At 43.3% G+C, this 144,179-nt stretch overlaps 1 long non-coding RNA gene across 2 annotated transcripts; it reads right to left on the bottom strand.

The window, feature by feature from the left end:
* Nucleotides 1-59,332: 59,332 nt before the first annotated feature.
* On the bottom strand, nucleotides 59,333-91,748 carry LOC311586708. 2 transcript variants are annotated; one of them, XR_014775629.1, is made up of 6 exons: nucleotides 91,614-91,748; nucleotides 79,339-79,492; nucleotides 75,645-75,774; nucleotides 72,018-72,144; nucleotides 68,057-68,235; nucleotides 59,333-59,344 (listed from the first exon to the last, which is right to left on the bottom strand). It is a non-coding gene; the product is annotated as an uncharacterized lncRNA (long non-coding RNA). The 2 variants fall into 2 exon arrangements; XR_014775630.1 differs by lacking the exons at nucleotides 59,333-59,344; nucleotides 79,339-79,492 and adding an exon at nucleotides 63,481-63,605 and having other exon boundaries at nucleotides 75,645-75,770.
* Between the last annotated feature and the right edge of the window lie 52,431 nt (nucleotides 91,749-144,179).

Raw genomic sequence — 144,179 nt, forward strand, 5'->3', positions numbered from 1 at the left:
CCATTGTTCTTATGAAGATATATTAGTTACTTTTCTGTGATTGTGATAAAATGCCATGACCAAGGCAACTTTAGGCAGAAAGAGTTTATTTGGGATTACGGTTCCAGAGGATCAGAACACAGATGGTAAGGACAGTGTCGCAGCAGGTGGCAGAAACAGCAGCTGGATCAACAAGCTGGGAGCTCACATGTGAACCACAAGCATGAAGCCGAGAGAGCAGCCTGCAAGCAGGTGAGACTTTTTGATTTCAAAGTGTCCCTGTGGCTTTCTTTCTCCAGAAAGGCTGCACCATCTAAATCTCCCCAAACAGTGAAACTAACTGCCTGAGGCAATGGTGGGTATTTCTCATTCAAACGACCATAGAAGGTGACCAAATCACCACAGGGTGACTTCTTTTGGCATCTGAGATCTGCTCCATGGAAGAGAAGGCAATGCCCAGTACTGTTGAAGTAGTCAAATCTCCAAGGCTAGGAGGTCATAGGCACTAGGGGTGAATCTACTACTTTTTGCTTTACTAAATGGACATGTTGTCACATTGCCTCCTAAACATTGTGTTTATTCCCATAGCCTAGTGCTGCTCCTTAGCCTTGAGCAAAGAAGCATCTCTCTGTAGCAGACGGTGGTTAATGCAGAGAGACTGCTCAAGATGCTGAGGACCAGTGACTGACCATTGAGTCATCAGTCTTAAATAGGAGATCTGTAGCTCCCCCTTCCAATGCTCAAGGAACGTTATATAAAGGGGGCGAGAAGAATATAGGTGCTGAACGACAGGGTGGAAGGCCTTGGGATGCTGTCTGATGCTTTGACATGGCCATGGCACTCGCACACTCACAGCAGATACGATGATGCCTGCCAAGAATGAATGGCAAATGCTCAGTCACAGATGGGGAGGGGCTTATGGGCTTCAGCCCCACCCAGGAGATAAGGAAGTGGGATTTAGACACTAGGGAGTTAGTCATGCTCCTGTGGTTAGAGCTACACCTGTGACCACATAGGTGGCCTTGGTTAATCCCAGTGAGTTACACACACAAACAAACAACTCACAGTGTATCTGAGGATAGCCTTGAACTTCTGATCCTCTTGCCTCTACATTCTAAATATCAGAAGCATTAGAGGCATGAGCCACTGTGTCTGGCTCTTTGTTTTCTATATCTAGCACATTCTTGGTAATGTTTACACAGCAGAGATCGAGGCCTATGACATCACTACTGTGACCCTGTAACTTGGAAGCATGTGCAGCTTCATCAGCACAGGAAATACAACCCCTTTTTCCTCCTATTTGAAGGGGAAGGACACCCCAAGTCCAGGATCTACTATGACATTTGACATATAAGAAGCATGGAATATATGTAACAGTAGATTCTCAAAGAACAAATTTTAATTCTATGCTTCTAAAAATTCTATGAAAATAGTAGTACGTGCCTCTACTTGATATAAAGATGGAACATGACTCTCTTTTGCGTTGGATGATTTCTGTGGACCGGCATTTTTATGGAATAGGATTCTACATGTATTTATTTTAACAACGTCACTACACCTTCTGCTTTCTTTTTTTTCATAAACATACAAGTAAGTTCTTTTGTAAATCATGTAGAATGAAGTATATTATCTCCTATAATAATAGATGGAGGTGTATGCCTAGGAAATGAAAGAAACATAGTTCAGTATCTGTTTAAAAACTCACAAAGCCATGGTTGTAAAGAAATGACATTGTTTTGGCAGCTTGAATTGCCAATTTTCTGTAATGGATTCTACACTTTTAAGCTGATGTCTTTTTCAAACAAGCATTTCTGTAGCCTCCTCAAGGGCACAGGTGGGTCTATGGATATATCCTTGGGATTTAAAATATCTTTATGCACTGATAGAGCTCAATATGGACATGTTGAATAAAAAGTTGAAGAATAAATGTTTCCCAAACAACCAAACAGGCTGTGACTTTGGTGGGAAAAGTGAGTTGTAAACCAAAGCCTTCGGTGGTGGGTGTGGAAATAAAACAACTGATTCGTACTTCAGTGTTTACCTCTTAAATGTAGCATGTAGCAAGCATGTCGATGTGGCTTTGATCCCTCCCTCCCGTGCTTCCTCTGCTATCCAGAGAGCCACAACAGCAGTGAGCATTAGTGTCTCAGCCCAGACTACATCTTGTACCCATTATCCTTCCCCGCTGACAATGAAGAGCTAATGGCAGCATCCCCCTCGCAGGCCCCTAATGGACTGCACATCACTACCTCAGAACACCTGAAAGACTGTCTGGGTGCATCTCCCAGACACCTGACAAGGGAGGGGTGGAGGCCCAAGGATAATCGTTGTGTCACTTCCATGTGATTTATTGCAATGGGTAATTACGTCTACAGGGCACCATCTGGAGACCCAATTTGTGCTCTTTATGAACAAAAATTAAAGTCAACGCATACTTTCCTCTGAACTCGGCTCTGGACTGCTCACACCTAGAGCCCTTCGTGCTGTTTGATTCCTCATGCCACATGCCAGTTGTTTCCACTTAGAGGGTCCTAGCCAGGCAGAGGGACTCTCAACAGGCCTAATAGGCTTTCCATCCTTATGTGCTCTGTTCCATGGGTTAAACAGGATGAGAGTTTGCATCACTCTGTAGCCTGACGGGGCAGTGTGGTCACGTTCTACTTCTGAATTGGCACTAGCCATCGACAAAAATCACCTGCAGATATTAGCATCTTCAACCACCCTCCACAATTATCAGGTGGCTAGTCATTGTCTCCAAGTTATTTGCTTCACAAAAAGGGTGCTGGAAAATGATGAGAATTGATTTAAAAAATATATCACTTGGCTTTCAAGTAAGTTTCCAAGCCATTCTGGGAACCCTTTTTTTCCCCCCCTCAAACCTAACTTTGCAGACTTGGCTTAAGAAATGCTTATTCCTTTCAATTAAAACCAAGAGCATTAATCAAATGCTTGACACTATAAATGTTTCCAATTAACATCTAGCTTAAAACCACATGTGTTCCAAAGGAAATTCAAAAGATCTATTGGTACAGGTGACCCCTGAGAAACCATTAACACATGGCTGGAGACAGCAAGAAACAGTCTCCATTTGTGAAAAAGATAAAGAATCCGTTTAGAGCTCATTACTACTTCAAACATTGCGTTTAGATGGGAGGCTCCTACGCTGCAAGTTAGGGATTTATCAATGAGTCAGAAGGAAAATAATAACACATCTGTACTTGAAACAGTCACACCCTAATGAACAAGGAGTTCCGATCCTAACAACAACTGTGCTTTCTTCATGATCGAGGGATGGGGGCTGTTTAAGGTAGGAGTTAGTCCCAAGCCGTTCCCTTTGGCCTTCTTCTGCAAAGCTCGTGTTCTCAGACACCTGTGGAGTCCAGGCAGGCTACAGAAATGAAGGGGATGGGATGGTCTAGTGTCCAGGGGACCACAGCAACTCACCTCTCTAAGGAGAGAGTGTGTATTTCATGCCAGCCAACTTTTGTCACCTGAAAATGGAAGTCTGATGCTCTAAAAGAATTCATGAATTTTTAAAGGGCGATAATTAAATGAATGGAAAACAGAACAATAAACACTGACCTTTTCCTCAGCGTGTGACCTTTGCGGCTGCTTTTTGGGTAGAATCAGGGGCCAGGCTGACTTGGTCCCAGGGCAGATGGCAGTGAAGCCCTATGTCAGCCCACAACCAGCCTTGGCAGGCATTCTTCGCCTGTCTCACACTGAATCCGCCCAGCTCCTGGCAGGAGAGAAAAGACTTCCCGAATCATTTCTCAACTGATCGGTCAAAGTGAGTTAAGTTATTCCAGGTGTGCTGTGCAGGGGTTATTATGGCCACAGGGAAATGGTAACATCAGGGCAAGTCCATCGCCCAGCGAGCTGATGAATCGCCTGCCTCGCCGTAAACCCTCAACAGCTGGCCTGCCAATCCCACAGCGAGGGGCTGCCGACAAACACCTACGGCTAGTCGACTCGGCCCAGAAAGACACATATTTCTTTCTCATCTTTCCCTTCAAACATCTTCCAAAAGACAGAAGATGACCATAATAAGATAAATGCCTGGACGGTCACACACCAAGCAAATTATTTGACACGCAGAAATGACTTCAAGACCCAGAGAACTGTTACACTCAGATATTTGTGCAGAGACTTCACTTTATTTCTTTTTTCATTTTTATGTCTTCTCTCCCCTCCAACACACCCACCTTCCCCCTTTTTTGTTTTTGTTTTGTTTTGTTTTTTTACAAATCAATCCCAATGTCTTTGTTTTTTGGCTGGAAATTGTTCAATGCTTTTTTAAACAAACAAACACAAACAAAACACTAATGGAAATTTCAGCTTGTTTCAGGAATCTGAACAGTGTCTGTTTAATGTCTGGTTCTTTGCTCTGTACTCAGACTAGCGAGATGACTGCTGAGTGATTCACACGGCTCTTCTCAACCTTGCCTTAAAAACTGCTCTCAGAGATACCAAACTTTATATAAGTCCAGTTAAGAGTTGAGCAGGTATGTGCTGATAAAAGCTAACGCAGGGAGCAAGTTGCAAATTCCGGCTTGGTCTTTGCCTCGATGACATCAGCTGTGGGTGACATTATTTATCCCACTCCCCTCCCTGCATATGCTGAGATTTCTTTAGTATTTGTGTTTTTGCAAATCACAGGGAAACCCAATTAAAATGAACTTAAGGCAACAACTGATCTTACTGCCTGTCATAATTGAGATGCTGTGGCCCGATCCAGGACCATGAATATGACACAAGAGACCCCTCTCCTCCACCCTTAAGATCCGTACACATGGAGGGGAGCATGCCTTTTCTCCACGCTCAGGACAGGAAGCGAGGAAGGTTTGATTTAACCATGAAACTGAGCCGAATGACTCAGGCAATCTTTGTATCAAAGTCAATGTCATGCTTTGTCAGGCCTCTGTCACACATCACCTTTGAAGCTGGGTAAAACAAAGGTCTGGGTGTCTTGATGCATGACATTTTTTTCATCAAAACCAGGAGACGGTAGGTATCTGTTATGTCTTTTTCTGTATCCATGTGGAAGCCAGACAACAGCCTGTAGTCGGGGAGTCCTTCCTCAGGTGCCGGTCCTCCATTTTCTTTTTCTTTTTTTTTTTTTTTTTTTTTTTGGCAGGGAGGAGGCAGGTCTTTTGGTAGCCTATAACTCTCCAAGTTGGCCAGGTTGACAGGCCATCAACCCCCAAGGACATGACTGTTTGTGCCTTCCTAGCACTGAGATGGTGTGGGGCACCATGCCCAGCCTTTAATTGTGGATTCTGTAGCTCAAACTCATGCCCTTGTGTTCGGAAGGCCAGAACTTTAGCACAAGAGCTGTGCCCCTGGCCCGTGGGCATCATGAGTTCCTCTCTGTTGTATGTCTATGCTAGGACCTTAAGAGAGCTCAGTACACACACGAACCATGCAATGGCGTCATCAGGGAGGTTGGCCAGTCCATCTCTTGAGTGCTTGAGTTTAGAGACCTCATGTTCCTCCCTTCTCAGTCCTCAGAGGATCTGTACCAAGTGTTTTGAACGAAGTCACCTCATTAGGCTGTGGCTCACTGGGACGTCTTCCTTCTCTCTCTGTTCTATATTTGTGTGTTTGGATTTTGATATGTAGTCCAGGTCCTGAATTCAAAAATCTATTGTCTGCCCCACCCTTCCCAGCCTCCAGTAATTTCTATTTTAAAGTCAGACTAAGTAATTATTAGCTTTCACATCTGGGAAAAATGGACAAAATGTCTTGTCTTCCTGTGTCTGGCTAATTTAGAATAACAAACTCCAGTTGACCCATACTGCTGTCAATAATAAGGCACACTTCTTTTTATGGCTGAATAGTATTCCACTGTGTATACATACTATATTGTATTATGTTTTTATCCTTTGATTCACATCTATGCTGACTTAATATCATACCCATTATATTCTGGAACATGAAATACCCATTTTTGACTGGAAGTTTCTAGGTACCAGTGTACCAGCTTATGCATTGAAACTACGAATTAATGGAAAAATTCTGTTCTCTCAAATAACTTGTGTTTGCCCAACATTACCTGCTTTGACTACTTAGGAAGACTCTAGAATTACTTTCTCTGAAAATTCATTCCCTCAAACATTTTTTTTTCCTGGACTAATTCAAACTAGTTTTCTCACTGATGACAAGATCAGTTCATGTGTATTGAGAAGCTCACACTTCCACAGGGCACAGTGCACTTTTCTGTGCTCACAAGTTGATGTGACCATTAGCAGAGCATTTCCATTGCCCATATGGAAATCCCAGGCCACAGTTCTTCTCTACCTCAGCCCCTCATAGCCACTCACTGACTTTTTGACTCTGTAGACCTATATAGCCTGTGTGAACCAACTGTGGCTTTTCTTGTCAGTGTGGGAAGCTTTAGCCAAACCTAGAAGGACTGCCCCTCCCAGACATCCCTTCTGCTCTAGAGCAATGGTTCTCAAGCTGAGTCACAACCCCTTCCGGGGTCGAACTACCCTTTCATAGGGGTCACCTAAGACCATCGGAAAACACAAATACTTAAATTATGATTCATAACAGCAGCAAAATTACAGTTATGAAATAACAGCAAAATAATCTTATGGTTGGGAGTCACCACAACATGAGGAGCCATGTTAAAGGGCCTCAGCGTTAGAAGGTTAAGAAGCACGGCTCTGGTCTATGGAATTCTTGAGCCAGGTGGCTTTGAGCCTGATGACCCTTCCTTGTCAGTTGTTTCCCTTGGAAACTGAAGACTGCTGTCCACATTGCCCCAGCCCCTCTCTTCTGAGCCATCCCAGTGTTTTCCCATGTGGCCCCCATGAGATGTACTGTACCTTTTCTTCTCAGGGACTGTGAGTAACAAACTATGTCAGTGGCAGCATGCTTCTGATGTGTTGGTGCTACCACACCTGAGCATCATGGACACGACACGCAGACATCCAATGTGTTTGTATCTGGCTTCTTTCCCTTAACATGTTCTCATTTGTGACATGGTTTGTGTTTGTAACCTATTCCTTTTCATGAGTGAATAATATTCCGTTGTATAGATATGCCACATTTTGTTTATATAGTCAACAGATGATGGACAACTGCATTATTTTTATTTGAAGGCAATTATAAACACCACTGCTAGGAAAAGCATAGAAGTGTATACTTTTGGGGGGATAGGGAGGGGATATGTGTGTTCAGTTTATTGGAGATATCTTAGGAGTTGAATTGTTAGGTTATATGACAATTAAAAAAAAATAAAACCACTTTAAATCCCTACTACCAACATGGCAGTTGCAATCCCTCCTCTTGTTTCTGTGTTGGAGACTGAACACCAGGCTAAGCATATGCTCTAGGCAGTATTGAGCTGCACCTCAGCCCTTTCTCCACATTGGTATTGACCCTCAACCCTCCTCACATGATAGAGGAATTGGAGATATCTGAACTTTCAGGAGATGGCTGCTGTCAGATGAGGTCACGAGGGTGGAGCGATCACAACGGAATTAGCACTCTAATAAATTTACCAGGGAGCTTCATCTGGTCCATGTTTGTGCATGGGGGAAAGAGCCTCTGAGGACACAGTAGGAGGGTGGCTGGCTGCGTATCAGGAAGCCAGCTCTCACTAGCCTGTCCATGCGGTACCCTTCCCTTTCTCCAGAGAGGTGGCAAAGTAGGCTTCTGGTTTTTAACCAATGATGCAACCCACATTATTTACTATGGCAGCCCATGATGACCTATGTGCCTTCAGAGTGTGCATGTTTTCACGTTGGTCAGGGTGGCTGGGGACTAGTCTCCTGTGCAGGGGCATTAGGAGTTTGCCCCGCATAAGGTTAGTGCCTGGTAGCTGGGAAGTTTCTGTTCACTTCACTGTTGGCTTTGTGCAGGCTAGCTGTCTTCCCGCACCACACAGCCGCGACTTTAACAGGGTCGTCTTTGACAGGTTCGCGATTCTTTCTATTGACTTAGGGGCTCTTTGACTCTACCCGTATTAACCTTGAGCTGTAAGCTAAGTACCAGCTGATTATTCTATAGCTGCTGACCACACTCAGAAGCATGCATTTCTCCCTCATTCCACCCAAATGCAGTGCAGCGCTCCCCCCACCCCATGCTTGCCTATCTCATGCCCCTGCTACTCGTGTGGAAGGGCATCTCAGGAGTGTACACTAGGCCTTCGCTAGACACGCTGCATACGCACACTCCTGCCTGCAGCAGAGACCTGAAGGCATTTCCACTTCCTGTGTTATGACCCTGGAGGAGCGTGCGCTGAGGTTTCTGTTGTGTTTGTATTATCAGTGGGGCTGTCTTCAGTCTGCCTAATCTTTACAAGATCTTTCACAGCTACTGGAGATGTTGTGGAAATTGATAGCTCCCTGGTCCTTGTGATCTCTGTTGAAAGAGACACACAGAGAGTAGGTATGGCAGAGCTTATTACAAGGTAACGTGGGCTGTTTTCATGGGGTGACAGTGCACATGGCCACAGGGACCACTGACCTCATCTCCAACATGGCCTGGTTACATCTTCCTTCCATCTGGGCTTGTTTGTCTTATATTTCCAGAAATTCATTTAAGAGTCTCACTACCTAAAAATCCCATCCTGTGGAAACCTCTACTATACTGGTTTTAGTAGCGGTAATTGTTTCCACTCACCCTGTATAGAGTCCTTACGTGAGACTTCTAGAGAGAGAGAGAGAGAGAGAGAGAGAGAGAGAGAGAGAGAGAGAGAGGGGAGTGTCCAATAAGCACTACAACATGGCTCGCTGCAAAAGACTACCCAGCTGCACCTCCAAAACACCAAACACGAATTAATGTTCAAATTACAGAACCCTGAGAAGATACTCAGGCACGAGATGAAAACATCAATGTTCTTTAAAATACTTTTAATTTTGTTATTTTTTATATATGGGTGTTTTGCCCTCATGTGCACCACGTGTGCAGTGGGTAAGGTGTCCAGAAGAGGGCGTTGGATCTCCTGGGAGTAGAGTTATCATCAGTTGTGAGCTGCCATTTGTGTCAAACCCAGGTCCTCTGTGAAAGCAGCCAGTGCTCTCAACCATCGAGTCATCTCTCTAACCTCAGCAATGTCTAAGAGAGAAACCAAAACAACAGGACCAAGATACAACACAGCGTGAATCGTAAGTCTCTGAGAAGAGCTAGCATCTTCATGGGGGGAAGTGGAAATAGATGATGTATTTATAGAAGAGGAGCCCTCAATTCAATTTGTCAGGAAGCGTTTTACACCATTCCTTGCTCACTAAGCAGTCTGTTACAGTGATGTAAAATATAAAACAATGCAAATGTTCCTGGGAATAAGTCCTAAAAGTCTCCAACACCTGAGCTGTGGTTGGCTGTAGCTCAGCGGCAGAGCGCATGACTAAAGGGCACAAAGTTCTGGGCTCCTTTCTCAGTGCAGCAAAAACAACACAGACCATAACAAAAAGCTTAGACCTATAGCTGTACATTTTTTTACTCAATAATTTGACTACTAAGAATTTTCCCCAAGGGAAATGCACACAGGTTTATGTTAAAATATCATTATCAGAAAGGTCACCAAGAATCCCCCATAATGAAATACCTGATAATTGTACAGCCACAGAATAACAAGGTATTTAAACATTAATCACTGGGGAGTGCCTGCCTTAGTTACTGCCCGCTGCTGAGCCTGAAGTACCTGGCAGAGACAAGTGGAGGCAGGGACGGTTTGTTTAGACTGTTTCAGGCAGCTCAGCCCGTGGTGACTGGCTTCCTGCACTTGGGTAGCAAGCACGTCATGGCGGTGGGGGAGTGTGGGTGAGGAGGCTGGTGGTGTACAGGAATGAGAGAATGGTAGATTCTGAGACTTGATTTCTCTTTTTAAGAAAATTACTCTAGGCCCTTTGCCCCAGGATGCTTCCCACTCTCGAAGCAGGTCTTTCTTCTTCACAGACTCATGCAGAGGTCTCCTAGGTGACCCTAAACCTGGCCGGGTTGACACTGAGAAGGACCTAGCACTGTTTTGTGTTACTATTGAAAATTGTATTTCAGCAACACATCATGATACCTACTTGTATTTCCAGTAAGGCCAACCTGGTTGATATAGCAAATATCCAGTCAGGTAGGACTACATAAAGAGCTATTGTCTCATAAAACCCTCGGTTCCCTACCTCAAATGTCTTTCAGAAAATGGTGAAATTATGTGTCATAGGAGGAAAAACATCATAAGGCATCACAGTATAAAAACAGTGCGAAGTGATAGACATGAAACATATTTGCCATTTCTAAGGTTTCAGTCTGCACCAAACTATTGTTAGTCCAGGTACCTAATATCCTACTTAGGCAATTTCTTATTTTCCCTGATGCATTTTCATGTGCATTGTGGATGCATCCTATAATATGACCATGAAGGTTGCCCTGTGAGGCGCTGCAGTGAGCCACTCGGAATGGTTTTGGGTTCAGAAAGATATGATGAGACAGGACTTTGGTCTCCAAACTGTGGCTAGCTGGGAGACTGTCCCTTATGTGTCATGTCACATATGTTTCAACCAGAGAAGGAAGCATATCTGAAGAAGGGCCATCCTGGTCAGTGACGCTCACACAGAACTTTTCCTTTCTCCTGGCCTGAGCTAAGCATACCCACTTTCTGCTTAAGCCGAGCGGTGTCCAGGCAGGACCACACAGGTATGCTTGAGAGTAGTGCCTGGACAGAAGCTTGGCTGGGTTTTTTGGAGGGAAATGCAGCTGTTGTGGTTCTGTGGCTAGCCAGATGCTGATGTGGTGTTCTTGGGAGGGAGGCATATAGACTCGCCACATGCCAGGTTCCAGCTGTGTAAGCAACCATGATTGTGAGAAGGAAGATGAGAGAGACCGCCCTGGGGGTCTGGCCCAGGGTCCTGATTCCTGCACCACTGTTGTCTTGCTTACTGTTATGTTTTGTGACTATTCAAGCTGCTGACAAACAACTTCTACTCAGTAAATAGTTGTTAAGCCAAGTTCCTCAAGTTTTGACATAACGAGTTCATGGAGTAGGACGGAAAGAATCGAGTCCATACTCCAGGTGGAGTGGAGGAAGGAAAGGGAGATGCTGAGCAACCAGGACGCACGATGCATTGGCAGGGAAAGGAGGCTGCAGAGGAAGTGGTCCGTCTACAGGAGCAAATGGCACACTGTTAGCCAAGGGCAGGGTTCAGATATTACTTCCACGTTCTTTCATTTTAATTTTTCCACTCCCTTTCTTCCATAAACCTTCTTCTCCTCTACCCCAGCCTTCAATCCTCTCTTCCTATTTTCATCCCTTCCCCTCCTCTCTCCCCTTCTACCTCTACTATCCTTCCCATCCGTCCCCCCCAACCCCTGCCTGCCTCCTAAATGCATTAGAACCCCTATCTTATTGTAACCACAAGCTAAGCACTGTACTTCCTCAAATGTTTCCCCAAATCAAAGGATTCGAGGGAAAATTATGCCACAACAAGCACCAACATGTTTGATGTCAAAAGGAATAATCATTGTAGAATTCTATTTTTAAATCGTATTAGCAGTGGTCCTATTTTTCCAAGTGGGTCACACACCATCCAGTTTCTAGAAAATGACTCCAGGATTCTCAGTAGTGGAGGGGGGCTGGGACTTTTGAGAACCGTACCGTCTCCTTATGCAAAAGCTACGGACTTGGACAGATGGCTTTAGGCTTAGCTGAAAGAATCCAGATCCAGAAAGGTATCTCTAGCTGCTGCCCTTGAAGGATGGCACGGAAAGGTCAATATTGGCCCAATGCAATCAATTCACTGGAAGAAAAGACCGGAAAAGCCAAGGCTGGGTAGGAACTCACAAGCCATGGACTCGGCTTAAGATGGGCCCATTCTGGGATGCAGAGGCCGAAGAAAGGGTTATGTGCTATAGGCTCAGTTAACTACGGTGGGTCAATGTTTACTCCAAACACATCTAGTCAGCTGAAATCCTCTCTGAACAGCACACCAACACCATGTGCAAAGTAGAACTGTGACCGGACAGTGGCAAAGACTTGAAAGCAGTCCCCTGGGGCCAGTGTGGGGAAATTCCCTAAGCCACTGTGCAAATTAATTAGTAGCAAGGACCCAGACTCTGTAAACAAACATACAGTTTACTGCCTCCTGTTCATGTGAGATGGATGCCTTGGGCCTTTTCCTCCTTCTCAGTGACCTAACTTTTCTGCCCACACCTGCATCTCCCAGAATACTCAGCCCCACCATACTCACCTTGGCAAACTAAGGGACACATAGAAAGTATATGTAGGCTCTAGCGGCTTCTACTCATCAGTGGCATGCAACCCACAGCTGTAAGGACTGGGAAAAGTATGGACCAGTACATGCTTCTCCTTGTAGTCTACAGAACATGTCTCTTTTAGGGAAAGAGAATTTCATTGGGGCAGTCAGCTATGGAAGACTGAATTAACCTTCATTTCTGTCCTTTCCTTTTCTTCATTAACTTTTTTTTCCAAGTGTAAAGCCTAGAATCAACAGGATTTTTTTTTTTAATTCTGAGCTTTTCTAAGGACTCTTGGGGGACTTTTAGAATGTCAGCTGTGCAAACACAGTGCCATCTTTGACAAACTGTCTGGAAGGACTGGCTGGCGGTGCAGCCAGCTCCTCTGCACTGCACACAGATGTCACGTGTGGTGTCTATAGCTGAGTTTATTATCTGACAGATACAAAATGCAAATATTGACTTTTGCTATTTTTACTGTAACAGCAGCCATAAACATTGATTACTACTGGAGAGGTCAGGCTGCACTGAAAGGCCCTGTCTTCACAGCCAACAAGGGCCTTTGTGTTGCCTCAGGACAACTTGTCAAGGAGTAGTGCTGTGCCTAGGATCCTCATTCGTGCACTGATACAAAAATGGCAAAATGGTCTATTGTGTCTGCATTTATTTAGCCCTAGAAAAATTCCCCAATATAGAGGAATAAAACTTAAGAGCACTCAAAGACTCCCTGTGTGGTGCCCTCCTCTGATGATGACAGACATCTTCCTGCTCCTATGAAAATGCTCAACAGATAAGTACCTTTTGCAGTTTCTCCCTGGTATTACCTCCTCATCAAGGGAGACAGTTCATCTTAGAGGTCCTTTGTAGGGAATGAAGGGCTGTCTTTAATGATGGAAATACATTCATTAGGCAAATGTAAGAAAGCAAGAAACATTTTCTGATCTGCCGCTTTTTCGTTTCGTGAATTCCTATTTTAAAACGTATGTCATAAATCTAGAGTGACCCTCTTCTCCCATTTGGTTAGGACATGGTATGATCTACAGGAGCCAGAGACGTGACAGTGCGTGTGGACAGAGAAGGATGCCAGAAAGATGCTGCTAAGTTCTCCTCTGTGTCCTCAGCATGGACAGCTTCCATATATACAGTGTGTCTGCGCCATAGGACTCACTCGAGTTGAGTGCAGCATTGCAGCCCTGCACTTAGAAGCTTCAGTTAGTTCAAGGGCAGAACTCCTCCACTTCTCTGGTCTGGATCAGAGCAAGTAGATCTGCACTGTTCACAGAGACTTGAGGATAGCAATTAAGTGAAGTGAGTCATGGTCAGGGATCGAAATTCACTCAGGTCTGTACAGAGCTAAGCAAAGAGTTCCCAGGGGCCTGGAGGGGCAGCAGGGCTGTGGTGGTGGGAGCATATATCATGTTTAATGTAACACAGCGAAGCCCTGCTTTTTCTTAGCGTCTAAGTATTGGAACACTAGACACAAGAAGCACATTGCGGTAGTGACTCAAAGGCCACACGCTGTTGTATCTGCCTTTGGGAGAGTCATCCGTAAACTCATCAAGTCAGCCTGGAGCAGGAATTCCTATCCCCCGCAAGAAGGCGATCATACACGCACATCTCAGAGAAGCAGCAGCATGGTATTCAGAACCAAGTCCAGTTGGATATACATGACATTGGGGCATTTATACATTGTGGGTTACATAAGTTTCAGTGTTTTCCTGGGCATCTTTTTAATGTCCTGTTAAAGGAAAATTAGCACTGTATTGCTGGGAGAAACAACAGTGCACAGCGGTTACAGTGCACAGCGGTTCACAGAGAAGTTCCTTTTCCTTCCTTGCCATCCTATCCCTGCACAAAACTTGAACCCGTAAGACAAAGGGCAGCATCCGTAAGGCAGTTTTGTAAAACTCTGTTGGTTGGATTGAGCTTAAATTCAAGAGAGTTCAGTGGCTTTTAGACTTTTCATGTCACAATCCATCCTGGAGGGAAGTCAGGGCAGGAATTCAAAGAAGGAGCTGATGCAGAAGCCCTGGATGAATGCTGCTTACTGGCTTGCTCCCCATGGCTTGCTCAGACAGCTTTCTTAAACAACCCAGGACCACCTGCTCAGAGGTGGTACTACCCACAGTATGCTGGGTCCTCCCACATCAATCATTAATCAAGAAAATGTTCCACAGCCTTGACTACAGTCCAATCTGAGGAGGACACTTTTCCCAACTGAGGTTCCCTCTTCCCAGATGACTCAAGCTTGTGCAAAGGTGACAACCAGCACAGATACCAGACACTGGTGTGGACTTCTCCATTGTTGGTTGTGCAACCCCCTCACAACAGAGTATTTTCTAGTCTCTGGCCTTTATGGGTCTGATTTAATTTTTTATTTGGTGATATGAGTCTCTTCTATAGATCAGCTAAAAATAAAACTTTTTAAAAAATGGAGGCAGGGCTGCAGAGATATCTCAGGTGGTTAAGACCCTTGCTGTTGCAGAGGATCCAAGCAAGTTCGGTTCCCTGAACCCATGTGGAGTAGAAACACCAGACCCAGGAGATATAATGACTTTTCCTAGGAACACACCCACACCCCCCCCACCCACCCCACACACACACAGAGACAGAGAGACAGAGACAGACAGAGAGACAGACAGACAGAGACAGAGATAGACAGAGATAGAGACAGAAACACAAACAGACACACAGACAGACAGAAATAAAATAACTCTTTTTAAGGGGGTATACAACCTTTAGACCTTCTGCCAATGTTGCAAAATTCTCTATGTCCTCCAGGTTGTACATTAGATCACCACTTAGAGATAGGAAATTCTTTAAACCAAAACCCCCATTTCCCCTGCACTGCTGTGGCTACACACACTCTCTCCCCTTTCCTTCCGGATACCCACCTAAGCCTCTCAAGTTAAATAAACTTACTCTAGGACAATGAAATATTTCCATGCTCAAGTCTGTTTTAGTTAAACTTTCCCTTTGATTAGCAAATTTAACAGAGACAACAGGCTGTTCTGTGAGTCTGCAGCATGGCGTTATTGTATTGAGAATATGTTTCTTCAAGAACTTCGTCCTGCCTTTGCCCAGATACCAACAGCTCCTGAGCTAGTGATGGGATTTTGTGTCGCCCTCCCATAATCTGGGCGCTGGAACTTTTGTCTGGCTTGCACTTGCCCAGGTCTTGTGCACCCTGTCACAATTTCTGTGAATCCAGTGTCCTGAAAACACTGTTTCCTTAAGTTACCTACCATCTTTGGATCTAACAGTTTTTTTCCCCCCGCTTCTCTTTTCTGAGAGAGTCACTGCGTCCCAGAGGGAAGGGTATGATCTCTACGTTCCATTTACAGCTGAGCACATCGCAGTCTGTTATTCTCTGTACGCTAACCAGACTGGGGGAGGGGGTCTCTGTGCTAATTGCCATCTCCTGCAAGGGGAAGCTTCTCAGATGATTGTTGAGGTTTGTAATGATCTGTGGGTATAGCAATAAATCATTAGGAGTTGCTTTAGTACTATGTCCCTCTAATAGAGTGATAGTAGTAAATTCTCCCCTAGGGCCAACCCGGCCACAGGTTATTGGCCCCATTAGCAGAGCCGAGTATGGGATCCATCTCATGAGATCCAATCTGAAAATGATTGGTTACTCCCATAACGTTAAAGCCACTAATTCTTTTTTTTAAAAAAGATTTAGTTCTTTTTATTTATGTCTATGAGTATTTGCCTGCATGTACATGTATGTGCCATGTTCATGCTTGGTGCCTGAAAGGACAAGAGTTGCCATTCATGTTCCTTGGAACTGGAGGAACAACAGTTGTGAGCCACCATATGGGTGGCAGGAACCAGATCCAGGCTCTGTCCAATAGCAGCCTATGTTCTGTAAGAGCAGCCTGTGATGTTAGCCGCTGAACCATCTTTTTAGCCACGGTTGTGCCACTATTGCCGCAGTAGCCACACCTTGCCGGGCCAGTCATTATTGCAGCCCAGAGGCGTTCAGAGATGAGTGATATCACTGACTGCACTTTCCTCCTCTAGTAGCATGCACAGCACAGTCCGGCACCGTGAGAGCTGTTCAGTAGGGATACAGCTTTCAAGTAGGGACCAGTTTGGTTCCTCGATGTTCTGTGACTTCCATGTGTGGGGCATCTTCAGCAATATGGTCTTACCATCATGTCTTGGATCATTACATACATTTTAACTGGCAAGAGCAAATCTACTTTTGTAGTTGACAGATCTCATTAGAGCATCATGGTTGAACTATGAAGCAGGTCGTCACATCTTAGTTTGTCTCAGCATTAAGAGAGAACATTGGTTTTCAGGGAAATCCATTCCACTTGGCTAGAACTCTGACCCAACCCTTTGGCCTGGGATCAACCCTTTGGCCTAAGTAGAAGACATTGAAAAAAAGTCTTAATCAATGGATTACAAATACCAGTGGGCAGATGGGTATATTTTCCTAGCAAACAGCACCATAGGAATTCACAGTATAGACATATGTTTGCTAGATCACTGTGAGCTAACGAGCAGAACTAGCCATGAGTGTTGCTCATGTTAGCGTGATTACCTCAGGGCTATGTGTATCACTATTCCAGAGGCCTACAACTCAGTAGACAATAGTTCTAGGGTGCAGCTGAAAGTTTAAGGGGGTGAGGGGTTGTAACTTGGCAGTAGGGCATAAGGAGTTAGGACTTATAGCTTTCGTCAGGCAAGCAGGGTCTTGGGTAGAAGAAGGTCCTAAAATCATGTGTGGATATTTTCAGGGGTGCCTCTCAGCCAGTCCCCGAGTGAACTGCTTTCTGGAGCAGAACAGACTTCTCCTCAGCAATGGGAACTTAGTAGAGGTGGAGACTTGAGCGATCCCTGCAAACGATTCGTTCTTGGTCAGCGTATGAGTCATTTCTCGTCAACAAACAAAAGCTCCACCTAACACAAATTAGATCATGCCGCGTTTTTTAGTAGCATGCCATATATTTTCTTCCCCACTTGCCCGTACTCCATCAAAGATGAGAAATGTCGTGCAGAACTCTTGAAAAGCTGAGGTCAGCGTGGAGCCAGTCTGACAAGCTCATGGGAAATTCTCAAAACATCCCAGCGCCAGTTCAGGGCCTCTGTGGAAATCTTTAGATAACAATCTCAGCCCATCACCTCATCTGTAGCCGTTTGCCCTCACGGTTTGTGTCAAACTCTAAGGAGACAGGGCTGGGGTGAGGCCAGGGGGTCAGATACTTTTAGAAAAAGTCAAGGTTGAGAGGCCAGTCAGCCTTTCCCCTGCTTCCACATGACAGACGAGAAAACTAGGCTCAAAACAAAGAATGCACAAACAGAAAACCGCGCCCCTGACCCCAGTTCTTTATCGCCTATTAATAACCCTGAGGAGCCTTGGAGGACTTTTCCATACATCCACAGGAAGAGCCCACTCCAGCATCCCTGAATGAGCTGATTGTTCAGTGTTTGGCTGGGATGTCTGTGTTGTGCTTTCCAGTATAGAATGCAGCTGTGTGGTCATCACTGTATATAGAAAATAAATGTTTAGCCACCTCGGGGCTATGGGTTTGACTGCTCCTTAGGGAGATCTTGCTGTTCAGTGAAGGAGAACCAACTGAGTACAGCCAGCTGGCTACGGCCAACAGGCATGCCCTGGGAGAAGCAGGATGGCAGGGAGAGTAGTTCGAGAAGGTTCTCGAATACTACAATTGCTTACTTGTTCTCATTCGCTGCGTTTGTTTTGACATTCCAAGTGGCATTAAAGAAGTCACTCTATTCTATTTCTGAAAGAGAGCACAGCTTGAAATGGCTGGGGAGTGCCACTGTTTGAACTAACCCCGGAGCAAACACGGAGACAGCACTTCACTGAGGCCTTTCCCAACAAACAGACTAACAGAGCATAAAGACCATAAAATACAGAATGTGGCTTTAAAGAAGAAAGCTCGAAGCCACACTCAGGGTTCTTTCCCATTTTCTGGTCACAGTCTGCATCCCTAATCTGACATCAGAAGTGCTCTCAAATCCAAAAACTTCTCCACCAGGCACGACACCACAAGAGGCGATTTCTGCATCTGACCTCACTCGACGGGTGGCAGTCCATCAGGAACACCAAGGGGGTTGGCGAAATTACATCCAGGCCTCATGGGCAAGGCATATGCAAAACGTTCCTGTTTCCGCTGGATTCCTTCCCTGAGATATCTCATTGTGGAGAAGCAAAGGATCCAAAAAAAAAAAAAAAGAAACGAAATCTGCAACATAAGGTCTCAAGCATCTGAAATAAAGGACACTCAACTTGTCAAAAACGCCCCCTTAATGTCCACTCTCTGAGAGAACAGCGCAGCCTGGCATAGAGGTCACAGGAGTTACATTGCAGGACGGACCTCCTCTTTGCTCATATTGCAACCAACGTGAGCGTGTTTAGAATTGCGTGTTTAGATTCATGCCTCACACAGCGGTACTTTATATTTTTAAAGGTGAAGATTAGGAAGACCATCAGGCTGAACGCCCATCTTAGTAAGAGAGGTTACCTCTGCTACAGGAGGGGCCTATATTAAAGATGATAGTGCTGAAGCGCAGCGAGGCATTACGTGTAGAAACTGAAGCATCCTGACTTTCAGACGAAGTAATAATAGTCCGATGACTCTCTGCAGTGCTAGCCTGCCTGTTGGGTTATTTAGGCTGTTTCCTTGTGGGTACTTGGTGTACTTGGTGTGCACTGGGTAAAGGTGAGATACTGTCTTCTAAGCCCCGTGCTTGCCCTTGGTCCCGTCAGCTGAATTTAGTGTCTGGGCATGCAGAGCTGAGAACCACTGGGAAGGCAAAGGAGAAAATGCATCACATGTATGCAATGCAAAAAGGACCCCACTTCCAGTCTAAACAGGCTTTGCCCCCATTCATTTCTTCAGAGAGCCTCTGTCTTAATCGATCAATGCCAGACAGTGGGTAATCTGTTAATAACGGGAGCTTTACAAAATTGAAAGTCAACCTAGCACAACCTGAATGAGGGGACTCTGGGTCTGAAAGTGAAATGCTCAGCATGACACATAGTTCAGGAGATGTCACATCGAAGCATGAAGTTCCTAACTCAGAGGAGGTCGAGGCCAACGTGCACACCCAGCTCCTCCTTACACAAGGACACCACCACTTCCAACAGCTAAGCTGTAGCCCTGAGCCAGGCTCACCCTGAGTCTCTCCAATTCCTGGTTCCTAATTTTACCACAAGAGTTCCATGCCCTCCCTGTTCACAATTTCCACGTGTTGTCACCGTGGCTGCCTCCAAGACATGCACCAAAGTAAGGAGGGCATCTCTTCCTTGCCTGTTGTTCATAGGCTCAAAACTCTGGTATTGTTTTTAAAATTACATGTATTATCTGTATTACCTGTATTATCAGTATGCGATCAATTAAGACACAGGCACTTGTTATGTTTTAAAATAGCCTTGGTTAACCTGGGGCAGGGCAGATATCAATCCTCTCAACTACCTCCCATAGTGGGGCCTCAGGCATGGGATCCCTGCCTCAATCCCACGCCAACTGCTTCTAATAACTTCTATCAAGTTACCTCCCATCCATAATCCCAAATACTTGCTAATGTTCTTCATGTGGGCTGGATTCTCCATCCACACCATGGGCCATGTGCTTCTCCTCCAGCTAAGCCATAGTGGCCTTCCTCTCCTCACTTCAGGTAATGGTAACAATAATATGAAAAATTTGAATAACGATAATAACGATTTGAATAATAGAGACAGAACAATGGCCCCTTCTAGTCACTGTCACAACAAGATGTTCTGAAGAGAGAGGGGAATATGGCACTTTGGAGATCACCCAAATGTTTAAAGCAGCATGCTCTGTCCTTTAAATGCCGTTACTTTCCACTCCCGTGGAAAAGTTCCAGTCTCCTCTCAGCTGTCCACGGTGTCTAAAGAGGCTAAAGCTGCAGTTGAGTCTCAAGTGGGATGAAAGGAGAATGGGAGACAGCATGAGCAGGCTTATGAGGGAAAAGCGAGGCGTTGCCCAATCCACACAAGGGAAACTGCTAAGCATTTAACCACAACAAAAGGATAATTAGGCCTAGTCCCTGTCCATTTGATGCAAGGAAAGCATTATTTTAGTTAATTAATAATTTCTAAAGCATTATCTTAATGACACTTTGATGGCAATCTCAAACGGAAACACATCTGTGTACATACAGAGCAATGACTATTGAAATAGTGCGTGCACACACGCGCACACACACATCGTAATTACTCATTGGATTTGTCGCCTGAGGTAGCTGGGAAAACAAAGGTCAGACTTACAAACCATGCATGGTAAGAACACCATGAGCCTTAGGAAAAGACTAATTCATTCTATTTTTTTTCATCATTTTTTGGTCATAAATAGCATACAACCTTCTTTTAAAATTTTTCCACATTTATTTGTGTGCCAATGAAGGTAGGCCTGGGCATGTACATGTGATAACACATATGTGGAGGTCAGAGGACAACTTGCAGGAGTCAATTGTACCTTTCCACCATGGGTGTTCCAAGGACTGAACTCAGGTCTTCAGGCTTGGCAGCAAGCACCCTTGCCCTCTGAGCCATCTCACTGGCCTCTAGTGTAGACTTCCTTCCTGACGAAACTTCATAGTACAGAATTTCAAGTCAAAATATACTAACTAGACTACAGTTTTAGAGTTATTACGCAATTATGAAAGGTAAAATTATTAAGAACTGTCTGGGTAGTAAATATTCTCATCTTTATCTCATTTAAGGAGTGTTAGAAACATGTGTGTACTTTTCTCAGAGAGCTCTTCTCATAAGCTCAGCCTGACCCAGACCCTCAACTCCAGGGAAGACAGTCCCCACATCTTTCTTTTCCAGGAGGCTTTTAAAGTGCTCTTTCAGAGTCCAGACCAAAGTTCGACGGTCCTTGGGCTGAAAAAGGAATACTTCAGCTGACAGATGCCAAATACTGCTGTCAGGTCACTAAGAAATGATGAAGGACTTAGAACTTTGAATTAGCAGGTTACGATAAAAACATGCAAGCCTAGCCCGGTCTCATTTCCCTGGCATCCAGCCCCAGCCCAGTTCCTGCCCTTCCCTGGTGTTCAGGTCCAGACCAATTCCTGAAACTTCTGGGTCCTCGGAAGAGCAGGTCCACTGCTGACCAGTAGGGGGAGCCCCAATGTAAAGGCATCTTTGACTCTTCTCATTGCTCTCAAGCAGGAATTACATAATTTGTGGCATACTAGGGACGAAATAAATGTCATAAGAGAGTATGTTAAAAAAAATGGGTTAAGATGATTTTTACATTTTCACATAAACGACTAAGAATGAATAGATAAAATCTTTCCAACTTAGGAGTTACTGATGATTGCCAAATGCATTTTAGAACCTTAGGCACTTTCCCAGTACAAAATGAAGGGGCGAATACGGAAGTCAGTGGCTGTCACTGCAGGAGATGTCTGCGGTGGAAGATGAAGGACACCTGACAGAGACCCCTGTAATCTGAGGACAGTGACTGAGCATGGGCCCCAGAGAAAGGCCAAAATGTACCTTTGATATCAGGCCAACAGCCTGAAATCACATTCAGCAGGGAAAACAGGCACGTTGCTTGTGATCTGCGCAGATCAGGGTCTGAGGCAGTGTAGAAGCGCGGAGGTCTGCACCAGCGTACGCATCGGCTAACTCCTACTTTCGCTAACCCGGAAGTACAGCCAGGTGCCAGAGGGCATCTCTCCTGATTGCTCTTCCTACAATTAACCGTGGATCTCAAGTTCAGCAAAGCCAGAACGTATTTCTTTTTTTACTCTCCTTCTTACAGCTGAGAGATGTTAAAGTTACAGTTAAGGCATCTTAAACAGAACTCAGAGTATATCCATGAGGGTAAATAGACCAGAGGAGAGGCCTGATAGAGAAGGAGAGGGGAGAGGAGGGGAGAGAGAGAAAAATCTCTTGCTGGTCTTCCTCACTGAATTTGAAAGAATAAGGCATCTATGGAACAGGGTAGGTAGTTACGAAATTGTTTGGAGTTGAAGTCAGGGGAATTGTCTACGGACAGAAGCAAACTGGCTACATACATTTTAAACTGTCCCGACAGACGTGGCCTGAAGGTAGCGTGCCATGGCACACCCAATCAATCACGGAAGTAGAAGGAAGTTGAAGAAATGTCTCCTGTAATGAGATATGGAAAAAAAAACCCCACATACTTGTGCATCAAGAATTCCAAAAATGAGAAATAGAGCAGAATTGGAAGAAGAAATACCGAAAATAATGATAACAGAGAATTGTCCTAAAAGGAGCAAGGGTTATGATCTTAATTAAAAGGGACTGCAAAGGCTGGACATAATTTAAAAGGCCAGTGGAGTGAAAAATCACTAAGCACTCCTACAGTACAGGCAGCCAGGGAAAACAAACAGCATGCACGAGAGTCTAGGTTTAGGGACCAAACAATATTACAAAGCCAGTAAGGAGTTAGTAATATCAGTCAATAAACAGATGGGCATGACACCCATTTCAATATAGGCGACTCTACAGGAAACTGCTGATCAAGAGTTTGGTTTGCAAAGTGCGGTACCAGAAGTTATAAACTGCCAGAGGGGATGTTTTATTTGCATGGGAGTATCAGGAGGGACTTTCCAGAAATCACATTTTAGCAGGCTTGAAGAATATGTAGCCATTAGGAGGGAGATACGTCTTGATGGCTGAGATGGAAAGTAATCCAGGCCGGATTAGGTCTCAAAACTGAAAGACGGGGGCGTTGGAGAGACAGATCAGTGGTTCCCAGCACTCACTGCTCTTCTGGAGCATGTTGAGTGGCTCACAGCTGCCTACAACTCCAGCTCCAGGGTGCTCTGACGCCCTCTTTTAGCCTCTGCAGGGACTATGTTTACGTGCACATATCCACACACAGACAGACATGTACATAAATAAAAATAAGGTACATCTTAGAAAAAAACCAAAGCTGAAAGAGAATGCTACAGATCGTTGTGGCAGAAAAAAACATCCCTGTAAGGCTAGAACATCAAAGAACGACTGAGCTGATAAAGTGTAAGCAAAAACAGAGGCTGATTTCCGCAAGAGAGGAGGAGGAGTCTTTATATGAATCCCGCCAGCCTTATGTGAAGACCAGGATAAATCCAGTGCCACCTCCAACTGAGCACGGTGCCACACAAAGATAGGGGCTTCCTATGCATGTTTTAAAAAGGGGGTTCCAGAGATAATGTGGATAACCAACAGGAGAGTAAGACGAATGAAAAACACCCATTAGGAGGTCACCACGGGATTCTAGAAGGTAAAGGTATCTAAGCCGGAGAAACAATCCTGGGGATGATGTAAGTAAGAGGTAGAATCATCAGTCTATTTGGATATGAGTATCTGGGAGAAAACAAGATTGGCAAACAGGTGCCCAGGTTGGGGCAGTTAAATGCCATTCTCTGAGAAGGAGCCTCAGCCTAGGTTGGATGTGCGTTGTACATGTTGGATGTAATGTCTTAATGAGGCAGCCTTAATGGAGGGAGCCAGGTTAGAGATAAAAGCTTGTGAAAAGTTTCCTTAGAGGAGACGGCATTGCCAAAGCACACACAGATGAAGGCAAGAATATTACAGCAAGAGTAGAGCAACCCAAGAGGACACCAAGACGACCTTGGTCAGAGGCATGGGGAGGACCTTGCCCCTGTCCCTTAGCAACTCTGCTCTTTAGCAGCAGGGCATCATGAAAGAACATTAAGTAGATGGGGGCTGCTGGCGTATTATTGAAAAGATAAGTGTCTTAGGTTATAGGTGGAAGCGCATCCTAAGAGAATGAACCTTGTCTGACAGCTCAGCATAGAGAGGAGCTGATAGAGGGCCTGGGAGTTGGTGGTCTCGTTGAAGAACATCCAGTGGCTAGAGAGGAAACATCTTAGAAGCTAGGAGACTTTAGAGAATGTGTAGAGGTGTAAATGAAGGGCATGGGGGTATCTCTTCTGCATTGAATGAGCATAACAGATGTGACACAGGTGGTGAAAAATAAAACCACTTGAGTTACAATCTGAATACGTTTTTTAACATGTTATGCTCAGTGGGAAAAATGTAAGTATCCAGCCAAAGGATGTCAATTACTTCAATGAAAGTCAAGGCTGTTTATCATCAAATGGTGACTTCGGCAAATAGTGAGACAACGCTTAAAGAATTTTGAGATGAGAATATTGTGAAATCATAATTTTATACCCAGCTCTTGTTTATCAGAAAGGGTGCTAAAGTTTTTGGATATGCTGGAATGCATGTGCTTGCCTTGGAATTTTACCCTGAAATTTCAAGTAGGCAAGAAACAAATCATACTTAGAATTTTACAAAATTTGAAAAATTAAGCAAACACACACACAATAAGCACTTTCTCCACTTCCTCCTTATATTTGAGAAAGACTAGTGAAAAGGGGACAAAATTATGTCTTTACTGGATTGAAGGTCCTGGAAAAGAGGTTTAATCAGCAGATCAGGAATTTTAAAGAATTTTTGGAAAACTATATGGTAGACTGGTTTGGCAGGAAAAGTAGAGTCGGGAAAACCACAAACAAATGGAGACATCTGGCTATCGTGAGGGCGTGTGTCTGTGGTTACAGCTACTGGAGAGGCTGTAGTGGAGGACTGCTTGCCCACGCGAATTTGATGCCAGCTTGGGAAACATATTAAAAAAAAAGTACCAAGAAAAAGAAGGAATAACGTAAGGAAGAAGAGAGGAAGGAATGCAGGAAGGAAAGAGAAAGAAAGAATAGCGACATCTTTACATCTGGGATGGGTCGCTGTATAAGACAGCAGCACTCCTCCCCAGAGAGCCATGGAAAGTCTCCAAGATCACCACCATCAATGAGGGTTAGAAATATTTGTTGAATGATGTTGGATGAATGAGTGGGCTGTGTGGTAATTAGCAACGTAATTAATTGAAGGGTTGCCAGCCCAGCTGGGCTGCTCCTCGATTCTGATACACAGAGAGAACCGGCTGTGTTATTTCCTTCTGTATAATGGATGAGATGGGTTCTCTAAATAACATGGTAGTCCCGTCTTCAGGAAAGGGGAAATCAGTGGAAGAGCAGCTTTGTGCCAGGCGCGGTTCTGATGTGGCCAGGGAGCCTGAGACTGCTTACATGTCCTTCCCTCATCCAACCCCTTAAGAGGCATCTGCAGGACAAACAGCCCTTTGCCCAAGAGGACTAGAGCATGTTTCCATCTAAAGAACCAGTTCTCAACCGTCCTAACGCCGCAACCCTCTGACACAGTTCCTCATGCTGCGGGGGACCCCCAACCATAACATGATTCCCGTTGCTACTTCATAACTATAATTTTGCTGATGTTACGAATCCTGATGTAAATATCTGATATGCAGTATATCTGATGGGCGGCCCTCAAAGCCCACAGGCTGAGAACCACTGACTCTAGGGAGAGGGCTGGGCTTGCTGTGTGTGGTGCTCTCTGCAACCACTGACCAAAGCAAAGCTGTGTGGCTGGCAGTGCACACTCTAGTCCTTTAGAGCTCTAGGGAAAGAGAACCCTTGGGGAAGACCTCTCATGTGAAAAGGTGGGAAGGACGGTCCCTGAGAGGTTAGCTCAGGCAGTGAGGGCATCATTGGCATCTTCAGTGAGAATCAGAGGAAACACTTTAAAGGCTATCGATCAAAGAACGCATTTCTTTGAAAGTGAATCAATGGATGAACAAGAAAGAATCTGAGAAGTAAAGCTACGGAAGTGAGAACAAGATTCCTACAGAGGAGTGGTTCAAAGATGAGGTGATGGAACCAACTAGATTGTAGCTAAGAGATAAAACTGTCTGCTGTTTTGTAATTAGCTTTTCCTCACCTCTCAAGAGAGATAAGCGTTTTCTATTTCGGAGTTCTGTTAGGACAGCAAATGTACCTGTCAGGTTGTATTTCCATGGTTTGCCTTATTTTAAAAACAGATGAGATTCGTTTCCTGATACTAAGGTTTCTTTGTCTCCTTCAAAACCTGACTCAAGACCTGACTTCCAGGTCTTGCTTGGTGGGCGTGTGCAATGTCTCCTAATTTTTCTGTGGAAATAGTGCTGCCTCTTTCTTATTTTCAAATACATAAAATTACAGGTTTGTATTTATTTTCTTTGGGTTATCCATAAAATTTTAAAAAGTGTAACATTATCACAAAGTTTAAGCTATAAAAGGATAAACTATTTATAAAAGGCTGTTTTCATGCTCTTAGACGTCCTCTCTGTGGGCGTTTCACCTGTTGGAGAAGCCTAACACACTGTGGAAAGCTGTGTGCCCCACACCTGTCAGGGATTTGTGTGAATCACACGTTTCCTTCCAGCTCACCTACCCTTCTCAAAAAAGCCACCGACAGTTTTTAGCTGATATTTGTGAACTTTCTTGTGATTTTTCTAAATAATATGTTAGCCTTGCTGTTTCCAAGTTTTCAGTTTCAGTATTATCTATTGATTGGCTGGTTGACTTACAGGGTGTTGCTGAACCAGGAAAGCATAGAAGTTAGTTTAGTTACCTAGGATTCCACTTGGTGTGGGCTATGAACACCCTTCTTCTAATAGTGAGAATGTATCTAGCAGCTGGAGACTCCTAGCTGCACATACTGTGCACATACACCCTGCTCTGAACAACTCACCTAGCAGTATGCTCGCAACGTAGGACCCCCTCCCTGCATAGTTACACACGTATCATTCTCTGAGCACTGGACAAGTCTCTCTGCAAGAGAGCAACCAATGAACTTAGATTCTGGTTCATCGTTTTCTTGTTCTGCCACCAAGAGGAACGAATAAGCACTTGAAACGTTGGCCATGCCAACAGTGGCCCACATTGAAGCATTAGAGGTCAGCACTGCCTCGGCCATTGTTTGATTTAGTTCTTATGTTGGTCAACTACTGCGGCTAAGCATTTTAGTGTCTGTGTTTTGCATTCAGGGCCACACGGGCGATTAGTACTGTTATAACTCATGGTGTGAATGCGTCATCTCTGGCTTTTGGTGTGGTTTTGAAAGGTGTGGAGCATTTAGGACAGGTGTAGATAGAAGTCAGGCTTTGGGGGGTTATTCCTGCCCCTGCTGCTGACCGAGTGTCTGCCACATTGTCCACTACCACAGACACTGTGAGGAATGCTTCCTGGCCCTCCCCGTTCTAAAGCTTGGCGACTCTCTGACACCACGAGCCTAAATAAACCCTTCTCCTCAGTTACCTTTTTAGATATATTGTCACAGCAGTGGGAAAAGCCTAGAAGAGTGTGCCCACAGAGCTTCGGCTCTCCACCCTGCACAGGAAACTGAGGGCCAGAAGAATAGAGTCACGTCTTATCACCAGGTGATGAGTGACATCCCTCATGTCAGGGATGGCCTGAGGAGGTCCTCATTAAGACTGAGAGACCCTATGTGTAACTTTTCCAGACTTTGTATGCCACTTGAGTGCAGCAATGGCTGGTCGTTTGTTCTAATTCAGTTATTTCCAAAGCATTAAAAAAAAAAAAAGAAGCGACATTTGCTCCCTCCTGACTGTAGTCAGTGTTTTGAAGGCAGGAGGTTAGTTAGCCTCTTCCTACCACAGTCTTAATCTGCTGCCTGAATCTCATGCTGCAGCAGAGACAGTGTTTGTAGGCAAACACTGACTCGGGCACACAGAACACAAACAGGCCAGGAAGCCCGACTCTGACATAGCCTACTTGTGTAATTAATGGGAGTTCTCCTAATGTCCCTCTTCCTTGGAAATGACTTTTATTCTTGGCAGTAACAGTGACTCTGGAGTCAGTTGAGGGGGATGTGGGAGGACAGGACTGTAGGTAAGAGGACAGAAGTTCTGAAAGGATAACACACAAAGAAGCCCCGTCCTCTGGGGTGGTCCCTTCTCCTGTCCTCTCTCTTCCTCTGTTGGAGATGCATTTAGAGAGAAGGTGTCAGCTCTTGTCTCTCTAACATAGTACGAAGTTCGGTGTGGGGGACATAGAAAAGGCATGCTTAAATACAGACCAGCACAGCCGTGATCTATTGCAAGTTCAGTTAATACCCACGAGCACACTTTGAAACTCGGCAGCACGTATGAATGAGGCAGCGATGTGCAGAGTCTTCTATTGTCATTCTAAAAATGCACAGATAGGAAGGTCCAATTATCTGTTTACTCTTGACTGGGACCTCCCTTTACTTGTTCTAGGTTGGAACTAAACTGCTGATATTTACAGCTAGACCTCAATACGGTTACAGGCCAGTCTCCTGTTCACAGCTAGATCACTTTGTTTGCCTTCTTCATATAATTTCATGAACTATAACCCAGGCCAGGACAGTTTGATACCATAACACAATAAAACAAAACAAGAAGCCATAAATAGGGCTCCTTCCTAATTTTGTCTTCACAAGAGCAGAAAGATCATAATGAAACTCACAAACTACCTCATTGTGGTGTCGTCCTGTTTTCTTAGAGCCACGCTAAACCAAAGCTCAAGATCCTACGCGTTCTTTCCAGGCCCTTTTAGGAGACATTCTAAGTTCTCTTGCTCTTTGTTTCCCCTAGTAGGAATTCTAATAAACAATAATATGGATAATAATAAATATATTAATTAATATAAAATTATAAAATAAAAATTTATAATAATACACAGTGTTTTCTGAGCCCATGAACATTCAGGTTGAACTTAGGCTACAGACCATTGAGTGGACAGCATCATAGTCAAGACGCACAAGGAGAGAAAGTCAATGCAATGGCTTGTGACAAACTTATACATTGTTGCCCAGGTGAACAAAGGGAGGGGAGGCACACACACAGGCTCGGAGTTGCTTTCCTGCACAGGTAAGCATGGGGGTGGAGTCCTGGGGAGAGAACCAGACAAGTGCTGGGGCAGGGCTGGTTTGTCCATCAGGAGGGTGGGCCAGGGTCACATGGTGAACTGGTGGTGGTGGGGGGTGCGGTTTTTGGTGTTCTCTTCAGAAACTGGAACACTGTAGTAGCTGCTGGTTTTGCCATGATTTTTGAAAGTTAATTGAAAATGCAAAGTATAGCATAAAATCTGATTCCTTGATGTTAGCATTAACTTCCAGTGTTTAAAATGTATTTTTAGAATAATAGCAGAGCAAAGGCAGCTTGTGTGTTCCTGCTATGTAACCTTGTTCTGTGATGATCCCTTCTGTCACAGGGTGAGATTAAAGTACTATCAAAACAGTGAGTGATTAGCGGGCTGCTCACTGAGTTTTTCTATGAAAATAAAAGTTCTGGAAACATCTGTCTTTCTTTATACAGGCACACAGTTCCTGGATAATTACTTTTATCATTTTGGATACTGGATAATTATTTCTATCACACTAATCTCCATAGCAAATTCTATGATAAACTAGCAGCTTTGGGGGAAATGAGCAATAAATTCTTAGATTGTGAATCATGGTTTGAGTTTATTGAAAATTATTATAAGCCAGGGGATAGACTTGTTTTGAAATATATAAAAAAATATCAAAACCATGTTTAATTTTTAGTCAGGCCCTTTAATATGGTTGTTTGAAGAGGATAAATCTGAAAAATTATGTCCTAGTTTGGTTTCTGTTGCTGAGAGAAAACACTCCAGCCAAGAGCAACCTGAGGGGCAGAGGGTTGATTTAGCGTACAGCTTCCAGTTCATATTCAGCAAAGCCAAGGCAGGAGCCGAAGCCGAGGCCATTTGAAGCTATTTACTGGCTTCCTCCCTCCAGCTTGCTGCTCTCCCTGGGTCACATGGCCTTCTCACGAAGCCCAGGCTCACCTGTCCAGAGACAGCACCATTGAGAGTGGGCTGGACCTTCCCACATCAATGAGCAAGTAAGAAAGTGCCCCGCAGACATGCCCACAAGCCAGGCTGCTGGAGGTGGCTCCTCAACTGTCAGTTCCCCTTGGACTGTTTGGGACAAGTTGACAAAGCAAATCAGAGCAATGAGCTTGAGTCAAGCAAAGGGAAGCTCTACATCTGGGTACCAGAAGCAGCAGAACTCCCATTTCTCTCCACGCTCATCCTTCCAGATGAGGTTTACCTGATGGTCAGGTGGTCAGGTATGGCTTTGCAGACTTAGTGCCAAAGGTCACAATCTTTTTTTTTTTTTTTTTGGACACATTGTTTAGGAGACGTGGCACTTTTTAAAAAAATTTAAATGCTTGTTTAGAACTTGCCAAAAATCTCAATGTCACAAAGAATGCTGAGAAGTAGCAGCCCTCTGTATTGGATGTAAACTGAGCATGTCTTTAGATTTGGAAGGTTTAGCGTGTGACTCTTACCCTATGAAGGTTTAATTTCACCCCAGACACAGAGAAGAGTCTCAGCAGCCATCAAATCCAACTCAATCTCACTTTAAACATGTTTGACATGTTTTTCTAGCCTATGCTTACATCCCTCAGTAACTGAAAATATACAAGTCCCTCCTTAGTTTTTCTTGAAAGAAAATCTTCTTTTTTATGGACCCACTATCTCCTTATCTTGACCTATTTCTATGTAAAGTCAGCATCTATGTCCATTGGTCCCATGACGGTGGGTTCACTCATCCCAGATCAATAATAGTTGGGAGGAGGAGATGCCATAGGTAATAAATATTTGTAAGCCATCCCGAAGAACAGTGGCCTGCATGGCTGCTGTATTAGACTGGCTAGTGTAAATAACCTGGCTGTTTAATACACACAGAAGAATGCACACCAGTGCTGGGCTTACACCACATCTCTTTGTGTGATAGGTTGGGCATCTGGGAGTTTGACATCTACACATGAACCTGAAAGCAATCCTCCGTGGACACTGAAGGATGACCCCATTGACTTTCCCTTAACACGCTGTCTTTTAGGTGGTCCACAGGTTCTCTTCAGGGTAGGAGGATGCACTGGATTCCATCAGCATCCTGATGATCCACTGTCTCCAAGCATGTGCCCGTATACCGTGTCTTCCCTCCTTAGTTTCTATGCTCCGTTTTGCTTAAAACCATCTTAAATAGTGGTACCCAGAAAAACCAGTGCCAGTAAGTAATATAAATGTTGCCTCATTTGTTATCTATATATAAATATATAAAACTAGTTGGTGTGTTTTTTGGAGACAGAGTCCCTCTATATTACGCGGTTGGCCTAGAACTCCTGACCTAAGGACTCTTGCTGCCTCAGCCTCCTCAGGAGCTGGTGTGGTGAGTAGGTAGGATTAGCTTTAAAGTAGGTAGCTTTAAAAATAATCTCTTCAAATGATTAAAAGATATTTGGGCTGTCTCTCCTGTGCTACCACTAGCTTTTAATGCAGCAGTGGCAAGAGCTCTGCCCTTGTTGAATTTCATATGTCCAAACATTTCATTAGAAGTGCAATGTTCAGAAGCTATGCCCTGTGGCATTGGAGATAACTCATTAAACCCTCTTTTTATATATAAAAAAATCACTTAATATGTTCATTGTCATCCTAAAGTGACACATCCCTTTTTGTCCTGCATTCAAATTTTAGGGGAATTTGGTTTTTAAGTAAACTTTCACAAATCTCTCTTTAAATACTAAAGAGTACAGATGAAGACAAGAGGGAAATTCCAATTTCGGAAGCTTTGCTGTGCCAACCTAGCATTTCATCTGTGTGTGGGGAACTAGGGTGGGTTGCAGCTGCAGCCAGCTGTGGGGCATCACCTTAATGACTTCATCTCATCTTTGTTTGTTGTAGCAACCCAGAAGGACCTGGGTCATTGCCACACTGGGAGTTAGCAAGACTTCCAAGGGACTCTTAACACCCTCTGACCTTTAAGAGTTCTCTGGACCTCAGTGCTCCTGAAGTCCTTTTTACGTTAGTGAACCCCTTCTTATATCTGAGGCCCTTCTAGAAGTTGCCATTATTTCTCATTGGCATCACTAATGTCTACATCAATGTGCGAGAATTTATGCTTGGGCAGAATGGTGGGTGAGTACCAATGCCTGAGGATGTTCTCTGACCTTCACATGACACACATCTCCCTGCACTCATGGTTGTACTTATGTAAATAGGCACACACTCTGTGCACACTAACATTGTGTTAAATAGATTAAATAATAGTTGGAATGTGTTAATTTAACAAAAAGCTGTTCTCTACCAATGAAAGGGCTAAGATTTATTTGATAGCACCTCATATTTGTAGCTGAGATTTCTCTGCCTCACTGTAACCCACCTCTTTGTTGTTACTACCAATGAATATTTAAAATGTCTCAATTTATGACTCTCTTTGTTCTGTTACTACCATAAGTTTCATGACACTGTTTCCATTTGGGGTAATATGTGTTACCACTATATATATGTGTTATCCACATATCAGGTCACTCAAATTTGGCTCCAGAATAAACTATCATCTCTTATTTTCTTCGAGGCAAGAGATGTGTTTCTGTGTGGACACCTTTGACTTGTGAAAAATTTACTGTAGAATAGTAATGTTAAACCAAAGGTAGCTTTTATACATCTTGACTTTATTGGTTTTTTTTTATTATTTTTTTGACAACATCATTTTCTCTTGTGCTAGATTTCATCTTTTGTTTTTCATCAGGTCCTGGTAACAACTGATCATTATACAGAGTGTGCATATACATAGTAGTATCTGCACACAGATACATGTTTATATGTGTGTGTGCACGAGCATGTGTATATACCCCATGGAGCCTCAACGTACACTTGGTTTCTAACAAATGTTCTGTGATGTCCGTGTTCTGATGAGGTTACCCATGATGCATTTCTGGGAATTCAGTCCTGTCATTGAGCAATGCATAACTGTTTGCTTTATTGGTTTTGTTTCCCGGGAGGCCTTCACTAATTCATGTTGAGAATCAGACTCTCCCTCCTCCTTCTCCTGTGTTTGTTATGAATATTTCAGTCTTTTCTTGTTTTAATAAGCTTTCTGAGGTAAGCCAGGATTGCCTGTACTCTGCTTGCTCGGGATACGTGGTGGTTAGCAGTGGATGCAGTAAGACCAGCTAAGATGCCTGTAACCGACAAATCTCCTTGTGTTTTGCATTGGGACTTGTGTGCATATTGGGGCCGTGGTTTACAACAGTCTTAGCTTTTACTTCCTGCTTCTGTAGAACTTCAAGGTCGGCCAAAGGTGAAGGCTGAAAGCCCTCTCAGTTCCCCCTCCTCCAGCGAGCTCACCGTCTGGAGCATGTATACAATCCTTTACAATGAGGTTGCTTTTCTGAGCCCACAAAATTTGTCTAAGCTTTTCAAAGCCGCCCCCACAACCCACCACAGACATTTAGTGCCCAAATTTCCCTTTTTAAGCTTCGTGCTCAGTCAATTATGTGTCCCCCTTAGCTCCTCTGTTCAGAGCAGGGTCTTGGGTTGTTTTCAGGAAAACCTCTGGGCTTAGCCCTACTCACACCACACAGGCAGCTCTATGTCAGGTCAAATAAATATAGGTTTTCAAGCGGGGGTTCCAGAGCAAACAGGAGACAGCCCTGGAGAGGAGTTTCCACCCTGATCTTTCTTTTCCGGTGGTTGGCAGGCTTGGCTTACAAATATGGCATGATCTGTTGCTGTGGGATCAACTGTAAGTGAAGAAGAAGAAGGGGCCAGGCTGCACACAAGTGTGAGGCTGTGCATCACAGCCTTGCTGTTTTCATGAGTTATTTGTGGTGAGTAATGCTCACCAGATTGGTAGAGCTATTTGGTTGATCTTGAGCGTACTGAATACTTGAATCTGATAGCTTCTTGCTTTCACAGGGGTACAATTTTCAGAAGTCTTCAGTCAGCCACATCAACTGGTGTCAATCTAAACCTGTTATAATTTTTGATTTTGTTTTGTTTTAAAGTGATGTTGACACACTAGGCAAAGGTACTACCATTGAGGCAGCTCCCAGCTCTAAATTAGTTTTAAGATTTGAAGATGTTAAGATCAGTAAAGGCAATCTTAGTGTATGTCAGATGAGAACATTGGTCATAGTTTTAAGGGTATTAGTAGAGACATAGGACACAGCAATAGGCTCTTCTTAGCAATGTGAACGGCTGTTTTCAAAGCAAGAAATGCAAACTCCCCTTGCTAGAAGGAGTCATTCCTCTTAGGATCTTCCTTTTCTTCTATGATTTCCATGGCCAACATAGCTAACAGCTTAGTTATGCCTTATGGGTGATTGCTACCCACAGTTTGCAAACCCACAGGTTAGTATTAACCAAGGAGAAAGACACGTATTCTCCAGAGCTGGGGCGAAGGGTTTAGAGCTGAAATTTCCATCCATACAAGGACTAGGAAAGTCGCTTATGAATTGGAGCCATGGAATATGTACTCACTAAGGAAAAGTTTCTCTAGCCCCATGTGATAACGGGCCATAGTGTTCATGACACAGTTGTCAGCAAACGATGAAAGCATGAAGAATTGCACCTATACTATTTGATGCTACGTCTGTTTACAAGCAGAAGGTAAAATATTTCCATTTCTACCCATGCATATACATTTGAATTTATCTGTCAAGTGGTGTAGAAATGTTCTCCAGGAGCTCACATCATTGCCAGGTGGGGACAATTGTGAAGTCCAGGACCGGACTTGAAGACGGGAGGTGAGGGAGACTTCAAGGATATGGATGGATTTCAAGATGATTAGCTTTCTTTTGCAAACCTCAAAGGTTTATTATAAGTATACTTAAACTAACATGTATTAAGTCTATTATACTTATAAGTAAAATTAAAAAGTTTTAAGAGTGGAAATTTACATTAGATACACAGTAAAGTAGAATAACATGTGACTATAATCATAATTCAATATACATGTAGTTTTCTTGTTTTTTTTCCAGTTTTTAGTAATAGTCATATATTACTTTGGAATAAAAAAAATCAAAATTGCTGCAAGTAAATATAGATAATAAAGAGGAAGGACTTTCCATATATTATTTTAAGTATTGCATAATAGTTGCTGCAATGATTATAATCAGTATACTCTACAATTTGTAGACATGTTGTCAGCACAAAACCCACAGTTTTCATTTCTGGAGCCATTTTGAGCAGCTACGGCCCAGGAACACAGATTTAGGTTGCCCCAAATTCCATGTAGAAACAGCTTTATAGTTTTACCAAACAAAGAAAGCTATGAATCAAGGCAAGTTTCAAGTCCACTGGTGAGTTCATCAGAAGGCAGTTAGAGCAAGATGCAAGAAGCTTATCTATAGGCCCAAGGTGCTGTTGGATGACACCCATAGCTTTTGGGTTAGTGGAAGCTAGTGATTTGCTAATTTAACATCTTCCAAAAGATTTTCAATCTGCTAGGTGAAGGATGTTAGTTCTAACGCTGAGGTGGGTGAGCGATGGCAGTTCTGTTAACTGGAGATCAGGTAAATTAGCCAATGGACCTGCAACATTTCAATCTTGGACTGCAGTTCTGGTCAGTGTCCACAGAGAGTCTGTCCAGCAATTCTCACTCACAGCTTATAAATGACTGGAAAGGCCATTTTGAGTGGAATGAAAAGTGAAAGACAGCAATTCATTTTATTGTCAAAGTGACGGACAAAGGATTTTCCTTTAGTCTTGGAGTGAGATGGTCACACACTGTGATTAAGAACTTCTTGGAGTCCCAGAGAATGCCCTTTGAGCATTGTCCCTTCAAATAACCCTAACATCTTTCAAAATCCAGCCTCGGACCTGGAACATAATGCACATGTTAATTGAATCTGTGTGGTTCAGTCCCATAAGAGGAGCAGTAGTTTGCTTTTCCATCAGAGACTCCTCAGCCCTTTGAAGTTGTAGACTGAAATGCATTTTGTATACACTGGGCAGATGTGACCTAAGAGGCTCTATTGGATCTTTGTATATTTCCCATTTCTATGCTGGATCCCCTCCATAAGCAACAGCGTATACTTTTGTAGTTTGTTCTTTTGAGAAGCTGGGGTTCTATGTGTAAAAATCACCAGGACAGCAGTCTGGGCATCAAAGAGTTTCCCAGGATGGGTGAACATGGGACAGTGTAACTGCAGGGTTTTAGCCATCATGATGACATGAGATCTGTTGAGGGAAGACGCTGCCCTCATAGTGATTCGAAAAGTTGGGGTTCTCAAAGCACTCACCTTCCCCACCTGACACCCCTGACACACTGGTGTCAATGAACATCTACTCCTTTTCTGGTATCCCAGGAAAGAAAATGTGACTCACACGAATGAAACATGGCTAATGTCAAAGTGTATTTCAACTAAGAACTATGTTTTCCCAGGGGAGATCTAATGAGAAATCTGTTTGAAAAGCAGAGTTAGAGTTTCTTGGTTCCACATTTAATTAACTCAATCTGACTTTTATTGTGCTTTGTATTATGTGTTTCCCTGTTCGGTAAACAAACAGCAGAAAATTAAACTAGGGCAACTGCCAGCCTGCAGTAAATTTAATTGAAAAATAATGAATTGCCACGGGGGGACCATCGGGTTTTTTGCAGATAAACTTATTTTTCCTGGAAAGTCTCCACTTGCCTTTGTCACAACTTGATGAATAAAAGGCAACGAAGGAAGTGGAACATGTCAGCTGATGGTAGGGAGAGAGGGTGGAGGGCCTTGGAGAACGTTCCACAGGCCACTCATCATGACTATCCGTGAAGCCAGTGGCCAACCTTCCTCCTGCAGGGAGGAGCTGATTACAAGGAGGATGCTAAGTACCATCCTGGGCCTGCAGAGTCCCTGTGCACTACCCACGTTCCCTCAGAGAGGAAGGAAGGTGACCCTGGAAGTGGAGGGTGCACATGATTTAGAGGTCAGGAGACTTCAGAGGAAAACAAGACCTCTCCCCACCAAAATCCTTCATGCCTCGTGACTAATGACCATTTAAGTCATTCAAGCCTGATAGGAATCAAAGGTATTTCTAAACATTTGGCTATTTGTTTTCTTGACTTGATAGCTTTTCCTGGTGTAGTGGTATCGTCCAATGATCTCCTATTGAAGTTTACGGCCTGCCAAGAGAAGGTTTGAATTATATCAGGAAAATAGAAGGGCTTTCAGGGTGACAGGAAAGAGACCACATCTGGTTCTCTGTCCCACGGTGTGGAAGGCAGGTGTCTGCCTATCAGATGGGAGATTCTATCTCCTGAACTTCAAGTACTGGTGCTGAAAAATAATAATAAAAAAAAAGACTCTCCCTCCTCCCTAAATCTCTATCCCTATCAGAAAGGCACCATCGAGTCTCACGGAAATATATGCCTTTCCTCTTGTTGCTAAGCAGTGGCACTAATGCCCACACAAGGACCCCCAGCCTTTTGGTCTTCCTCTGAAGGCAGTTGCAGGAGAAAAACACGCACTATTTGGTGTTGGGCCTTACTTTCTGTTGGCCTTCTTGCTCAGTTGGAAGGATTTTCCTGGCACTCAGAAGCCCAACAACCACACAGCTTTGAGGGGATACAGCATCCCAATTGAAGGACAACCTAAGGCATGGGATCCCAGGAACCGCAGAGCTCTGAGGAGGTCTCCTCCAAAGAGGCCTTGCAGCTCCCAGGGAAGGGTATCCCCAGGGGATACCCTCAGGGGCCTCAGCTCCTCTTCTTTGCTTCTTCCAATGAAAGAGTCTTAAAAGATATTTATTGGAGGGATAAATTCAGGGAGAGGAGGGATGAAAGCAGGAGTGGATGCCTCCGCTACCCAGAGAAGACAACAGAGAACTGGGCAAACATGAGACTTGTATATAGGAGTTCTTAGGGGGTGGAGCTTTTCAGAGCACAGATTTTTCAGAGTGAAGATTGGTGAGATTTCAAGTTCTGATTTTGGAGAAGCTCAGAGATTGGTGGCTTTTCCTTCTCAGGGATTAGTGACCTTTGTTCAGACTTTCCACCTAAAATTAGCATAATCTTGGATAAGTTCTGTTGAGGGACTGGAGATGAGCTTTGTGAAGGTTACAGAGGTTGGAAATGCTCTTATGACAGAGAAGTCTTGTGGAGGGATCTAGCTGCTGGAGCTCCTGAGGCAGGGGACTGGCCGCTTTCCTGCCTTGAAGGCTTACAAAGTTTACAAAGGGAGTTCCTGGCAGAGAAGCTTTTCCTTGCAGCTCAAGTCAGCATGAATAGCCAAAACAAAAACAACAACAACAAAACAAACAAACAAACAAACAAAAAGCAAACTAGAGAGGAGATGCTGCCACTGTGGACAGCTAGGGCATTGGTATCTCATAATGATAGCACACCAAGGGAGAAAAGACAGTGCAGACACCTTGGACAGCTCCTGCTGAAATGAGCTCTCCTGGCAGGAGCTGCCATTTTGACAAGAGCTGCCATTTTGACAAGAGCTGCCATTTTGACAAGAGCTGCCATTTTGACAAGAGCTGCCATTTTGACTGCTCCTGTGGCTCAGCTCAGGCTGGGGCAGGAAGGAGGGGCACTGACAACTCTCATGGTTCATGCTTAAAGCATTTGTGGTGTTGCTGCTCAGGGACTACAGGTTGGAGAACTACTTCTGGTTCAATGGACTTGAAGAACCATTCATTCAAAAACTTAGTCTTTGTGTTTTTATAGTTAATTACTTTTCTTGTGTTTACACACATGTGTGTGTGTGTGATCATATGTGTTTGCCATAGGACAATTTGTGGGAGTTAATATCCCTCCCCCATATGTGATCTTCAGGGATTGAACTCAGGTCATCTGGTTTGGCAATGAGTTTCTTTACTCACTGAGTACCCACTCACTAGTCCTCAAAAATAAATGTTTTTAAGCACCAAACATTTACATATGTCTATAAAGGGAGCAGGGGATGAGTATATGCCACAACTATGATCAAAGGTTGTAAAGTCCTGTAGCCAATGTAAGGATTCTTACTTAGATATAAACAGGATGGCAATCTGGTAAATGGCCTTAAGCAGAAGAGACAAGATGTAAATGTGGGTTTAGTGTGGGGGAACAGATGCCCAGGCAGGATTCAGACAGACCAGTGAGACCCAGGGCAGTGGCTGGAGAGGTGACAGAAGCCTACACAGGAGCCTGGACCAGGGTGTTCATGGTGAGTGTCTACAATAATCTAGACTTAAGTTTATCTTATCATTTGTACAGCAAGGTGCTGAAACCTGCTGTATTTGAGATGTTGAACTATTGTGTGAAAAGTACTTGCCACAAAGCAAAGCCCCCCCAAAAAAACCCCAACCAACCAACCAAACAAACAAACAAAAACAAACAAAAAACAAAACAAAAAACTTTGCAATTCCAAATCTTATTTCAGACTGTCACACATAAGTTACACAAAATGAAGAGAACAATACTGACAATTCTTTTAATTTTTATAAACTTTACTCGAAAAAACTTATAACTAAATAAAAATATCACACACCAAACTGATAGGGAGTTACAGTGGGAAATGGAAGATGTGGAGTTTCATATTCTATCCTATACTTTGAGTATTGAAAATGTTATATTTGTTTACCCACTACCACATGCCACAAATCCATGATAGAGCTAGAACCAGAAAAGCAATAACTCATGCCCATCTTCTATGTTCCTCATGTCCTTATAGTTAGCCTTTCTTGTTGACTTTTCTGCCGCTTCTACAGTACCCACGCATGCATTTGTTTGCATATATGCAGTTATTATTATCATTGATTCTGTATTCTGCCATTTTACTGAGGACACGAGGGCTGTATTGAGTCTGAGAGCTTTCTAGTAGACTCAATACAGTCTTTTAAGTAAAGAATTATGTCATCTACAAATGGGATGCTTTGACCTCTTCTCTTGTTGTCCCTTTTAGGCCGTTCTCTTGTGTAACTGCTAAGACATTGAGCATTATATTGAATAAAAGAGGGGAGAGTGGATCTTCTTGTCTCATTCTTGATTTTAGAGGAAATGCTGTCACTTGGCCTCCATTTAATGTAATCTTGGCCATGTTTCTTGTATGTAACCTTTAATATTTTGAGGCACAGTACATTTATTCATAAAGTCTCCAAAACTTTTATCACAAAGGAATGCTGAACTTTGTCAAATGTCCTTTCAGTGTCAATTGGAATACCTTTGAGATTTCTGTCCTTGAATTTGTTTATGAAGTATATTACATTATTGACAGGTATGTTAAGCTGACATTGTCTTTCATGGATCAAATCCACTTGGTCCTATTGTGTATAATCTTTCTACTGTGTTTCTGAATTCAATTTGCAAGTATTTTGTGTAGAATTTTTGTATATTTGTCTATCAAATAAATAGTTCTGTAATCTTTCTTTTTTCCTTTATTCCTTTTTTTCTTTTGCTTTATTTCTTTTTTTGTAGAGTCTTTGCCATTTGGGGTATCAAGATGATACTGGCTTCATAGAGTGATTTGGTAGTGGTTTCTTCACATTCTGTTTTATGGAACGAATTGAGAAGAATCATCTGAGGTTTTCCTTGAAAATGGAAAGGACTCAGCAGTGAACCCATCTGGCCCTAGGGTTTCTTCGAGGGGAGGTTTTTTAAAAATTAATATCAGCTTGCATCCAATCACTTATAATGGGTCTGTTTAAATTATTTACATCTTCAGGACTTAATTTTGGTAGATTATGCTATCAGAAATTCTCTTTCTTTTGAATTATCCAGTTTTTCAGGTAACAATGTTTCATAGTAATTTCTAATGATGTTCTGAATTTCACTGGAGTCATTTGTGGTGACACCCTTTTGATCTCTAATTTTATTAATCTGTGACTTCTCTCTTTTTCTTCAGCTAAGCTAAGCATTTCTCTGATAATCTCTTATAAGAACCAATTCTTTGTTCCATTTATTTGTGTATTGTTCTTTTACTTTCAGTGTCACTAATTTTTTCTCCAATCTCTATTATTTCTTGCCATCTACTATAACTGGGTTCAGCTGCTTGTTGGTTTTGAGTGCTTTGTGGTACATCATTAAGTTGTTTGTTTGATATCTTTCAACTTTTAAAGATATAAGCATTCATTTTTTGCTTATAAACTTTCCTCTAAGTAATATCTTGGCCACATCCTAGAGGTTCTTATAGAGCATGCTTTCATTATCATCTGTCTCTATGTTTTTTATTTTCTGTCTGATTTCTTGGATGACCCATTCATTCAAAAGTGTGTTTAGTTTCCAAATATTTTTGAAGTGTCTTTTATTGCTAATTTTTAGTTTTATTATATACCTAATAGGGAACAAGGAACACACACACACACACACACACACACACACACACACACACACACACACACACTCTATCCCCCTCTTTCTCTCCGTCTGTCTTTGTCTTTGTTGAGACGTGACTTCTCTGTCTCTCTCTGTCTCTCTATCCCCGCTGCCCCCTCCCCCGTCTTTTTATTTGTTGAGATTTGACTTATGTCCTATGGTTCTATAAGATATGCACTGCTTACCTGTTGGAATAGTCTGTATATATCTGTTCTGGCAGTTCATCCACAGTGTACAATTTCTTATACAATCTAGTCTGTTAGAATGTATCTCTCTAGTGATGAGTTGAGACCACCTATCATCACCATCACCATCATCATCATCATCATCATCATTATAATCATAGTCACCACACCATCACCCCCACCCCCACCACCCCCACCACCCCCACCCCCACAACCATCATCATCTTTATCACTACCACCATAATCATCACCATCATCATCACCTGCACACAGTGGTAATACTGGCATTTCTAAAATTTCCCTCTTTTGCAAACTTAAAATTCTTATAAGCCTCACCGAATCATCTAGGATCCATCTCACAGGTCAATCGGCCTACATTAGTAACTATTATTTAGTCTTCGACTAACAAAAATAAGATCATCTACTTAATATGGTTTATTTTTCACAGACAAGCTGTTACTATCTACAGATATATAAGCAACATGGCATTTTACTTTCTCAACTACCTTAAGTAGATGAAATGTGACTCTTAACCCTTCCCTTTGCTGTCCTTACCTCAACACAGGTGACTGCGCACTTAAAGGGTGCCAGGATTGAGATTTGTAACAGTCATCGCCTGCTTTCTGAAGTGCCCACAAATACTCCTGCAACAATGCCAGCCAGAATCAACAACCCCCGTCCAGACCTTCAGGACATCCTCCTTCATTGATCAGATATCTACCTTACCTCTTTGCCTTTCTCCTAGGACCATACCAATAGACCACATGTGCATCACCCCCTTTCCTCTCTTGATATATAAAACAAACAAACAAACAACCCCCTGTGCAGACATTCCACTGCCAGGGTCTTGAACCCCTATTGTCAGTGTTGCATAAGCAAAGCTGCTGCTACAGACCAGATGAGACAAAATGGGTTCCTGTTCTGCCTTTTGCTGGGAGGAATAAGACCCACCATCTCCCTCGATCTGCCCAAGGCTATGACAGCTGCCATCATCGCAACACACCTGACTGGAGACTTTCAAGACAAGGTTAATCAGACATTAGCATCCACAGCTAACAGTCTTGAACTCCTCCAGTGACAAATGAACTCTCTTACTGAGTCCTGCTGCCAAACAGGGGAGGTAGACCTAATGACTGCTGCACATGGGGGGAGACTTGTCTAATATTGGGGGAAAATGCTCTTTCTGTGTAAATGTATGAAATGCTGTTTGGAGGCAAGGTTAATACCCTCAAAAACTCTGTACAGACTTGCTCTTGAGATTTCAATCCACTATGCAATTAAGTTGGTTCAATAATCCCTTGTTCTCCTGCCCCCTCTTTATTAGCCTCTTGATAATGCTGTGTGTTATTTTTATGCTTACACCCTGCCTCATCCAAATTTCAAAATAGCAGATGAGTAACAGAACAAAATCACCCCCATTTGGGTTCTGGTTCAATACCAAACTGTACCCAGCATAAAAAGCAATGACTCTGATGACACTTCTCCTTTATAAAATAAAAAGGAGGCTCCAACTGTGGTTCTGCACTCTGCTCTGTCCCACAGGGTGCATGCGCACTGCAGTGGCCATGCTCAGAGCCAGAAAGAGTGGGACCCAATATGGAACTGGACAGATCCACACTATAGGCTTCTGATCCAGCCAGGCTTGATCCGGGCAGGTAGAGTGCTTCACTGGGCACTGCAGCAGCTCATGGCACTCGGCAGCTTTGGCTGCAATGGCTGTGGTGGTGGCCACAGCAACTACACTGGCTGTGGTGGGAGTCTGACCAGGAAGGCAGGTTCAACAGTGAATTCTTCGGGGAAGGGGAGGGCTCTTCCCTAAGTGTTACAGCTTGGTAAAACATAGCCAGTCTCAGATGATCCTCAGTAAAATAGCTTATGTCTGTTTATTAGTGCAGCAGCTTCCATGCACATGCTATTTCAGGGTGAACAAGAGCTATATGAACCTTGGGGCAGTGGGAAGGGTGAGTGAATTTCTTTGGTTGTGGATGGGATGCTGGTGATGCTCTATTTGCATCCAGGTGCCCAGCTATGTGACTGTCTACCCGTGACCACCTTTGGGGTTGCCGGACATACTCAGAGGCGGGCGAGGACACAGGGAGAGACCTCTCTCTCTCCTGCTGTCTCAGGATGAGATTTTAAATCTCAAGTTTGAGATTTCCTGGATTTGAACATGCTTCACCTCACCAGTTCCATGCCATGTTCCTCTTGTGGCAGTCCAGGAGCCCCAAGACCACCACCATTGTCATCCTGATCACTACCACCATCAGCATCTCTACTGCCATCACCATTGTTATTAACATGCTCACCATCTAATCATCATCATCCCACCAGCAGCATCAGCAACATCAGCAGCATCAGCAACATCAACAGCACCAGCACTTTCACCCCATCATCATTGTCACCACCACCATCATCATCATCATCATCTTCTTCTTCTTCTTCTTCTACACAGCAGCAATTCACATTTTTTAAAGCCATCAAATTCTTCTGCCACCCAGTAGATGGAGCTTTTTTTGGGGGGAAGGTTTCACTCTGTCTGAAAGAATAAAGAAACACATTTTCTTTGCCTTCTGAATGATAACACGAGTGATTCTGAGATCTCACTGCCTGAAGTACCATAACAGGAAGATGTATGTAATATGTATGTAGATGTAAGTACGTATGTATGTACATTTGTATGTATGTAGTACCACAACTTGATTACAAACTGAGAATACTAAAGCCAACAATCAAATTTGATTGAGACCAGTGTGAGACCCAAGGAAAGATGATCTATAAAGGTAAATACCAGAGACTTCAGAGAAGAAGACAGATGACCAGGAAAGTTGTCGCTCTAACCTCACCAGGCTTATTGCGTTTGAAAGAACGAAACACCTGATTCTAATATTCATTGTTTTATGGTATCACTGCATAGCTACCACCAGACATAATTAGACAGTCCGTGATCTACACTCTATATAAATGTTTGATTCTGTGACCATCCCGGAATGGCCATGGTTTGAATAGGTATGGCCTCCATAGACTCATATGTTCAAGTGCTTGGCTCATGAGGAGTGGAGCTATGGCCTTATTGGAGGAAGTGTGTCACTGTGAGGGCAGGCTTTGAGGTCTCCTGTGCTCAAGCTCCTCTTAGGATGAAACGGTCTCCTCCTGTCTGGCTGCCCGTGGATCAAGATGTAGAATGCTCAGCTCTTCCTCCAGTACCATGTCTGTCTGCATTCTGCCATGCTTTCTGCCATGATGACGACAGACTAAACCTCTAAAACTGTAAGCCAGCCCCAGTCAGATGTTTTCTGTTATAAGAGTTGCCTTGGTCTCATGGTGTCTCTTTGAAGCAATAAAACCCAAGCTAGACAACAAGTAAGACTGTCTAAGGTCATCCTGAAAGGCTTGGGAAAGCTAAGGGGCCTTGTTGGGAACCCAAAACAGCATTTGGCAGCATCTGACAGAAACGAAAACTGTAGACAGACACGGACAACAGGGGCAGCGTGCCATGGAGTACAAAGTGGAGGCAGCCTTCAATAGTCTTCTGGTAGAGGAAGGTGCTCAGCCTGGATTATCCAGTGCAAGAGCTGTTTAGTCTGCACATGTGGCTGAGTACAGTGTGAGTTCATGGGTCAGTACTAAGTGGGAGCCATGGGTTGGGGCAATGAGACATAATTTTTGTTATGGGAGGTACGTGAGAACTCCCCGAAGTAGCCACTTAATCCAAATATGCTGAGGCTTCAGGATAAGGCAACAAACAAATTCTACAGGGGGAGATGAAGTTCCACCAGGGAAGGGAGAGAGATTTTCAGCAAGCCTTTGAGCTGCAGCTTAAATGAAGCTGAAGGGGAGGATAGAAAGACAGAGACACAGTTGCTCTCAAAAGCTGCTGAAAACTCTTTGTTCGTCTGGGTGCAAATTCTGAAATAGCCATTTGTCTTGCGGGTGGGGCCGGGTGCAGGTGCAGTGATGGTTCTGCAAGAATGCCCAGAGACTGAAGGGGATCAGCTTTGAATAGCCACAAAGCAGGGCTTAGAGCTAGAACAATGAGCCAGAGATGCGTATCTCCTCGGAGGGGTTCCAGCCCGGCCTTGATCATCTCCCCAGACTGAAGACAGGTCCCACCTCTGCAGGGCTATAAGTGCCAGCTTCCATTGCTCTAGATGGCTCCCAATGAAGAAAGGGAAGGGATGTAGCTGATCCCAACATTTTGCTCCAAGCTTTTATTTTTACAAATTTGCTTCTGCTATTTGGTGCATGGAATTAAAAAAAAGGCAGATTAAATGTCCAGAAGCCTCATCACTTCGTGGGAGTCACTACCATATTCTTTTGCAATGTCCATGCACACCTGGCCAACTCTATTACGTGGCCATAAATTGCTTTTTATAGCAAATATGATGGTTTGGGGGCAAAGATGGAAACTGAGTTAAGGCGCCCAGAGTGTTTCCTGGAGACATCTTAAGTACAGAGGGACAGTCTCTGCTTCTCTGGTGGAATCTTTTAGAAGAAATAAGACTAGAAGAAGTTGGGACATCAGCTCTGTTGCTTTAGAAAGTCATCTAAGAGAACAGGCATGAGGAAAGCCGCAGGTGAGGCCAAAGCAGAATCTGATGGTGCTCGGCGTGTTCTGCAGATCTCCTGCCCTTCACTCGCTCATCCTGAGGTGGTAAGGACATCAGGTTTCCACATTTGTGTTAGCTGGTGTTTGTCAGCTTGACACAAACTATCGTCACCTCAGCTGGTGAGACTGGCCTGTGGCCTTGTCTATAATGCATTTTCTTACTTGTTAGTTTGTGAGGGAGGGTCTATCCCACCATGGGTGGTGCTCTCCCTAGAAGGATGGGTCTGAGATATGTAACAAAGAAAGCTGAGAATGCCAGGAGGAGAAAGCTAAGACGTAATATTCCTGGATGGTTTCTCCTGCAGTGCTGACTCTTGGTGCAACCTGTAAGCCAAATAAACACATTCCTTCTCCCCAAAGGTGGTTTTTAGGATGCCAGTCCCCAGTTTAGTCATATAAGTTAATTTATTTTTTCCTCACCTCAGCTTCTTCAAGTTTACTTGATGGTGAATTCTATCATGCAAAGATTTTACAGATTCTCCCTTTCCTCTCTCTGCCCCTCCCTTCTTCTCTCTCTCTCTCTCTCTCTCTCTCTCTCTCTCTCTCTCTCTCTCTCTCTCTCTCTCTCAACAAACACACAGAGCAAAGTATCTCTGGTAAATCAGCACACTTTCCAGAAATGATTTTGTTAATGCTTGTGCATATGAAGTGAAGTCACACACACACACACACACACACACACACACACACACACACACACATAGACACACAGACACACACACACACAGACACACATAGAGAGAGATACACAGAGAGATACATACACACAGAGACATACACACAGACATATACACACAAACACAGACACAAAGACACACACACATACAGACATACTCACAGACACACACATATACACACACACACACACACAGACATACACGCACAGACACATACACACACAGAGTGACATACTCACACACACACAGAGACACACACACACATACACACACAGAAACAGATACATAGACACACACAGACACAGATACACACACACACACACAGACACACATATAGAGACATACGCAGAGAGATACATACACACAGAGACATACACACAGACATATACACACAAACACAGACACAAAGACACACACACATACAGACATACAGACACACACAGACACAGATACACACACACACACAGACACACATATAGAGACATACGCAGAGAGATACATACACACAGAGACATACACACAGACATATACACACAAACACAGACACAAAGACACACACACATACAGACATACAGACATACTCGCAGACACACACATACATACACACACACAGACACATACACACAGAGTGACATACTCACACACACACAGAGACACACACATACACACACAGAAACAGATACACAGACACACACAGACACAGATACACATACACACACACACACACACACACACACACACATACAGAGACATGCCTTAATGACAAGGATGTCTATGATATGGACTGTTGAAATGTTACTGACTGAAAGCCTAGACTGTCTTGGGCTACTTTCAGCTCCCTGGATAACCATTTACCATCCACCTCTGTGTCTAACCTAATGTCCTCACCCCTTTCTTGTGAAACTTTCCTGTGCATTAACACAGCAGGCCACCAGCTCCCACCAACCCCTAAAGCTACAGATGTCACCATAAAACATCTGGATGCTTACAGCACAGCAGAGACTTCCCTGCTTTGCTGAGACCTGACGCCTTGACTAACTGCAAAGATACTGCTTTATAACTGTCTTTTGTCTGCTACTGTAAGACTTGTGTAACCATGCATACAGTATAGAATATGTCATCCTGGCAGCTTGAATCTCCATTTCTGGACCATGGCCATTCATATTTGGCTCAGAATAAACTATAATATTTATCTTTTAAAGTTATCTAAGGGCCAAGTATAATATTTATCCTTTTAAATCATTTCATATTTATACCAATAAAGACACAGAAGGGTATAAACTGAGGTGAGGACCTGCTGGCTCATCAACGCAATTTTATTTTAACCATATACAAAATGCCTATTTATAAACCTGAATCTACACTCAAACTGCTAGCTCTCTGGAAATCTCTATCTGTGTCCTCTCTACCGAGCTAGTCTACCTTTCTCTTGAGCTCCTCCAAGCCCATGAGGGCTCCTTAGCTCTCTTTCCTAGAATTCTGTTTCACCTGTGTCCTCCAGCTGTTTCTGTGTTGTTCCTGCATGATCAGAGAGAGAGAGAGCTCTTTCCAAGAGGGCTCTCCCAAGCCAAAAAATGAGCCCTCAAAAGTCTGATGGCTCTGTAAGAAGTCTCAAACTCAACCCCTACACCCTTGGCAGGCTGAACCATGTCACTGTCATGATGTGTGTACGTGGGCAGGGAGCAGGGGAAGATGGAGGATGGGCTCCAAGCCACGCCAGTAGGAGCTGAACCATCTCACCTTTATGGTGGGGTAGCTTGAGGCCATCTGGCTGACTTCGTCCCCCAAGCAACTTGCCTTAAAATAGGCAGGATCTTTCCATTGATTAGCATCCTTATCTAAGGAGGCTTTCAGAGGCATGCCCATGCTCCATCTCTTCAGAACACTCCTAACTGTGCCTAACATCCATTTAAGCTCTTCTATTTTGCTAATAATGAGGTTTTCTATGTATAAAAATCAAATATCCTGCAACAATAAACTGTTTCTTTTTCCCTTTAGAGTGAGAGCTGTGTTTTTCAGGGACACCCATTCACAGATGATTTAAGATACCCTTTTCCCTTTATAGCCCATTTGTAAGCAATTATGACTTCTTTTTATTTGAAAGTTATTTTAAGTTACAAAAATTATTGTGTGTGTGTGCGTGCATATATGTGAGGGTGTGTGCTCCACACTACACATGTGGAACTCAGAGGACTAGCTACCAGAGTCAATCCCCCCCACCATGGCATGTGACCAGGGATTGAGCTTGGGGCATCTGACTTGGATGCAAGCTCCTTAACCCACTGACGCTTCTTGGAGGCCTGAGACTCTCTTTTAGGATAAGCAAAGGAAAAATATCGTTTCTGGAGCTACAAGTTGTTATATGTGATATGATTCACCAGGACTTCCTACAGAAATAATTTTACCATTTCCCGCGCCTGCCCCCCTTTTTTAAGAGGCGAGACTACCAGGCCCATGTCATGTTCTCAGTGTTACAAAAGTATGCACTTTTTGAAAAGTCAACAGTGACTTGAGCTGTAAACCTGCATTTGTTTCAGCTAAGCTCTTTCACATACCTCAGGACCTGGGCAGAGGGATGTCTTTCCACAGTTCTTTCCGATTCTAATGAGCTCTGAAAAAGTTTATTTCAAAATAATCCTTCTGTATTAAGCGCTGGCTCATTGACAGGTCCGCTTTTATCATAATTGTAGAAGGGTTATTTTCCCAATGAAGGTTTGTTTTTTCATGGAATTCCGAGGTTTTGCATTGTGTATATGAGGCAATTAGTTTGGGATTTTTGGAATTTATTTTAGACCTGACAGATGTCTTCAATTTACACACTCTAGGAGGTGACAAACCCCATTAACATTTGAAAGCTATCAATTTAGTTTATCTTTGTTCCCAGTCTCTGAGTTATGAGCCAAGCAGACTCTTTTGTTTGTTGCCTGTTTAGTATTTTCTCAATGTTCTCTCTTTCTGTATCTGTCTGTCTGTCTGTCTGTCTGCCTGCCTGTCTGTCTGTCTGTCTCTGTCCTTCCCTTCCTGCCTCCTTCCTTCTCCCTCTCTCTTCTCTATTTTTGTATATACAGAAAAGAGAACTTCAGGGGGGAAATGGAAGATAGTATTAGTAATTTTGTCCTAGTCAGAATCAATTTGGTTACTTTAAAGAGTCATGGGTTATACTTTGATAAGGAATGAATTTTTTTTCTGATTAAACTGTTTCCTTTTGCAGTCTATATTCGTGACTACTGTCTTATAGTTTTGCTTTCCTCTCCCCTGACTTAACTCTGGAGCCTGCTCTCTCTTAGTCAGTCTTGTCATATAGTTAAGAGGCTCTGAGTTGTGTAGACTTCATCATGCACTTGGGTGTCTTTTCATCGTCAGTCACACCCTCTACAGAAGCCGCTTCCTCTTTGGAGTGGGTCCCTCAATTGACAGTTTGGAATAGGGGATCGAGTGATGTTATTCTCATTCGGTGTTTCACATGGAAGACCCCCACAGATGTTTGGATTTTTCTCTGAGTGCATTCTACAGCCACCAGGAGGCTCAGTGGATGTGTTCTGACAACTCTCCTGTCATTACTTCAAAACCCACTTCTCAACTGTTACTTACTTCTCGTACTGAAGTGTAAGCCAGCACCGAGATTTCCAGATCAATGGGATTTTAAATGAGAGCTCAAGAAATTTGGAATTTGATTGGTACAAGTCCAGAAGGCAATGGATGTGTGTAGTGGTAGTGGACAGGCATTGGCTCCATGTTTGCTTTTCTTAAACCTACCATATTCTATTTATAGTAAGCAGTGTGTACGTTCTCACTGGGAAAGAGGAGGTTGGGGACTAACAGATGTCACTGGAGTGTCAGATCCAAGTGGAATGTTGAACAGTAGTGCACTCTGACATGGCTGTTTCTGAACAGAACGCCTGACAACTCAGTTTAGGGACACTGAACACAGGACTTGGCTTTGTCCTCTTGCCACTTGCTTCCTCTGGGATTAAGTTTAAGAACTGAGGAAACATAGCCTTAGATTTGAAGGCACTTCTGTAGCATTATTATACCAAAATGCCTCAGAAATCCACAAGCAAATCCATTTGGTGGTGAGAGAGCGGAGGCGGGCTCACTGAGATAAGGAACGAGACGTCTGTGCTGTCCGTCATCACCCAGCTTCTTCTGGACATGCAAAGTCATTTAGCAAGTCAAGAAAAATAAAATGGGCATCATTGAAAAAGGAGGGCAGGGCTGAAGAGGAGGCTCAGTGGTTAAGAGCACTGTCTGTTCTTCCAAGGGACCTGGGTTCAACTCCCAGCACCCACGTGGCAGCTCACAACTGTCTATAACTCTGGTCCCAAGGCATCTGACACCTACATACCAACACACATAAAATAAAGCTAAATAAAATTATTTTTAAAAAAATGAAAGAAAAGTAGGATAAATCCAGACTGTGTTGCAATGCTTTCCACCTGAAAGCAGATGTTATAATAAGGAAGCAAAATTCTAGAAAAGCCACTTTCATTTGTTTAGCATGTATCAACTAAAATACAGCAAAACATACTTTTTTAAAAAAAATTGCAGCATGCAGGTCTGCTGCAAGGAAAGGGATGTGACCACAAAGCAAATGCTATAGAACTCTGCTAAATAGTATAAAAGACTTTAAAAACACTTGATGCATTTAGTTACTTATTGTGTATGTGGCATGTTAATGCCACTGTGTATGCATGTGTGCATGCCTCTGTGTGTGTGTGCATGCATATGAATGTGTGTGTGTACTTGCACATTTGTGTATGCATGTGTTTATCAGAGATCAATTTCTGGACATTGGCTCTCTCCTCCCATCCTACAGTTTCTGGGGATGGAACTCAGGGTATCAGGCCTTGACAGAAATGTCTTTACCCACTGAGCCATCTCGATGGCCCACAAAGATACCTTTAAATCAAAAAGTCACCTGTCTCCCGGTAAGACAAAATAATGTAAGCAATTCAGTCCCCTTCTTGATTAGTCTAAAAGTTTAACAATGGTTCAAAACACATTTCTTTAGAATTAGTTTTTTTTTCAAATTTTGCACAGAATTTTTAAACTCCAAAAGAAAAAGAAAACAAGAACAAAAACCCTCTCACTCTGCCTGTTATTTATCACAATCCTATGACACTCACAGAAGTACAGCATTAACCATTCCAGGAAAATTGGTTTTGTATACATAAGATAGTATTTTTGTTTATCTTTGTCTTATGGGTATGAGTGTTTGCCTCCAAGTATGTGCACCATATGCATGCAGTGCCTGCGGAGGACAGGGAAAAAAAAAAAAGGACACAGATCCCTTGGTACTGGAGTTACAAGCTGTTGTAAGCCTCCATGTGGATGGTGGGAACCCAAACTGGGTCTTCTGCCTGAGCAGCAAGTGCTCTTAACCACTGAGCCATCTCTCTAGCTCCATAAATTTGTAGTGAATGGGGAATCACTTCAAGGTATTTGAATAAAAGATTTTAAGTGATCTATATTTGTTTAACACAAGAAAAGAATTAATTTCTTAAAGTATAGTCCTGTGAAAAATAACAAACTGGATCATAGAGCAGATGAACAGCATGTTTCTTTTCTCTGTAATTGAGCTCTTATTAATCTATAAGAAATATAAAATTATAGAGGAACTTATGGACACAGACATAAACCGCCACGGTGGCAATCACTAAGGAAGGCATAGGAATGTGTACAAACACATTTCAGTATTCTCAGCCATGCTAGTGGCCAAAGAAATACATATCATAACAACTTAACATTGTTTTTGTCCCAGACTGGTAAGGTCTAAAAATACCAGTACTGGGCAAAACATAGAAAAATGGATCTTCTTGTATTTCACTGGTGCCTGTATATACACAGGTAAGTGTCTGGAGGACATTTGGCAGGGTGTGGCAAGCACATTTGAATGTGCATGTCTTCTCACCAAGGGATATCAGTGTAGGGTGTGATGAGCTGTCTGCAAAGACAGCCGTGCAAGGGTGGTCACTAGCTACGTTTTCATTACTGTGAAAAGTTGAGCCAAAACGAAGCCTTCAGAAGTACGAGAAAGAGCAAGTAAACTGTGGTATTGTAGACACGTACCTTCAATTCAGCAAATATTTGTGTTAAGGACAATGACGATTCACCAGAGAGTTAAAAGGTTGTGCGCTAAGGGGGTGTTCAGGAAGTCAAGCTGAGTAGTAATGAAGTCTGGTGAGCAGGAACCTCTCATGGTCAGCCTCAGGACAGAGGGCACAAAGGAGGAGCCGGAGATGTGACCCCTGCAATCTATGTAGTCCAAGAACCAAGGGCAAGGACTCTTCTCTCAAAATACTCTTCAGCTAACATTTTTAGATTGACCTGAAATTGGCTAACACGCACTCCATTGTATCTGACAGGAAGTTAAAAGCCTTCCCAGCATTCCCTGAGACTTTATGGCTCTTCAGGGAATCCTCAGTGTGCCTTCTTAATAAAGTTGACTCTCCAAATGCCTTCCCCCAAGAGGTAGAACAATACATCCCCTCTAGTTTTTAAATCAACCGCAAACCTCACCAGGGTTAGTGGTCAGTGGTACATTCCTGATATTCAGCACGTTGGAAGTAGAGAGAGAAGGATTAGGAGTTCAAGGCCATCCTTAGCTGCGTGGTGAGTTCAAGACCAGCCTAGGTTATAGGGGACCCTATCTTAAAAACCTTAGAAACAAACAAATGAACAACAATAACCTTAAACAAACAAAGAAACAAACAAACAAACACCCCTGTGGGGATCTAAATATTTGCAAATTTCCCCAAACGCCTATGTTGAAACCTGGTTCCTAGCCCATGGTACTAAGAGGAACAGTATGGTCTCTGGGGAATGATTGGGTCCTGAAGGGAAAACTCGCACAAAATGAATTCATGCCTTTATAAAACAGGCCCAAGCAGCTGCCTTCCACCGTCTACTCTATGAAGACACAGAGAGACATTAATCCACCTTGATCTAGACTTCCCAGTCTCCAGAACGCCGAGAAACATTTTCATTGACTCTAAGTTACTTGGCTTGAGGTGTTTTGTTATAGTAACTGACCCAAATGGACTGAGACAGAACCTAGCTCACTCTGACGCGCCCCCCCCCTCCGGTAACTGCAGCACATTTGTGTGCAGCATATTAGCCATATATAGACAAGAGAGAATAAGAAGGATACAATCTATTAACCAGGGGTGGTATTTTAAAGAGTTGGCTCACAGTGATGGGGCCTGGGAGTGAGCTGAAGTCTGCAGAGCAGGCCAGCGTGCTGCAACTCAGAGCTCCTAGGTAGTGGCCACAAAAGGAACTACAGACACCTCTCTCTTTGCTTTTCTCATTTAAAAGCCTTTTAAAAATATTTTAATATTTTATATTTTTATTATGTGCTTACTTGTGTGCCAGTGTATTGGTATGAGCATGTGGGCACACTACCGATGAAGGCCAGAAGAGGGCCCCAGAGGCCCTGGATCTGGAGTTAGAGGTGGCTGAGCTACCCAACATGGGTTCTGGGAACCGAACTTTTGACCTCTGCAAGGAAAGCATGTCCTTTTAACCATTGCCGTCCTTGCCCCTCATTCCTTGCTCTTAATAAGTTCCTGTGATTAGAGAGGCCTATACATAATACAAAGAATGACCTACTTCATTAAGGCCTTATTCCATCTCTAATCAATTTCCTATCATTTGTTATTGTATATCTGTCATCTATCTATCTATCTATCTATCTATCTATCTACATACCTACCTATCTCTCTCCTGTCACTTATCTTCTAGCTACCTAACAAGTATATATCTGTGTCTGTCTTTAAAACATCATCTATCCTAACCTTTGCCTAGGCAACGGACACAGCAGCCTAGCTAAGGTGAGAGCTAATCATCCCTTATACTTCAATATTCCTTTTTTTTTTCATCCTTTTTCCTCTGCATTTTCCACTACAAATCCTTGTTAATTTTTTGTTTAAGAGCAGTTTAATCTCTTTGACTGACATCCTGGATTCTCCATTCTCTTCCATTTCTTCCCATAATAATCTCTACTCTCAGTTCTAGGTCAGAAGAATACCTACACTCTCTCGAGGAGTCCAAGTCACAAACTCTCCCTGTTTCTGTGCTGAATTATCAAACAGCAACCAACTCTGTGGGATGGAATGACCAATGGAGAGGGTTTGTTTGTTTGTTTGTTTTTGTTTTTTGCTTTGTTTCGGCTTGTCAATGCTTCCAGCAATATTCCTCTCATGAAGGGGAGATGTTACAGAGCGGCATTCACTTAGCATCAATCTCTTTATGTTGTATTACTTATTTACAGATGGAATTAAGTGGAGCTTAGCATAATTTACATTTAAATAATGAATTGCTTCCCACATCAATTATTCCCTTTTGCATCTATTATTTGATTTTCAATAACCCGATGAAGTCGGCACAAAAATTATTTCAGTTGTCATTGAGCATCTGTGAGTCTAAGACATCAAGAAAGCCTACAGCCTACAGCCAACTCAGCTTGGATCTTGTAAAGGTGCTTTTTACCACTAAGATGATCCACGACAGAGACAACACACACAGCACCAATTGTTCTGTGACAAAATTCGGAGGGGTTTGCAGGTTAGTTTATGTCAACTTGACATAAACTAGTTATTTGAAAGGAGGAAACCTTTCAATATCTTGAGAAAATATCTCCATAAGGTCTGACTGTAGGCTATTTTCTCAATTACTGATGGATGGGGGAGGGCCCAGCCCACTGTGGGTGGTACCATCCCTGGGCTGGATTCTATAAGAAAGCAGGCTGAGCAAGCCAGTAAACGGCACTCCCGCATGACTTCTGCATCAGCTCCTGCCTCCAGGTTCCTGCCCTGCTTGAGTTGCTGTCCTGACTTCCTTTGATAATGAGCAGTGTTGTGGAAGTACAAGCAAAATAATCCCTTTCCTACCCAACGTGTTGCTGGTAATGGTATTTCTTTTTTTTTTTCTGTTGACATTTATTTTTTTATTAATTCATTCATATTATAGCTTAATTATTATCCCATCCCTTGTATCCTCCCATTCCTCCCTCCCTCCCACTTATCCTCTGCTCCCCTCCCCTGTGACTGTGACTAGGGTGGGGGGACCTCCTCCCCCTGTATATGCTCATAGGGTATCAAGTCTCTTCTTGGTAGCCTGCTATCCTTCCTCTGAGGGCCACCAGGTCTCCCCATCAAGGGGACGTGGTCAAATATGGTGCACCTGAGTTTGTATGAAAGTCAGTCCCCACTCTCCACTCAGCTGTGGAGACTGTCCTGTCCATTGGTTAGATCTGGTTCGGGGTTGGAAGTTTACTGCACGTATTGTCCTTGGCTGGTGCCATAGTTTGAGCAGAACCCCTGGACCCAAATCCGCCAGTCATAAGGTTAACAATTAATAAATTGGACCTCATGAGGCTAAGAAGCTTCTGTAAGGCAGGAGACACTGTCAACAGAACAAAGCGACAGCCTACAGACTGGTAAAAGATCTTCACCAACCCTTCATCTGACAAAGGCCTAATATCCAAAATATATAAAGAACTCAAGAAATTAAACACCACAAAATCAAACAAACCAATTGAGAAATGGGGCTCAGATTTAAACAGAGAATTCTTAACAGAGGAATATCGAATGGTTGAGAAACACTTAAAGAAAAATGCTCACGGTCTTTAGTCATCAGAGAAATGCAAATCAAAATGACTCTGAGATTCCATTTTACACCCATCAGAATGGCTAAGATAAAAAATTCAAGTGACACCACATGCTGGCAAGGATGTGGAGAAAGAGGAACACTCCTTCATTGCTGGTGGGAATGGAAACTAGTACAACCACTTTGTAAATCTATCTGGCGCTATCTCAGAAAACTGGGAATAAGGCTTCCTCAATACCCAGCTATTCCACTCCTTGGACTATATCCAGAAGATGCTCCAGCACAGAACAAGGACATATGCTCAATCATGTTCATAGCGGCCTTATTCATAACAGCCAGAACATGGAATCAGCCTAAGTGTCCCTCAGTAGAAGAATGGATAAAGAAACTGTGGCACATTTACACTATGGAATACTACTCAAGTATTAAAAACAAGGATTTCCCGAAATTTGTGGACAAATGGATTGAACTAGAAATGATCATAAGTTAACCTAGAAGCAGAGAGACTCAAAAGGTGTATACTCACTTACATCTGGACACCAGCCCAAGGGACATGTCCCATGAAAGTCTTCGCTTATCATGAAAGTGGGACGGAGGGGAGGACATCCTATTGGGACTCTTGGTGAGAGAAGCATGGGAGAATGGGGAAAAAGAAGGACCCAGAGGTTCCTAGAAACCCACAAGAAGAACATTATGATGGTAATGGTATTTCATCAAAGCAATAGACCCCCAAACTAATACAGAAGGGTGACCACAGAGATATATTCTTTCTCCCTACTGATATTTGGGCATAGGTTTTCACTTACAACCCTATGCTACAGACCCATTCATAATTTCTCTGTGTGTGTGCTTTCTGAGGATTTTGCTATGTGCTTAAAGAGACAGAACTGGTTCCACACGACTGAGTCCTTTGCTTCTCTCTGGCTCTCTGGCTCTCAAGCTCTAGGTCTGAATTCCTGTGTTCAGACCTACCAGGAAGCCCTGGAGGACTTCCACCTTGGGGAAGACTATTGCTCCTTCCAATCAAAGTAGATAATTATAAAACTGTTTGGATTTTTTCCTGGGACCAAATAATCAATCATTTGGGAAATGGGCCATAGAAACCCATTTGCTTTCTCACCGGGCACCGCATCTTCCACGGAAGAGAGCAATTCTAGATGCCTTGGTTGCAATCTAATTATCAAGCTAAATTAAAAATTTAAGCTTAAGCTAATTGAATCTGTAAAGTGACAAATTTATTTCAGCCAGTTGTGATTTCTTGCTATGAATTGAATATGATTTGCCCCCAAGAGTTGATGTTTGTGAGTTTGTGCTTCATGTAGCAGAGTTGAGGTGGTGGGGCCTTAAGGAGTGGGGCCCAGTGGGAAGTAGTTCCTTGAGGAACATTGACTGCCCTTGGAAGCAATGAAGATAGTGTCTGTAGCACTTTCGTTAGTAACTTGTAGCACTCTGGTTTCTCACAAGTGTATTCAGGGGACCAGGGACCGTCATCAGAGTCCAGGGTGAACAGGATTGCCTGATTGGGATTTGCAGCCTCCTAAACCAGCCCCTTTGTCCTATAAAGAGCCTAGCTTCCAGCATTCATATATTAATAGAAAATGGACCCATAAATATCTCTATATCTGTTTTTTATCTCTAACACAGCTTGTATAAGATGCCACCTTATTGATCTCCGTATGGGAGGCACACTATTTAAAATACTGAGAACGGTAGTAACTTGATTTCTATCAGAGTGTTGTAAGCTGGCATTTAGATCCTCTTGTACCTGCATAGGGAACATGAAGCATGGAATAGCTAAGGGTCACGGCCAAGGTCACACAGCTGACAAGGGGCAGAAATGGGAACACAGCTCACAGCTCATCCTTACACATCAGGTTGCACATTTTTTTTATTCATCATGCAGGTCAAAGCTATGGATCCACCCAGTGTGTGCTGAGCATGGTACAAATCATATATCCTACTGCCTCCCCTGTGCACTCTCATAATGTTGAAAACATAAACTCTGGTGTGCATGGCACGTTTTTACTAGTTCAGATTCAAAGCTATAGTTATTTACTACATTCTTATATTCGTCGGATTTCAGATAATGTACTAAATTAGCTATGTGACAGTATAGAACTTGATATTTGTTATAAAGTTTTAAATTAAACAACAAAACCCCTAACCATTTTTTATGCGGAAGGATTCTTACATGGTCCATTAGAATACAGTGGCAGCCACAACACAGGGAGTAAATGAGGATGAGGGAGAGACAGCACACATGTTAGCACACTACATGTATGTTTCATGAGCTTGGGAAATTATCTACCATTGCTAAGCTCACTAACCTGTAACTCAACATGGATGTTTCTAATACGGTGTTACAAGGCCTGAGCAAACAAATGCATTGCAGTGCTTGGCACATGTAAACATTCACACTACATGCATTTGTAGGTGTTTATAGATATGCAGACATGCAGTGTATGTGTATTTGTATGAAGCTATGAATTTTCATATGAACAGGTTTGTGTGTGCACATCTTATTCGGTTCTGTAAGGCTTTGATTTAGCTTAGACCTTGATCACATGCAACTCTGAATGCTGCCGAAATCAGAGCACAACTGCTCCCAACTGCTCAACTTAAATAGTGCATCAGACATGGAATGCAGAAAATGCAGGACGCTGAAAGAAGTCACACCCAGCTCACAGATTTTCAAAAAAATCTGCAGCAGGGGGCGAATTGAAAACCATTTCAGAACTCCCCTGCTCTGTATCTAAGGCTTATTTCACCACCTGGACGGTCCCTTAGTCTGTTTGAGTTGCTGTAACAGATACCAGAGGCTGGGGGGGGGCCATTACAAGCAATGTTTACATCTCATCTTCAAGGCTGGAAAGCTGAGATCAGAAGTCATCACAGCCGGTGTTATGGTGGCGATGGTGGGTCTCTTCCTCGCTCCAGCCCCATGTGGCTTTCATTGCTGCATGCATGAAGAGGGAAACCGTGAGTCTCTTCCTCCTCCCATCAGGGCACTAATTTTGTCACTGCTGTTTCACTTTAATGGTCTCACTGAGACTCTGTTGTCTGTCAAAGGTCTCCTCTCTCAGTGCCATCACACAGGAGGTGAGAATGTCAGCATATGGACCTGTGGATAGCACCACGTCAGTACTCTTCCAGCCCAGACTCACTGGGGATATTTCACACAGTTCTTTGCTTCCCCACCCCCCAGAAAGTCCTGACTTAAATGAACACTCTGATCCTATTATGGGTAAGTAGTTCTCTTCCTGTAAGTCAGACTTACCCTGAGTTATAGTAAAGTAGTCGCACAGTTCGAAGCTCATGTATCTTAGCTTCTTCATATGTAGATATTCATAACATTTTAAAAATTAAAAGTATTGCTTCAGCCTAAATGAAATACTCAACTTACATGGAAGCTTTGTCATCTACGCCACCAGCAGCTAACTTGTACAATGTAAGTTGCCTCGAGCGCATTCTTTACCTCCAAGTATCTTTGCAGCATCATTAACTCCACCCATGTATCACACGTGTACCGTAGACACTGGGCATCTTGGAAAAACACAAACCAGTATATTTTCATAAAAATAAAATTGTAATATATGTTGGAAATACCCCCTAGAAATTATAAGGCAAAATGAAGGCTAAAACAAAAGACTGGGTCATATTCGCACTCTCTGCTGATTACATATAAAATAAAATAAAAAAAAAAAACCGGTAAGTTTCATGGTATAAAAATGAGCAAAAATATGAGTAAAAACTCACAAGAGACAGGAAGTCAATAAGCATCAGGAAGATTGTTCAAGCTTTGTCAATTGAATAATGGAAAATAATTAAAAGTCAAACACAATTTTCACCTTTAAATAAGAATGGCAAGCTATAGTACTCGCTACTGTCAGATTCGGGAGGAAGTGCCTTCTGCACTAAAAACAGTGGGAGGAGAAATTAGCGCCTTTTGATTAGTCTGCAAAAAAATGTCCATTCCAGTCATGGTTCGGTAACCAAATATTCAAAGTATTTATTCTAAACCATGTGTCTTTGTCTAGTAAAATTCAATGTTGTTTTGATCAATATTTATAAACATAATTTCTAAGAAGAATTAATATAGACACTGATGAATTTTTCTACATAAGGAATACTAAAACATTGTACTTAAAAAAACAAAATTAAAACCAAGGAAAAGAAGTGCAAAAGACTCCATGTAAATTTCACAGAAAATACCTTTATGATTTTTAGATGTTGAGAACCAGAAAAAAGTATGCACCACAGAAGGAGAGATAAACATGTTTTTTGTTTAGATCACAAGTGGGGGATGAGAAAAAGACTTGTGAGAGAGCAGGTGATGTTTATCTTCTTAGAAGTCGAACCACCATGTGGGGGAGATTGGTCATTAACCAGTTGAAAAACATCCTTGAACAGATTCTGAGAGGAGGTATAAATGTGAGCCAAAAACAAGAGGTGAGGTCTTTGGAGACTTGGGGTAGTTTTGGCTGTTCATTGCTCCACTTTGAGATGCTCCTAGAGAGAACCGCTCAAGGGAAGGCTTTGGGGCTCTGGGCTCTGGCTGAGGTTCCGGGTTCCGGTTGCTCCAGGTTCCAGCAGAAGAAATCCTGCTGATTACACCAGGAGAATCGTTCCTCAGAACTGATATCCTTATGGTTTCATTATTGTATTCTTTTCCTATTGTTTAGGTTAGTCGGGTTATAAGTGAGGTACTCTCAGTTAATAAGTTCATAATAAAATATATTTGCTAAGAAAATTGAGCCTACATACCACCAATGTAAGTGTTAACTGGTGTCAAAGTTTCTATGCCCTCAAACAAAATAGTACATAGGACACTGGGCATACATTAGAAAAAATGCCAGTCACACAGCTGCAGGGTTTGCTTAAGAAACGAAATGCTGGACTAACTCCTAGGATTGAAATGAGTTACAAGACTGAGGACTAGTGAGAGTTAATCACCTTGGATTCTTCATGGAGCAGTTACTCATCCAACAAGACTGGAAATGCTGCCATCTCTGCCCGGCAAGTTAGGCTTTAGTCAGAGAAATGTTTGCCTGGGTGAGGAAGCAGCCTGAACAAGGGCCTTCGCCAGAGAACTGCTGCTAATGCTAACGAAGGTCCAGGTGATGAAGGTAAAAGCAAGTTTTGTATTTAAGAACAGTAGAATTTAACATGGCAGCTTAATAAATAGGATGTAGGGCTAAATCAAAGTGGACAGAGATAAACATTTACATGGTGTGAATAAAAATAAGAGTGGTAGATAACACAGAATTCTAACATTATATATGTATATGTATATATAATATATTATTTATTATAACAGTCCATGATATCTATATTCTAAATGGATCATATGAAGTAAAACTAGGTTGAAAATGTGCTCATCAAACCTGTGGCAGGAGTTACCTCCATGCACACCGAGAACAGGATAATGAAAGGGACATGATGAATGAAGGGAATTCGGATTGTTTCTGTAGTAATTTAAGGGATGAAAGAAAATGTAAATTATAGTTATCGATAGGACTCATGTGTGAGTTACATTTCTTTTCAAGTAAAAAGGGTGACAAAGTATGGTAAAAACAATAAACTGATAATTAACAAATCTAGGTTACAGAAAAAAAAATGATACAGCAAAGTGTGATAGTAAATGCCTGGGGAATAGAGGCGGGGGTGGTGGTGGTGAGGGCTCTCAATGTCCCAGACTTGAGCTATAGAGTAAGACTCTGTTTTAAAAATATAAAGAATGAATGCAAATGACATGTATATGAGAGGAATCTACCAATGGTAGTCAAAGGACAAAAAGGAATAATTGCATAATTGGTGCAGAGAACAGCAGTTTTACTACTAAAGTAGTAAGTGCTCTTGTTGATGCAGTTATGACAAATTTCCTATGTTGTCTGTGACAGTTTATACTGGCAAAAACCTTTTCAGAGGATGAAAATTTAGCTTCTAAGATGTGCTTAGAATATTTGTGGGAATGTTAGTCATAGTAATTTATAGATAGACACAGCTTAAATATCAAAGCACAATCCATCTGAAGAGTGAAAATGATGTGGGAGATTTCATGTGGTGCCAGTTTCATTATATATATATATATATATATATATATATATATATATATGTATATATATATATATGACATGATATGTATATATGTGTGTTATATATACATATATAGTGTGTGTTTTATATTGTATGTATGTATGTATGCATATAGGGATATGTATGTACATGCTCTAGTTTCATCTTGTTGCTTGGTAAAATACCCTAACAAGTAGTTTAAGGGAGAAAGGATTGATTTGACTTGTGAATCCACTTTATAGTCAATCACTATGAAGAAGTCAAGGCAGGAACTAGAAACAACTAGTTAATCACAAGATCGGTGAGAGAATGTGTAATAGAATTTTAGTAGAGTAATTATATCTAGGGTAGACCTAGGGTAGAAATAATTTGACCACGAAGAAATCATTGTAGAAAAAAGCGATTGTATTCTGTTATCTATAGACTGGTTTTTTTGAAGGAGCTTTGTAGCCTTTCTATGCCTTTGGTCACAAGAAGATCCTGGTGTTCCTGGAATGTCTTGCACTACTAAGTGCTGAAAACAGTGTACAATAAGCACTAAAGTTGCAGTGGTGTTAAGTTTTCCTTCAGGAAACATAGATTAATGAGAGGCTTTGGTATGAAAAGGTTGTTTTACCCAAGAAACAACTTTTGTGCAACAACCAACAAACAACCAATAAATGTCTTCTACTTGAGTGGCCCTCTTTCTTCAATCTACCCATGAGACTCTGCGCACACCAAGAATATCTTGTATTTCACAGCTTGCTTTTCTCCTCCTTATACAGTTCAGGTTGTAGCCCATGAAATGGTGTTGCCCCTACTAGGATGGATCTTGCCCCCTCAATTAAGCCAATTAAAAAGAAAATCTTCCACAGGCCCATCTGCTCTAGGTAACTCTCACTGAGCCTCCCATCCCAGCACTCTGTGTGAGAGGGGCGTGTGTGTGTGTGTGTGTGTGTGTGTGTGTGTGTGTGTGTATGCGCCCGTGCTGACTTTCCTGAAGCTTCTCAGTCCCACAGAAAGGAATCACCATTTTCTCAGAAGTGAGTATGGAGAGAGATTGAGACATTGCTTCCGTGCTTGAACCTCAGCTCATTCTTGTAACAGTTACCAGGAGGCAGATGTACTTTCCAGGTATCACAACTCCACTTGCCTAAGTAAGGGAAACTAGAAACTTAGCCTGTATTTGCCTACTCACTGCTGTTGAGGCCAGGGGCTCTGGACCACACATGACCCACGTGTAAGTTGACTGAGGAGCTCTCCAAGACTTCCACTCCTCACGCCTGACATCCTTGGGTTGGTGTAGCAGAACTCCTCAACCTGCATACCTTACCAAGAACAGAAACGCATTTTCTTACAATTTGTAGACGTTTTCGATCCTATCCTGAGGAAGGGTCTCTGTGTTGCGTCCTCATAGAGTGGAAGTCTTCCAATGGCAAGAGAAGAAAAAGGGAGAGTGGATTTCTGCAAGTCATTTTCATAGCTTCAGTCCACTTGATTAAGGTATTATTCATCTGCCCTCTTGACCTCACCACTCCCTTTAGACTTCCTCACATCTCTAACACAGGATTCCAGGGGATGTGTGAAAGCAGGGCAGGCTGGCATTGTACTCCTGGCTCAGCGAGCTTCCAAACAGCAAGGCACATAGCATGGGTGTCCATGGAAGTGGGATGAACTAGCGACAAGGCAGGTAGGGCTGCTTGTGTTGAAAGTAGTTGTTTCTCAGACTAAGACATGGACCTCACTGTTCCCAGAAGGAGGAAGACAAAATGGCCTGGAAAGGCACCCAGGGAGACACCAGGACCACTCCCAGCCTGTGGGTAGGAGCCTTGATTTAGTGAGTGAGGACTTGAATGTCAGGGCAAGCAGGTGTGGGGTGACGAGTCAGAATTTCCTAATGATCTGGATTATAACATCACTGCTTGTCTGGGACTTGACACAGGGGTGATTGTGTGTGTGTGTGTGTGTGTGTGTGTGTGTGTGTGTGTGTGTGTGTGTGTGTGTTTGGCTTTTTTCATCTGAAGACCCCACTCTGGGGCAAATCCCTTTCTTTCTGTGGGATTGACTGGTCCTGAAGAGCAGTCTCTTCAGAGTCAGCCAAAGCTCCGTCCCCAGCCCCCACCCCCGCCCACCACCCTGCAGATCTCAAAGCACTGGAAGTAAAGAAAGGATAGATGTAAGAAATAAATTATTAATGACCTATTTCCAGGACAAGAGGTGCCTTAGACAGACAAAAGTACCAGATCACAGATAAGGAGGCACTGGGCGCCTGCCATTCCCAGCAGCTGCTGTCTGCCTGGACCCTTTTATTTTTATCTTATGGTTGAAATATTACAGTCTGCTTGCATATGACTGGGCACATGTATGGGGCAGGGGAACTCTCACGTCCCAGGATACACATTAGATAACCCTCTGAGGCTTTGGAGAGGGGAATGGAAAGTAAGTATAAACCAAGCAAATAAGATGGTATCTTGAACTCCAGTTCCACATGATAGAGAGGCAGACAGCCATGGTTTTGGTTTTGTTTTGTTTTAAGCATGGTGTACTGTTCACACTTCAGGGAATAGGAGGCAGCTCCCAACAAATGAAATGAACAACCTAGCAGCACAGCTCTGAGTGACGCTTCTACAAGCCGGAGGCAGAGTTCACTCACAGGCAGCCGGTCTCTCAAGTCTGATTGGCCAGGGCACAGCAAGCTGCCTTGTTCACATCCAGGGGTGGGGAAGGAGCAGTGGGTGGGCTTGGCTGCAGGTCATGGCTAGCTGGTCATGGCCTCAGGGGTGCTTAGCCAGGCCAGTGAGGGTCTCAGTCACTCAGTAGTTACCAAAGTTAAAACCAGACCAGAGCCAGGATATCCTGGTGGCACACATGGTCACTGGAGGGGTCCTTTGATGCTGCTGTATGTGGCTCATGTATGCTGGAGTATGCTGGAGAACAGTGTCTGCTGAGCTGCCTGAAGGCTGGGTTTTTAAGACCGTTTAGAGCAGTGGTTTTCAACCTTCTTTATGCTATGGCTCCTTAGTACACTTCCTCATGTTGTGGTGACCCCCTAACATAAAATTATTATTGTTTCTACTTCATAACTGTAAGTGTGTTACCATTATTAATCTTCATGTAAATATCTGATATTTCCAATGTTCTTAGGTGAACCCCACAAAGGGGTCACAGCTCACATGTTGAGAACTGCTACTTTAGAGGCTTATGTTGTTTTTTTCAGACTTTTTGGATCCTGCTCCTGACTGGTGTGGGTGACCTGCTCCTGGAGCTTTGCTGTTTTTTCCCAGGTGCTCACCCAGGACAGGAGTGCCTCCATCTTTGTTTTCTTTGCTTTGTGTTCTAAGGTTTGCTACAAATGGGGAATTTGCCATGGGGGCTGTAGCAGACATCAGGTAGACCATGATGCCTTGAATCTATGTTAAGAAGAGCGCACCACACCAGCACATTGTTCATTTTTGTCTTTGGGCTAGAGTCTGGTTCTGTAGAAGGGGAAATTGCCTCACTTTCCTCCCTTGGAGCCTCTTGGATTACTCCTGAGTTGGATTTCTCACAATAGAAGGCACTGCATCTGTCTCACCAGAACATACGGGAAGACGTGGGTGCACAGTGGACACCACGGCCTACTCAGACATCAAGGGCATTTATCCACTTAGGTTCTTGTCCTTTCCCTCTGTGGTACTTTTTTTGCTCCAGTCACAGAGAAGCAGTAGGCAACCACATGATCATGAGGAGGGTAAACTGAGCCTTGGAAGGGGAAATGGAGGACTGTTTTGTACCAGTACTTAGGGCAAGACACAGCCTGACCTCACGGACACTGAGAAACTACATCAGGCACAAGACTGCATGTGTTACTTTTCATTTTGATGATGATGATGATGATGATGATGGTGTGTGTGTGTGTGTGTGTGTGTGTGTGTGTGTGTGTGTGTGTCTGTCTGTCTGTCTATCTGTCTGTGTTGTGCTAAATACTTATTTTCAGTTGTAGCAGTTCAGAGGTATGCAACTCAGTGATACTAGACTGAAGCTTATTGAGTAAAGGGGAGCAAACATTTCCCTCTGAGAGTCTACAATAGCTTGTAGGAGTGGTTACTGGGGGTCTCTGTCTGGACCTGTTTTTATCCCCAGGCTCTTCACATTATGTTCAGAGAATTGAGGACATGCTTACAAAAGGCAGAGTTGCAAAGGATTTTATTCGGAAGCAAAGTGAGACAAGAGCGGCTGCAGTGCAGTAGAGGATCACTTATTTCCTGAGCACATGTGCGTCTGGAGACCCTCTGGTTACCACCCAAGGCTGGCTTCGGTGGGTTCAGGAGGAGAAGCTGGTTGCTAAGGCTGGGGAATAGGCGGGTTTATGTTTTGACTGACTGACTTACCTTATGTAAGCATTTATTCAATCTTTATTTTCTTTCCCACAATGCATCTGATTTTAACCATACGAATGCCCAGTCATGCATAAACATAAGATGGTAAATAGGGAAAATTTCCTGGTTACTCAAAGTCAGTTTGCCTTATTGTACATACACCAAAATCTAGTCTCTATTGGATTGGTATATTGCACTTAGACCCAGGATGTATTTGGCCAGTAACCATTACATTGTAGTGACTAGTTCCATTGTTTAGCGAGGGCTGTGTAGATGGGGTCTTGGGGTATGTCCTGTAGGATCCCATGTTGCTGAGTTTTTTCTACACTTATCTGCTTCACTGTTGCTGAAGGTAAGTGGACATTTTGGAATCTCCTCAAACAGTCCCTAAGGCAGTCTCCCTGTCCCCTCCTTCTCTGTCCTTGGGAACCACAGTTCGCTTCCCACTCTATGAATCTATCTGCACTCCCAACCTGTAAGTGGGATCATTTTTATCTTGAAGCACTTGTTATTTCAATTCATCAGTGTAACCATTTATCTAAATAATTGACTAATTCATCTTATAATCACCATGAGGAAATAATAACAGCAAAGCCGGTTCCTATCAAAAAGATTAAAACCCCCTACACAGGGACTCCTGTTTCAATATTTCTATATAAAACTAAGTCACAATAATAACATGGTCTACCACTCCCTAAACCACAGCCCCGGCTGAGCTGCTGTGTTTTGACATAAAATGAGTGATCACATACAGCTAGCTCTACAGTCGTAACCTGCCCACTGCCCCATAGCCAGCTCTGCTCTCAGGAGAAAGAACCCAGTCTCTAATGTGATAACTTGGCTCAAATCACATCTTCCTAGTTGTTTAATTTGAGACCAATTAATACACTTCCATTATTCCATCTGCAAATTAATAATCTATATTTGACAGAATATAGATTTTAAAAACAGCACATGTTGTGTCTCTTTTTGTTTTCCTGTCTCTTTCACAACACACTTGACTTCAGGTCTTTGGGAGTACCCAACAGGCAACCAGTGCAGCAGTGGAATCCTCTGGGGACACTGGCTGTGTGTCCTGTGGTAGTAGTGTTAGCCCGCACAAGTTGAAGTCCAAGTCCTGCAAAACTGCACATTTGTTATTGTTTTGATACAGGGTCTAGCCAGCTAGCACACGCTAGCCTTAAGCTCATCATCCTTTATTTTATAATTTTACTTATTTTATAATATCATACCATGCTATAGGACAGTTGTGGAAACCTAGAGGAGGCAGAAGAGGGCTTCCCTCAATGCTAGCATCCTTCTAACAGAAAAGATGGCCCCAGAGTTGGAACTCAGCAGTTGTGTCTGGTCTCTTAAATGACTCTGCCGCTTCTGTTAGAACCCCTCTCAGCCACTCTTGTAAAACACATCCTGGTACTAACCTTTTAGATGTTGGACTGTAGGGAGGCCAAAGAAGCAGAGACCATTGACTTCTGGGGTTCCCAGGCACCCCTGGGAACATTTTCATCAAGCTATAGGGGCGTATTCAAATATTTCCCCACGGTGAACAGGATGTCAGCATGCCGTTTTCAGCTCCCGTGTGAAGTAGGTTCTTACTGTCCTAAACCAGAGAGAAGCAGGAAGTAAACTTAATTATAAAATAGCAAATATCCTTTAGCCTCCTCCACCCAGGACCAGAAGGGCTAAAGTATCCTGTGCATTAGTGGAAACAAAACAAAAGAGAACACAGTGTTTTGTTTAGATTCTGGGCATCTCTCACAGTGTTCCGCTATGCCTCAAAGCTAAATAGCCTTGGACGAGTCAGCAGCTTTGATGCTCACCTGGGTAGAATGGAGAATACTAGACTTAGAAATGGTTTAGATCTCTTTATCTCTCTGCATCCTAATAATCACCTTCTTCCTCAGTTAGACTGCTCCAGCCTCAGTTATGCTCCAGGGCTCTAGGGCACAGCTCAAACCCAAGAAGCTAGGCACACTGCTCTAAATCCACTGGGTAGGAAAAGGCACCCAGGCCACAGGGCTGAATCATCTGCCTCTGCAAAAGGTTTTCTGCTAGGAGTCTCTGTCCAAGCAGCTAAATCAGTAACAGTCGTGTCTAGACACAAAGTGGGCAGCATGCTCTGGGCAGGCCTGTTCCAAATGTGGGGAGTGCTCTTGTTTCCAGTTGTTATTCTGAGGGATTAGACAGACTGACTGCCAGTCTCTGCCTGATGGCAGTCAGCACTCATTACTGAGGCCCTCGCCGGAGATTCCGTAATTCTCCACTTGAGACGGTAGCCCCGGCCTTATGAATTCAAAAGGGAAGAGATGTATTTTTGGCACAAAGTGATAGAGTCTCAAGATTTCTGTAATAGATACACATACACAATCGTATTGTTGGGTTGAAAGAAATGTGTTTCCAATAAGCAGTATTTACTAGGGCTTAACAATGTTGTAATGGTTACCTATCTATTAGACGGCAGTCAAAGCTGAGGAAATGTGTTTTTAATAACCAATTGGCATTTCAAACGCATAAGGTAACTGCCATGTGAAATCTGAGCCTGGGGACAGCCCACACTTGAAACTCATTCTTGGGAGTTCATTCTTGAGGCTGGCGCATCAGTGACTGGACACTGGGAAAACGAAGTTGCTATCCAAAGGCTGAGAGTTTTGATTCTTTCCTCTTGTGTGTCCTTGGATTTGTCTCTTTTCATTCTCTCGTTTTCCCTAGAAGCTATTTCATCACTCCTTTTAAAATATCTCATTGGATTGAACTTTCCTCTCAACTCCCGCCCCCCCCAAAAAAAATTAAAGTTATCCTTAGTTCTTTTTAACCACAGACTGAAGAAGTAAATGGGAAAAGTGGTGGCAATTTCTTTAAAGCCAGTGCATTCTGCTTTGCAACAATTTCAGCCACTTGCTCCTGGATCCACCTTAAACACAGCCCTTCTCTCTAGGTGGCCCAGGCATATCTTGCCACATCTCAACATATACCTCTCGCCTAATCTTCACGAAGTGCCCGTTCTGAGCCTGCGCCACAAAAATAAAACTGCTCACATCTTGTGTTGATGCTTTCTAGGATCAGTACGTCAGAAAGGAAGGAGGGACAGTAAACTCATTATGACAACTGAAAAGCACCATTCGCAGGACTCTGCGCAATGCTGTTGCCTACAGAAAGCCCCATCGCATGGCTGCAGCAGCATCAGGGCTGTCCCACAGTGGAACCACATGAGGAAGCCGTTCTCTTCAATGTCTGGTAACTTCAAAGACACTTGACCTTACCGTTCCCATCCTCAGTCCTTTCACCGTCCATGCATTGCCCATCTGCCTAGAACGATCTTTTTCTTCTCAATGGCTGTGTCCTGCTCATGCAGTGCATTTCAGCTCCCACCAAAAGGAGTCACATACCACCTTCTTGTTTTTTATGCCCTTCCCCATAAGATGTCCAGACCCTCTTATTTTCACACATGCTCTGGTATTCTTTAAGCAGCAGGGATGCTCTGGAATGGCCCTGTGAATATAGTGGTTCCTGTCTGTCTTGCCCTAAGAGGAGAACCTCCCCATGAAGGTTGCAAGGGCTTCTATCCAATGATGGTGAGGTTCTCACAGGCATCTCAGTATCTCTCAACAGTAGGAGGGAGTGTCCAGAACACCTGCAGAGCCAACAGTACATTCAGCTTAGAAAAAATTCTCCCAAATTTAAATTGAACATTAGCGATGATACGCAGCCTCTTCAGTCACATGGTCCAATGTGGTGTTTGGCATGTGGTTAACTTCAGCCCCACCAGCCCTACAGCAGGGCACATAGTGGGAGGGAGCCTGAGGCGGGAGAAGCGCTCCTGTTGCTGCTGCTCCAAAGCCTCTTAGGAAAGGATGCTCATTATGAGCATGCGCCTAGCTTAACTCCCTGCCTCCGCCAAGTGTCAAACTGCATTAAGGGTTGGAGGAAGATCAGTTGCAGAGTGGGGCTAGTCTAGGCCAAGCCCGTGCATATGTTGTGTGTGGGGCGCCCCCTCTCCAGGCTCACCAGGATTTGGCTAGCAGTTGAAGAACTGTGGTTGAACTTGACAGGTTGTGAGCTTCTCGCCCAATCCGTCCACGCAACGAGCGCACATTTTTAAAAAGTGGAGATCTGTTGAGAGGCGGTTCACTCCTTTCTTGAGATTTCTGATTGAATAGCTTGCCACGGTCTCATGAGAGTGTGTTTGCTTGCTGTAAAGTTCTTGTTTGTTGGAAGCAGTTTCTTCTATTAGCACACATTTGAAGAAATAGAATTCGTGTAAATGGATTTTTGAACACACAAAGTTAAATGACTTTGAGTTTCAGGGTTATTAAAAATCGTGAGGTTAGATACTATCATGCCGCTTTCTACATTAAAAGAAACAGATTGAGAAAGACCAAACTGTCCCCCAGGATCACCCAGCTGGTGACCCCCTCTCTGAGATTCCATGTCAAAGTAGAGATCCTGATAGTATATGAGGAATGGTCTAGACACTCAGAAATGGATGAGTCATGTCATGATGTGGCAAATATAAGGAAGCAGATAAGAATAATATATATATATATATATTATATCAGCAAGCTTTCACAGCATCCTTAACAAGGCTTCCATGAAGACTTTAGAGATCTTTTCAGTGGCATTCCTAAGGATGGATTCTTTATAAATACACTCTCAATCTTCTTACTTGTTAAATGACCATATTTTTGTAATTTGATATATTATAAGTTTTACACTGCTTCTGTTTTGTACTGATATATTGCTTGATTTTTAAAATTTTATGAATAGAAATCCCTATTCCATTAGACTCACAAATACACATAAAAATTACTTACTCTAAACCACACTAACTTGAAACACATGACCATTCAAACACAGATGTTTTCCTTTTGTTTGCTTAATATAGAAAACAAACAGCCGGGAAACACAAACTGTTTGAGGTACTAAGGAAAGTATGTGTTTCACTCTTTTTATGACGAGCCTAATATGATATGACTTCATGATTTGTTTAATTAAGAAAACTCCCTCAGGGTTTCTAAGAACCAACACTTATTAGCTTAACTTCTAAGTATGGCATAGAATTGAGAGTAATAATGGTAATTCGTTAATATATTATTTTCTAAACTTAGCTGATTTAGGATAATAGTAGAAATTCATCGTATTCAACAGCAGTGCCAGAATGTGGGGATTGCAGCCAGACTGGGCAGGTCTGATTCCAGCATGTGCCACTGTTGAACTGACTGCCCTTGAAAAAAATGACTTAATCCTCACAAGTGTCGTCATCTTTGGAGTGGGACATTTCTGAGAATCAAAGAGGGCGTTGTTCATTACTTGGGGGCAAAAAACTTAGTCAAGGACTGGCCGGGCAAGCCAGACAGATCGCTACTCTGTCAAAATGCCACTTACTTCTTAGCTTTCTAATCTTTGGCTTTATCTTGGCTGTCAGCAGAGGGTGTTTTGTTTCGTTTTTCTAGTGTTGCTTTTGACTCCAAAGCACCAAATCCTATCCTGGTCCTATGACATCATCCTGAATCTGTCATGATCAATCACAAGGACATCATTACCAAGGTTATTAAGTCATACTTTCAGGTGTAGAAAAGTCCCAGAGTCAAGTTGGAAGCTTCACATGGAGTTCAAACCGTTCTGGTCCCCAGTGTCAGACCTCACATGGCCCTAAGGGAGAACAAAGGTGTGTTCTCGTTTTCCACTCCACTTGTCCTCCATTCCCCTTTCTTGTCTCGGTCTACACCTTCCTATTCCTCTATCAGGAGACCTGGGAGCTATGGGGACGGCCTGTCCCATCTGCTCCAGGATTCCTCCAGTACACACATCCTACACTGCCAAGCATCCTTTCCAAGCACTAGGGAGACAACTCAGCTGGTCAAGGGCTTGCATACAACCATGAGGAGCTAAGCTTGTGTTCCAGAAACTGTGTCATAAAGCCAAGCTCAGCATGGACCTGCCATCCCAGTGCTGTGAAGGCAGAGGCAAGAGATTCACTGGGTGGTCCTGGGAATTCTAACCAGTCACTCAGAGACCCAGGTATGTGGATCCCAAAGAACAACACCTGAACTTGACCTATGCACACATACGTATCTTCCTAAACACCTCCACCCATGGCAACAAGCATACACACATGCATGCACATGTATACACACACCACAAATGCACATGCATGCACACACACACACACACACACACACACACACACACACACACACACCCCTTACAAATACACATGTACCACCCACCCATCCCCACACAGACACACATCTAATCTGTACTTTAAAAAAATGATAACTAAATGCCATACCTAGAAATAATGTTTAACTTTTTTTAAAAATGTAAAAGATGTATAAGATCTGAAAAGAAACCAGAGTGTATGTTTAACATTTTAGAAAGCATATTCTTCCAAGTATTTTTTTTTTATGTGTGCGTTATGTGTTCATGTGTATATACGTGTTCACTGGTGTGTGGGCTCATATTATGTGCAGAGGCCTGAAGTCGATGGCAAGTGTCCTCCTCATTGCTCTCCACCCTATACACGGAGGCAGCAGCATCTGTTGTTGAACCCAGAGCTATTTGAGCTCTTGTGCAGCCTGTCATTCCCATTTCCGGAGGTAGCCTGGACTGTACTGGAACGTGGCTGCCATACTGCATTTCCTGCCTCTAAGCTGCTGGGGGGTGGGGTGGGCGGGAGTATGTGTTTCTCCTGCAGGCTGCCCCAGAGGGGAACAGAGGAACCCCTGGGATCAAAGTTTCTGTTACGCTCAAGAATGGTTAGAGCACTCAGGGCAAGGCCCATGCACTAGGCGAGGTTTCTGATCTTACAGGGGAGGTGGGAATGAGTTTTCCACTGGTGCTAGAGTTACCTCTCTTAACATGAGATTACTGGTACCAGATGGCAGTGGAAACTGGCGTGTTCCAAAAGCCTGTGATGCTGGGCGTGGCGGCACACGCCTTTAATCCCAGCACTCGGGAGGCAGAGGCAGGCAGATCGCTGTGAGTTCGAGGCCAGCCTGATCTACAAAGCAAGTCCAGGACAGCCAAAGCTACACAGAGAGACCCTGTCTCGAAAAAAAAAAAACAAAAAACAAAACAAACAAACAAACAAAAAAACCCCAAAGCCTGTGATGACACCTCCATGTTACAGCCTTTCAGTTAAGCCTCTGTATTAATGGCAGAGGTGTGGGCAAAAGACCGGAAGGCAGGTCTGGTGAGACACATTTCCAGTGGGACACAGGCCAATGGCTGCCAAGGCAGTTCTGCACACCAGTGGACAGGTGAGCAGAGCAAGCTGGCTTTAGCCAACATTCTGCAGAGGCCAGGTGGGTGGCTGCCTGATTGGCAGCCAAGCTCAGCGCATTCAGCAGCAATCCTTCAAGGCACCTTTCTTTCCCCAGAATAAGTGACAAGTCTCAGGCAGGCATAGTGGAGGAGTGGAGTGAAAGAGCACTTAGTTCGTGAATCTCGGGGACATTATAAGCCTTGGGCTATGGGAGGAGCTGTGAGGGTAAATGTGTTTGATTGGCTGGGGCTGGGGGTTCTGGGCTAACAACACAGCCCTGTCATAGGAGGGGGAAAGCAATACCTAAGTATCCTATGGGTGGGGGAAGAACTCCAGGTACTGTCAAAGGTCATTGGTTGAAAGCCAAGACACCAAGACATCTCATTAGCATAGGGTGGGTGTCTCCAGGGATTTGCTTCCTGAATGGGTTTCCTATCAGAGAAGGGTTGGGTTTGTAGTCTCCCTGGGTTCCCCAGATCAGGTGGAGGGGGACATCCAGCTGAGAAAGGGAGTCCAATATGGAGCTCAGAGGCTATCTGGAAACGCCAGACTTTGACCCTAAGAGCAAAGGTTCCACAGCTGCCAGCTTACCAAAGAATTCCCTGTCTCTGCTGACCGAGCTAGCATTACAGGCACACCGCCACACCAAAGCAGCTTTGGCCTGGGTGCTGGGCATCGAAACTCCAGGTCTCATGGTGTTTTGCCTGGCAAGCCATTTTCCAGCCCATGTCTCTAGTGCTTAAAAAGACCAATTTTTTTTTCCTTTTCCTTTTCCTTTTATCTTATAGCTTAGGCTCCTAGCAAAATGAAGCAGAAGGGTTAGAGGTGTCTTATATGCCATCCTCCCTGTGTGCGCATGGCCTTCCCCCTGCCATCTGCCATCACTGCCCTATGTTGACACAGCAGTACCAGTCAGAATGGTGGTTTATAACACTGTTGGAGGTATGTCTCCTGTGAGTTTGAACTGACGGCTTACGGCATGTGCCCACCATTACTATATCATATAAAACAAACTTCTGGAAGCATCCTTGGAGCTCGACCAAGCCAGCTCTACCCTTCCCCTGGGTACCACTTCTCTCTTTACTACCTCTATACTTTTGCCTTTCCTTCCTGTTTTAATTTAAGAAAATACTACAGGAAAAAAAATTAAGTACATTTCATAATCATAGTACCTATTAGTATATACCTATAAGTATATTAAAAGTATATTAATGCGCATTTAAAATTTATATAAATGGTAAAATACTATGCTCATCCTATATAATGTACACTCTTAACCAACAGTGTGCTCTTTAGATCTTTTTATTGTGTGTGTATATATATAGTATGTGCATATATATGTGTGTGTGTGTATCAATGACTACATTTTCATTTTCTATAATGTATTAATCGTATAAATCAGTGGATTTTACTGTGTTTTCATATGTGCACCATATACTTTGATTGTATTTGCTCCATTATTGTGCCTTATACATTTCCTATTTCTTTTAATGTTGTACAATATCCCACATTTTATATCTGGTTTTGAGAAACCTTGTCCATTGCTGTGAAATGCTACCATGATTCTGAGGTTTGCCTATCAAAAACTGCCACAGTCAACATCCTTTTCATGACATCCCATAATTTTAGGTGAATAGTCCTTGAGGATATTTTCTTAGAGCAGAATTTCTGAACAAAGAAATGTGCATTTTCACGGCATGAGTTGTCAACAAAGCGCTCTGCAGGGTGTTTCGTATCTCACTTACCTGTCAGGCACGAGCCTTCTGACGTCTCCACATTCCCACGCTGGTGCTATGTCCTCACTTTGATTGATCTGACAGCTGAGATGTTTCAGTTCAGCTAAAACTGGCCTGCCGCTGTCTCCCTACCTGCTAACTTGAAACAAGGAAATGCAACTCAAGGAATGGCAAGTTGATGCTCAGTTAGTATCAGCCAATCACACCGGAGGAGCTTCGGCCAATCACAATGGAGGAGTGCCAACCAGTCACAACAGAGCCACTTCAGCCAATCACTTCTCTCATCTGGTCAGTTCACAAAATACTAGAAAATATTTTAAATGCCATATTTTGCATGTTTCTGAGGTTTTTGAAGGCCTTATCTAACTATCTTACTTTATCTTTCTATAGAATCATATCTATCTGCAGCAGCTAAGATATGTATTCTTGTGATAAAATAGACTAGTGATTGACATGACCATGATTTGATCAGCTAACAATTAACTTGTATAACTTACTCATCCTAAACAGTCTACAATAGCACTTTCAAAGTATAGGAAGTAAACCTTGTATTATAATTGAGCTATACAGGTACAATACCTCATGTCAGAGTAGAAATATATATATGTATAATGTGTGAAGAATAAACTTACATTTGAATTCTATACCACTGTATCTAGAATTAAACTTATTTTGCATCTATATACAAAATTCTATATCAGTGAATTAAATATAACCTTATGACAATTGAGGCATTAAGTTGAGGAGTAGATTCACTAATCCACTTTTTGTTCTATCTTCCCTATGTATTTCTATATTCCCCCCTTCTTTCTTTTCAATCCCTATGTCCAAACCTAAGAATGTAAGATAAGGGAAAAGAGAGACATTGCTGAGTCTAACTTTGTTTTATCTTTTAAAAAGACCAATAATAACTTATAACCAACTCCCATCGATAATAACCCTATATAGCTCAAAACAGCAACCAAAATCCTACCCAACCCCCCTTAAAGGAATAGAGCATCATTCTCTTAAGGTTTCTTCAGGCTAATTTGGGGTGAATACCACCTTTGTAGGGGCCCAAATAAAATTGAAGAAATGGTTAAACAAGCTAGGAATCACATTTGTGGTCCAATTTCTAAATGTTGAGAAATTCCAGGCTTAATTATGGTCCTGTGAGGGACAGTCTGAAATGGTGGACCAATTGGGATTGGAAGCTTTCTTTGAAAGTGTCCTGGGAGCTGTCTTGTTCTGATGAGGAACAGCAATTGAAGCTCTTGGTGCTGGAACATGAAGGATGCAGGATGTCAGTGTCCAGCGTGCTGAGAGGAGTGAATCCTATCAGGTCTGATCCAATGTCAGTGTCCAGTTCTTTTGTTCTGAAAGCATATAATTTCTTACAAGCATAATACAGTTCTAAAATTATAAGTGTATAAGGTGTGCATGATGCACAGAACAATTAAGGCTGGTTTTCTGCTCTTTGTATGAGCAAGAAAAAAAAGATATCTGAAAAAGATTCACTGACAATGAGACAGGTTATCTCCTGGCAACACACAGCCTACCTCAAGGAAGATGATGAGCATCAAAGAACCTCCTTATGGAGACGGCTTCAAATGTGGCAAACAAGTCACTGGGAAAAATACCTCATTTCTACCACAGACAGAATTCTGCCTAAAAAAGGGCAAGCTTGGATGCAGGCAGAGTCAACAGCTAAATTCTGCCAAGACAAGGTAAGCAAGTCCTCAATAGTTCCTGCCTCACAAATATGTCTGTCAGATATATTGGGGCAGAAGGCTGAAGAAGATGCTCTAATGTTATAGAGAGTTTTGGGTGACTATTCAGGTAGAAAACTGTCTCTGTCGTGTTCTCATTTGCAAAGCTACTAACCTGCACTCCTGGCATACTTAGGTAATCAAGTTTATTCCTTCTCAAGTCTATGATGGAGTTAAAATTAGGTAGCTTAGTTTTACAATGAAGCTAGTTGTTTAGGGGTTAAGATATTTTTAGGTCAAGATAGATGTTTTAAGTTGATAATGACAAGATATGATAGAGATTGATTTATATTCATAATTTTAGATGCACCAAGATAGGAAAGATATTTTCTTCAAGGCTGTCAAATATAAATAGCTAAAACCTAAGAATGTAACATTTATATAATTCCTGATTGTGAAAAAACAAACAAACAAACAAAAAACAACCAACCAAACAAAAATTCCTGATTGTGTCATGGTTCTTCTTGTTATAGGTAATTTATTGAATATACATGTAATAATATAAATGTATATATAAAAATAAATTAAAACAAACAAACACTAGAAAACATTGAAGAGATGGGAGCTGACTTTTTAAATGCCTGTCCCTGTGACAGAGGAGGGACACTCTGTCAACTGCTTCCAGCAGCCATGTGACTCACAGGCACCCTTTGCTCAGTGAAATCTGTGAAGGGGGTCTGCCTGCAGTCGCTCTTCCCACAAGATATAAAACTCCATTTTCTGCTTTCTGCCTCACTATTTGCTGTTCAGTTATTATTGCTTGTGATACCCTGTGGCTGGTGCTCTTTGATTTCCTAATTTCTCCTGTGTGTTCTTTCCTCCATTTCCTTTGAGGATGCTAGTTTTAACTTGTAATTGATGGAGCCATTTTGATGGAGCTAAACAGTAGCCTCGATCATTTCTCCCTTCAGACTAAGTTTTCTGTAGGGTTTTGGACTCTTAAAAATGTTCATCTGTAGGGCTATTGGACACCGGCCTTATTCATGATGCTGCTGGTATTCCTGTGATTATCCTTAGAAGTCAGAGATGGGGGTGGGGCAGATATAAACAAAACCTTCTTTAGGTGAAGGGGGACTGTTATGAAAAAAAATCCATTCTTTATGACTTTAATATTCCTAAATAGAATAAAAAATAAAATTCTGTAATAAAGTTAAAATTGTGGGGGGAAGTAAAGAGCTTCCAGGATTTTTTTTTTTTAAGCATGGGTCATTTTTCTTGCTAAGGTAACCCAGCTACTTTTTGCTTCTAGGACGTTACCGATGCGAAGTCCTCCAAAACAACGTTTATTGCGGTCATTATTTCTCTGTTATATTAAAACAAGAAAACGTCCCCTAGTGGATTATTTGTGATACTGTGGATTTGGGTAGCATATTCCATTTAGTGTATTGGGGACCAACAAATTAAGGTCATTCCCAGAAGAGCCTGACCCCGGGAGGAATACAATTAACATAACATAAACACAAACAACGAAGTGATCTGACTCTTCCAATCAGGGGCACATGAAGTTCCTGGTTAACACCGGGAGCCTTCCTGGCTTTACACAGAGACACACTCTGACTGACATTTCCTGTGTGTGAATTCCGCTCCATCTGTTATTGTCAGAATTGATTATCTAAGAGTCAGCCGGATGCTGTACTTTCTGGATCTGTCTGCGTCTGTGGCTTCCTGGATACTGTCCTTCACTCTCCAGGTGCTAGCATTCTGGACAGGACACCAGGGAAAAATACCCCAAGGTTCAGGGAAGGGGTTTGAGAGGCGCATGCCTGTTAGGAAAAAAAAATCATGCTTCGCTACTGGGCCCCAAGAGATAAAAGCTCCCCAGAAACGATCACTCCCCAGTGACCAGCCAGAAGACAGCGGGAGACAAAGATTTTCATCCACAATTACTGCCTCTTAAGATGTCTCCAAACCCTGGCTCCCCCCCCCCCCCCGACCCCTTGAAAACAAGCTCTCACTGCGGTAGGATCCTTTACAGTCCTCCCAGAGGATGCGATAGCCATCTGCTACGGGCTGCGAGTTGAGATGCTTTCTGCTCTGTGTCAGGCCATCTCCAGCTCTTATTTTGGCTGCTTCATTGAATGGAGATTATTTTCTCAAATTTCCCCGAAGCTGTTGGAATAACGTAATTACTTTTACTTGGTGCAGAATGAATTTCTTTTTGCGTCTGGTTCGAGAAGCTTTCGAATCCCCCAGTGGAGAGAGAACAAAGTGCTGTAAAGTTGCCCGTTTTGTGCCCAAAGGGAGCCTGGGCTTTTAGAGCCGGGCTTCACTCAGCTCTCACAATGGCTCTGTGAGTTTGGTGTTCAGAGCCATCATTTGTACTGATCAGTCAACAGGATGCAAAAAGTCTCATTCAGTCAGTCTGTAGGTGGGCAGTGGAAGGTTCATATCAGTGTCTGATGGTGCATCAATTCCCTCTGTTTTAGTGTTCTACACTGATTGCCATCTGTTTGATGCCCCTGCTAAAAAGTGAAAGCAATGGAAAGATCCTGACCAAACTCTGGTACATTTGGTTTTTTTTTGGTTTTTTGTTTGTTTGTTTGTTTTGTTATGTTTTTCTGTTTTCTTTAGCATACTTCAAAGCACAGAAAACAAAAAGACTGCATTAGATGTCTTATACGCATTCTTATTTTTGTCTTATAGATCGCCCAACTGTTTGAGTGAGGAATGGAAATTACAAAGCTTTCACGTTGAAAATTTGACATTTTGAAACAGTCAAACTGCTATCAGAAGGAAACACAAAAACCTTCAGAGCCACTCGTAAGAATGGAGCCCATGAGTTTTGTCATATACTGAAGTCCCCGAGGTATTTGCTGTGTACGTTTCACTTCTGGCAAAAGAATGAATTTTTAAATAGACATCTTCAAGTAGCTGAAGCAATGGGTCTGCTGCTAAGAGCTCTGGCTGCTCTTGTAAAGGACTCAGGCTTGTCTCCCCGCACTCCCATGACAGATCCCCACCATCTGTAACTTCTGTTCCAGGAGATCTGTTTTGGGCTCCTTGGGCCCTGCACATGCGTGGAGCACAGAGATGCGAGCAAGACATTTATATATGTAAAGTAAAAATAAATATGTATTTTTTAAAAAAAATCCTCCAAACGCATAATCCCAATCAATTCTGCTTTTCTTTAAAATGCTTTTCTTTCCACAATGTTTAAAATTTAAGAACAGTGATTTGGCATTTTAGTAGCAATGCAATACCTAGGACTTAATAGAAAAGAGTGGGTTATGTAACTATGGACAGAAAAGAACATTTTGGTAAATACATGAAAATATTTTCCTGGAAGAAACTGTTTCTATTTTTTTTAAATGATAGACTCTGTTTAAATAATCATAAATGAAATAATAATAATATTTATTGATGGGCTGGATATTGAAAGGATAGAAGCCTCCTTCCCCTCGTTGGATTAAATGGAAGTAGGTGGAGCAACGGAAATGGCTCTCTTGGCGATATGGTATGGTTATTATTCATTCTGGTTCTTGTTTGTTTGTTTGTTTTGTTTTTTGAGACAGGGTCTCTCTCTGTGTAGCCTTGGCTACACTTTGTAGCCCACTTTGTAGACCAGGCTGGCCTCGAACTCACAGCAATCCGCCTGCCTCTGCCTCCTGAGTGCTGGGATTAAAGGCATCTGCCACCATGCCCTGCTCATTCTGGTTCTTAAAACTATATATATATATTTTTTAAAAAACACATATAAAAGATAAAGTGGGTGTTAATAAGTAGATGTACTTATTGTCCTGGTTAGTTTTTTGTTTGTTACCTTGACCCAGGCTAGGGAAAGGTAACCTTGACTAAGAAAAAGCCTCCATCACACTGGCTTGTAAGAAAGACTGTGAGGCATTTTAAAAATATTTTATTAGTGATTGGTATGTGAGGGCCCAGTCCACTGTGGGCGGTGCCACCCCTGGGCAGGTGGTCCTGGGTGTATAAGAAACCCGACGGAGTGTGCTGTGCAGAGCAAGCCAGTAGGCAGTACCCCTCTATGCCTGTTTCAGCTCCTCCCTTGACTTCCTCCTCTGACTTCAAACCCTGTTCTTTCCAGTGTTAATCACAGCAACAGAAAGCACGGGTGCTTAAAACTCAGCTTAGCCTTCTTAGAGATTTAAGCCGACACATCAAGGAATCTAGTTGTAGATCATTAGATATTGTGAATAATGAGAAAAGGCCGAGGAAGACTGAGGCTCCTTAGTTGCCTGGTCCCAGGACACACATTAGCTGTGTCAGGTCAGACAGGGAAGTACGCGGGTTCAGATAGATTTCAGCTCTGAATGTTAGCTCCAAGAGGAAGAAATCTTTGCTCCAAACTCTTCTCAGACTAGATCACACTTTATCCTCCTTAAAAGTCAAGGACCAGGAGTCAGAGGTCAAGTAGAGACTCAGGAGAAGTAGGTATGGTTCATGAGCTAACACCACCTACAGGAAGTTCCAGAAAACTGTATTTGTCATATTTCACATTGGTCAAAAATGAATACCAGGTACACATAAAGGCCAAGGGAGCCTAGAAATCTTATCTTCCACTGAGCATCTTAAGTCACAATTAATATTCTAGGCTCGGATATAACTCAATGATGCAGCATTTGCCTGGCATATACAAGATCCCATGTTCTGTCTCCAGTACCACAGACAGTCAAACAAACAACATGCTTAATAGTATTCTGTCACAAAAGACAATGAAGATCTTAGAACCCAGCCAACAGGCTCAACCACAAAAGGAACCTAGGTCAGGAGGGAGGAAAGTTAAGAATTCATTGAGTGTGTGGCATTTGGACACTTACTTGTGACATCCTTTCTGAAATAGGCAAAAATGAAGGCATCCCCCTGGCTTCCTTGGCATGGATGAGATATGGCATTTTCTCTCCCAGATACCCACTAATCCTTCCACCCAGAGGCACAGCTTCTCTAGCCTTATTTCCCACTACCCCAGAGTCTGAACAGCATAATGTTAAGAAGCAAGACTTTTTTCCTAGAAAATAAAAGACTGAAATACTCTATGAATCTATGGAATATTGCCGTACATGATAGCTCAATCTGCTGAAAATTTTAAATTATAGATGATACTGTCCAGGATACTGCCAAGAGAGTGAGAAATTCCCCTAACCTTCTTCTTCAGTCACTATAGTATAAAGTTCCCATATCATTTTATCCTAATTCATGCTACCAAGACTCCCATTGCCCAGAGTCTACATACATGCACTTTTGCATACAAAGGAAATGCTGGCCCAAACATGAGAACGAATTCTTACTGTCAAAACCCAGCAAATAACTGCACAGGTTCATGGGGTCTGTTTAGCCTAAGCCTCCTGCTTTGTTTCCCCAACAGCAATTGTCTCCATAAACCGTTAATCCCAAATTGCTCCTTCGGCTTTAAAGAATTTCTTTCCCTCTTCCTCTTTAATCAGTGCAACCAAAGGAAACCACAAGTAATGTTGACTCTCAGGTATCAAAAGCCGTCTTCCAGGTCCATGACAGGTTGAATCGAATGTGTACAACAGAGGACGCAAACTGATGCAGGGGAAGGTCTGGTACCCAGATGGCTTCCCCAGGCTTGTTTTGTTTTTCAGTTGAGCCAAAATGCAACAGTCAGAGTGCTTCACACACACAATAGGAGTCCTGGGTTTTCTTAAAATTCTGAGTGTCCTTGACCCATGTCCTTGCATGATAAAAGTAACACACTGAGTGCTGACCACCATCTTCAGGGTAGATGCTAGCTCTCCCCAGACTCAGTGGTACAGCCTTGACTGAGTTGGCCCTGTCAGCGTTTGCAAGTCCGCAAACCCTTCCCTCCGGCCTCATCCCTATCTAAACGTGAAGGCTAAACAGAGCAACACATGTTTCGACGAAACATGGTGAGCATGCGGCTCTGCGGAACTCTGGATTCCTGAGTAACTGCTGATTCTGCCAGCTCCACACATGCTGCGGCCTTCATGGCACCAGAAGGTATTTGAGTGTGAGACCCCTCGTTATGGCTCGCTCCTGAGAAATCAGCACAATGGAACGCACAAACGGAAACCTGACCAAGGTTCACCCACTGAGCAATCAAGCATCTCTGCATAGTGTGGCTCTGTCTCTGGGTGAGCCTCTCAACTTCATTTGGTCTTGAGCTACACTCAGCATCAACACCGGAGTCTTTGCTTTCTAGTCTAAATCCATCCACTTTTTTTTTTTTTTTACAACTCTCTCCTTCTTTCACAGAACTCAGCTGCTGCTATACAGAATACCATTACTTTCCCTTACTACCACAGTTCCTTCTTCTTGCTGCCTAGACACCTAAGCAGATGGTGTGTGGTCCCTCCTTCCTGATGCACGTGTCCTGTCATCTCTATACTTAGCTTAAGCCAACTTGGGCTCTCTGAGTCTGGGAGCCAAGCCACTGATTGCTCTAATAATTCTCACATCAGCTTGGCCAATGGTTGGTGTCCTTCTAGCCACTTCTGGTTCCTTTGTGGTCAGTGAGTGTGCTTGGTGTTTTCAGAAAGCCAGTTCTCAGGCTCTCTTGATCCTTTGGTAGGCTGAACACACCACAGTCACACATGCATGTGGATTTTCCCAGCATCTGATGTGGGGTGACTTCCCTCTTTATACTTCTCCCCATCCGCACTGAACTCTCTTCTGTAGAGGGTTTACAGTTATTTATAATTCTTATTAGTGCTTACATCTACATGTCTCTACAACACACACACACACACACACACACACACACACACACACACACATACACACACACATATGTTTACTAAATTTATGCCTTACCTTAGATAAATGTTCATTATACTGAAAATTAACCCAACAATTAATATACTACTGATTGTTCATATGGTTAATGTAGTCCATGTGTTAAGCCCCCGCCTCTCAAAGTCCCATGTATTCCTGACTTAGTTTCAGGATGTTGCAAAGGCAGTGAGACCTTTGAATGCTAATGAGAGGTTCCCGGGTCTTCTGGGATATACTTCCAAAGCAGTCTCCTGAGTGCTCACTAAACATCACTGCACAAGGAGCCAACCCAGACCCTCCGTTCTTGTCCTCTCTACCCCAGGCACAGCTGTGGCCATTTTGCACCTACAGATGTTCCTGCCATGGTGTGCTGCTGAGTTCTGGACTCAAGTCATTGATTACTCTGATAATTTTCACATCAGCATAGCCAATGTTGGTGTCCCCAACAGAGACCAAACTAGTGTGCTTTCCCAATCTTGGGCTTTGAGCCACTAAAGCTGAGTGATGCGAACCTCTCTACGTTATATGCTAGCTGACTCAGGTAAAGCTGCCTCATGCTGCCCATTTCGTTATTGTTCCTGTTTTCCGGATTAGCAACTCAAGAGGAGAGCAGACAGAGCTGCTCATGTGTGATCAGGAATGGTATGAGTGTCAACGTGCTTGTGGAGGCTGAATGGCCCCCCTTCTCTCTCTTCACTGGATCAGAGTCTCTCCGTGTTGCCAAGGAGGGTCTAGAACATCTGACCTTAAGGACCTCGGCCTTCTGAGTAGCTGCTGCCATAGATATATAGCACCAAACTCAGCTACACATAGAAAGTCTTAAATCTACTCAGAGAATCTTAATGAGTCTTGCCACTTAATAATGTGTGACTCTACTAATTAAAGAAAGTAATCAATTGGTTTTTATCTTTATTTCTTATTTTCCATTTTTGTTTTATGAACAGGTTTTTACCATATATCCCAAATGGGCTTTGAACTCACGATCCTCCCGCCTCAGCCGCCTAAGTGTTGGAGGTTACAGGCTCAAATCACCAGACCCAGTTACTTCCTTTAACGTTTAAAATGAACAATGTAATAGTCACTTGAAGCTAGGGTCTGAAACACACATTTGTATCCGTGCCAAGATGTTTATGAGTCTTTCTCCAACTCATGTTAATGTTTTTCCTTTCCCCGGCACTGCCTTCCTGTGCCATGCGCAGCTTGCCCTGGGTGTGATGGAAGGCTCAGCTTTCTGACACAGTTCTGAGGCCTGGCCTGCACTCTCCGAGGTCCCTCTGCTCAGCCAGAACCAAGATAAGATGATTCATCACCCTTGTATGGCAGTTCTCATATTTTAAGTGCACCCTTGCCTATGACCCACCTCCATAGGGTAGAGATTCCTTAGATGGGGAAGTTGTTGTTTCCTATACCAGATGTCAAAGGATGCAGTGATAACTCAGAATTTCTGTATTACAAGGCTCTGGGGTGTCAGCCTTCTCTCTGGGAGGAGGGCATCTCTACAGACCTTCCTGGGTGGAAGTACATAATTTCTTTTCTAGAAAGATTTTGGATGTCAAGGAAAGGCCTCTATTAAGCAATGGTGCCTCAGCAGCAATTTACATTTTGGAATTGGTCATTTCTCTTTTGAAGGAAGTGATACAGCTTTGTGGTTAGGTTGCTAGGATCTTAGTTGGTTCAGTATCTTCCTCTCTCATGCATCCATAGGCTGCTGGTGCCACAGTGTTGGCTGTCATCCTAAAACAGTCTCGTCACAAAACCTCACTCATCAACTAACCAAACTGCCCCGGTTAGCTCTCTCTTCCTCTTTACTCCATACGTCAGACCAGTCCTTAAGTCCAGTAGAATCATCCCTTGTAATTCTTTTTCTTCTTTACTTTTATGCATGTATGTGCATGCATTTGTTGCTGTACATGTATGTATATGTACATGTATGTACAAATAGTTATTTGAAGAGAAGGAAACATGTGTGCCATACAGAAGAAAGTTGAAGTGCTGGGTTCACTCAGGGCCTTGTACAGCCCCCGTTTCTTTTCGTTTTTGTTGTGCTTATGTTTTTAAAGTAGGTGTGATGTTATTCTTGGTTGTCAACTTGACTACATCTGAAATGAACTAAAATTCAAAAATGGTTGGCACACGAGTGAGAGACTTTTTGCTAAAGTTGAAATATGAAGTGTCAGAGACATGAAGACAAGTCATAGAGGCTTTTCTTGACAAAGCTCTGAAGACCTCCGACTGTCCAGCATGATCTTTAGACATCCAGAACAGATACTGAGGCTCTGCTCGACAAAGTTCCAAAGATCTCTGGCTGATCACCACTGCCCTTAAATATTATCTATGGTCCATGTCTAATGGCCTAAGAAACTACTTTGAAATCTACTTTTCTCCTAAAACTGCCTTTCTCTCTATTTCCCATTTTGAGTCCAGCCCTAATGAAATTTACACTGGAAAACTTTTTCCCACAGAAACTGCTGAAAGAAGGCATCTGGCCAAAGGTTTGAGACAATGAGTGAGTTTTGGCTCTGACTATTGTGAGCAACCTGGCAAAAACTGTTTGAAAAGAACGTCAGGACTTTGACGTAACAGTACCTAGATAGATATTGATAGCTACAGAGAAGTAAAACTTATTCTTATAAGAAATGAAGTGTTTCTTTAGAATCTGCTTTGAGAGCAATAGAAGGTGTGCTTCAAGGTCATGCTTTAAGATATTTTATAATAGAAGACCCTTTAGCAGTTAGCCTAGGCTTGGATAAAGATGGATTGCATACCTATTGGTTTACGATTAGAAGTAAGTTAAGTTTTTTTTTTTTCTGTGTTAAGGATATTTAGTTTCAGGTTATGTTGCTATGACAATTATGTAAAGACAATGGCTTAAAACTCAGGGTAATCCATGATTAAACTTTCCTGAGTATTGTTTAATAAATAATAATAAGGTCATGATGACCATTTCTGGGATATTGATTTATTTTGCTGTTGTAGGTTATACAAAACAGTTTGCATTTCTTTGTTAGGTTGTTTTCTTGCTCTGTTGATTTTTAAATGCTCTGTTGATTGTAAAAGATAAAAAGCAAAAACATGATGTAATCTGTAATGAAAAAATTGAACTTAACTTTTTAAAAAGTACTGGGGTTGGCCCAAAGATATATAGAAGAAAAATCAGGTTCTCATGGATCTTTCAATTTTGCACCACAATTTATGCCTGGACCTCAGTATTTCTTTTCTCCTCTGTTCTTCAATCTCTCCTTAACAATTAGTTCCTTTAATTAATTGTTCACCAACAGTTGGTTCCTTTAACTGTTCCCCGCAGGCTCAATTCTCCCTACCACAGAACCACCACGATTTTCTCTTCTCTTTTCCGGAAGCTGGTCTATGGGAGGAAGATCCACTTCTAATCTGAATTTTTAAGGTGGTAAGACACTTGCCTTTAAGCTGGATCCTGAGGCTGGAGGACACACACCTTTAATCCAGATCTTGAGGAAGGAAGACACATCTTTAATCTAGGCTACACCTTTTTCTCGAAGTCTATATAGTCATGGAACATTGCCTGCTTGCTCTTGTCTTGTTAACAAATCCATTTCTGTTTGTGTGCATGTGTGTGTTTGCACGCACGCATGCACGCACACACACACACACACACACACACACACACACACACACACACACAGAGATGGAGAAAAAGAGACAGAGAGAGACAAAGACAGATAGATTCTGAAAGTGCTGACTAACACACGGGCTTCATAGAAACAGCATTTAATTGAGCCCTGTTTTTTATCCTTGACAGCCTCCACCTTTTACATGCTTAGACCATCCACGGTCAATGTAACTATTGTCATCAAATCAGTATAGAGAAAACTTAAAAAAAATAATCTATTTGTTGTGTTTGTTGCTTTCTTCCTTTCCCTTTTGCATTCTCTCATTTTATTTAATCATTTATCTATCTCCTTGGCAAATAAGCCATACTTCTTTTTTAAAAAATGAGTGGCTTCCCTTGAGTTTACAATACACACTTACAATTAGCTTAAGTTAACAGATACACAATACAGCACTTCACATGGCCTAGGCATCTTGCCACAGAGTATTGTTAAGCCCTCCCTCCTGTCCATATGACAGTCTAACCACAGAGTGCATTAGTTCCTATGTTAAAATTCCAAAAACATAGTCACAACTAACTGCTTTAAATGATGGTAGTGCATGTTGACTTAGAACTAAAAATAATAATCTTAATTGCAATGTCTTAGTTTTAGCCTCTCATTTTGATCCCCCCTAGGGTTCTTTCATGTTGTGTGTTTTCTTCACTCAGAACCCTTTAGATATTAATCATTGTTATTTTAAATCTCCCTATCTTAGTTTGATCCTAATATCTGGGACTTTGGACTGTTATATTCTTGACTGTTATAATTTATCGTGATTTGTGTTTGAAGGCAAGACAGGATATATAAAGCAATGGGAGCTCCAGGAAGTAAAGTTTCAGTTTTAAGTTTTCTATTAACCTGTGTAGAGAGTGGGCTCTGTCTCTGTCTTGCCTGTCCCTGAGCTATGCTATAGTAGCTACCTCAGCCTATCCCCACGGCATGGGGAGGGGTGCATGTTGCAACCTTACAGATTACTCTGTTCTTCGTGGGTCTGCAGCCTTCACTTCTGAGTTAGCTCCCTCCCTCCCCACTCGCAAGATGTCACAGGAAACCTAGAAGGAGTTACCATGGTGGGAGAGACACCATCCTCCCGTCTCCTCACGGCTCTGAGGAAGTCCTTCCCGGCATTATAGGCGCTTGCAGGAGAGATCGAGCTGGCCTGTTTTCACCACGAGCTCCCCTTACATTCCTCATGAGAACCTGGTGGTTTTCCTGTATCTAAAGCCCCTCGAATTCCTACATCCATGAGTAGCGGCTCCTAGGGACTTGCACCTTTGGCCTCTAACATTTCCTCAGATTTACCATACATGGTAAATCCTCAGACACTTGGTGCCTCAGCTTCTTCTGCTCCGGAAAGCAAATCTGCTATGACTGGACTTGTGCCCACCCCTCTAGATTAGGGGGATCTCTCTGTGACCTTGCCTCTTGGAAGAACCCAGGAAAGTTGTTGAAAAATCTCCAGTTTGCAGCTTTATATTATTATTTAAAAAAAAAAAAAAAACGAGATTGGCATCTTTAAGGCTCTTTTCCTGTCAGTGCCGAAAACTGAAGTTTTTACCTTTTATTTTTTCCCCTCTTGAGTCTTTTTGGAGTCTACTCCCACCTTACTTTTTATGGCTTATCTCTTTGCTTCCAACGTTCCCATAGAGACTCAGAACTGGCCTCAGTGCTCCAAGCCTTTTACATTAGAATTAAGCCACTTCTATTGCTCCATGTGTGCTTCTCAGCTGTCAACGGCCAGTGTCTATCGTTGCTGATGAGAGCTCGGACTCTATGCTGATATTCGAGGTACGTCATCTCATTGTCCCCCACCCCAACCCTACCTCATAACTGTGCTCCGTGCTGGCTGCTTTGTTTAAGTAAAGCCTGCCTTTTCTTTTAGGTCCAGTCTGAGTCCCATTTTATCCATGAAGTACCTGTTACTACCGTGCCACCCAGCCATTCATGGGAAGAAAAAGCAATCTTCATGAAAGGTAACCCTGGAAGCTTTCATCTCAAGCACAACTGAACTGATGCACTGAGAACAGGATTCTCTCAAGGACACACAGTTGGTTGGATTCAGAGCTGGGCGGAAAGGCGCCTTGTCTTTTCTTTCGTCCACTAATTTTGGGTCTACCACAGTAGTGATTCCTAAAGGGCAGTGTGTACGTGGCTTGCCAAAGGAGTACGTTTTGTGTTGTTGCTTTTTTTGAGGCTCACGTGATGTGATCCCGACTTGGTAGAGATGAGCCGGAGCTTAACCACATGCGCATGGGACAAATGCTTTCAATGCTGCTCCTTGGTGGGAATTCCCTTTGAAAAACAGCAACATTGGCAGAGTAAATCAGAGTGGTGAGCATCCAAGCCATATGTGGATAAATAGACCAGTGAGAACATTCCAGCAGAGGCTCCACCTGACTCTGTTAGGCTTTCTCAGAAAATAAAACAAACCAAAAATATGTTTTCAAATGCCTAGGATTTCAATTTCCACATAAAAACTGTGTCAGCCATTTTAAACCTAAGCGTCTGTAGTTCTCAAGAAAATCAGTCAATGCTTTTAACTGATGAGCCATCTCTCCATTCCCCTATAAAGACATATTAATATAGACTTATATGCATATATGCTTTTTATAAAATTTCTATAAAAACGAATGTTTGAGAGTTAAATACAACCAACCATTCAGATTTACCTCAAATCCTCCCCCAAAGTAATAGGATCATAGGTGTCCATGTTATATCTCCATGACCAACATACCTAACAGAAACAAAACAGGAGGGTTGGTTTTAAAGGAGATTTCAGTCCACAATGGAGGGATAGCTGTGCCAGGGTCAGAGCGGCTATCGGGGGCCATGGCTGAGGCACAAGCTCTTGCTCACATGTTTATGGGTCAAGAAGCAGAATGAATGGTCCAGAGCCAGGAGCTGGGCCATGCCTTTCAAAGGCTTAGCCATATAGTGAAGTGCTTCCCCCAGGGTGTCCCCACCCTCCTAAGCTTCCACAGGCCCCCAAAGAGTGTGACCAGCTGAGGGACAGGTTCTCAAAACATGAACATGCTGGGGGACATTTCAGACTGTGATCCTAACAGTGGTTGATTTTCAACAAATTTTTCCTCTATTTTCTAAGGTTGTGATAGATGTTTTTACTTCTAGAATCAGAACAAAAATAGCTTTTCTTTTTTAAAAAAAGAAATGGAAGAAATACGAACAATGAGACGACTCTCTATTGGCTCTGTCAGGAGGCTTTGATTCTGGGTGGCAGTTGCATCCTGCAAGATCCTTTCCCAGGAAGCCCTGCGTGTCCTCAGCCTTGGCCATGAGGTTAGGGTGGGTCTCACAGAGGAAGCCATTGTGGGAACTGGGCTTTCTGGCTTAGTCTGTTTCCAAAGGCATGATTTTGGGACCAAACCAGAGTGTAATGAAGAAAGAAGGGAAAATCGCCACAGGCTCACATCCCAACCCAGAGAGAAAACGACCCAAGAACTTTCCAGGGTGTTTCCCGCTTGACATTTCCTTCCTTGACCTTTAGGCTTTGTGCTTTATTTCACACACTGCCCAGAGCTAAAATTAAGCATTATCTTTAGAAAAGAGGGGGAAGCCAAGAACTCAAACCATAGACTCTGAAGTTAAGAAGACAGACTGTAGGCCAGGCGACACAGGGCCCACTCTACTCACAGTTCATACCTTCGAACTGTCCCCGCCCAAGTCAGAAGGCAGCAGGCAGCTTCCCAGAGTCAACCTGAAGAAACTTGGGTGTTATAAGGGTGGAGGGGACGAGAGGGGGTTCTTCTGCCTGTTCAAAACTGTGATATGTGGGAGCAATAACAGCCACAATTAGAGCATTCCACAGTACTGCCATTGATTTTCCCTGACCTGCATCTAAACTCTAAAAACAGAGAAGACATTGATTTTACCTTTAACATTGATAACCGTTCTGAAACTTGCTGTGATGGGGGCAGGGGACAGATCCAGCCTGGAAGGTTGGATCTTATGGCTTTGAACTTTCCTATCCAGGTTCCATCTCAGCTCTGAAAGCGCCTCAGCTACTCCCTGTCCCCTGGCTTTAGTCAGTTGGTTGGTTGGCTCCTCTGCAGGGCTGTTGCTCGGTGGGAGGAGCCTCTGGTGACCCTCTAGGAGTGCTGGCTGCCCCTCCCCCTCCCTACCTCCTCACTCTCCATCAGGCCAGGCCAGAGCCCTTAGCCTAGGCTCTCTGTCCTGGAGTCAGGATTATGCATGCTCTTTGCTGAGACCCCATCGGTTAATTGCGCCATCCCCCTGCCTGAGTGACTCTGCTCACAGTGTACTGTAAGCCGTGAACACAATCTCCATCCATCTCTTCTGTCACTTCTAGCAGGTGTCTGGTAAGTTCACAGAGTGAGGTGACACATGTGGACAATTTAGCCCTTGGAGGGTGGAACCCCCGGGACTAGTCAGTTAGTGTATAGCACAGTGCTCACAGTAAACTAGGCCCTGTTCACCTTCCTGACTTAGTCTTCCAAGCACCAACTTTGGCCACACTGGCCTTCTCTCTAAAGCGAATTCTTTCTTAGCCCAAGGCCTTTGTGTAGTTTTTTTTCCTCCTTCATGCCAAGAGCACATTTCTACAACTCTTTTCCTCTCCAGCTACTTCTGTCTTTCTCTCACTTTTAGTTCAGTTATCACCTCCTTCAGCAGGGTGTTTGCCCTCTCCTATGTGAAGCATACACTTTATTCACTGTGGGCACAGTATAAGATTCATTCCTCCTGTAGATGCCTGATTTATTTACTTCTAATAGCCAGACTCTTTTACTAGCCTAGTATGTACACTTTCCTCTCCTCTCAGATTTCCGGAATCTATAGGAAAATTTGAATGAGTAGATGAATGAAAACAAACAAACCTAGAAAACGACCTTGCTAGCACAGACCAGAAGACCCTCTAATGAAAGCTGAGTCCTCGTGCTAAGCAGCTGGTCTACCATTCTCCTTATGGAGAGAAACAAGATGATACGAAGTCCTTTGAGCTCCTTAGAATGAAACAGCCATGCATAAACACAACAGATAATCCTGTTTCTTTCCATGAATTCAAAATAATTTTTGAAAAGGAACAGGCCCTCTCAAAGAATCATGCCCATGCAATCTTAGCTTTAAGTAGCAAAAAATCCCCAAATAGCTTCATGATCTCTAATGTAATGCAGATGTAAGGGGTAAGAATTTGATGGTCAATTAATTTAGAAAATATCCAGGGCCTAGCAGAGGTTCAACGTATTGACTTTGAAATTTGACTCAGGATTACAATTCACTCCCCCTCCTGTCTTCGCCATGCCTAAAGTATAAAAAGAAAGCTTGTAATATTGTGTATGGAATGTTCTAGAGGGGTTGCTAAGCTGTTCTTCATAAAGAAAAACACAGCTCTTGGACTCAGTTTTCGGACTCTTTTCAGTTGGGATCATTTCTGAGTGTTGAAGTGGAGTGATATTAAATTGACATGCTTCTGCCAGCTGATTTTTGTGGCCAGTCGAACAGACAGAGCTGGCAATCTCCACACTTCATTAATCTTTGTAAGAAAGCAAGCTCTGGCCACTGGACTGGAGACCCACATGCCAGGGTCCGAGGGCTCGCTCCTCTTGGCTTCTGTCTGGATATAAAGCAAATGTCTCAGGAAGTTCTGAACAGCACAGTGTGTGCTTTCCTCCCGGGTGACTGCTCTTGGATGTAAGAACTAATATTCAACACAGAGGAAGCCAAAGCTACTGTGGCTGCAGGCAGTGTGGTACCCAAGAGCCACGAATACCGCTACTCATCACACTCCAGTGCCTGTTGGGTCTACTTGATATTGTTGCGCAAGATACCGGTTGCTCTCAGCAGCCAAAATTCTTCATGTCTTCCAACTTGGTACTTTTCGAACTTTGTATTTAAATATTTTTTTTTTCTCCAGGGAACAAAGAACATAACTGGATTTTTTTGGTGACAGCTTTGTTGAGCTGTGCTGCTCATACGTATAATTCAATCGCCAGAGCATACAAGGCAAAGGCTTTTAACATATCTAGAATGGTGTAACTATCAACACTGCCTCCTCCCGTGAGGCTTGGGTCTGGAAACCTGGCTGTGATGGGGAGGGAATAAAGAGAGGACCAACACACAGATATACCTACAGAAAGTCTGGGATTAGCTGAGCTGTGCGAACTCTAATGGGGTGGCAGCAACTACCAACTACTGGAAGAATCCAGGCCCTCAGCACAGCATGTTTATTGTACAGCACAGGGGACAGGGCTAGCTAGTCTTGGTAGGAGGACTCTATAGGAACAGTGGTGATTGGATTGGTGAATATTAGCCCCAAATGGACCCATATTCAACTCCTTCTCACACTGTCCTTTCCCCTAATGCCTGACCTGTGTGTTGTGCAAATGCAGTCTTCAGTTTGCTTGTAGATGGTGTGGAAATGTAACGTGGTATAACAGAGCCAGCAGGCCTTTCCAACACGGAGCTTCTGTGCTTCTTCAAACTCTGTGTTTAAAATAGAACTGGCTATTTCTTTTAACATCTTCTTCAGTCTATTTCAAGGGAATCACGATTAACTGAAGCTGAAAGATCATCCTTCACTCCCTTTTTTTTTTTTTGGTTTTTCGAGACAGGGTTTCTTTTTTCTCTCTCTCTTTTTTAATGTTTCTTTTTTTTTTTTTAACTCATCTATCACTCTTGCCAGTCCTTCATAGTCTACATTTGATTAGACATCAGCCTATTAAGGCTTGGCGTGCAGTATGTTTGTCTATGTATTTACTTTTGTTGACAACTGGTCTCTTAGTTACAAAATGTAGAGGATGATTGCCAACCCCACACAGGAAACTGCAGGGAAGAAACGGCACAAACATTCAGATGGTATTTGGAGTAGGGAGACGCGGCCCTCCGCAAGATTCCCAATTATGTCATCTGCCTGAGCATGGCCTGTGGCCAGTGGGGGCTTCGGCGATAAAACAGGAGAGGTTCATATTAGTCAAAGCATGGGGCTGCGCTTGGATAAATGAGATATTCTGGACGCAGTGCTTGGAAGGATGCCTGGAGTCAAAGGCGGGTCCGGCGATGCTGTCTCTTGATAGACACACAGAAGCCCCTGCTGTCTGTGGTTTTTCTCTTCAGTGGCTCAGTCACCTGCAGTCAATCAAAAATATTAAATGTAAAACCATAGAAAGAATAGCTTATGTTTTCAATTGTGCATAAAAATCCCATCGAGTCCACCCCTGCCCTGCCTGGAATGTGGCCTACCCTTTTTGTCCAGTGGATGCCCCCCCAAATATTCAAGACATTGGGGGAATACGTATGTGCTGGTCTCACTTTTGTAGCCGAAACGAAGAAGGTCATGGGCACTGTGGAAGGCAAGTGCTAACAGCCGTGGTGAAGGCATTAGATTTGAGGATGTGTGTGTAGGTCACACAGCTATAGCCGGCTCTGGTTCATTCGGTGTTGTCGGATCTTGGTACACATTCTCTGTGCCTAAGAGGAGGCTATTGTACACGTGGAGTGTACCTCACTTGTCTACGGTAGTAATGGGTCTGCACAACTGGCTGTCTCATGAGCAGATAGAGGCATCTCCGTCTGCCTTTGCATCTTCACAAGTGTGGGGATGTGTGGCACTGGAGTTCCCTTCATGCTTCTCCAGCAAGAGAGGGGAGCAGGAAGGTGCCCGTGGTGTTTGTGACGATACCAGAGCTGTCTATTAAGAATTCAGTGCCGTCCTTTACATTAGGTCTTCTGGAGGAAAGAGTGTGGAGTTTGCTGTTATGGAGGAGGGTTCTATCAGGTGCTGACTGCCTTTCTACTATTCACATTCGACTGAAAAGCAATCCATTCTATCTGACGCGTTTCAGATACTAAACTGTCCCTTGGGCTCAGAGTCACCACTCCTGTGAGATTCCTTACTCCATTTCTGTTTTTGTTTTTCAGTGTTTGGCCAGGGGAGAAGGACTCACTGCAGTTACACACCCTTGTCACTGCAGGGCTCAGTGTTTTCTGGATCTCTCTAGACTCAGGGCTCTGCCACAGAGGGCTGTGGGAGGACATGGGAGGCAGAAACGGGGCCTGCGTGAATGCATGGTTTCTGGGGCCTTAGCTCAATCATGCTTGTAATGTCTGCTCTGCCTGATAAAAAGAAATCAGTCTCACTTAAATAAATTAGGAAGGAAAAAAAATCCACAGGGCAACCTTATTATTTTTGAATAAAATCAACCTGTATTTATCCTGGTATACAGCCATTTCCAAAACACATTTTCTTTGGCCAAGGAGTCTCGGCCAGCACACAAGGAAACCCTAAACAGTCCATTCAGCTGGACTGCAAATGTGCCTGGGAAGGGAAGGGCTCTCGGACCTTTCCCAGTAAAGGGCCCGCATGTTATTGGACTCTCAAATCCCTTCTGCTCTGTGAATATCAGTTACAAAGGCACCAAGCAGCTTCCGGCTTTTACCATCTTCTCCTAACACAGACACCCAACATAATCACAAGGAGATTTGTGCAGCCCCCCACTCACCTCACTCCATCTGCTGGCTTCCTGTTATTTCTTCAGGCTTGGAAACAACTGGCTTGAGCTAGCTAGGCCTGTGAGAGGCTGGAGATGTGAGACGTGCCCACTCTGGATTCCAAATGGCAAGGAGGTGGCAATCATTAAAAAGAGATCATTACTAATGACATAGTTAGGAAAGTCAGCCAACAGCCTGCTTTCTTTTTTTAGCCATCATGAAAGACTGATGCAAACCAGCCAGTCATCCAGGGAGCGGCTTTAACATAGTGCCTGCTACTCCCCAGTAACAGCGCTGGAAAAAGAGCAATATAAGGGAACATCTATCCTCTTGCTGGTGTTTCTCCCTCTCAGCAACATGATGAGTCTTGTCTAAGTGTGGAGAGCCACAGATAGCAGCGCCCCTGCTGCTTCCCGGGCGCAATGTGCCCCCCCTTTGCGCATGCGCAGTGAGTAAACCTGAAGGCATGATATAAGGTGGTGTGATTCAAACAAGTCATAGCGTCAGGTGGTGTGATCTGACAAGGCATGGCGTGAGGTGGTGTGATCCGAATGCACCAACCAGGAGTGACGACGTGGCAGTTTCTGATAGGACAGGCACACTATAAAGGTTCTATGGGAGCTTTTCCTGGGGTCACTCTGATAGTCAAGGATCCTGAATAAAAACTGCTGCAAGAAGAGTTCTCAGTGTTGGTGTCTTTCCTGCTGGACGGGAGCGGCATCGGCATTTAAGTAGTTACTTGTGCGTCTAGAACCATTGAGCAGAGATGGCCGTAGCAATGACCTTCTGGATCTCACAGCTTACTAAGGTGCGATGGTCAGCCTGCCATCACTATAGCCAATGCTGGAGGCTGTTTACTTACCAAGAGGAAAGTTTTAGTTTGGGTCATTGTTTTGGAAGCTTCAATAGCTTTGGGCCAGCAGTGACATTGCATATGGCAGGCATTGAGATAGATGTATATATACATGTACGTATATATAGATATATGTATATATATTTGTATGTATGTGTATTTAAATTTGTATGTATGCATATATACATATACATATATCTTGATGCCTACCATATACATTATATGTGTGTATATATATTCACACACACATATGTGTGTGTATATATATATATCACAATTCTCACTCTAAAGGGAATATGAGATAGTTTATTCTGGAAACATTTTGAGTGACCATGGCCTGGGAAAACCAATTTAGGTTACCTCAAACTTCATGTTCCAACATGGGAGCAGTTTCATGAAGTTTTTTACAGAATAAAGAAAGCCATAAATCTGGACAAGTTTAAAACACATTGGTGGGTACACCAGAAAGGCGGCTATAGAAAGCTGGGGGAAGGCTGCAAAGCTGTAGACTTTAGATGCTGTCTGATGACATCCTTAGCTTTGGGGATGGTAGGAGGTAGTTGTCTGCAAAGTTAATAGATTCTCAGTGGGTTTGTTTGTTTGTTTTGTTTTTATTAGTCATGGAATGCTAGTTCTGACACAGGTATGGACAAGGAATGCTGTTCAGAGGCTAACGCTAGCCTGAGATAAGGTAGGTAGCCTCTGGACCTGCCATACTCCAACCTCTCCACATTCTAATTGGACAGTTTCTGTTGGCACAGCTTCTCTCTGGGAATTCTCATTCCCAAGGGAGAGTATGGAAGAGTGAGGTGGGCAGAGAGAGCAGGCAGCTGAATAAGCAACACCAGCTGTCTGGAAGTGGGCTTCACCGAGAGCCACAGTGAGAAGAACTTGCAGCGGCAACTTGAAGACCTAAGCTCTCTTCCAAGCCCACTCGGCTCAACTTGGTCTTCCTTCCCCCGGGTGAGCCTTACTTAGTGAAGCAAACTGCCATATTTATGTAGAAAGGTGACAAAGCCAAAGAGGAGAAAAGTGTTTCTAAAGGGCAGGCAAAAAGAAATGGAAAAGGATGTGAAAAGTTAAGGGTTTTGCCTTCTCCTGAAAAATTGATTAAAATTCAAGCCCAGATTGCCCAGATGGGTCCCATAGAGACTTGAGAACACCCAGCCCCTCTCTGTTCACCCTGAATACTACATAGGCATGAATAAAAACCATTTTAAATGTAAAAGCTTGGGGAGTGTCTCTTCATCTCTAAGCAAGTCGTCCTCTTTGAGTAAACTCTGACTTTACTTGACTTTCAAAAAAATGTTTCAAAAAATTCCTGAAGGTGTCTGAGAGAAAAACCCATTGGAAATATAGGGTTATAGAACACAAAAAAGCGAGAACAGTCTTTAGGGTCAGGGAGCTGGTGGAAGACACTTGGGGATTCGTACCTTAGAGGAAGCACTGAACAGAACAGACTGGAAGATTCAGGGCCACAAGTCAAAGCAAGCCTTACCTCCTCATTAGGAAACAATTTCAAGTATAGGTTATGGTAACCAAAAGCTTACATCTCACTATGGTGCAGAGCCTCTGAGGTAGGCGCTTGTGGCTGTCTTGCTTGAGCATAATGCTGCAGCCATAGGGCATGAAGGGAGCTGTGGTAGTCATCTTGCTTGAGGCCAGGTGCTTGGCTATCTTGCATGAGGGTAAGGTGCTGTGGTCATTCTGTTTGCTGGTTTGGGGGCGATTGCAGGAGGCGGCTGAGGGGAGCATCCAGTAATCATTAAAGACTTGTTAAACTGCTGAGAAAGAGACATGCAAACAGGAAGCAGGTGCCAACATGTAAGGGGAGGTGATAGGCGGCCAAGGGGGGGGGGTGAGAGGCAAGCAGAGGCATGCTCTGGGACTCTTGATAACACTGTTGAGTGTTAAGGTCATCCTGACTGTAAGGCGAGTACTCCTTGGAGGTTGGTTCATAGGCTGTCATGGAATTGCTGAGAGCAGGACACAGATACAGACGGCCCTAACTGACAGCGTTTTGATGATTAGGTTTTACACTTTACGGTGATCTGGAAAGAACACACATTTGGTAGAAACTGAACTTCAGAATTTGCATTTGCATCTTCTGATGGGCTAGAAGTAGATGGAGTTTATTGCTTGCTCCTGATGCTTGGCCGAGGCAGAAAGCTGAAGCTCCCACAGTTAGCTGTGCAGGCGGCGTGAGTGGCTGGCTGGTTCTCTGCTGCTTACAGTGTTGCTAAGCCATGGTCCTCAGGAGGTCAGGTGTAGTTCTTACTGTTTCAGCTAGGGTGGACTAGTTGGAACCAAGACCCCAAGGCGAATCTCAGAGCATTTTTATCACTGGAGACGCATGTCTGGGGCTGGTCTGGGAGTTTCAAATGTAAACAAAGACACAAAGATGCTATGGATATCCAAGTAATCAATCACCTTTTCAGCAGCGTAACTCTTTCTTGAGTACCATTTCACTTTAAATCCAGGTTTGAAGTTGGGTGGATTTGGACTGTTGCTCAGCCATTGTGTTTCCTATGGGTTTTGAAATGGGCTAGCTCATTTAAACAACATTGCCAGGCAGCTGATGACTGTCCCAGGATGGCAAATAATATGGTTTTGCAGGCATTCTGAGATTAAGAAAGTTGCTCTTTCACGTACCATTCTGAGGAAGTTATTTGAGGATTTACACCAGCAAGAATAAAGAGAGATCAAAGAGGAGACCGAGGAATGTAGGAAACTGTGATAGGCTCCAGAACCAGGAAAACATCTGGTCTAAATTGTAGCAAGGGGTCAGAGGACCCAGTGGCTGTCCCTGGAAGGGAGTGGCTCCATCAGGAACACACAGCACAATAGGAAGGCTGAAACACCAGCAGGATCCAGCAGCAGCAGCAGCAGCAGCAGCAGCAGCAGCAGCAGCAGCTATTTCTGAAAACAAGAGGGGAAATGAAAGTGCTCAGAGACTCCTGGTGAGCAGGGGGGGAAAACGAGATACCAAGTCTGTGATTGGAGTATGAGATAAATTTTAGAATGATATTTTTAAAAAAGAACTGTCAGAGCATATGAAAAGAAACTTATTTATCTTTAATTTAAGAAATAACCTAGCCCATTTGTTGCTGCAGCCATCTCTTATATTTTCGGTTGTGAGCCTAGCCTTTAATGGCTGAGCCATCTCTCCAGCCCGCTGAAGACATCCCAATGCAACGGTAACCAGAGAGATACAATTTGCACACGAGCCTGGCCTGAGCAATGAAAACAAATACACAGTGAATGCAGTGCATTCTGCAGGTTAATTGTGCAAGGCCACAAGCCAGAGATTTCCCTAAAGATGACAAACTGAGGCCAAAACAAAAACAAACAAACAAACAAACAAAACAGGAAGTGATATAGCTGAGATCCCGGAAGTTCTGAAGAGGCAAAAATAAGGTCCCTTGTTAACCAATTGTTAACCAATTGTTAAAAGCAGCCTTCACATCTTGACAGAAGGCTGCAGACTCGAAAAGACTGAAGTGGGTGTCCTCATGATTTTTAGTATAAACCCTGTCTGTAATTGAATCTATTATATTCACAGATAAAATTTACAGATGTCAAAGACATGGGCACAATTTTGTAAAACCACCCTGAGGGTTAGCTTGCAGATTGTAAGTGAACCAGAGCAAACGACACCATATCCATTTTCATGGGAAATATATTTTTCACCATCACACATCAGAACTCCTCAGAGGTCATCTCAGAGTCCTGCTCAGCTTGGTTTTCTTCATCTTCTTTTTCTGTCTTCTGGATTTATCCTGAGGTTCTCGGTATGGATGGAGGCAGAATCCCTAGCTTCCTCCACTTTAAAGGAAACACGCAGCATCAGCTTACATCTCAGACAATTAATTCAGGGTCCCATAAGTATACAGGGGTTTTCACTTGAGACCTGCTTTCTAACGACACTAAAGTTACCCAGGAAACATCTTCCATTGGTACCTTACTGGGGCAAACCATTCTGTAGTGATTGCATAACAGACTATTAAAGTGAGACTCCTAAGCTTAAGTTTCCCCAAACAGAGGCACAGACATAATGAATATCAGGGTGATGAAGCGGCCAAGGATTGCAACTGAGCCAGGTGTTGTGGTACACTCTGGCAATCACGGCAGTTGGAAGGGTAAGACAGGTTGATGGCTGAGTTTGAGGACAACCCGGCCTACATAGTGAGTCCAAAGCTAGCCAGAGCTTTGAGGCAAAGGATTATCTTTTTTTTTTTTTTAAGACACATTGAAAACTGAATTCAGACATCATTTGCTTCTTGTCTACCTTAAGGGCTGAGGGTGCTGCCAGCAAGGGAGGCACCAGGTGAGACTGCTTAGGAAGAGCGTGGAAGAGGTGTGGCCTCTTTTCCTGCTTCTTCTTTTTCTTCTCTTGCCAATAAAAAGTGGCCATTGTAGCACTGTGAACTAAAGAAAGGTATTTGAAGACTTGGGCCTTTGTTCCCTGAGCTGTAGACAGAACTAAAGCCACGTATGCTTTCAAGATGGCACCTTGAACACCGTTTCTTTTTTTCCTAGAGGATAGAAAGCCCTCCCTCGTCAAGCTTTTTTTTTCCAGTGACATTACCTCCTTCATGGAGTCGACACACCTCATAGCACTGTTGCACAAAAAGATTCAAACATGTAGATGGGAGGGAACACATCCAGACCCTAGCACAAGCTTTGAGCACCAATGGAACTGGGGTGATAAAATCACTGAAGACTTGAGTGCTTAAGACAGGGCCGAGCTCTTTATTTGAGGGAGTCAAATAAAGCCATAGAACCCTTTTATGGTTGGAACTATGAGTGCATTAGGAAACTCTATCCTTAGCATTTCTTTTCATTCAGTCTTACAAATCTTTTGATTTGGGCTCCCAGATTATAAACTTAAATAGCATAATTCCTTAACTAATTCTGACTGGCTAAATTAGATGCTATGCTTACAAACATACCCATCCCTGTGAATCTGGTAAACACAATTGTGACTACAATGAAGTTGGAGTGTTCTTAAAGGTTCCACTGTGGTTTATTAGATAGTCTTAAAATTCTAAATAAAATATACAATTACATTTAAATTTGAAGTTCTCATGGTCACTCTAGAATGTCAATTTTTCTTCAGTATAGCAAGTCCACAAATATCGAATGCTGAAAGTGCTATTTCTAGATTCGAGTGCTAAATTCTGACTTCTCATGCTTTGTGTCCTTCTCTCCAAGGAAAACACTAAGCTGACTAACTTATGTGAATTTCAGCAAGACATTCTAATGGATCTGAGAAACAGAATTCTATATTATTGTCCAGACAATTCTTTCTGCCAATTAAGGATATGATTTATTGTATTATGTGGTGGCATGGGGTTGCTTTCCCAGCATGCTTGGGGTTGTAATACTAATCATTTCAGCTAGAGTGTGGGTGGGATTCTTGTCAGCGACTTCCATATGATTCATTCAAGCTTCTTGATAATTGTGATGTCAAAGAGTCTATAACTCAAGGGAGATTTTTATGTGGTCCAAGACCTTGTAATTCATGTCTCACACACCGCCTGTCTCTTTTTTTCTACTCAGGGACACGTGTAACTTGAACCCAGGTTTATTGTCTTGTTATATTTCCCATATCCATGGATCTTAAGTTATGAAGGTAGATTTTCTTTCTATTTCCAAATGCCTGGAACTTGATGGGAGCCAAAGTTCTTTCATTATCCTGGGCCACCCAACTCTTACAGACACCAAAATGTTACCCAGTTGTGTTTTTTAATCTTCTAAGTTACTTTCTCATTTTCTTAGTGATTTATGCAATGATAACTAAGAGATATGAATATGACACAGTTTGAGAAATTCAGTTGTAATCAGTTTTATGGCTTCTTTTTTCATTTGGTAGTAATGTAAAGTAGTTGGACAGGTGTCATTTTCTGTTTCATAAATGAATACATACTGTATGTGAAGACGCAGGTTTTCTTTCCCCCAAACATGTGACAGACTCAAGACACTCAAACAAGTCTGATTACAAGTGTACCATGTATTCTATTGTCTGCCCGTGCCTCTTCACTAGAGCGATTTGAGGGAGACTTAAAGAATAAATTCTGGATGACTTTAACTCAACATACACCTCATTAGATTTGTGAGATGTTTTCACCAATGCTGGAAAGCCTTAGCTCTTCAGAAGTATTCAGGAGTAGGGCCTATTATGAGCATTCTTGATAATTCTAGAGTGAGCTTCATCACATGTTGGCCACAGATCCTGGTGCCGGCTGTGATGGTGAATTTTAAAATCAACTTGTGGGCAGTTTTTATAGGTGTATAGTAGCAGTCATAAGACTGTTTTCTAAGAATAATATTAGTTGCAGCTACAAAATAAAAGACCAGCTCTTCCTTATAATTCTAATTTTTGCTTATACATTATAATGTTCTACACAATAACAAAATAATGTATTTCTTAGCTTGCAGGAACATCTGTGAACAGATGCTGTAAGGTTTCTGCTAGAAACCTACCCCATGCCTCAGTTGCTGCTGACTGCCACCATCTTAGACAGGAAGGGTCACTACACTGCAAAGTGTTGTCACAGCTGATTCTCGAAGTCTTGGTTTTAAAGCACAGAGTCCAATTCATTCATTCATTCATTCATTCATTCATTCATTCTCCCCCCCCCTTCTCTCTCTCTTGATACAGATTTCTCTATGCAGCCTTGACTGTTCTGGATTCACTTTGTTGACCAGGCTGGTCTCGAACTCACAGAGATCCACCTGCCTCTGCCTCCCCGAGTGCTAGAATTACAGGCATGCACCACCTCTCCCAGCCAAATCCATTTCTTTAAGCTCCTATATTGAAAGGTAATGCCTAGGGAGTTCTACACACAGTGGCTCTAGCTTAAATATAAATTGCAAATACAAATCATAACCTCTCATGGGAGATCTTTGTTCACTTACTGGGTGTCCACACAATGACTCATAAAGTAGGGCTGAAACAGGAAGTACACCCTCAATGTAAAATCAAATAGCATAAATCTGATAGAGAAGAAAGTGGGACTAGGTTTGAAGTCACTGTTATGGATGCTGATAGCATCAACACTGAAACCAGCAATTATTAAATGCGATCTCATGACACCGAAAAGCTTCCCTTCAGCAAAGGACACCAACAGTCAGCAAAGTGGCAGGCTACAGAATGGTAGACTATCTGATAGAAGGCTAGTATCTAAAATATATAAAGAACTTAAAAACTTGATCATCAACAAAGCATATAACCCGGTTAAAGTGGTATGCAAAACTAAGCAGAGATCCTCAAAAGATGAAACACAAATGGCTCTTTGGTGAGCAGGGAAATGTGAGTCAAAACTACTTTGAGGGCTCATTTTACACCAGTCAGCATGGTCAAGATCAATAAAACAAATGGCACTTCATTCTGTCAAGCGAAGGATAAGAGAACCATTGGTTCATTGCTAACAGGAGTGCAAACTTGTACAGCCACTGTCTTAGTCATTGTTTGATTGATGTAAAGAGACATTATAACCCAAGCAACTACTATGAGAAAGCATTTTATTGGAGGCTTGCTTACAGTTTCAGAGTATAGAGAGGGACAGATAACAGTAAAGGCTATTAGAAAACCATATGGACACCTGCTATTGTAGAAGCATCCTAAAATATAAACAGATTATAAAAGGATTCTTGAAGGAGAGACAATCCTGCTTCCCAAGTGTGGGATGGTGAACGGTCTTATGAGAAAACAGGTTAAGTTAATCCACTACAAAACCAACCACCTCGTGCTGGAGCCTAATTGTTTCCAGATGGAAAGATCCCGTGAACAGACTCTGGAAGGAGATATATAAATGAGCCCAGAACTGGAGGCAGGGCTTTTTGGAGACTTGGGATAGTTTTGGCTGTTCATGGCTCCACATTGAGATGCTCCTAGAGAGAACTGCTTGAGAGAAGGCTTCAGGGCTCTGACTCCTGCTGAGGTTCCGAGTTCTGGTTACTCCAGGTTCCAGCAGAAGAAATCCTGCTGATTATGCCAGGAGAATCACTCCTCAGAACTGATATCCTTTCGGTTTTGTTATTGTGTTTCTTAATCTTCTTTTCCTATTGTTTTGGTTAGTCAGGTTATATGCTCGGTTAATAAGTTGTAATAAAAATATTGGTTAAAAAAGCTGAACCTACAGATTCTAATAGACTCATCTGATAGTAAGAAAGACAATGTTCCAACTGTATGCTTTATGCCGACAAGTAAAACCTCCATCTTCTAGAACGGGTTACATCTTATTAAGGCTTTGGCCAAGGTGGGGAGCGGGCCTCCAAGGAAACCCTCAAGCATTACAGGGTATTTCCAAAGCTATTGGTTGGTGTCCACAACTTGATGGACAGGCCTTATTGCTGAAGTCATCACTTACTTACATAATTGAACACAGAGAAGTCAAGATGGTACCTAACTAGCAGCTTCACTCTTAGGGCTTAGCATCCATGGTGCTGGAAAGTACCCTGCATGCTACCAGAGGAGAAAGGTAATCATCAATATTTTTCCATCTACAAAACTTGTGGCCTGCCATAGTGACTTACACTGGTGTAATAGTGGCACAGATATTGAAGTAACCAACCACTTTCTGATTGAACTTAAGGCCTATTCCATGACATGAAACCAATAACCTGAAACTGCTAAGCTCAGGCTAAGAACCTGAGAGAGGACTAGAGGGAAAACCTATTACTTATTATCCTGCTAAGGAAACATTGCAAAAAAAAAATAGTCCCAGTGACATTCTGCTATACCCAAAGATAAGTGCCTTCCTCAGCCCACGTCAGAGATGTTTCTTCTTTCAGCAAATGAGAACTAACAGAGACTCACAACTGGATGATATGCACAGAGTGAAAGGTTTTAGAGCACGCAGTCCTAAGTGGGATGCTCTCACCAAACCCCTCCATTCAAGGCCTGGGGGATCAATGTGGAAGAGGAAGCAGAATGATTGTAAGGGTCAGAGGTGATGGATGACCTCACGGAAACAGTGTCTTCCAGACACACGGGACTGATGAACATGTGAGCTCGCAGAGACTGACTGGTAACATGCACAGACCTATCCAGGTTTACACCAGATAATGTCCCAGCACTGAGAGGGGTAGGTGGATGTGGGGGTCACACATCTAACCAAGAAGCTATCTGCCTTTGATACCTGCTGGCAAGATCAGTTTTTTACAGTGGAATCTCACTGGGTTTATTTGCTGCACTTCAGGACACATACCATGCTAAGGGGCACTGTAGTTGGCCAATACAAATAAACTCAAATATATTGTTGTGGACTTTTTATTTCATTTTGCTTTGTTTTGTTTTTTTGTTTTTTGTTTTTTGTTTTTTTTCTAATTGGTCTTTTACTTGATTTGATTTTTGGTCTGTGGTTGTGGTGTGTTTCTTTTTTTTTTCTTTTTTCTTTTTAATTGTTGTTTTGTTTTCTGAAAGAGGGAAAATAACATAAGGTTGGGTGAGTAGGGATCTGAGAGAGAATTAGGGCAGGGAAAAAACATAATCAAAATATATTGTATGAAAAAAATTTCAATCAAAAGAAATAAAATAAGTAATTCAAGTATCATTTCTGAGAAGATTCTGTTCACCCCAGGGAGCCCAGCATCTGTAGAGGCAGTTGTCAGTCTTTTTTTTTTTTTTATATCTGCCACCTAGTATCAGACACAGCAGGGTCATTGTCCCAGCACTACAGAAGCCACGGATGGTCTCCAGATGCAGTGCCTCTCAACCGTGTTTGTTTCAGGCAAACGTGTTTGTCAAAGACTAATTGCCAAGACTGAGAGGAAAGACAGGTCTCCATGGGAGAACTTGTCCCTCCCTTCTGTTTAGTCTCTCATCCCAAATATGTGTTTTGCAAGTTAAACAAATTTATCAGAAGACAGCTTTTCCATGAAGGACGGTTTATCTACATGCCCCCTTGTACTGCTTGTTCACTGAATCTTAACTGGTGATGGGGCAGCTGGCAGAGACGTAATGAAGGAGAAAAGTGTCCTGAGCAGCCTTGTTGGTTAACACTGGCCTCGTGGAGACAGAAACTGTAATGTCTGAATGTCCATCCACGTGTGACTTACATACAGTTACTGATTGCTTCTGCTACTTCAGAACTAAGGAAACAGACTTGAATGTCATCAAGGAAAGGTAGAGACTATTATTATAATGCGTTCACTAGCCAATAACTTGTGGTTTTCCTTTCCCATAAACTTAGGAGCTGAAACTCAAGTGGGAATCATGGCCATAAAACACATGGGCATCTATTTTATTCCCCTGAACCATACTGAAGAGTTTTAACTACCCTGTTCACCTCAAACTCCACCCTCCAAAAATTTCCACCCCAAATCCCCTTAAAGATTAACAAGCTGACAAACCTTGCTAATGTCAAAGAGAGGGAACAGCTCCCTGCTAGCTGCCGGAAACCAACTCCAGACTTCCTCTTTCTTCAGTGGAGGACGCTATGTAACTGGTCAAAAATGTAAGGCTTCTTCGAGCATGATGACTATTACAGGACCGAGATACAGGCTTCCCCTCCAGGCAGGTAGCAACACTCAGTCAATGAATCAGGCCCCAGTCTGGACCGATGTTCAGCAGGGAGATGATTTATAACGGGATACAGGGGCAGCCAGCGGATACACCTCGGAGGGTAGATAATACAGACCAGCTGGGCATAGATTGTGACACTTCTCTCCCACTCCATGTCAGTTTTTTTTTCTTCAAAGGTCTTAGAGAGGACAACCTGAAGACACACAGCACACGGAGATTTAGGCTGACCAACAACTGGTCCTACTCCAAGTCCTCCTGAATCTGGTGTCAGCCCAAGAGAAATACCCCAACAGGAATCAAATTCAAGAGAATTTGTGTAATTCCAAAATATCACAATAGACAGACATACTATCTCATTCTAATTTAAAAAATAAATAGAGAGGATAGCTGAGTACATAAAATAATAGACTTAATTGCATAATACGTATATTGTCTTTATTGGCATATTTTACTGCAAGAAATGTTCTCAAGTACTATGCAAATGTTTTCTGAAGATTGGAAGTTTATGTATAGATGGAAGATGATATGAAAGATAACCTTCAAAGATAATAAAGCACACATATATTGTGTTCAGAAATACACATAGGAAAAAACACATCCTGAATTTCTATTGTGATTTTATTTTCCTCACATTAACTTCAGCTGACCCATAAACCTGAGGAGACATGGGCCAACTGACTGTGGTCTGGTATCTCCACTGCATGCCTCTTTCTCTGCCTTTCCCACAACACACAGAAAATGTTCTTTTCCCCTTTACAACCCACACAGCACTCCTGACAACAAATGAGCGATGTGCTTTCTATCCAGACACTTTCCAGTTCTCCAATTCCCAATGAACACCATCCATGTGTCCTAAAATTCATTTTAATTCTGGTGCTGCCTGAGGTAGCATCAGCTCCTACAGGCTAGAGGCCCATCTTCCCACAAGACATCCTGCTGTGCACACGGCAGCCACAGATGCATGTTGTTACCTGCCTATGGTTGTGACAATCTAGATTTACATCAGACGTTACCATGACTCCTTCGTAAGAACCCCTGAAAACCATTCTTTTACTACATCACACAACCACTGTACAGGATGTGCATCGGGAGCCTTTGGATGGAGAGATGCTCAGGGGCCAGACACGGGAGGGGTGTGGAACACCTACTGTCTGATTCTTCTTGTTACTGAGGCCAGAAGCTCGTAGGACACACCACATGGAGCTGTTTTGTTGGATGTTTAGTTGCATGGAATGAGGCACGGACTCAGGCTCCAGCCTCTCATCCTTCCCCAGAAGATGGAAGGTAGGTCTTATAAGTCCAGCCATCTACTCAAGCCCCAGGTCTGAAATTACTTCATCAGCTATCTGCAATTCTGCAAGCCATGACAGCACCTGGCTGATGAGATCCACAGGTGCCAAGGGCTTAAGAACCTGTGACTAGATTGGCCATTTGTCCTGAGGGGAAAATCTAATACTATTCTCCTGCTGAATGGGCATAGACTAAAACAACTTCTAATGACTTATTACTACACCCATAGATCTGCATATCTCTTGGCCTCCATCTGAATTTATCCTTGCAGTCATCGGCAACACAGAGGCTCCCAACTGATTATTGAGGGGCAGAGAATAAAAGACCATGGAGTGCTCAGCTTTAAGTGGGGCGTGCATATCATACCTTTCCCCCCAGGATCAGGAGGCAGAGGCAGTGGATAATCTTAAAGAAACTGTTTTCTGGACACAACAAGCCAGTTGCAAATCTAAACTCACAGTAATTACGACAGCATGCACAGCACCTGCATAGTCCAAGACAGACCAACATTCTTTCATGGAGGGATGGAGCGAGGCTTGAAATCCTCCAACTCATTGGGGAGCTACCAGCATTGATAGCTGCCAGTAGTAAGAAAGTCAATTTTCTTTAAGGATATGGTCTCTGGGATGTTGACAATGCCCTCAATACTAGTTGGGCAACACAAACTCAGTTTGAGGGGGGTCAGTCAGTGCTGGCAGAAACTCATGCTCTGATGGGTAGGGAGGGTGGATCTGGGCATTGGGGAAGTGAGTGAGGAAGACCAACATATATTGTGTGAATTTCTCAAAGTAATAAATAAAGATATTTCATTACAAGTGAGTCACTGAATTAGACAAAAAAAAAAAAAAAAAAAAAAGATTGTCTTTAACACCCAGAAAATCCCAAGAGATTTAGAAACTTTGATTCAGAGACTATACTCAGAGTCCAGAGCTAGGGCACCTCTCAACTTGAGTGTTGCAACCCCTTTGAGAGTCCAATGATTCTTTTACAGGGGTCACCTGAGACCATTGAAAAACACAGGTCTTTACATTATATTTCATAACAGCAGCAAAATTACAGTTATGAAGTAGTACTGAAATAATGTTGTATCTGGGAGTCACCACAGTACGAGGGACTGTATTAAAGGGTCATGGCATTAGGAAGGTTGAGAACCACTGAACTAGTGAAACAAAAGTTGTCTCTGGTACCTTTGTCATTTAGGAAATGACAAAGGCTCTTGGGAATGTGTGCCAAAATTTTAGAACAAAGCCCCAGTATTGTCATACCTCTGTAACCATGGAAATATGGCTCTAAGGCATCCATAGATAACCAAACCCACAACCAACCAAGGCTATAGCTCAAAACTTTTACAGAAGCCATACACATCCTCCTGCGTACCCCAGTCATGTCTGACCGAGCTCTCATGCCTAAGAGGATGCAGGCACTGGCACTGCTAGAGCGCAGCAGCATCTCAGCGCTGACTGCGCATGCTCGGCACTCACGCGGTATTCCACATTTCCAATTCAGCTGGTTGACTTTGAATATACAGAACTCAGACAGGAAGTGCTGTATATACCGAGGGCCGTGTATTTCTCTCTGATCACAAAGGACCCACAGTCGGCATCATTGTGAGTCTCTTAAGTTTTGTAAACCTGCTCATTCAATATGTTTCCCAGGATGCTTTGATTCATTATCAGGCATCCATTAATACTGAAATCAAGCTGTCACAACTAAAGTTATGTCCTGAAGTTCATGAGGAAGGTAGGATGCTCATTGTGCAAAGAAAGCCGGGCAGAGATAGGGCTTGACTTCTGTTCCTCAGGAGGAAATGCTTAGTTAGAGACATGGGAGCTCCAGAAGACTCTCCAGGAACGCTTCTACCACACGTTCCGGGATGGAACATTCTTCATGTGGGAAGATAATAGAAAGAATGTGTAGATATACTGGCGTCCATTAAGTATACAAGCCACAAACCTGCCCCCCGAAAAATGTCACCTAGAGATGAACCCAGCTGCCACAAGAAACTGTAACTGGAGTTGAGCAGCTCTGAAATAGGGAATTAGGGGGGAAAGTTTTGGAGTGCAATCTGACATTGTTTAAATGTCTGTCTAAGCCTAAACAAACTTGAAAGACAAGTACAGAGCTCTGTGAAAATGCCATCACTCATTCTGAAAGGAAAGATTAGGGTTTACAACGGGTAAAAAAATTAAAATAAAATAAAAAGAAGCTTCTGAAATGCATTTGCTTGATACAAAAGAAAATGTAAAAAGAGAGAGCATGCTCTCAATTTCTTCCTTGAAAGGAAGAATCAATGGAGACTGTTTTCTGCTGGAAATTGATAATTAAACAGTGAAAGGATTGAAATTAACGTGTAATTGAATTGAAACAAGACTTGAAACTTGCTAGTCCATGGAGAAAATAACTATGCACTGTTCATATAGCAAAACAGAGGAAAAGAAAATATTTACTCCTATAAAATAGAGTAGAGAAGGAAGTAGATGGACCAGAAAAGTAAACTACAAGTTTGTGGTTTTGTTTTTAAAGTAGAAGCCAACAGATTGCATCTTAAAATAGGTTGGACATAGTCTGTGTACAGGAACACAGTGGAAACAGAGGCACTTTTATTTTTATTATTTTTTTTAAAGATTTATTTTGTTATTGTGTACACAGTGTTGTCTGCTTGTTTACCTGCAGGCCAGAAGAGGGTACCAGATTATATTATAGATGGTTGTGAGCCACCATGTGGTTGCTGGGAATTGAACTCAGGACCTTTAGAAGAGCAGGCAGTGCTCTTAACCACTGAGCCATCTCTCCAGCCCCCAGAGGCACCTTTAAGAGGTTCACATTCAAAGGATATACAAATAGATGCTTGCTAACGGAGGAAGTACTTCATTTATCACCCCCACCACTCCCATCACCACCCTCTGGGGTTGGAACCCAGGGCCTTGAGTTTGGTAGACAAGTGCTTTACCCCTGAGCTACCCTCAGCTCAGAGTCATGTTATTAATATCAGAAAATGTAAAATCCAGGGAGTAATAATTGCTAAAACACATGGGAAGTGTCCCAAATATGCTGGTTGGTTTTACTGTCAGTTTGACACAGCTAGGGTCATTTAGGAAGAGAGAACTTCAACAATGAAAGTGCCTGCACCAGACTGGTCTGCAGGCAAGTCTGTGGGGGGCATTTTCTTGCTTAACGATTAATGTAAGAGGACTTGGTTCACTGTGGGCCATGCCACCTCTTGGGTGATGGTTCTGGGTTGTATAAGAAAGCAAGCTGGAAAAAAATACTGTGGGGATGTAGTGACAAGTATTCCTCCACAGCCCCTGCTTCAATGCCCACCTTCATGTTCCTGCCCTAACTTTCCTGGATGACGGAATTTAAACTGTAAGGTGAAGTGAACATTTGCCTTCCCAAGCTGCTTTTGGTCATGGTGTTTATCACAGCAATAGAAATCCCAAGATATCAAACACTTGAACACACACACACACACACACACACACACACACACACACACACACACACTTTTCATGTTGAATACTCCACTTAACTTGGACTTTAATGAAAATGACAAAACCAGTGTTTTAGAGACAATTCTTTAACACTACCAGAACTTTCAAAAGGATGTCACTTATCCGGCCCTGAGAACACACATCAAATGGTAGAAAAATTGAAGAGCAGGGTGTAGCGAGGCACCTCTGCCACAGGATAAGGTCTGGATAGCAACCACATCCTGCTACAGTAGGAACAGATGCTCAGTTCAGGATGGCATGGAGCTGGAGCTGGGGCAGGGCAGTGCTCCCTGTGATGACAATCGGAAAGGACTGTTTTGCTAAAGTCAGAAGGCAACAGTGGGGAACCTTTTATAAAACTGGGGGAAATGCAGATGTCTCAAGTAGATACAGCATTTCGATAAAAAAAAATTTCCCAACTACACTGTAGAGTAAACCCATGGCCCTGGAGAAGAGAGAGAGAGAGAGAGAGAGAGAGAGAGAGAGAGAGAGAGAGAGAGAGAGAGAGAGAGAGAGAGAGAGAGAAAAGAAGAAGAAGAAGAAGAAGAGGAGGAGGAGGAGGAGGAGGAGGAGGAGAAGAAGAAGAAGAAGAAGAAGAAGAAAGAGGAGGAGGGGGAGGAAGAAGAAGAGAGGAGAGAGGGGATAGGAGAGAGGAAATAACAGCAGTAAGGGTGTTTGAAAAAGCCACAAGGGAAACACTATTTATGTTTAATTGAAATGCACATATAGTATATATGAGTAGTATGTGTATTCATATATAAATAATTTAAATGAAGTTATACTACTTGGAGTAATAATGCTCCCCCTGAGAGCCATAAATATATCTAGCAAAAATGCCCAGTGACAGTCATGGAAAACTTTCATTTGATTCATTGATCAGACAATAAAGGCTATTACCATTGGTGTTAGTTGCCTCCGAGAACTTGCAGGTTAAGACCCTGTTGCTGAAGATACCACGCACTTTGGACATGAGACTTGATTCATCTGTGTCTGATCCAGAAGCCTCCTCCCTGAGGATGGGCTCTCAACGTACCTGAAGGTTCTATGAAGACTGCCAAGGAAGGGAAGCAGTCCATAGTCCTACAGCTGTGACATCTATGAACCACGGTAATGTCCAGTGTGGCAAGATTCCATGGGTAGTGATAGTGGCACATTAATCTTGAGGTTAATAGTTGTACACAATTGAGCCTGAATCTAGTTCGATAGAAGGAAATTCACGCCTGGAACTGCAAACCTAACCAACTGCTCATGGCCGGAGGTCCTAGAAGCGAATCTACTACTGCCATGTTTGTGACCATATGATTCCTCGGTGTGGTCTAAGTACTTACCCCATTACTCACAGGTAAGTGTAGCTCTCAACCCTCATCAAAGAAGCTCGTTTTTGCAGCCAACGGTCATTGCTACAGAGATCCACAGTTGGTCACGACGCAGAAGTTACTTCCAAATTTGTTTGCTATTGTCTGCAGGCTCCCTATAGCAGTTGTGATTTTATGTCTAGATTTGAATCACTCACCAAGATACTTCATTACGGGTGTGCACAAATGGATGTGGGCAAGTACTAAAACGTCTTCAAATTCAAGATCTGAAGCCCGTCTTTTGGCAGCCATTATAGACCAGAGATACACAAAATGTGGCCCACAGAAACCAGGGACGACAATTCAGATTCCACCGACACGGAAGAGGATTATGAACAGCTAAGAAGTATTATTATGTGAAGGCCTTTTAGAAAGACAGTACCAAATATGGAATTACATCACCCAAACTGACTCTGTAAAAAAAGCAATAAATAAAAATATAAATAATACAATTATTAAGTTTTAATTTATAATAAAACATTTTCTGTCCAAAAAAGAAATTCTAGTTGGATCAAACACTTAAGGAGAACCTACTGCTGATCTTACAAATTGCTTTAAAACTATTGGCCAAAGGAATGATGATCCAGTGTAAGGCAGATACTAGACAGATGTTGTAGGAAACAGAAATCACCAACCAGTACCACAATATATTCAGCGTCAGCACTCTGCTTAGCTTCAAAGATCAGAAACAAGACAAAGGTGTTTTACTCTATAACGCCCTGGAGATTTCAGCCAATGAGATAAAAGCAAGAAAAATACATTTATAATAACTATACTGGATGCAAGGGAATAAAGTGATGTCTGTACTAAAATAAAATTACCATCTGTGTAATTAATCCAGTGAAAATTCAGCTGTACAAAGAAAAATTAGCAATGTGGGGAAGGGGAGGGAAGCAAATATACAGAATTAATTGCTTCTCTTCTTGCCATGAATGAATAATTTGGAAAATAAATTAAAGATGTATCACTTATTACTTTTAAAAAATAAAACACTTAAGGGAAAATATTAAACAAAATATATAAGATTTAATACTTAAAATGAGAAAAAAGCATTTAAGACAACCAAGAGAACTCAAGTATCCAAATAAATGGATAAACATTCATGGCCATGATTTTGAAATATTAATATTATTTAAATGTTTATTTCTTTACATTGTGATCACAGTGAGAAAGGGTTTTATTTTTTATAGTTCTGAGAGGTAATTCAAAAGTTTTATGTCAATGTAAAAGGCCTGGAGGAGGCAAAAGGGGAAAACTGGTTGCAGAGAGAGCCCTGTAGATCCATGGGGTTGACGGGACACCGACCGCTCATAAGGGAGCACACCTCTTTTATGCCCGTGGGGAAAGAACGGGCATGTCACGTCTCTTCTGCCTTGCACAAAATTAAGAGTGCTGTACACGCCTAAGCATCGGACTTGAAGCTGTAAATCCCTGGTCGGAGCTGTAGAAGAATGTCCTCATTACTCCAGGAGCTGAGCCGCCAGCTTTTCCCGAGTCCGTTTTCGTAAACCTCATTCCTCAAATCTGTTTCATGGCAATTTCCCTTCCTCCCACGGTGATTATTTAGCAGAGGGGTCGTGCTTGCTGAGTTGCCTTATGTAGCCGTCTTAGGGTTTCCCCCCCCCCCCACGCCAAAGTCCCACTTTGTTAGATTTCAATGTTTGAAACATCTCTTTTACTTTCATTGCTTCCCAGTTCTTTGTCAACTATATTTTTAATTTTTTGAGAATGTCACGTGTGTATATAAGATACATCTTGGCCAAAACACTTTCTGCTTCTTAAACACTCACATTTTTGTTTCATTTGCTCTTTTTTGTTGTTGTTAGAATAAAGATGTGTGTCTCTTGCTCGTGAAGGAGCTGTCTCTTGCTCCACGTCCTCTCTTTCTTCAGCCATCTCATGGCACCCTCATGCACTTGACAGCTGTTGCTCTTACTCTGTCGTCTCACTGAGGTGAACATTTAACTGTGCTTTCTTATTCTTTTTTTTAAAGATTTATTTATTTATTATGTATACAATGCAGAAGAGGGCATCATATCACATTATAGATGGTTGTGAGCCACCATGTGGCTGCTGGGAATTGAACTCAGGACCTCTGGAAGAGCAGCCAGTGCTCTTAATCTCTGAGCCTTATTCATTTTTTTTTAAGTGAAAGCTTTTTGAGTTGCCTCAAAAAATGAGTTTGACCACATTCTGTTGTTTTGGGTTTAGCACTGGTTTGATTTTCATTTCAATGTTCTGTAACTGACGTTTTAAAATTCTCTCTCATCCTGTGTAAGGGGCGGTGTTTTTCCCCTCGTTTCTAAGTGGCTGCACTTTGTGTTGCTTCCAGTTGTTAACCTGTAGGGTTTTTGTTTTTGTTTTTTTCCTGCCCTGTAATCACATAAGAGACTCTCTACTTTCTTTCCCTCTCAGAAACCAATGGAAGTGTAGATTATGATCAATTTAGAAAATTTCCCCTTAGGCTTCATAAAGAATATGCATCCCCCGTTGGCTAAAACATTCGACATATCTGGTTGATCAACCTTATTTCTCTTATTACCCAATTATATGTGTTATGTCTGCTTGACCGAACGTGGTGCGGTGAAACCGCCAGCCCTCCTAGTTTGCTAACGCTGACGACATAGTCTCCAGCCCAGACTTAGACTACACTAAGACACTTCATGGATGGATAGTGTTTCACGCCATCTGAGTTGTGGTTGATAATTATTATTGAACGGGAATGATTTATTTCCTCTTTGAGGTATTCCCCTCCCCCAGCCCCTGGGGACCTCGTATTTAATACTGTCTAATGCAATTCTGTATATGTTAGTACATATGTAGGTAGTAAGCATAAAGAAGTCTAGTTCAAACCAGGACCATAATATAATATACACATATATACGTACCTACTCTACTAGGTCCATATATGTATAGTTCCATTTTGTACTTTGCAACTTATATATACAATGGCAAATATGGATATATGTAAGTTATTCATATACACATGTATAAATATATATATATATATATATATATATACACGCACATATATATTGCTTGTGTGGCACTACTTTGGGGAATTTTTCTTACAATTATTGTCACATAGCTGACAATTTTAATTTAGGATGCTATTTTAAAAGTGTTCCGAGTGCTTTAGATTAGCAGATTTCGAGGAGACAGCAGTGAGTTCCTGTGTGTTCTTCACCCAGCTTCCCCTAGAAACGCATGGCCAAGGTTGGTACACGATTTCACTCTTGTTCCTGCCCATTCTAGTCTGTAGTTTATGGGTCCAGATTATGTCAATATATTATGTTTCTTGTCATGTCTACGTGGTCTCCTTCAACCTGTTATACTATCTTAATCTTCAGTGGCCCATCTCACTGACTTCTCCTTTTGGATGACTGATACTTCTAAAGGACACTATTCAGATTGTAGAGTGTGGTCTTTCCTGAAGCTTCGGAAGCAGAGAAGAATTCTAAAATGCATGCACGTCTGGGTAGATCCCAGGGGGAAAGTGCTTTATGTGTGTATCTGGGAAGAGGAAACTGTAGTTCATATCAGAAGCATCATAGCCTGTGTGTTTACAGGCCTTGGTCTCCCCAGAGGCCCTGCTGAGAGGGGGTGAATCCCTGAGGCTGGCTCAGTAGGAGGTCTTTGGGCTACTGGGTCATGTCCTTGGGCCCTGCCCCTTCTAAGTCTTTTGCCCCCTAACCACATAGTGTGGCTCTCCTCTGCCAGATTCTGATGCCATGATTGTAACTATGACACAGGCTGAAAGTGACAGGGCTGATCAGTCATGTACTTAGGCCTTGAAAACCATGAGCAAAATAACTTTTTTTTTCTCCTTATAAAGACTACAAGCTCTATCATGGAACTTATGACCAGTACAGAGACAAGGACAAAGCCTAGGAAAGATGTATATTTAGTCTTTAATCCCAGTGGACTTTCTGGGGGTGGGGGGTGGGGGGACGGGTCCTGTCAATGTTCCAGTTCCTTCTAAAAACCCAGATTAAGGCCAGGAAGCCGCTGCTGACCTCAACAACACTGAAACTCAGCACACTGGAGCTGATACACAGGGCTAAAATTGGGGTGCTGCTGAATGAGACGCCACTTAGGTCAGACAGAGCCAGTTAAGTGGCTCTGGGGCTGAAGCCTTTGTGGAAAGCTGACTGGCGTTTTGGTGTCACTACCACAGCTGCTTCTACATCAATGCACCCCTCTGTTAGAAATGGTGGGAAGGTATGTAACTTCCACTCACAGCCAGACGCTGTGGCGACAACGAGAATCTGGGGACCGGCCAGAGCTGGCCCTGTGTGTAAGTGGCAGCTTCTGCATAGATGCTGGGTCACTGCCAACCCTGAGTGTCTGAGTTCCAACAGTGCTGCTACAGGTCATCAAAAACTGCACATATGGGTGTGCTGAACCCAGGGAGTCAGGAAGGTGAGGCTGAGCTTGGACAGCAGTGATCCGGCAGAGGTTCCAAAGGCTGCAGAAGACATCTGTCGGCCTTCTCATCAGTTACGTTTCTTTTTGAATGCGTCTCTGGACAGTAAAGTCTGTGGGTCGGAAATTTTATCTGCAGAATCATAACCTAGTGGTAATTGGACATTAGACCTTTAGTCAGCATGTAGGATTGGTTGAGGTTCTAAGGTTGGGGCTCCGTGATGGCACAGTGGCTTCATAAGAATAAGAAAATGAAGTGATCTGTAACACTTTGTCTTCCTACCTCACACCGTCTGCCATGTTATGAACCAGCAGGAAGCCATCACCAGATGCCAATCCGAGGACAGCATTTCTCAGCCTCCAGAACCGTGTACCAGATAACTTTCTGTTCTTTATGAATTCTCTAGACTGTGGTAGTTTCAGTTGTAGCAACAGAACACAATTGCCAGGGCGACTGTTCTGTCTTTGCTCTTCAGCAGGTGTGACTCTGGAACACTTTAATTGCTGCGCGTCTCAGCCAAGAAAAGGATGCTGTCTGTCCCCCAAAGTTGACCTATTTACCTCCCAGTGGGTGGGATGTTGACAAATTCTGCCAGGAAAACAACAAGTGAAATATAATAGAGGCATTAATTAAGAAATCTTCATGCCAACTAATTGCTCAATTATGGCTTATTGGGCATAGTACGTGAATAACTTTCTAAGTGATGAGCTCCACATGAAGATGCAGTAGACGCAACCGTCTCCATGCCAAACATTTCAACTTTGAAGCTCTACTTCCTTGAAATAATTTGATGCAAAGAACATTGTGGGACCTAATTCCTCCTCCTAAATATCCTTGTGTAGGGCAAGTGAAGAGGGAACTGTAGGTTGATGGAGGGTGGGGACGGAGGAAATCTGTAACATAAATTCAAGCCCAAGTCTATATTGTGTTTTTCTCAGTAGTTAAATGAACCTCATATTACCTCCCCCCAAAGGACTATTCACACGGAAGTGTTAAGAAATGTCAGTTGGCCCTTGTCCCCTTTGACAGTCACATTAGTAAACACAGGCAGTTCTGTAGGGCGAGAATCACTCTGGCCTTACTAGTGAGTTTACCTACATATCAGCACAACTCTTTCAAGCCTGCCCATTCTACATAAACAGGTGTGTAGTGGCTTATGGGTAAAAGGCTTCCTTGACAGCCCCAGGATGAGTTATGAGCAGAAACAGTCAGCGAGTGTCTAGTTTGTGGCAGACATTATTACTGCCTCTGAACTTAAAAACACACATGTGGCTAACAGTGAAGGTTACTCATTTTTCCGAGGGATGGGTCATCTGAAAGAGCAGAAGAACGTCAAGGAGACGGGTGCAGAGTTTGCGGAAATGAGGACATAGCTGCTTCCAGTGGGTACTGACTGTGTGGCCGCTGACAGCCTGTTTTCTTATCTATAAAGGGGAGGTTCTGCCTTGCATGCCTTGATCCATTCTGCCTCCTGTGGGGTGGGGGAGGTTCCAGAAGTTGAGAGAACACTGTCATCTGAATATTCTTTATGGCTTGCCCAGTCCTGTCCTCCTGACAACCTGACACATTCCCGTTGCTCCACAAGGGCTAAGGTGTCAAGTCCTGCTGCTGCAGATTAGATGTAGGCCACCCCTATTAGGATGTGGATGACCCCATTGCCAGCCTCTTGCTTCCTGCTGCAGGACCATAGTCAGGAGCGTTGCTCTATGTAGTGTCTTAGGAAATGACTGAGAAGCCCTGAAATTAGTTAACACTATCATAATGGGCTTCCTTGTAGTGGATGTCCACATATTTTTGTTTTGATCCCAAGCATGGGATAGGGAACAGACTTGTGAGAGAACAAGTGATGTTTATTCACTAGAAGATGAACCACCTTGTGTGGGAGGTTGTTTTTTGCCAGCTGAAACACATCTTAGTATAGACTCATACACACACACACACACACACACACACACACACACACACACACACACACGGCCAAAACAGGAAAAGGGGCTTTTGAGTCTTGGTATTGTTTGGCTGTTCATTGCTCCACTTCAAGATGCTCCTAGAGAGACTGCTGGGTTCTGGCTTCAGTTCCAGGTTCCAGCAGCAACTTTGGTTGACTTGCTGGTCTGCTGAAATCCTGCTGACTACGCCCAGGGAATCGCTCCCAGGAACTGAGTCCCAAAAGGTCGTCTTCTTCTGTTCTCATTGACTTCTTTTCTCTCCTATCTAGGGTAAGTGGGTTGGAAGGGAAGTATAAGCCTTGAACAAACTTAAATAAAGTAGGTTTGGGAAAGGCTGAAGCCTACACTTCCTTCTCTGCAGCGTCTTCCTTATTCACTCATGATCACTCAAACATTGGGAAATCATGAGAGTCTTCAAGGAGCTGGCTTCTCAGGGAGAGACAATCTGTGTGTGAAGTCTAATCAGAAGGCTAAAGATCTTTGCCAAAACCCATACCTGAAGAAAGGGCAGAAAGGATTGTACCAGAAAGCCAGGGCTGAGAAAAAAAAAGATGCTGTGGAATGTGGAATAGAAAATGAGTCTTATCAATAGAGATGACACTAAATTTACTACACTTCACCATGTCCCAGGAAATATGTCAAGTGTTTCTCATGCTCATTTCAGTCCTCAGAGAGACTGACTCTGAAGACTGTTATTAATCCCAGTTGAGAGATGGGGAAACCATGACCACAGACCTACAGCCAGTAAGTGGAAGAACAGAAACTCAGGCTCAAAGTCAGATGCCAGACCTCAGACCTTACAGCATCATTCTCGTCTTCTTCCAGATGAAGCCAGAAAAATGTGGGCAGAGCTGGAGTTGGCCAGAAGGAAGGGACAGAATGGGGTACCTGCCCTTTTGAGTTGGAAGCCTAGAGTCCTTGCTTTCGCTGACTTCATCTTCATCAAAGTAATCCTTTCCAAGGTTAGAGGTCTTCTGATGCTTGGGATTCTGAGAGGACCACACCCACATAAAAATGTCTTAAGCAAGAAGTGCTTTACTCCTTGAGTAAGGAAAAGTCTGGAAGCCTGGAAACCTGTGGGCATTTTCACCCAGCTATGCCCCATGTGCCTTCATCTGTTAGTTAGGATTCTCAGGACCCAAGCCTGCTGAACATTACTCAGAGGGGATACATCAGTCTGACTTGCCTGACCTGAGGTAGAATGGTCCATCTGCAGCCTGGAAAGCCAGCAAGACCAGGAGCTTCTCGTCCTGGGAAGATGGAATTCTGAGAATACAGAGACCAGAGATGGAACTTCAGCCTGAGACTAGAGGTCTGGAGGCCGCTCAAGAGTCTACCAGCACATCCAGTCCAGAGGCTGAAAAAGGGAGACTGACCTTCATAGGCAACTACAGCAGCTCAAGTTGCATTCACTCAAGGAGGCTCAAGTGTGTGGCTGGGAGGGCTGTCCCCTTCTTTCTTATTCTAATTCTTTCTAGACTTCAAGCATTTGATTGGTACATCCAATGTTAGGGTGAATCTATTCAATTCATTGACTCAGATACTAGATTTCCATGGAAACACCTTCACATGTCTTAGTGAGGGTTTTATTGCTGTGAAGAAACTCCACGACCCAAAAACAAGTTGGAGAGGAAAGAGTTTATTCAGCTTAAACTTCCATATCATAGTGCATCACTGGAGGAAGTTAGCACAGGAACTCAAACAGGGCAGGAACCTGGAGGCAGGAGCTGATGCAGAGGCCATAGAGCGTGGTGCTTACTGGGTTACTTCTCCGGGATTGCTCAGGCTGCCTTCTTATAGAACCCAGGACCACCAGGCCAGGGATGGCTCCACCCACAATGGGCTGGGCCCCTTCCTTTGATCACTAACTGAGAAAATGCCTCACAGCTGGATCTCATGGAGGCATTTCCTCAACTGAGGCTCCTTTCTCCGTGATGACTCTAGCTTGTGTCAAGCTGACACACAACACCAACTACCGCAACATATAAACCAAAAGTTCATTCAATTGTTTTTCTAGGAATTCCTCAATCCAGTCAATCTGACAAGCAAAACTGACCATCTCACCACCTCTTCACCCTGTCATCTTAGTTCATCAGGGCTGCAAGATTCATGACTACAAGATGGCTACAACAACTTCAGGCATCGGACAGAGTACAGATGCCCAGGAAAGAAAGGAAGAGGTTTTTTTCCAGTCATATTTGTTTGAGAGAAGAATTTTGATTAAAACTTCTTTGAAGACCTTTTCTTGGGCTTTAGGATCAAGTCTGTACCTAAGTTAATCACTGGTAAAGGAGGTTCAATTCTCCTGGTAATTAGAGCAATTGTCAGTCACATTCTGGTTCAGAGGCAGCCTCATCTAACCTACTCACATGGGAAAGAAAAGTCCAGAACAAAACTGTAACAGTAGAAAATGAGAGAATGCAGGGAAGAGCGTGTGTAGGGCAGGGAAGTCTGAAAAGACTAGAAGAAGCTCCCTGTTCGATTCTCTTGAATTCTCCTACTTTTAGATAAACTTTTATGTAAATTGCTCTGCTGGTTGTTTGTTTGTTTGTTTGCTTGCTTTTGTATTTTTATTTTTGCCAACTGGACACAAGTTAAGGCCATCTGGGAAGAGAGAAATTTTTCAGAAAATATATACCATTAGGCAGTTTTCTTATAGAACAGGAACCCATTGTCCCGTAGGCAAGTCCTCTGTGGGGTATTTTCTTGATTAATGATGACTGTGAGAAGGAGATCCTACTGTGAGCAGCATAAAGCCAGGCTGAGCAAGCCATGGGGAGCAAGCCAGTAAGTGGCATTCCTTCATGAGCTCTGCTTCAGTTCCTGCTTTCCGGTCCCTGCCCTGACCTCCCTCCCTGGTTAACTACAGCTGTAAGCTAAAATGAACCCTTTATTCCCCAAGTTTGGCCATGGTGTTTATCACAGCAATAGAAAGCAAACTAGGATGCCTGCCAATATATACAACAGAAGTAATAAACCCCAAGGATGGCAATAGCAACTCTAGCCAGAGCATGGATGCCAGCGTGCTGTTTGCTTAGTGGCTCTGTATGCTAGTGCAGCCCTGGGGGTCTGGTAAGACTCACACCCTCAGCTTATTGTGTCACTCCTAAAGGACAGTCCCCTTATGGGGGCATCGTCTCACAAACTGCTATTCAAGAGCACAAAACACAAACCTGAAATACCAATGCTACTATCCAACCCCACGCTGTTCTTCTGATTGCAATCCCAGGCACTGCTCAGATTTTAGCGTAGCAAACAACTGAAGCCCGGGTTACTCCTCACACAGTACACACAAGTCAGCTGTGCCACTTTGTGGGAATTCTCACCAGACAACACTTAGGTATCTACACCAATGATGCTGGGGATGTCAGTGTGCAGGTGCCTCCTAAGCATTTCACTCTGTTGACCAACCTGGAACCAAGGACAGAATTTTAGCTGCTGCACAACTGTACAAGAGAATGCAGTTAACTGAACACCCTGTCTGGTGGCAAACTGAGAAGCTACTGGGCATGGTGGCATACTTCTTTAATTACAACTCTCAGAAGGCAGAGGCAGGTGGGTTTCTGTGAGTTCAAGGCTTGCCTGGTCTACAAAGTGAGACCAGGACAGCCAGGGCTCTGTAGATAAACCCTGTCTTGGAAAAAATGAAGAAGTAGAAGAAGAAGAAGAAGACAAAGAAGAAGAAGAAGAAGAAGAAGAAGAAGAAGAAGAAGAAGAAGAAGAAGAAGAAGAAAGAGGAGGAGGAGAAGGGAAGGAGAAAAAGGAGGAAGAGGAGGAGAAGGAGAAGGAGAAAGAAGAAAGGAAAAAAGAAAAATAGAAGCATACTTCAGAGAAATTTCTCAGGTTAGAAGAAGATAAAGTTGGTGCAAAAAATGCAAACGTGCTTGGCTGCTTTTCCTTGAAGTTAATTACTTAACACACACACACACACACACACACACACACACACACACACACCACGACATGTATTCACCTTTCATTCAAAGAGGTCACCTAGTTACCAGGTCTTTAGTAGCTCTGTAGCACATCCTGCCATCGAATTCTAGCAGGTTCCCTCCTGGTCCTTAGGCTCACTTAAGAGTCCTAGTGGGGCAGCAGTGGCTGTAAGTTTAGGAACCCTCTTCGGAATGAATTGCATCTCTTTAGGAGATGAGTATGGTCATAGAAATGGCAGGTACACAGAAGGCACATGGCAGTCAACAACCTTGCTTCCCAATGCCGCGTGATTTGTATAAAAATTCCTGTGCATTTAAATGTCTTAATTTTATGATTGTTCAGGGTGTCTCTCATATTCCTAAGCAAGCAGGGAAAAATGCTTTCAAGGAAAAAAATGCATCTCTTAATAAATAAATCCAAAATATATGCTTCCACCTGACTTGCTCACATCCTTCAGAATTATAATAAGAACTATTGGAAACCAAGCTGTGAACAATATGGGTTATCAAGCTGTTTTTTAAAATAGGTTATGAATTGTGGTTTGGATGAGAAGCACCTCCCTCAAAGGCCCATGGATTTGAACACTTGGGCCCCCAGTTGGAAATGCTCTTTGGAGGAAATTATGGACCATTTAGTTGGTGGACCTTGGTGGCAGAAGTATGTCACCAGGAGTGACTGTGAGGTCCTCTAGCCTCTCCCCCGACCTGTCGACTCCCACCAGCATGTCCTGCCTTCTCTGCTATGCTGGGCTCCATCCCTCGGGGGCCATAAGCAAATACAAACCCCTTCTTCCTTCATTTGCTTTCTTCCACACTGTCCTATCACAGCAACTGGAAAGTAACTGATGCGGGAGACACCGTACATGACTTGCTATTTCCTCTCATTGTACCGAACTGTAATGTAACTGCTACTCTGCCTTGAAGAAGCCTCGTATCTGAACCAAAGTCTGCCCCGCAGACACTGAGAGCCTTCAGTGCTGAAGCGCTGTCCTTTTAGTTAGATCAAGCTCTGGTCACACGCTCAAGTGAGCCTTTCTGAAGACTCTGTGGCCCTGGAATGGACAGAGTTCTCTGCATAGGCCCTCTGGCTTTTCAATAGCTGAGAAAGGACCAGGGTGAGTGAACATGCAGTCATTCTCTCCCTCTCTCTCTCTCTCTCTTTTTTTCTCTTTGCTTGTTTCTCTTTTGTTATGCTGGAGACTCAACCAGGACCTTGACCATGATAGGCACGTGCTCTGCCATCTGACTACCTCTCCAGCTGAGGACACTCCTCCTTGTGGCGTGCCGGGCACTTCATTACTGACACGTTTATCTGCCATTTCTTTTAAGACTCACAAGGACCAGCATTCTTCAGAACAAGCCCAGGGGAATTAAATGGTTTCCTCAGCAACTGGTAAGGTCATATGGCGCAAAGCCAGGCTCTTTCCCTAAGAACAAATGCTTTCCAGTCTGCATTTAAAAATATGCAGTGATATATCATCAAGGGCAAGCCAATGAAAGCAAATGTACTTATGTGTTCTGTGTTCACAGTGCCACATGGCGGAACTATGGCCATGTCATTGCAGCCAGCCAGAATTCAGATAAGAGGATCAGAGAGATCCACTGAAGACAGAGGAGGCTGCATGTGGCTCAAGAGTTACTTTTCCAGTGTCTCAAAGAGCAAACACAGGATGTGCCTTGTTGTCAATCAATACTGAGTTGACTATGCTTTGCACAGCATTAGAGAGCATGACAGTCTGGATTCTTTTTTTTTCTCCTTTATTAATTTATTCTTGTTACATCTCAATGGTTATCCTATCCCTTGTATCCTCCCATTCTTCCCTCCCTCCCATTTTCCCCTTATTCCCCTCCCCTATGACTGTTCCTGAGGGGGATTACCTCCCCCTGTATATGTTCATAGGGTATCAAGTCTCTGCTTGGTAACCTGCTGTCCTTCCTCTGAGTGCCACCAGGTCTCCCCCTCCAGGGGACATGGTCAAAGGTGAGGCACCAGAGTATGTGAGAAAGTAATATCCCACTCTCCACTCTACTGTGGAGAGTGTTCTATCCATTGGCTAGATCTGGGTAGGGGTTTAAGGTTTACCATCTGTATTGTCCTTGGCTGGTGCCTTAGTTTGAGCGGGACCCCTGTGCCCAAATCTGCCTATCATGACAGTCTGGATTCTTGCCCTGGGAAACTTCAGATGGATAGGCAGACAGCAGTGACTTGGAAAGATAGCCAGTTGCCTCAATAGGAGTATGTGGGATGAGGTGAGCAGCTGGCAGGAGGAGGGAAGGCCTCTCTCAGGAGCTATGTTTTGGTGGGCTTAAAGGATCAAGAGAGCCAGCTGGGGAAGCAGGGAACATGTTTCCAGAAGAAAGGAGGCCAGACCATCAGGCCTCAGCAGCTCCAGGCACACAGAAGGGACACTGTAAAAGCTGGTGTGTTCGGAAGCCACTGAGCAGGCAGGATGTGGCGCACACACGGGAGCCAGAAGAGGAGCGTGCTTTAAATCTCCTAAAGGAGTTAAGATAGAAAGTAACGGGCTCAGGTTTCCAACTACAGACCCATCCTTCTGGCTGTTGGGATGTAAAGATCGCACTGAGAAACCAAACAGGATGATACATTGGAAAATGTCCTTGGGCAATGCTTGAGCAATAGAGCAGTCACACTTCCTGGGCCACCCTGGGTTTTGATGACTTTTTAAGACTCACTATGTTGTCTCAGCTGACTCGAGTGACACTTACCATCCTTCTGCCTCTGCTGCTGCCTGCCAAAAGGTGGGATTGCAAGTGTGCGTCACCATGTCCCTTCTTAACTTAAACATTTAATTGATTGATTGATCTGTCTATTCAGGGGTCGCAGCCATAGGTTTATTCCTTGTGAATGATTTGCTTCTGCTGGGGGCTTTTACATGGATGGTTGAGACTTGAGGGGAACTAGGGTGGTAGAAGAAAAAGGCTGTAAACAAAACAAAACAAAACAAAAAACCCCACCAGCTTCCTACATTTTTCTTGTTCCTATTAATCTATGTGTTTCCTCGCAGAGAAAGCCAAGCTTACTCAGTATTTGATGAGTGCATATGACATCCCCAACCTGCTGCTGTGCCCAGGGAGTTCAGAAGGAATTGAAAAAGATCTCTGGGGGCCTGACATATGGCTCTTTGACTTCTATATGTGTGCAGTGGCACCTGTATATACATAGACACACACAGGTGAGCACATGCATGTACATGCACACACAGAGAGATAAATGAAGACATGTAATTAATATTGCTTTAAAAGATCTTTAAACTGGAAGGTTTCAGGATATCATGTGTTAGTGAAACGAAGCAACACAGTGGCCATAGGTTGAATCTCATGAAGTTGGGTCATTGTACAGGGCACAGAAGAATCACCCAAGGTGGGCTCAGGCAGCTGGGAAAATGGAGATTGACAGGTAGAGAGCAAAATACTAGGGCCCTGTGTTGTAAAGTGAGTGCAGTTGTCTGAGCTATGGTTGGAAAGAAGGGTGCGAGTCAGCTTGCAGAGAGCTGGCTAGCAGAGATCTTTGGCAGGGGTGGGAAGTGAATCTAGTGCTGTGTGCTGGTCGGACATGCTACCAAATAAGCCACGTCCTGGACCCCCTAGCAAGGGTCTTAAGGGATGTGGCCAGGAACAAAGGGAGGTGGTGGCACAGGGATGCAGAGCCCAAGGCAAGTAAGTGCTGAGTCCTGTACAGGAGCCTCCCCTCCCTGCCCCCTCCTCCCTCCTCCCTCCCCCCTTCCCCCACTCCCTCCCACCCCCTGCCCCCGATGGCTGCCAGGACTGAAGTTTATATTTCTGCTTGCTTTGTCCCAACCTTCTTCATGAAAACAAATTTTGTATCTTTAAATGTAAAAAATGACCTTCAGGTTTGCTGAAAGAGCAGCCACTCCACTTTGCTACTTGGTTCATAAAGTCTGAAGTATTTACTGGCTGGACCTCTCCAGGAAAGGCTTGCCAATTCCTGGTGAGGACTCGGTGTCCTGTGTTTGGAGTTTATTAAACTCGATCCTGTGGGTGACCAATGCCACTGAGCAGAAAGTAAACATGTTCTGCTTTGCATTAAAGATTCTCCTGGGTGTACAAAAGCAGAGGCCTGCACAGAGGGAGAGTCGGGCTACAAACAGCCCACAGCCTGGTTCTATGGTCAGAAAAAGATGCAAGAATCAGGAGCAGGCAGTTGTTTAGATTTCAGTCTTGAAATCACATGTGCCACATTTCCAGGTAATAAGAAGTGAAAATTCTTGCATCTGCTTGTGAGTTCCTCATAATCGACACAGTCTTGGCACGAGACCATTCCTCTGCTCTGTCTCAGGATGGAACCTGGAGCTCCTATGTACCAGGTAGGGGGTGTGCCAGGAGCTGTACCCAGCCGCAGCCCAGGGAAAGTCCTTACTTCTGACTCATAGCACCTAGATGCTAAGGCAGCTGCTGCAACAGGCTAAGTTCAGCTGCCACCTCCCAACCTACCAAGTAAAGAGCCGATGATAGCAAAAAAATCAGACAAATTCAGAGTGGCCACATTGGGAAGAGGAACAAAGAAAGGGGTCTGGTGACCTCACCCAGTCCATTTTCTGAGTGCTGACATAGGTTTTGGTTTAACTAGAAGGCAGAGGGTATGCATCACTAAGCAGGCCTGGCTGACGTGTGGTCCTTACCCATCCTTGTCTCATCAGTGTCCTCCGGTCCAGTGCGTGCTCTAAGGTGATCGGATAAGTTGGAAGCTGTTAATCTGTTAATATGTCAGTCACTGATAACTGTCCTGGGGGGTGGGGTGGGTAGCAGGTCTTCTATCCCATGAGGTTCTGTTCTTCCCAAAATTCATGGTAGCTGGAAAGGAAAAGGCTAATAATTTATGTATGTGCCTTTAGCCACAGTGCAAACACAAAACGAAGGCAGGGAAGCTAGCCTTTCATCCGTCCTTTGGTTGTGGGCCCAGGTAAGAAGCCTGGTGCTTTTCAGCAAAAGCAGCTTCTAAGGGGCTGGTCTACAAACACTGCTAGTCTAGACGTGGCTCTAGAGACTGAGGGTGTCCAGACAGTACACTTCAGGTTGTGTAAATGTCTACAAAGAGCCAGAAAAACCTCAATAGGTTGTTGTCTCTGAAAAAGGAGAGGAGAAGTTATTCGACTTGCTGATCAAGCAGTGTGAGGCAGTCCCCGAAGTGGCCGAACTACAGGCCCCAGGAAATAAGCCAGACTTCCTGTGTGCAGAGCCCATCCTGTCTTGGCTTCCCTGGTGGATTCAGATGGAGGAAAATGGAGACGATGGTGTTCCTACAAACCAAATGATAGGGCTGTGGAAAGTGAGGCTGGACCACAGCACAAGCAGCTGTTTTCATTCCCTGGAAAGCGAGGGAGGAATGTGGTCTGAGTGGCCTGATAATGAGGACATTGAGCTCTTGCTCTTGCCTTGGCCACACTGCAGTAAAGCTGGGAAGGCTGTCACCAGCAGGACGTAAGCTGCTCCGTGCTCCTTGTGTCGTCTCCCTGGAGCTGCGGACCACAAGTGTTTTCAGATTTCCAGGGCTTCATTCCATTTCACTTTGAATTAAGGAGTAGTTTCCTATAAATAAGGCGATAGGATGGCCCTAAATACCCATGCACTTATTTTTTAAACACACATATATAGACTCCCTGAAGGTAAGATCATATAAGATTGCTAGTGTCCCTTTGTTTTGGCTGGAATCTGCCACACAATGGCAGGTGTGTGGTTTTCTACTTAGTTAGGTATGATGTCAGCACTCAAAAGCCTTTAGATTTTAGAGCCTTTGGGGTGTCCAATTTTCAGAGGAAGGGTGCTCTAGTCATGTCATATCTCCAAGAAGAGAAAGGGCAGCTGTGGTAGAGGTGCCTACTCATGCCCAGCTCACCTAGAGATTGTGTCTTGGCTGGAGGTCAGTGCCACTGACCCTAGCTTCAAGACAACATGCTTTGTAGAGCTACCGGAATCCCCACAGACCTGACCCTAGTGCTGTGGTCCTCTGTTCCTTTGTGACGCTGGAGCAGCAGAGGCTGAGCCACAGCTTCCTCTGAGAAGCTCTCACACAGAGCTTCTCCCTGGCTAGCTGTTTCTGTGACCTCCTTGGGGATTTTCCTGGCTTTGTCCTTTAACTGTAGTGTCGGTTTGCATCATCCCTTACAGCCGTACAAAGACAATACAGGAGAAACACAAGGCAGACAAGAACTCTGATTTTCACAGTGTATGCTGCTACCAGACCCTGTCCTGAGGCTTCTTGTAAGGACTGCCCCCTTCCCCCCCTCACCCCCCCACCCCGCCAGTGCTTTTCTAAGGTACTGTCAGGGCCTTCCTCTTCCCTGGATGCCCACACTTGCCTGGCACCTCCAAGTCTTTCCTTCTATGTCTTCACATATAATTCAAACCTACAAATATTTCATGGCTCACTGGAAAAACTATTCTTGTTTCAGGTGTAACTGCAACTGTGTAGCATGACATCTGCTGTCGGGGAGATGAACAGTAGCGACAGACTTAAATGCCTCATCGGCCTAATGATCTGGACATGAGGGAAGAAGCCCCCAGCGAGGATGGATGTGCCGTTTGTAACTCCGAAAAGGAAAGCATGAAGGAAACATATCTAATTGTTAGATTAAGAAAGGCCATCAGGAGTTCAAATTTCCTATAATGGGGATTAAACAATTGGAGTTACATATTTTTTTTCCTTGAAAACTTTGAGTTACTAAGCATTTTAATGAAAAAAAATGCGATGTGGTCTAATGATTGCCCTGTGCCTTAAACAAAAAGTGAGAAATGTGTAAAAAGTGAGAACAGCATGACAGAGCATGATGATGTCTTCAAAAGTGAAGAGACCCTCTCCCAGATTTATATGTGTGCACATAAAAGTTCAGAACATTATATAACTTGCCTTGGTCACATTCACCTCTCCCTCCAACTCCTTCTGTCAGATCCATTCCCACTTCCTACCTACACAACTTTGTCATCTTGTTGTTTTTCTTAAATCCATCAAGACCAATTTGTATTGCCCAAATATTCTTGGATACGTAATCTTCCAGTGGAGCGTGGCCAGCTTATTAGGCACTACACTCTTAGAGAAAGATGTCTCTCCTTCTCAGAGCAGCTCCGTGATTATGAGTGGAGTTTTGAAGCCAGCTCCTCTCTTCATGCTGGAATGTTGTCTGGGATGGGTTTGCACAGGTCTTATGCATGCTGTTGCAACTACGATGAATTTACATGTGCAGCTGCCTATTTATATCCAAAAGACACCATTTCCTTGACATTCATTGCCACTGGCTCTCGCTCACTTTATACTTCTTCATTCCTGAGCCTTGGGAAAATGGAGTGTGTGTGTGTGTGTGTGTGTGTGTGTGTGTGTGTGTGTGTGTGTGTGTGCATGTATTTCCATTGGTATTGAGCATTCTATGATTCCTCACTCTCTGCACCTTAGCTGGTTGTGAGTCACTATGTTAATCACTCTCTGCTGCAAATAGACTCTTCTCAGATAAAGAATGAGAGGTGTATTGATCTGTGAGCATATCATAAGTCATTAGGAACTGAGTTAATATTATGTCCACTTAGCAGAGGCATTGTAGTAGATTCTCCCCTACCCCCTAGCCTGTCTATCCATAGGCTCTTGTCTTGATGATGGTGCCAAGTATGAGGTTGAAAACAGCATCCATTTATTGATCTGTGGTCTACTCTTTAGACAGTGTCCCATCTTTTTATGACATGATGCTAGCGGTAGAGGTTAACAAGGTCCACTGAGTTGAATGCTTGAATGAAGCTGACTTGTGGAAGATATATCTACCCCCAAACCCACTGATTATCTTGGGTGGTGGGGGATACCCTGTATCTCTCCAGTGGAATTCGAACGGGAGAACCAGGCCACTTAAATGGTGGCCCATGGCTCCAGAGAATCAACATGTTTTTAAACAGCAGAGAACTCTGTTTTATTCTGTGGATCTAAGCAAGGCACCGGGTGGGATTTAAGGAAAACACAGTCAAGTATGGCTCTTGTCTGGAGCAGTAGCATATGGCTACGAGAGTAAAACAAACTTTTGGAAGCCATATTTGAGACTGCCTACCCAACAATGAAGCAGTGAGTTGGGAAATCTGTGCAATTTCTGATATTTACCTGGTTAATATTTTATTTATGTAACCAATGTTATGAGTTCTAAGTAAAAGACCCATCCATAGCCACAACTGGCCCCTCAACCCTCAAGCTGCCTGCAGTGCTGAGGCTCTTCCAGAGTCCTCTTGAATGCAATATCTACAGTCTGCTTTTGCAAAGCGTGACACAGGCAGACAAGACTGTTAAGTGCCTGTTATATGTCAACACTCTTCTACCTTCCTATTAATAACTGGCGCCCAAGTGTCCTCAGAGTCAAGGATATTGAAAGATGAAGCTGGAGAGCTATGCGAGTGAGATTTAACCCAACTGCTAAATTAGTTCTGCACATCAGCTAGGAAGAGTCTAGTCTGACTCTCTGCTGGAATTTGTCTGTCCTCGTGGCAAGGGGAACAGGCTGAAATAAATGCAGCATAGCTAGAAATCTGGAAACATCACACCGTGCTGAAGTGGGGGATTAGCTACACCTGAGGAAATCGTGAGAGGAGCATTTGTTGTGGAAACCAACCGTCTCCTTTGTGTTCATCTCTTCCCTCTTCCCTTCTAATCTACTGTCAATAAATATAGACCAAGTGTGCCTGGTGACTGGGACTCCAGGCATGTATTTAACAATGGCAAGTATGTCTGAAAAAGATGGCCTTAGGTGGTGTTGCTACAAGGGCACCACAGGATATGTTTGTACACACCTAAACAGCGTGGCCTATTGTAATGATTAAAAATGAGATGCCAGGCAGCGGACATGATGTGGGAGATCAGGGAATGGGGAGGACTCTCCAAAGAGAAAAAGATGGAGAAAGACAAAGATGGAGTTAGAAAGAGGAAGAAGAGAGATGAGAGAAGAGAAGAGTAAGAGTGGTAAGGGAGGGAGGGAGAGAGAGAGAGAGAGAGAGAGAGAGAGAGAGAGAGAGAGAGAGGAGAGGGAGAAGTGAATTTGCCCTTTTAAATCCTGAGCAGGGATGACATCACAGTTGCTAGGCAGACTGGAGATAGTATGCTAATACCTATTATGTACCAGGGTATATGCAACTTATGTAGGAATGTGGACCTGTATATTACCAGCTGTTGTAGTCTATTGCTTCTAAGGCCACAATAAACAGAACAGCAGATTAACCCAGGCCCAAGAAAAATCAAGACTTGAACAAGAGACACCTGTTAGTATCACATGCCATCACTCTGCAGTAGGTTTTTCTCCCTATGAGTAAATAAATATATTCCAAAATGATAGCAAATACAGCATCCTAAATAATATCATAGTGATGATCATTTATCAGATTTAGTGCAATTCACTATGCATAAGTACAAGAGCTATGCTTTGACATGGCAGACAGTGGGGTCATCTTGATCATGGCAGCCTTACCACACACATGGGCATATGCCGTTCTGTGACATTCTGACATTGGATAAAAGAGTGTCTAGCTCTACTAAGAACCCATAGGACCTCCATCACATATGTGGTTAACAGAAACATTGTCACCTGAACCATGACTGTATGGTGTCTCTTTGAAAGTTTGGTGAGAAGATGGCCTTCAACTTAAATGACCATTCAGAGTTTCTGATTTTTCCCATAATATGTATGTTGCTATGACTTGTAATTTATGAAAAAAAAAGTTTCATTTTATCACCCAGTCTTTGCAGGAGAACAATAGAGAATGCCTGCTTTATCTTTCTTTTCTCATTAGCCTCATGGAGCTTTTCTGAGAGCACATAGGGTAAAGTCTGTTTCAGGTGACATCGGCTGTAGACAAATTGGCTTTCCTCTATCTACTGTGATATTATTGTCATTTATCTAAGTCTTAGATGAAAGCAAGATTTTTTTCATATACTACAAACATTTGTGAGGACACACACTCTGATGTGATGTGGTGGTGGTGGTGGTGGTGGTGGTGTGTGTGTGTGTGTGTGTGTGTGTGTGTGTGTGTGTGTGTGTGTGTGTGTGTTGAGATCAGGTCAAGCTTCAGGCTTTGGGAAGGCTAGGCAATTACTTCACCCTTATACTACACATTACACCTACCTGGCCAACACTATGACATTAAGGTCAGTGTTTCACAGCACTTGGCATGATCCTTACTGTGACACACTTGGATAGGAAGTTAGAACTAGGCTCTGTTGTCTGTAGAAAAGGCAACCTCTGGTTCCATCACTGAAAGTGACACCAACTACAAAGACAAACTGACATTTTAACCAGAAATTAAGTGGTCTGGATTTTGTAGATAAACAGTTGTATTTCTTTTTACTGGCCTGGCTTTTATGTAGAATTATGGAGAAGAAGATACCATTGTCAAGAATTAATGCATCTGGTTCTGCTTTGGCACTGGTTGTGTACCAGGCACTCTTACAAGGTCTGGATAGGCACTAATACAATTTCTCATCAACCCGTGAAACGCTCACCTCAGAGGATCATTCCAGTTAGGGGAAAAGGGTACCAAGAAGTCACAACTCTCTAGTAGAATACTGGAATTGTGAAGTTTACTCTTTCTGTTACTTATCCTTGTTCTTCATCAAGGATTAAAAATATTCTCAAGTGTCCATGTCGAATATTTATAGACCTTTTTCTTGTCATTAGTCCCTGAACAGAACAGTGTGACAAGTACTTACATGGTTTTTCCATTGCATTATGTAGTATCAAATGGTTTAAAATATGCAGGGGTATTTGTATTGGTCCTAAGAAAATGCCTGTTTTCAAAAAAGGACTTGAGCACTATGGATTTTGGTATCTGCAAGGACTAGAACCCAGTGGCCTCTGAATGCCTTCTGGAGACTGAGGGAAGATCTGAGAAAAGAACATGTTGCTGGGTAAGGCCAACCCTCACCCAAACATTAGCATAAATCCCATAACTATCATTATTGAGCTATGAACTCAGAGCATACTCCTGAGACATACAGGGGGGGGGACATACTCCTGAGACATACAGGGGGAGACATACTCCTGAGACATACAGGGGGGGACATACTCCTGAGACATACAGGGGGGGACATACTCCTGAGACATACAGGGGACACTGCAAGCCGAGAGAAAGTGTCTTGGTTGGAGAAATTCTTACACAGTTGAATGCGCCTTGCCAAATGAGAAGCCATGGAATATAAAGGCGGGAGGAGGCTCTACAGAGAGACCTCGGGAGGCAAGCTGGAAGGTGACACTGTCAGCGGCGCACAGGCTTAAAGTTATGTAACTCATACATTCTCCACTTTCATACTTAAAATTTTTCTAAGTTGACATATGATGGTACATGTGAGTGGGATAGTGTGACCGTTTGATGTACATACATCGTGTGCAACAAGTGAATCAGGGTTACTAATGTTGTCCTCACCTCCAATATTTATTGGGTCTGTGTTGGGAACCCCCAAATTTCTCTCCTCTAGCTTTTTATAAAATATGTAATAATTATTATGAGCCCCGGTCACTCCTGTGCTCTGTAGTACACTGGAACTCATGCCCCCATTTTCAGATGTACCACAAGAAGCTAAAGGGCTGGTGGAGGGGACCCCAAATCTCATTCTGACCTCAGAGGTGCCACAGCGGGAAAGAATGAACATCAGCAATAGTGGCATATGCCATAAAGTTCTCTAAATAATATACCAAGGGGTTGTCAAAATATCCAGTCCTTGGGCAATGGACGGACAGAAATTAGTCTTAGAAATTTTAAATTGGTGGTTTTGGTTTTTTGTTTTGTTTTGTTTTGTTTTTAGCTCAGGTCAGCATAACTTGGGAACACCTGGTGTGTGTGGTTAGGGTAACTATTGCTATGATGAAACAACATAAGCAAAAACATTTTTGAGGAGAAAAGTGGTTTATCTGCCTTATACTTTCATATCGCTACTCATCGTCAGAGGAAGTCAGGACAGGAACCTGGAGGCAGGAGCTGATGCAGAAGCCAAGGGCATGGTGCTGCTTACTGGCTTGATCCTCATGGCTTCTACAGTCTGCTTGCTTATAGAACCCAGGGCCACTGTCCCAGGCATGGCTCCACCCAAAATGGGAGGAGCTTTCCCCATCAATCAGTAGTTAAGAAAATACCCCATAGGCTTATCTACACCCAGATCTTACATAGGAATTTTTTTTTCAGTTGAGGCTCCCTCCTCTCTGACCACCCTAGCTTGTGTCAAGTTGACATAAAACTGGCCAGTAAACCTGGTGTCATGGACAGCCAGATCACCACAGAAAATGAGGTGCTGGGTTTTCTATTTGTGATAGTGACATAACGCATCTAAAATAGGTAACAGATAATGTAAAGAAAATAACAAGTTATAAGTGGATTGTAGTCATATAGTATAGGATAAACCTACTACAATTCACTGACCCAAAGAAGATAATTAACAAAGAGGGAGGATGCTTAAATCTCACTCAGAGGGGCAAATAGGACAGACAGAGTCAGTGGTTGAAGAGAGGAAACAAAGTAGAAGAGAAAACACAGAGGAAAATAAGGGGCGGGGGGAGATAGAGTAGGGGCAGGAGGACGGAAGGCTGTAGAGAAGAGAGAAAGTGTGGGAGGGGGCGTCTTGGTGACAAACTGGAGACCTGAGTCAGAATAGGCCTCTGGGAGGATATGAGGGGGAATCTAGTTGAGACTCCAAGTAGCGGACTGAAGAGGACGCCCTCTAACTAGATAAGACTCCTAGTAGAGGGAGGAGAACACCAAGCCAGCCACAAAGACTTTGCTCAGAAACTTACCCTGCCTACAAGGCATGATGGAGAAGGGCAGCTTTTAACCCGGGGATGAAGATTCTGGAGGCCTCATCATGAGGGTGAACAGAGAGAATGACACTCACACTCCAAGGATGTGCAGACCCACAAACGAAGCTTATAGTAGATGCTCATTGCAGACCCGCAAACGGAGCCTATAGTAGGATGCTCAAGACAAAGATAACACACTGAAATTGGTCCCAAAGAGGACTGAGGGCCCTCGGCACTGAGGGAGCCTCGGCAAACGACAGTGCACATGAATGCATCTTTCATAGCTTCTGCTGACGTTATATGAGGGCATGGCTGAAGCTTTGCTAAAATAGAGTGTGCTTGGTCTCAGGACACCCTGGCTCTTCATGAACAGGACACTTAGGAGTCGGGGATGGTTTATTTACTAGTCACTAAGAGACTGGCACTGCTGGGCTTCAGCTGATTCCCAAGGCCGGTGGGTCATTTCCACGCATGTGCACTGAGTAGCTACTTGGGATAACGTGAACTCACAGTTGTCAATGGACGATTCCTGATGAGATCCCCACACCTGCTTCATTCTAGCCGAAGCAACCCCAGCCGAGGGCTCTCACCCCATTTTACTCCAACTGATAGCAGCCGTGGTGAGGTCATTTCTGGCCCCTTGTCAAAGTCCATCAAAATGTTCCTACACAGGAGCTGACAGGAGAGGTTGGGTATGAGCCTGCCTGCCTGCCTGCCTGCCTGCTTGCCAAATTCATGGGTGGCAGCCCAGCCTTGGCCACTCAGATCACACTCGAAGAACTCAGAAATCAAAGCTGCGCCTGACGTCATATTTGGGTTATACACAGGACTTGCCACCCTGTCTCTTTCCAAGTCTTCGAAGCCGCTGCTTGGCCAGCTGATGGGGCTCCGTCTTCTGAGGGAGATTCGTGCAGCAAACTGAATCTTCATTTCTTCTAAGCTAATTTTCTGATGGATAATAGAGTTCGCTGATACTCTGAAAAAAAGTGTGAGTCAAAGGAAAACACAACTTTCTGTTTTAGTGAAACACGAAGTAAAACCCGCATAGAATTAGCTCAGCACATAAACACTTCACACTATGAGTAGTCACAAGGTCGTTGTCAAATGAAAACAGAACTGCATTTAGATAGGCGGATAGATGGATGGATAGGGAGGTAATGACAGGTGATGGATGCATAGAAGATAGATAATAATAGATACACACACACACAACACACACAGACACACACACAACACACACAGACACACACAGAGGTAATGATGCATGCACAGACACACACACATAACAAACACACAGAGGTATGCAGACACACACAGAGATGCACAGATACAGACTAAACACACACACACACACACACACACACACACACACACACACGCATGCACACACACACACACACGGACAGATACCTGAAAGGACAGATGGATAGTTGGTGGTAGGGAGAAGCAGGTGGAGGAGAGAGTAGCTTTACCTGGTATTGAATGTCAAAAATGCAAAGTCAATACAAAACAGAGAGAAAAAAAAATGGAGTTTGGCCGGAAACCAAGGTTTCAGTGTTTGGCCAGTGGACAGCTTCCTTGATTTCTTAAGATAAACCCTTCTTCATCTGTCAGACAAAATATGATCCATCCTCACAGAGTTAGGAAGGGCACCTCAATAATAATGCCACTGGTTTAATCATTTTATATGTAAAGTATCAGTTTTCATCGCTGAGGCAATCCTGTGAAGGGGGTATTACTTTCACTAACAACCACTTCAGACAGGATGGTGAGGCAGAGAGAAATTGCCTCAGCATTCTGGTGCCTTGCTTCCAGCTGTCTGAACACAGCCTGAGCTCCTCCTCTGCAGCAGCCATCTTTATTTCACACTGTGTCCCAGACACCGGGCAGGAAACTGGTGAACTGCCAAGTGAAATAGCAAACACGCACTACTGAAAGGCACACAATGCAAAATGTATAAATGTATCCAATGCAATTCATAATCAACCAATAAACACATCGTGCCTGTGGCTTGGCTTAACTCCAGGGACGGCTAAATCCAGGCACCCGTTGTTTCTACATCTCCAGTCTGCCTGGAACCCCCAGGAAGTGCTGAGGCAAGTGTGCAGTCTGAGTCTGGGCAGTAGCTTATCCTAGGAGCCTGGGAGATTCTGACTTCCCTCCTGATACCCATGGCTTCCTGGCAGGAAGCCAGCATGCAAGTCTTTGTACTGGATAAAAGATGCAGGTAGGGTGGGGTTATCTTTCTCCCATTTCAAACTGTAACGAAGGATGTGACACACAGTCAAAGTGGAGGACAGAACAGTAGAAAAAGGAAGAAGAAGAAGAAGAAGAAGAAGAAGAAGAAGAAGAAGAAGAAGAAGAAGAAGAAGAAGAAGAAGAAGAAGAGTGAAAACTGTACTAGGGTTCACAAAGCTGGGGGACCAGAGAGCTTGGTGAGGAGACAGAAAAGTTCACCCCTACATCCTAAGCCACACATGTTCCTGTATGTACTGGTGAGTAGGAGGAGAATCCCACATACATGCTTTCATCCTTCTAGTCCAGCAGATTCAAATCTGTGCTGTGCGCACTAGAGTTAAGGTTAGTCAGCAACAGATATATTATTCAGGGTAATGTCTCTGTTTCCATTAGGCATCATTATACACGATAAGCCTTTGCGTGACCTATGAGGAACAAATATCAGACACTGAAACGTGCAGTGTGACATCAATAGAAAATGTCACATAACCATATGTCACATTGCATAAATGCCTAGTTAGGCACAAACACAACTATGCATCACTGAATGACAGTGAAGACTTCTGAGGAATGCACTACCAGACAGTTCTTGTTATGTGAACATGTACGTGAACATCACTGACTTGGACATTATTACATTTGCACGTGAATATTTATGTTCACACTTGTGCAGCATTACAGAAGGCACCTGACCCGGTGCATGACGCAGCTGAAGCTGGAGATGGAGCCGGCAGCTGCAGAATCTGCATGTTCAAGCAGCACAGAGGCCTAGGTTACTTTCCCAGTTGTCCGGAACTTACACTCTGTCTGTAAAGATGTTTACTCATCTGTGGAATTGGGATCTGTCCTCTCTTGACCATTCCCAGGGTGTCCTGATTTCTCTGACAAGCTTCTCCCTTCCCCCATGCCATGTGCTTGGGGTCACCTGTTACATATGGACAGATGTGCCCCACCTCAGCGATGTCACTTACGTGTAGCCAGAATAATCCTTCTGTGAGAGGACTACAGCTCACTCCTATCCTGGAGGCTTGGGGGGCCAATGTGCCACTGGCCTTTCTCACTTCTCAGAACTTTCTCGAAGGTGCAGGCCGAGCCTAGTGCTGTGCAGAGATGCCCTCTTTCAGCACACACATTGGCAGCTACCCTTAGGCTTCTCTGAAAAACATGAGACCCTCATGCCAGGACTCCCCACACAAAAGAGCTCACCTAGGCCACTTCCTGGGGACTTCTTTAGATGTCACCCCCACATTTACAAGTAGGCCTTGAGGGCCAACTATGAGCATTGCTTTCTGTAGGCAAAGCCCTTGAATGGATATCTATCATGACAGCCAGTAATATTTTAATCCTTTGATATTTGCAGCTGGTCTTTCATTTTATCTTCCCATGGAGACCAGGTGTCCAGTGGCCATGAATCAAGTCTCAGATTTTTCACCTTTTGGTTTTGTTGTAGGCACTTTCCTTGTTACTGTGCCTCACATCAGAATCTGATGTCTCTCATATGAAAAATGTGGTACCCTGTCTGTGTGACAATATGACCATGCGTTTATTCTCATATAATTGGTCCATTATTCTAGGAAGCAGGTGGATCTTGATTATTGTCTACCCAAGAACAGGAGGAAATAGGTTGGAGTGCTATACTGGAAACCATCCACGGTGTCCGAGACAGCCCAGAGCTGGACACTTAACTACCCTCCTCTTTATGGCTGCAGCCTTGCTGTGCTAGACTCTCCTGCTCCTAAGATGTACAAATGCTCCCAGATCTTCCTTCACTGCTGACACTGTTAGTGTAAACCCCACAACACACCCCCACTCCAAGTTCCACAAGGGTTTCAGATGGCTTTTCCTCCACATGCACAGTCTATGTGGACCACATGTCGTCACATGATCTCAGGTCACGTGACCATGGCCACCATCTCTTCTTTCCCCTCCTGCCATGGCCATCTTCCCTCCTCTTCCCTCAACCTTGTCCTCATTCACTGTCACAGTTGCTTAGATACTGTCCAGACCTCCACATCCTTGTCTGCTGTGATCAAGTTCTTTCTCTGGTTCCATCTTACGCTTGGCCTCTTCCCCTCCCCAAGCCCTATTTCCTTCCACTCTTACATGGCTGCCTCTCTTGAAATGTACTTTCTCTACTTTGTTATTGAACAATTTAGAGAAGCTGCTCCCAATAGCCACCGAGGTAGGATAATTATAATAACACCTCCCATTAATCTAAGCTGATATATCACCCTCTGAAGGAAGCCCTCCCTATACCAATAATTCCAAGGAGGGACCACCTTGTTTAATGCACCCACATTACCTATAATCACTCATCTACAAAGCAGCATTGATCTTCACCAATATGCAAACTTCTTTCATTAAGCACTATTTTATGCACTGAGTAAATCTTTTCATTTAGAGAATTTGACACCCCATCAAGGTCCATCAAATGCTCATTGGGGAAAAGAAGTAAGAGGGGGGGATCCAACCAGGCTAGCAAAAAGCTTCCAAGACAGGTAGAGGTCAAGTTTTTGAAAAAAGGCAGCTTTGTAAAATAGTTCAGAAGGAAGGAAATGTGTGCAGTTTGGCCTGAGTCCTGCCTGGCAGTTTTGGAGGAAGGAATTGGGGGCAGGGGGAATGAGGGCCCCATGAGTAGTTGTCAGGGAAATTTTTACCCTCCAGAGGGAGAAGGAAAACCAAAAGAGATCCCTCATGTTCCTATTCATGCAAAGAGCCTAATGGCCAAGCGGGAACATTTGTTAGAGGGGGAATTGAAAGGAAGAGTTTAAAAGCTAAGACAGCCCGGTGACTATTTTAGAATAGCTCTCTAAAAGTCCAGGATAAATGCATGCCAGGGAGCTAAAAGACCTAGCACTTTAAGGCAAACAACAAAAGCGCACACACAACTCTTCATGGTCAACTGGCAAAATAAAATAGGTTTTTCTCCTGCCATTTTTCAAAAATGGAAAGACGGGCCAAGTGAAGAAAACAGGAAGGCATACACTAGAAATTAGACATGCCTAAAAAAAAAAAAAAAGAATTTAAGGGAGTATAGCTGAGGGATTGCAAGCCTAAAAAATAATAGCCTCTTTATACCACAGAAAGTGCAAGGTCAGCTAGCAAATGTGGAGCTGGTTCAATGGATGCCGTGCAGTCAAGACTCCGATAAGCCACAACAGACACCAAGGTCCTAACAGAATACTTTTGGTGACTACTGGCTGTTCGCCAGCATTGAGTTCATATTTTATCTACATTGCTTCACCAGAGCCTCATTACCTTTTGTCATGAGTTTTGTGTGTGTGTGTGTGAGAGAGAGAGAGAGAGAGAGAGAGAGAGAGAGAGAGAGAGAGAGAGAGAGAGAGAGAGAGAGAGAAGGAAACTGAGGCGTGGAAATATTAAAGAACAAAGCCACGGAGCTGTTCAGGAACACGTTTCAGACATAAACACAGATCGGACATACCTATTATGTCCTAGCCAGCAAGCCATCAAACTGATCAGGGCCTCTGAACTAAATTATGGTGCTGTACAGGAAAAGCACAGGGTGTCTGCATGAGGGCTCAGTGAAAACCAACACAGGGCCTCTGGGATGAAGGGGTGGACACTGTGACCTAAGCCTTACTTGGTCCTGGCCCCCACCCCAAATTAAGCACACTGAGCTTTGATTTCATACCAGTTAAGTTTGTGCCACCTGTAGCCAAGGGTAATTGCTGGTTAATTTTACAAATATCACAAGCTGTTGCGCATGTAACTAACTAAGCAAGCCTGTCTTGCTTATTAACTAAAACAAGGCTCATGCTTTAACTAACCCTTCAAAGGGCCAAACGGAACCGATAACCTAAACATTATTTATTTTGACATTATTTGAGACCCTTTCTTATTCTGAGAGAAACTTGAAGAAATAACAAGTTAAGTCAAAATAGAAAGCAAGAAAAGGAAGGGAGCATTAGAGAGAAGAACAATAGCCAGGAATTGGGCTAACAACTTGCTTTGATGGTCCACAAATTTAAAGAAAGAAGCATTGCCAAGGGCACAAAATATAGTTCCAAGGAGACAGCAGCCTGCTACCTGTTCTGGAGAACACTGGAGTTTAGCCTGGAAGTTCTTATGCACAGGACCACGTGATTCAACTAAGCAATTACATCACTTTACCATAAGAATGCAGGAAAGGCCTTTAGTCCCTAGAAAGACAGAGAGTGTTGCAAGAAAGAACTGGCTAAGGGGTCTCATGGAGGCAGACTTTGGTGCCTTTGGAACAATTCTGTACTCTGCACACCCTCTTACCTGTTTGAGTCACGAAAGGGTTTTCAGAAAGTGGCTTCATTCTGCAGAGGTTACAGATAAGCTGTCTGCTACTTAGATGGAGAAGTGTGGGTATTGTACTGTGTGGTTCTAGGGACAAGGCAAATGTTTGAAACGATCTGGAAGGAAGTGTTCAAGAGTGACACTTTTGGGTGACAGTGCCATACGATCTGATATATTATCTAGTCGCCTTCCATACTCATAGTAGGTTTTGTTTGTGATCTCAGCCAGATGTGCACCGGAAATACTCCTGCCCTACCACCCGAATACAGCTGCTTCTCCTGTCACTGTTGAACAATATGACTGTACTGCTCACCTAGGATTTACAGTGCATTAGGTATTAGAAGTAATCCAGGGACGATTTAGCCAATAGAAAAGGATGTGCACGGTTGATGCAGACCCTATGAGAGTTAACTTTAGGGATTGCAGCATCTCTGCTCTGGGTACCCCTGGAGGGTCCTGCAACCAGCCTCCTATGTGCATCCATCAGTGGATGACTATGTATCCATTAAATATTTACTAGACACTATTATGTTCCCCTTAAGTGCAGCCTTAATTCCTGAGGCCCTCCAGTATTTATCCACATGGAAATTCCATTCAGGTTGACAAACCACAGGCCCTTTCTACCAGCTGGGCAAGATGGTAAATATTGTCGGATAATGAAATACGCAAGGTAGTTACCCTTCAGGCAAGAGGCACTTTCCAGAGAACCCCACATAATTCAAGATGAATTCAGAGAATTCACGTGAGAACCCGTGCTAGAGTAAAGTAAGGTAAGGAGGACATGAATGTAGGGTCGCAGACTCACAACTGTCCATAGGTGCTTTTGTTTTTAAGATTGCTTTTTATTTATTCATTTGTTTTC

This window comes from Acomys minous (assembly GCF_964271855.1).
Source record: "Acomys minous genome assembly, chromosome: 16".
NCBI lineage: Eukaryota > Metazoa > Chordata > Mammalia > Rodentia > Muridae > Acomys > Acomys minous.